Source organism: Cryptomeria japonica, chromosome 4 (genome assembly GCF_030272615.1).
Source record: "Cryptomeria japonica chromosome 4, Sugi_1.0, whole genome shotgun sequence".
Classification (NCBI taxonomy): Eukaryota; Viridiplantae; Streptophyta; class Pinopsida; order Cupressales; family Cupressaceae; genus Cryptomeria; species Cryptomeria japonica.
This window is the reverse complement of record NC_081408.1, coordinates 370,204,355-370,348,533: the sequence shown is the minus strand read 5'-3', so window position 1 is coordinate 370,348,533 and position 144,179 is coordinate 370,204,355. Positions and strand designations below refer to the sequence as shown.

Below are 144,179 nucleotides of genomic sequence, written 5' to 3'. Positions count from 1 at the left end.
CTGGAATGTTCTATCATTTGGGCTTAAGAATGTAGGAGCGACTTATCAAAGGGCTATGACAACAGTTTTCCATGATATGATGCATACATTTATGGAAGATTATGTCGATGAAATACTTGCAAAATCTCATACAAGACAAGAACATTTGAACATTTTAAGCAAGATTTTTGACAAGTTGGAAAGATATCAATTGAGATTAAATCCAAAGAAATGTGCATTTGGGGTAACCTCTAGAAAACTCCCTGGCTACATTATATCAGCTCGTGGAATTGAAGTAGATCCTGAAAAAGTCAAAGCTATCATGGAGATGGAGTCACCTAGGAACATAAGTTAACTGCGATCTTTACAAGGAAGATTGCAATCAATCAGGAGATTTTTTTATTAGTTAGCAGATAGATGTCTTCCATTTACCCATTTTCTACATAAAAATGTTCCATTCAAATGGGATCCAAAATGTGAAGAATTTTTTTTGCAAATAAAAGAATATCTTATGAGTCCTCCAGTACTGATATCACCAACCAAAGGGAAACCATTGTTGCTCTATATCTCAGCAATAAATGTATCATTAGGAGCCCTCCTAGCCCAACATGATGATGAAGGAAAAGAAAGATCAGTTTATTATATCAATAGAATGCTTGTTGGCTATGAATTAAATTATTCCTCAATATAAAGACATGTCTAGCAATTTTATTTGCAACTCAAAAGCTATGACATTATATGTTGATTCATTCTATGAAACTAATAGCAAAGATAGATCCTCTCAAATATTTGTTGAGCAAGTCAACATTGATAGGGAGACTAGACAAATGGGTTATGATACTGAGTGAATTTGACATAGAGTATGTTGATTGGAAAGCTATCAAGGGACAAGTTATCATTGATCAATTGGCTGGTGAACCTTTACAAAATAACATGCCTTTGCACATTGAATTTCCTGATGCAGATATCTTGACAATAAGTACAAACTTTTGGGAATTGTACTTTAATGGTTCTTATACACAATATGGGTCAGGTGTAGGCATCTTTTTTATCACACCTCAAGAACACACAATTCCCAAATCATATAGACTGTGGTTTCCATGCACTAATAATACTACAGAATATGAAGCATTGGCTATTGGAATTAAAATGGCTATTGAATGGAATGTCAAAGAAATACATGTCTATGATGATTCACAACTTATCATCAACTAAGTAAATGATGAATATCAAACAACGGATGATAAGCTTATGCCATACAAGCAACTGGTGGAGGAGTTTAAAGGACACTTTAAAGAAATATCATTCACCCAGATTCCCAGAAATGAGAATAAAGCAGCAGATGCAATGGCTACAATAGCATCTCTCTTGCAAAATAAGGAGAATCAACAATGTTATGAATTTCTCGTGGAAGATATCTTAACCCATACCATTTAATCCTAGCATACCTACCAAATTTTCCATATATTAGGAACCAGACAATCCTCATACGATCAAACTTATCAGTATTTAAAAGAACATATCCTTCATCTTGACTTATCTCGCAATCAGAGAAGGAATTTTATTTGCTAGTCCTCTCGCTATACTATAATTTCTGATATCCTATATAGGTGTGGTCTAGATGGTACTTTATTAAGATGTCTTGAACAAGAAGAATCTGCAAAAGTTCTTGATGAAGTTCATGCAGGTATTTGTGGCACACACTCAAGTGGTTTAACATTGGCTAAGAAACTTCTTCGTATGGGTTACTTTTGGCCTACAATGGAGAGAGATTCATTCACATATTCTATAAAATGCAAACAATGTCATATCCATGGGAATCTCATTCATGCGCCAACACAAGAGTTATATCCTACGACAAGATCATGGCCATTTTTCGCAATAGGGCCTTGATTTGGTAGGAAAGATAAATCCCTCATCTTCTAATGGACATAAGTTTATTCTAATAGCTACTGAATATTTTACTAAATGAATTGAAGTAGTGCCTTTAACAACAGTGACATGAAAACAAATATCATCATTTATTTTGAATTATATAATTTGTCGCTATGGACTTCCTATGACCATTATCACTTATAATGGAAGACCATTCAAAAATCAAGATGTGAAGGAGCTATGTGAACAATTTCATATCCAACATAGGTTTTCTACTCCATATTATCCATAGGGAAATGGTCAAGTTGAGTCATCAAACAAAACTATCTTGAAAATCTTAAAGAAAATAGTCAATGAAGCTAGAAAAGACTGGCACATTCAGCTAAATCAAGTTCTTTGGGCATACCAAACTAGCATTAGCACTCCAACAGGGGCAACTCTATATTTTTTGGTCTATGGATCAGAAGCCTTATTACCTATAGAAGTAGAGATACCTTCTCTACGAGTATCATTGCAAGGTCTTATACCAGAAGAAGAACAATGAGTCTCTCGACTCCAGGAACTAGAACTGATTCAAGAACGTCGCAAAAATGCAAAAGATCATTTGAAAGTATATCAACAAAGAATGGAAAGAAGCTATAACCACAGAGTCAAGTTGTGCATTTTTCAGATTGTAGATATAGTTCTAAGGGAGAATCCAAGAAATCAGCAAGATCGAGAAAAGAAGGGAAAATTTGAACCAAATTGGCTAGGACCTTTTGTCATAGTAGCAACATATGGATCAGGAGCATACAAGTTATCTACCCCTGAAGGTGATTGGTTTGATGAACCTATCAATTCTATCCATCTCAAGAAATTCTATGCTTGAGATATAAAGTCCTAAAAAATCAACAAAAAGCATATAAAGTCCTTAAAAAATCAACAAAAAGCATATAAAGTCTTAAAAAAAAAAATCAAAATATGAAAAAAATGCAATAAATTTAGATAGTGAAAACTTGGTAAAAAGGTGCTATCTAAGAAGTAAGTTCCTCCATCTATGAGATCACTTTGTGCACCTATCTACTCCATCCTATCGCATCTATCACTTCCATATATCTTAGCTTATCCATTCCATCTTTCGCATCCATTTTCTCTAAACCATTTAGCAAGAAATATGCAGCTTACCAATAGTTATCAGTCTTTGACATACTTGTTGTAGTCACTATCTTAGATTCTATCCAAATCAATCATATCTACATTTGTATCCAACCATGGTTTGGATCTTGATCAATTCATACATCCATAATAATTTTGTTTCCATTGGGGGCAGAATCCTAATTCCTTTTGCTAAGGTGATCTTTTGAATCTTTGAAAATCCCAAAACATTTGAAAAACTTAGAAAAACCAAAAACACCTAGGGTTTTGAAACAAATAACGAGCAACAAAGCAACGAAGATCAAGGCATTTCATCAATAACTGAATCATGAAACTCAGGAAAATGAAGAATCGATCAGCAAGTAATAAAGGATTATCAAATATCATTCATCAAGATGATTATATCAGTTAATGACCATAAGAACATGTGAATGACATACAAGATTCATTGTTTATGTCTTGATTTTATTTCTAATCATGTACTCTATGCGACTCAAGGATGTCCATGACTAGAGAAGCTATGATGGGGCATGATTATTTTCTTTGATTGTTGTTTGTGGTTTATCTCTTACTACAGTATGAACTTGTCTCAGGATATGATCGGCAAAAGATCAAGGAGGATGTTCCAAGTCATGCATGAAAGGAGATAATCCTTGTCTGTTCTGCAAGCCATGCTCAAGTCAACTTGATCCATTACATCAAGTTGCTTGTATTAACTTGCTATATCAAAATCCATGTAAGGAATACTTGGGTCATCTTGAATCATTATGTCAAGTTGCTTGTATTTTCTTACAACATTTTAAAGCTCAATGATAAAATCAAAGCACTGTTACAAGATAGCATATGAAGAATGGCAGTATCATTTTTAGTTAGATCATTTCATTAGCTCATTATTCATCTGCATTATAAGCATTAATTGTCAGTTACATTATAAGAATTTTATTTCATTAACAAATCAATGGTCATAAATAAAGATTGAGTATACTTGGACAAACAAAAACAATTTGCATTTAATCATTATAGGTGCATTCATTTTTAGAATCATTTTAATCATCATCCATTTCATTTAGTTGCATTTTATCATTGCATTAATTTGCATTCAATTAAGTGCATTTCATTCATCATGTAGTGTATCATCGTTATTATTTGCATTATCATTCCATTAACGATCATTTAGTTGCATCTTTGCACTTAGATTCATAAACATTACATATAAAATCAAAAACATTTCATATAGATCATTTGCATCATCATAAGCATTAAAGAAATCATTCATTTGCATTTCCATATATATCATTGCAATTGCATAATTTACATATCATTTAAGTTAGTAATCATTTTCATTTGCATCCAAGATCATCAAAATCAAAAATCAACAAAAGCATTTATCATTGCATCATCATATGAAGCATCATCATTAAATAAAGTAACATGCATAAAGATCATAACATCATCCATCTAATCATGCATCCATATAATCATCATATGAAGTGTCATCATCAAATAAAGTAACATAATAAAGATCATCATCATATAGAATTCATGTCTGCATATAGATCATCATAAAAACAATAAAAGTCCAAGTATACAATGATATCAAATAAACAATACAAGTGCCTCCAAATCAAGTCACGGTTGTCCTGTACCACTACCACCTAACTCTATCCATCTCTATGGCTATGGGCGAGAAGATTCTTTAGATGCCTGTCTCCCATGATCACCACTCCTCTGAGGAGGTCCCATAACCCCACCACTACTAGTATCCATCAACATGGTGGTATGATAACTACCTACTCTCTGGCTCTCTGCAACTACCTCCTCATATCATCATCGCTAGTGGGAAGTCTCCTTCCAGGCCTGAACTAATACTCTAATGGTGTCAGCCGAGAGAGTACATGATCCAACTTGTTGAATATGATCAAGAAGGCCCTAAGTATCATGTTGTCTCCTAATAGCTCTATCCCTCTCAGCCATAAGAGTCTGCACCTGTGCTTGAAGCTAATCGATTTGTGCTCTAAGACTATCAATGGTCTCCTACTCTGGCAAATCTTATTGTGGTGCATGAACCCCAATCCCCTCCTCACCACCACTCTGTCTAACTGTTGGAATCTCCGTCTGAGTAGATCTCACAATCTGTCATCTAATAAGGGGAACACAATCCTCTGGATCCTCATCATCTCCACCATGAGTTGCAATAACCCTAGGGTCCGGCTGAATCTTACCAAAATCAATACCTCTCCCCATCCAGTCCACTAACCCTACCTCCTCCTATCAATGTCAACCCTCTTGGTGATCTCATACCTGCCCTGCCATGCTCCCTCTCAATCCGTCCAACATCCCTCCCACCCATAGGACGTGGTCTCCCAATCTTGCCAACCGGTCCAAACGGTCCTCCATGAAATCTCAATTGACCTCCCCTCCGTCCAGGTCTCCTACCACCACCACCTCCCCCAGCCTCCTCAGCAGCTCTGAGCTCTCATCTTTGTCTATGTCTCCTAACACCTGGATCATCTGAATCATCATCCTCATCTCCTGAGCTGGGACGAGGATCTGCTGGATCAGTAATATGAGGAAATGGATGAGCTAGTATATACTGAGCATAATTTGCAGTAACCCCAGGATCAAGAATGTGCAATCTCATATCATAAGCCACTCTTGGAGTAGCAAGAAACTCTGCACGAGCAATCTCAAATGACAAGGAAGGTCCCCAATCTCATCTATCTCTATACCGTCGAGCATATATCGTCACACCAGTAGGCATAGGCTGGATGATACCAAACTGTCTAAGAATGTGACTAATCAACTATCGCTCAACAATGTAAGGAGTCCAACCAATGAGATATCTACTCTGCATGATAAATGGTAATGTCCATGCATCATCCATCCATGGCTCGCAATCAACATATGGTCTCCAAGTAATGTTATCCAACGAATCAAGCACCCAATGCCAATACTCCATCTTACCTAGCTTATGCTGAGTAAGGATACCTACATAAAAATACACATATGGCTGCCTCTCTCCATGAACTTTGTGATGGATAGGCCGAGTAATAGCAATGTGCTCCCAGCACCAGATCTGCAATAAAGTGCATCCTTTAGACAAACTAGCACTCTCATCATACACCACCTGATGAACATCATGATATAAATGTGCCAACATACAAACACCCCTAGCATATCGAGAATGATGCAGCATCATACTCAGGTGAATCTCACCCCATCCAACAACAAAACCTCATGATTGCCTATCAGGACAAATAAATCCTCCAATCAAACTAGCAAGAATCACCGGGAGAGTCTCGTAATACATCACCATATCCTCCCATCGGATCTCTCCTCTAGCGATGCTATCATCAACAAAAATAGCTCTGCAAGCCTTTGTCCCAACATGATCCTGAAAATCATACTGCACTAACTTGGCAGTCACTGGGATGTGCAGATTCCTATAGACATCCTCAAGCATCACACTAATCTCACTTGTGGGCAAGTGGAAACTGTTATGCTCACTGTGCCATCTCTTGGCTCACGCCATCAACAATCCTCTATTATGCATAATCTCAGGCATATACAATAGATGGCATAAACCACAAGCATCTATATGTCTAACCTTAGCCTATGTCATCTCTGGTATTAAATGACGTACTGCCAGTAATTTCTCCCGACACTAGAAAACATCAAGTTTCTCCTATTTATCAAGAGAATTAGATCAATCATCACTTATCTATCTATCAAATCAAACTCGCTAGTCTATCTATCTATCAAATCAAAGCAATCGCTAATCTATCTATCTAACAAATCAAACTGAAGCAACCTGTGCTATCAAATCTATCAAAACAAACTGAAGCAACTTAAGCTATCAAATCATTTTAAAACCTATCAATCATGGTTTTCTATCAATCATTGAGTTCAATCAAAACTCTGCTAATCTCTTGCATCAGAAACTAAATCAGTTTCTTAGAGCTACTCTAACAAAATAAATCAAATCGGTCGATCCAACAACATCAATCAATCAATCAAGTCCTTATTCATCATACACGCGCATTAAACACGTTAAATCTAATCATCAAAGTGATTTTAGCTTTTGCATTTATCAAAAACATCAAATTTTGAGCATATGCACTATCCTATTGAGAAAAAGTGCTAAACTAAAAAATTTGTGCTATCCTATTGAGTAAAAGCGCTAAACAAAAGCATATGCGCTATCTTTTTTATCAAATGCACTAACCCTACGAACATATGCACAAAACAAAACAAAAGTGCTAACTTTAGCTGCAAAAGAATAAACAACCAAAGAAGAAGCACTATCCTATGCATATGCGCTAACAAAATGATCATAAGCGCTAATCTAAGCATATGCACTAAATAAAAATGCAAATGCACTAACCTAATACCGAAAATCGCAATAAAAAAATTCAAAAATTCAGAAACACGCCTGACAACATGAAAAGTTGCATGACAAGTTGAAAACAAAGCTCGAGATAAGATACATACCAGATACCCATACTCAGGGGGTCGCTGATATCATTGCACAAGCTGAAATCAATGGTTCTCCATAGGAATCACCATTTCACCACCTCACCAAGAAAATTTTCTTCACAAAGTTGACAAGGATAACAATGAAGTTAAAATTAGCCTTGGTTAATTTTATATTTACTATTTGAAGAGTAATTAATGCTACTCAATGGGGCAATTTAATTTTTGTTTTATACAAATTAATTTAATTGACAAAATTTTTATCAATTATCATGAGATCAATCGTTCAAACCAAAGTTTTTAACAATTTCACGATCAATCTCTTGAGGGGGCACACAATCAAGATTTTCATCTTCATCAGGCGCATTATCGAGACTTGATTTAATCTTTGAAACAATGTTGTCTTGACATTATTTCAAAGAGGGGCAAAATATATACACATAAAAATGGCTATGAGAAATTAAATAAATATTTTATATTTATTTAATAATTACTCTTTTATTAAATAGTTAATTTGAAAAGATTAATTTATTTAATTCATTTTCATGTCTCTCTATTAATTAATATTTTATTAATTCATTCATCTATCCTATTCCTCTAATTAATTAAATATCTAATATTTAATTATCTCCTCCAAGCAATTAAATATCTAATATTTAATGGTTATTCTCCTATCCTATAGTCTCAAATATTAAATAATCTCTAAATTATTTAAATTCCTTTTCCAACTCACCTTCCATCTCCACTTCATCTTCCCTTTGCCAACTCATCAAACATGTGGCTAAGAAAATTAATATTTCTTAAATATTAATTCATCATTTATCTTCAAGTTCCAAATTTAATAAAATATTGTGTACGTACACATATTTCATAACCATCTCCTATATTCTCTCCAACACCCCCTACATCTTAGGAAGGACTTGAGTCCACTTGTCCTATCATGCCTAAATCTTCTCTAACCATCCCTAGATTCCCTCAGTCAGCAACCCAGTCAAGGTGAGATGAGTGACACTTGTCTTCTCCTTCCCCCTTTCTCTCAACCTTCACCTTTGCTCACAACCATCCAAATATATAGATCTGAACATGACCATTGATCTAAGCCACATCATCTCATCCTCTCAAAGTCTATAAAATCAAGAGCTTTAGTTGAGAGAGAGTTAGACTTCAAGTGCATTTTCAAGCAAATCATTTGTAAAACTTATGCATCTGTGAGTTTTTAATCTTGAAGCAATAGCATAATCATGTAGTATTGCATATCATAGTATCAGTTAACTATCAGTTATCAGTCCATTCTTCATATGCCATCTTGGAAGCTATCAGTGCATTGTCTGAGAGCACACCATCTGCAACCAAGAACAGTGGAGTTAGGACACAATGAGACATAAACCATGAAGGTAATATCAGTATTTTTAGTTCATATGTATTTCATGTAGTTTCATTGGTTGAGTGTGGATTTTCGATAGCATTTCCATTTGTATTTTGTGAAACTAACTTGTTTTAGGTAGCATTCTGAGGATGAAATTCAAGTCGACACACCTATAAGCTATGGTATGGAAAAACACCTTGTGTAAATTATTTTAAATTTTTTGGAAGTCAATGTTTTATTAAGAGAGATAACTACACTGAGAAATTTGATGCAAAATTTGATGAAGGAATTTTTCTTGGTTACTCTTCTAGGAGTAAGGCATATAAATGTTACAAGGATTGTGGTGAAATATTTGCATCAGTTGCTAGATTAGAAGGAGTAAGGATGATGCTAGCTTTTGTTGCATGTAAGGGATTCAAAGTTTATCAAATGGATGTCAAATCAGCCTTTCTAAATGGGATTCTAGAAGAAGAAATCTACATTAAACAACTGGATGGATTTTCCTTGACTAATGATAAGGACGTGGTGTGTAAATTGCACAAAGAACTATATGGTCTAAAGCAGGCATCGAGAGCATGGTATGAAAGACTACATGCACATTTGATCAAAATTGGATTCCAACATACCAGTGAGGACAACAACATTTATTTAAATACTGATGGAGACAAGATGTTGATAGCAGAAGTGTTTGCAGATGACATAATTTTTGGTGGAAATGATGATATGTGTATGGATTTTGCTGATATAATAAAAAAGGAATTTGAAATGTCTCTAATCGGTGAAATAAAGTTCTTTATTGGCTTACAGGTCCAACAACTGGATGGTGGTATTTTTATTTGTTAGACCAAGTATATCAAAGAGGTGTGGAAGACTTTCGGCATGGAAGACTGCAAACCGATAGGAACATCGATGGTGATAGGCTACAAGTTGTCAAAGAAAAATGATTCCCTTGTTGTTAGTGAAAAAGAGTACAGTTCTATGATTGGCAAGCTACACTATATTGTTCATATTAGACCAGACATTGCTCATGCTATTGGATTAGTGGTTGGATTTCAAAAGAGCCTAAGGAGAGTTACATGGTGGCTGTGAAGAGAATTTTTTGGTATATCAAAGGCACAATAGACTATGGTTTATTGTATCCTTATAAAGGATATTTTACTTTGGATGTCTTTACGGATGTTGACTGGACAGGTAAGTGGATGATTGAAAAAGCACAACCAATGGATATTTTCTACTTGGTGGAAGATTAGTGGCATGAATGAGCAAGAAACAAACATGTGTTTCTCAATCTACAGCTGAAGTAGAGTATGTAGTTGCATCCATGAATTGCACACAGGCAATATGGATGAGACATGTGCTAGAAGGATTCAAGATAGATATGTTTGAACCTATGACTATCTATTGTGATAACACAAGTGCAATAAACATTTCTAAGAATCATGTACTTCATTCTAGAACCAAGCATTTTGAATTGAAGTATCATTTCCTAAGGGAAAGAGTTCAATAAAAATAGGTGAAAATAGAATATGTGAAGAGTAAAGATTAGTTAGCTGATATCTTTACTAAGTCCTTACCGAAGGCTACCTTTGAGTTTCTTAGAGGTAAACTAGGGGTTAGACCCCTACACCGGAAGAACTATAATGATGGAGATGCATCAATCCTATGGATTTCATGTTTATATTTCACTAAGGATTGATGAAGGTACATGCTACTCCTTCAGGGGAGAAAGTCTGATGTATAGTTTTGATTTAATGCTTTGATATAATTTTTCTGATTTGATTAGCAGAGATGATGGAAGAGGCAGCAACAAAATTGAAGACAGGTGATGCATTTATACCTTTGGCATTGTTGTCAAAGGGGGAGAAGAAAATAAATTAGATATGGGAGAAGAAAAGAAATCAGATATGGGAGAAGTTGAAGATCAAATTGAGAGAAGCATTGGTTAAGGGGGAGAAGACAAAAGGAGGAGAATCAGTAGATGATGTGATAACAGAAAGCAAGTTGCAGATGATGATGTTAATCTAATTGTATATCTGATTAGTGTTGCCATAAATGCCAAAGGGGGATATTGTTGGCATTTGGCATAACTGATACATATGAGGTGATGCAGTTGAAGATGGATGACTACACTGGTAAAGGATAGAAATCTATTTGTGATGAAGAGGTTGAGATTTTATGATTAGATGACTTGATCAGTCATTTGTGTTGTCATTGATGGAAACTAATGTCAAATGATTATTATTATTGATGTTCTTGATGTTTTGTTTTATCATCTAAGTGATTTGGTTTACCGGAAGACAGGGTTTACCAGTAGAGAACTGAAGTCTATGAAATAGGACTTTGACTGGTAAAGAAGAGATGTTTTGATTGAATATGATGATCGGTGATGATTAGTGATTTGTAGTTTGGAATGTGAGCTTGTATCATGGAAAGGAGTATCTGACTGGAACCAGAACTTGTGAAGATTACCAGAAAGATTGTTTCTAATTTTTTATGAAGTTTTTCTAAGGTTTTAGTAGGGTTTAAGATCGGTGAAGATATCATCAAACCGGTAATGATTTTTGTTATGATGGTGATTAACAGTGAGTCTACATGAAGGTGATAAGACAACACAACCCACATGAAAATATTTGATTGTTGTTTTGGCATGATTCAAGAAAGAAGTTCTTGGGAATCAATGAAACACTTAGTAGAGTGTTTTGAGGTTTTGACTTTGGAATAGATCGGATTTTTCTGATGGGTGATGATCAACCAATGGTTGATATTGCATTGTAATTTGATATAATAATCTGTATATTGATCTAAAATGGTCTCTTATGATTTGTATTGTAAATTCATGATGTAATTAGGGTTTAGTGGCCGATCTAGTTGAGATGGCTATTTAGGATTGCATAATTGATATTTTTGATGTTGGTGGTCTTAGAGAATGTGTTGAGTTGTCCAAGAGAAGTGTGAGATCTTCCTGAGAGTTGCAGAGTGTTGAGCATATCTTGATCTAATTTAGCAAGTAGAGAAGTGCAATTAATAGATCACTTATTCATTGTTGTTCCCTAACAGTTGCAGTAGGTTAAATCCCTTAATTGGGTAGGTCCTAACAAGACTTAAACATTTAAGTCCCCTAATAGGGAATCTCTCAAAAGAGTGTTAAATCCTCTCATGAGGTTGATCCTAATAGGTTATCAAGCTCCTAACCAGTCTTCTAGGAAAATCCCTTAACCAGGTGACTCCTAATAGGGTCTACTCCTAACAAGGTGTACTTCAAAAGAGCACAAATATTTGTGGGTACAAACTCCCACCGTGGTTTTCCCCTATTTGGTTTTCCACATCAAAAATTATGGTGTTCATGTGTGGAATATTTTTCATGTGATGTTCTTGTTTATGTTTCATTTCATGCACTTTTTTTTAGTACACCAGTTATGATGTTTTATCAGAGGTTTATCAAAGGTTACCGATACTGATAAGAGTTGTTAGAGAAAGTGTTTGATTTGATAGATGAGGTTAGTGAGTTGGTAAATGATCAAATTTATATGACTGTTGAAGTGGTGAAAGAATTGATTGATGTGGTAAATGATTTGATTAATGTGTTAAGAAAATCTGATAAAGAGGTTGTTAGATCTTATAAGAGAAGCTGAGATATTTTCAGATCTAGTGTAAGTTTGTATTTGGTTTAAAGTTTCAATTGGTATTAATACTATTTCACCCCCCTCTCAGTATTAACTGGATCCTCATAGGATTAACACCAACAACATACACCATTAGGTCCTAACCAGATACCCAGATTTGACATCAATGACAACAATGACAACAATGACAATATTCACACAAGTTTGGCACATAGTCACTAGATTACTTGTCTTGACCCCAGTTCCATTCATTAGAGTCTGTGAATAACATTTTTTTTGTTGTTGGTCATTAGTGGAGGTATGATCTGTGATTTGTAATGTTTTTTAGGATTTAAGACCATGTGACCTCATTGGTGCAAAACCAAGTCCTTTGGTGCGATGCTTCTTAGGTACTAGCTCTGATTGCAATAGTTTAGCAATACCTTTCTTTTGTAACCCGAGAGGGTCTTCTCCATCATATCCCATATTTTGTAAGAACTTAAAACCTTTTATATAGTTCTCACATGGTATTGTGATGTGGTATTGATTAGATTCTTCTTCAGCTTCCTTATAAAGCATTTTGTAGATGTCCTCTTCTTCCATCTCACCCCATTTTTTGAATGTAGTGGGATCCCATTTTATAATGATTGTGGATACTTTCTTTGAAGGATGTGGTCATCCATAGTCCTTAGGAGAATCCATTAATTATCTTAGGTACATGGTTTGATTCAAGCTATTTTCTCCCATGCCTCTATCCTTGAATTTTCCTTTGAGCTCTCCCTTCTTTGATGTGGAAGCTTTCAACGATTTTGGGTAAACATGTGCTAAAGATGGAGTTGCCTCTCTATTTATGGGAACTATTGTTTATGGTCTTGGTCACAGGTTCTAACAATATATGAATGGGTTTGGATCACCTTTGACTGTTACTTCAACTTCATTATGTGTAAATTTGATGCATTGGTGATATGTTGATGGTACTGGTCTCATTTCATGTATCCATGGATGTCCCATAAGTATGTTGTATGTGAGATCAATATCAAGGACATGGCAAATAAAATCCTTTGTCACTGGCCCAATGCTTAAAGCTAGGGTGATTGTTCCTTTAGATGAGCATTCTTTGCCATCATATGCCTTTATGGTAATCTTATTTCTTGAATCCGCAACTTGTTCAAAGTATCCCAATTGCATGATAGTTTTCAATTTACAAATGTTAAGACCTGCTCTTCTATCTATCAAGACTCGTTTGATACATTTTTAATGGAGAAAGGATTCAATATGGAGTGGTGCATTGTGTGGTTGACATGGAGATGCGTCATCGAATTTTGTGAACGTAAGGCAATGCAAAGTGGAAAGGTACCCTGACATGGCTTGAAATTGGTCCACATTGAGATCAATGGGAACAAATGTCTCTCTTAATATTTTTTCTAGAATATTCTTATGTGAAGGGTAAATGCGCAAAAGCTCAAGGATGGAGATAAGGGTGGGTGTCTTCCCTAACTGGTCTACAAGGTCATACTCATTCTTGTTAGATGATGAAGTTGTTGTCTTGGATGGAACACCTTGTAAGGTAACTTTACCCCTTCAAGTTGTAACATTACATTTGGGGTTTTTGTCATTAGATGATGAAGATGATGGTTCAATTCCTTTCAAAACAACTTTACTCCTTGGGGTAGAACCTTTGGGAGTTTTATCTTTGATAATTATGGTAGACACATGGTTGTCCATTGAAATGTGATTGATTGTATAATCATAGGCCATGGTAGTATAATTGGCAATGTTATTTGTCTTAGGAGCTTTTCCCTTATCATATTTTGGGAATGGTTCCTTAAATATCACATGTTTCTTATTGGAACTGTGATCATAAACTTCTATTTTGCCCAAGTTGTGATTAAGATTGTGTATGATGTTCTTAAATCTATTACAATTTCTAGTCTTATGCCTTTTCTCTTGTGATAATTGAAAAAATCATCATCATTCCACCATGTAGGTTTTACTTTTGGTTCATATGGTGGATTGCCTGGTATTGTTATGAGCTTATTTGCAACCAATTTATTAAATGTTGTTTCAATTGGCTCTCCCAATGGAGTGTATTTTCTTGGAGGTTTTGACGACCTTTGAGAATTCACTTGATTATTGGATTTAGATGAACTTGCACCGGGGAAAGTTAACTTCAATTTTTGCATCCACTACCCCGTCGTTAATGGTACCCCGTCGTTAATGGTATTTTTTTTTAAATTCCAAAAGCGGGGTTTATCTTTCCCATTAGAGCCATCTTTATTGTCCTTGAATAGCTTAATGGTGCCTTGCTCAATTAGGACTTTTTCAAATACCAATCCATTTTCAATGAGTTCCTTAAAAGTAGACAAACAAGCTTTCCTTAGTTCATATCCAATATCCTTATTCGCATTTTGAGTGAACATTTCAACCATTTATTTTTGTGGGATATCACAAGAGCAACGACTAGCCAAACTTCTCCATCGATGTAAGAATGATGCAAAGGTCCCTACATTTTTTTCCTTGGTATTACACAAAGTGGTCACTAATACATCATTTTTTAATATTGTATGAGAAGTTCCATATGAAATTTTTTGCTAGTTCACCCCATGACTTGATCCCAGGTAGAAGTTGTGAAAACCATTACATGGCTTGTCCACCTAAGCTTTGTGGAAATAATCTCAAGTATGATTTCTATCTTGCCTAAACTATTGCAAAAATATAAAACATCCAACTACATAAAACCCTAGTTCTATAATCAAGAATCCGCCATACACCAATGAAGAACCTAAAACATGAAAATCACACCAAAATAGAAATATTATATCATTCACATGCTTAGTTGCGTTTGATCTTCATTGTCTCCTATCTCCATTGGTCTTGTTTGATATATTTTCTCTCATATTTTCTATTGTGCACAAGAGCTCAACAAAGAACAGATTGTGGTTGTGAAGTCACTTGATTGCTTGATTGATCATATTTATCATTAGCTGGTTGATTAGGGTTGAAAGGATGAAAGTATCCTCTTATATAGAGAACACATTAGAAAATGGAGGGATGCGATTAAGAGGTGGAAGGATAAATGGTTAGATAGGATTAAAGGGTAGGTGGAGAAAATAATAAAATATGAAGGTGGTAGTTAAATGAAAATTAAGAGATAAATGACAAGTGTCATGGAGGGAAAAAGCTAATGAATTAATTAAATAAATGAAGATCTATTTAATTAATAGAGGAAGTGGGGTCAATTAAAAAAATAAAATATTTATTTAATTTAGGGAAAGGATAATTTAAATAAATAAAAATATTTATTAAAATAGACAAAGGCTAGAAGAGCATGAGTGAATTAATTAAATGAATAAAAATCTACTTAATTAATAGAAGGTTTAGGATAAATAACTAATTAAATAAAATATATATTTAACTAGGCTAGGACAATTTTAGGTGTCTACAATATCCTACCATTCAACCTTCATGCATTTTGGGTTTTACAAAGCGAAATGCACTTTTCACTATTTGTATATTTATTTCGGGTTTTAAAACCTGAAATGCACATCTCTCATACAACATCTATTTCGGGTTTTAAAACTCGAAAAGCAGATTCATCACCAATGAACGTGTGCATAAGGTTTTAAAACCTGATGTGCACCTTACCTTTCCATCAAATATGCACATCGGGTTTTAAATCTTGATGTGCAACTTCTTCATTGACCCTTTAGACAAGTCAAAGAGGTTTCAAAACCCGAATTACATGTCTACTACCTTGCATTTATGCATTTCGTGTTTTAAAACGTGAGATGCATCTTTTCTCTCATGCATTTTGGGTTTTAAAACCCAAAATCCATCTTTCCAATATGCTAAATAGTAGATTTTTTCCAAAATTGCATAAAACCTGATAATTTTTCTAACACTGGAGAATTTTCAAAATCGATGTTGCAAATTCATTCCAAATGTTGGAACCTTCACCAAGCAAGAGGACCATGATCTTTGTGGCATCATGAGAACTTGGAAATGCTTCTAGTGAATAAATTGAAGGTCATTCTAAGTAAACATAAAAAAAGGCCTTCGACAACATAGAAGAATCCATCACATGCATTCGAGCTAATTTAATCATACCTTGGGACTTGATGACTCAGAGATACAAGCCACCTTCCAAAGAATTGAAGAGTTATTGATAAAGAATGAAGATGATGAAGATGTGTCTTTGGATGCTTAGCCATTTTTCATGATTTCAATTTATGTAGTTTGTTGTTTTGTCATCGACATTTTACATGTCATTTTGTATATATGAAATTACATGTAAACACAATAAAAATCTCAAATCAAATTGAATTGTACAGTTGAATAAGTCAAAGTAGTTGTAGAATTCCTATTTTTTATTGGAGTTGAGGAAAAATAAACTCTACAGCTGCCAAAGATCACCTACATGCAAACCTGTCACAGAAAGAGAGAAGCAAAAGTACTATGGAGGCCAGAATTCAGAGATCCAGAAAAGAGGAGTCATATTGATTGTGCAACAAGAATGCAATTCAATAATTATAGTTGTTATTAAAATACAAAGAGAGAATCCTTATAAGAGGATACTCGAAACCCTAAAGGTGAAAACCCTAAAGAATTATAAGATTCCTAAGTTTAGCTTAAGCGTAGAGTATAATAGACTAATAATTAAATAAATAATTATTAGCTAATAAAATATTACTCTAACAAAAGAATCCAACCTCTAACAGGTCAAGAAACCCTAAAAAGGAAAACCTGGGCTTGCACATAATATTTAATAAAAGAATTAATTATTATGCACCTAAAGTTAGCTTAAGTGTAAAAGAGATAAAAAAACTTAAATAATTAAACAAATATTGTTTAATTAATCAAGTAAATACTCGATTACTCTAACATCCCCCCTTAAGCTAGAGTGGGGGAGAAGCTAAAACCTAGAACAACTACTAAAAGCAGGAAAGATGGGTCCCGACAACAAGGTCTGATCAGGTACCCAAATACAACCAAATCTCTATAAACCGGAGAAATAGAGAAAAACACGTGGGAAAAAATCTCTACTCCAAACAGAGATGGAAAAGAAAGCGAAGGACTGAAAAAGCCTCCAAACAAGAATGTTCCAAAAAGATAGGAACAAGAGAAGATAAGAAGAATCACTAAAGCATGAAGAACTTGCAAACACTGTCGAATAATAATTGTTGATCTGAAGAACCTCCACTGAAATAGAACATGACCAAGTAGAGAAGACTGTAATCTGTATGAGTGCCCTCAAATGACACTACTCGAATCAGAAGGCAAACAAATGCAAACAACTGAACTTGAAGATATAGATGGCATGAGAAACCAAAGCCTGAAGAGTTGATGAAGCAAACCACGGAAGCATTAGAACCAACAAGACAAACCTCCCCATAATGCTAAAAAAGGGAGAGGGACAGGTACACTGAAAAGAATGGCCAACAAGAACTACACAACGAAGAACCAGGAACATCAAAGGCATAGAGAAAGTACATAGTGTCGTGGAAGGAACACTCACTTGACACACAACATGAGGCGAATGTCGTGGAAGGAACACTCACTTGACACACAACATGAGGTGAATGTTGTGGAAGGAACACTCACTTGACAAAGGTGGATGGCAAACAAGGCAAACATCAACCACCTCATGGCACTTTAAAAGTAGTGCATGTACAATAAGGTACATGATGTGCAAGATCCCAAGTAAAAAATGCATGATGGCACTTTATTTCAGTGTGTTTGCATAAATAAAATGCTACAATGATAAGAAGACTAGAAATAGAAAGAAGAACCAAAACCGAGACATCCTACTCAGAGAAGAGATCCCAGGACCTAAAATAACCAAGATATCCACCAGAGTGCTGAAAAGCAAAAACCTGAATAAAATATTCCTGGAGAAAAATCTGGAAATAAAACTCATATGTCTGGAAAGTACACAGTACAAGCTTTCCAAAAATATAAAGTTTTTGAAAAACAAAGTTTGGATGCTCAAGTGATATCTCCCGGAGTGCAAAAAGGAACCTCTGACTTTGATAGAAAAAAATGCCATCAAAAAAGAAAAATCATAAGTTCAAACCTCCACATCTGGATAGATCTCAGAAAGAGCTATTTGATGATATAAGATTTGTCGAAAAATGCCTCCGTATGCCCAAGTTACGGCCAAAAGAAAAAAAAACCCTCTTTTAAGGCATAAAAAGGGTAAAAAAAAATTATTAAAAAAAAAAAATTGACAAAAATTTTCTGATGCATTTGCAGGTATAGTCGTACGGATTTCCATGCCTCGAAAAATGTGTCAATAAAAAATCATGCCCCAGATGCCCCTATCACCGAAAATAGGCAAATTATATATCAAAATTCATGGAATTAGCCTTCTGAATCCAACTATGAGGTCCTTTTAGCACCAAAATCTACCAAAAAATCAGCTATCACCAGAAATGGAAAAAAACAACTGCACAAATCCCTGAATACACAAATATGAAGAACAAGGCCCAAAACCTCTCATGAAGAGAACAAGGGCATGTAGATTTGGAGCTCTGATACCATATTGGAGTTGAGGAAAAATCAACTCTACAACTCCCAAAGATCACCTGCATGAAAACCTGTCACAGAAAGATACAAGCAAAAAAACTATGGAGGCCAGAATTTAGAGATCCAAAAAAGAGGAGTCATATTGATTGTGCAACAAGAATGCAATTCAATAATTACAGTTGTTATTAAAATACAAAGAGAGAATCCTTATAAGAGGATACTCGAAACCCTAAAGGTGAAAACCCTAAAGAATTATAAGATTCCTAAGTTTAGCTTAAGCATAGAGTATAATAGACTAATAATTAAATAAATAATTATTAGGCAATAAAAGAATCTGCAATCGTTATTCAACTGCACGTTGTTGGTGACAAACACCCCATTATCTCAAAAACATACCAAGGTCGCTCAACGGTTGTTTCAAAAGCAACGTGGCAACAAGAGGGAGCATCCCGAGGACAAAACAAAACTACAAAAGATGCCTTGAGAGGATCTGTCGCATGGAACAAATGCAAAAATCTCTTAAAGACGTGAGCCCACCACCAAAGATTGTCAAGGCAACATGCCACATGACAGCATCTCTCAACCTCTTGGAAACGGGAAAAAGAAAACTTGAACATCGTGAGTCATTCCGCCACATGAAAGATGCGAGGAGGTAAAAATTAAAACCTCAACTAGGGGAAAATACCCAAAATCTCTGGTTTCGTAGACCATACCTATGCCTCTTGCTTGAAAATCTTGTCAAAAAGCTGCTTTAGGGGGGACCAATCATCTTTGAACAAAATTACCCGAGCCTTGAGAGCCTGAACACTCTAGCCCAGCTCGCTCACATCCTTCAAAGGAATCACTTCTGGTTATTTGTGGGATAACTCAAACATGGTGAGGAGTTTGGCCAAAGGATGAAATAAAGCCTCAAACTCATCCACTTCAGGGGAATCATTCAATGCTTGAAGGGGTGGTTGATCTTGCTATTTTTGTACTATCAAGCTTCAGAGTTACTTAGTTCCCATGACTAATCCATCTAGAATAAAAGGGGGGGTAGGTCAAACTTGAAAAAACCTTTGAGCCTCTCTGCAACAAAAGCTATTGAGGATGTTAAAACCGACAGAGCGGAAACACCTTGCTTGGCCATTTTTCCGCAATTAATGAAATGCTTAGCCTTTTGAATCACCTCATAGTCTGTGATTCCCACCATAGTTAACTCTTGGGAGGAGGCAATGTAAAGGCAATCAACTAACTTCTGAGCCTTGGGGACTTTAGGGGCCACCGCTTCCATGGCATGCTCAATGAAAGGATCAACTTTGGTACACAAACCTTGAGAAACTGCTAAGAACCGTAGAGTTGGTTCTAGGAAGGGGACGAATTGCTTTATCTTTCCCCAATATGCATTATGAAGTGCCCACACTAGATAAGTTAAATATGTGGGGAGAGCAGGCTAAGAATCTGATGGTTTTGAAAATAAATCTACCTCAACCTCTTTGGATTCCAACCGCTCCTACATTTCCTTCAAATCTTGTGCTTGCTTTGCTACCTAGTGCTACAAAGTTATTATCCTACTCTGCTTATCTTGTACCTCTTCCTTAATTCACATTTCTTTTGCCTGTTGATTCACGACAACCTCTTGAGATTCATGAAGTTCTTGAGAAGACTGAGCTTGCAAAGTTTGGAAATCTTGTTGTAGCATAGGAAATAGGAAATCATCACAAGCATATATAAAAACTAATCATTAGCTCAATCACAAAACTAAATGTAATGATCTATCCTAAACACACTCAATAAAGACATAAAGATAAAACATTCAAAAGTAAATACTATGCAAACCATATGTGGATATGAATGCTTCCTACATGCGGCTCCATTGTTCTTCTTTCCTCTTCAAATAATTTGGTTGTGGATCTCACCTACAAGTGCACACACATAATTGAAAGCAAGTAGACAAGATTATTGATCAAGAGTACTCGAAATGTGATTGATTAGAAATTTGATAATCTGATTAGGGGATTATTAGGGATTTGATTGAAGAAAATCATCCAATTTATAGATAAATTGGAGACAAGATCAAATTAGCATGACATGGATATTAGAAGCAATTGATTTCAAAATGGCAAAATTTAGTGAAAAGAAGAAGGTTATGACACCTTCTATGTCATGAATTATGACATATTGCCAATGCAAAGCTTAGAGAACTAGAACCTTATGACATCTTGCTATGTCAAGAGTATGACGCATGAAGCACAAAAATAGGGAGAACTAGAGACAAGCTAAATAGGTGGAAATTAAAATTAGGAAATTAGAAAATAGGTGGAAATTAGAAAATTAGGTAAATTAATTAATAATTTGTCATTTATTAATTAATTCACAAAGAGGAATAATTAGCCAATTAAATGAACATTTAATTGTGACAAGAAGACTTAGGATAAATAAATAAATTATTTAATCCTAGAGAGAGAAATGATAAACAAGGTTAAATGATTAAATCACAAAACCCTAGGAGATGAATTAGAAATGCAAGGACGACAATTAGGTCTTGACAAAGGATAATTGATATCGATTTGATCATGATTTTGGATTGATAAATGATTTGATTGATAAATGCACCAATTGACGAGGAACAATGACTAATTGATTCAAATTGACATGATTGAAAAGGATGACGATCGATGTCAAATCGATCGTAAAATGATGAGATTGACAAGTTGATAAGAGATTGACAAGATCGACCAAAATCATGACTAAAGATTGTTGTCGACAAGACCAAATTCGAAAGCGAGACAGATGAAGAATGTAGAAGAATGACTCGATGCTCGCAAATGATAAAAACCAAGTGCGTGACATAGGAGAAATGTTAATGCGACCCAAAAACCTAAAATGAGGCAATGCGCAAATGTTAAAGTATGACTCCGCAAGCGTTGACCATTTTTAGGTGTCTACATTTTGCCCCTCTTTGAGACAATGCGATTTTAAGCGTTGTTTCAAAGAACAATAATGAAAATGCCCCAGACAATGACAATGACATATGCATGCCCCCTCGAGGAATTGGCCGGAAACATCCAGAAAAGAGGCCAATTGATCGATAAGAATGATAGGAGACGATAGGATTGAATGGACTACCAAGATTGACGAAAGAAATGTTAGTAAGAAGAAATTAGACAGAGGATAGGTAGAGATGAAGAAATACTTGCTTTCACCAATGCACAGAAGTAGGTGAGAACCTTTATTTGATATGGCAAAATGGATGCAGCGCTACATGGAAATAAAGGCCAGAGCGATAATGCAATCCCTTTGCGTAAGACAGACACATCGCAGACAAACAACAATCACAACCAAAAGAAAAGGACCATGAACCATCCCGGTCACTCTAAATCACTTAGTGACATCATCGAGCAACATAGGAACATGATTGAAGCCAAAGATAAATCAGTAAAAGATAAGATGCACAAATTCCAATAAATCAAACAAACACCTTGATCTTCGTTGTCAAAAGTTGAAAGTGTTGATAGGACGATCATGTTGTCTGGTTTTAGGACATGCGGTACCCCGTCTAAGACAGGACACAGTCTGGTTTCGAGTATACCACACCCTGTATAAGACCCATGATAGTAGAGACAAGGACAAATGATTTTGAGGTTGATTAATATGACAATTTTGATCAGTTTGAATGTCTGGTTTAATTGAAAAATTTCATCTGTTTACGCATGATTTCATTAAATCGCAGCATTGGATTGCGAATCGTTGGATGTATACTTAGTGAGCTGTCTATGGGGGATTATTTATTTTTTTTGCTTTTATTTTCGAGATTTTACAATTTTTTTGTTTGTTTTTTTGTTTTCAGGACTTTATTTGATTTTTTTGAATTATTTCAGGACATTTTTCAATTTGTTTTTTTTTTTGAATTATTTCAGGACAATTTTCAATTTTTTTATGATCTTTTTTCAGGACATTTTTTAATTTTTTTGGATTTTTTTTAGGACATTTTGAAAGTTTTTTTGGATTAATGTAATGATCTATCCTAAACACACTCAATAAAGACATAAAGATAAAACATTCAAATTAATGTAGCATAGCTGTGGTGATAGCATGCCTACTAGCAGGGGACAGACGATGACATGGATTCCCTATTGGATGGGGAAGAGTGCTAGAGCGGATGGCGACAGTGTATGCATGGGGACCATGTGTACTGGCTATGCTGTATTTTCAGTTGCATCAGATAGCATATCAGGGAGTTCAGACTTTGAGCTGTGGAGTCACATTGCTACAGGTATGGGCATTTGAGCACATAGCTATATGTTGACTGATTACAGAGAGACAGGTAGTACCACACCGACCATATGTGTATTGCTATGGTGGAGCACTGAGACAGGGTCCATTTGGATACATATTATATTGGTGACATGAGCTAGATAGACTGAGAGAGTTCATATGGAGGCCATATCGTGATTGCCTTGGATGGTCAGATGATAGTGATGAGCTACTGTATTGTAGACAGGAGAGGTACTTGATTGGGTGACCAGTGAATCGCCAGAGAGTGATTGAGATGTACCTGCCAGAGAGAGTCAGATGATAGTTTGGAGAGAGGCAGGATGTACCTAGGAGGACTGCACACTTTGCTCGATCCCATAGAGAGACGAGTTAGTGGGGGAGTATGATTCAGCCACACATAGCATATGCTGACTTCTCACAGCTACAGCAAAGACAGTAAGATTGGAGATCAGATGTGGTAGACGTCGGGATGACAGAGGAGTATGAGAGATGGTTTGCATGATAGCGGCCAGTGCCATTGACAGATCCAGACATTCCAGTACCTAGGTGATAGCAGGACTTCCCACTCATAGGAGAGGAGGAGGGAGATGATGAGGACGAGGAGGATGAGGGCGGGGATGAGGATGATGGGGATGATGAGGACAGAGATGAGGATGGTGGGGATGATAAGGATGGGGAGCAGGATGGTGGGGATGATGAGGACGGAGATGAGGATGATGACGAGGATGGAGATGAGGATGGGGAGCAGGAGGCATTACAGGACATACCCATAGAGCCAGAGATAGCCAGGACAGAGGAGATGGAGATGTGCAGGGCTATCATAGCGAGTTAGCAGGATCACATTGCAACTTTAGAGAGAGAGCATGAGCAGTTCAGAGTGGAGATAGCCAGACTCATAGCGGCTCGAGATACAGCAGTAGCTCAGGCACAACGAGAAGAACAGAGAGTCACTGAGTATATTGGGTCGATTCAGGATGCCAGTGTATGGGAGCTAGGACAAATGCTGGTAGAGACTCGAGAGGAGATACGCCATTGGAGGACACTATATGAGAGTGCAGTTCCACTAGAGCAGAGAGCACCTTCATATCGGGCACGATCGAGGACAGAGAGCAGGGCACGCTCTCGGAGGTCATTGAGCCGCATGGGGGTGAGTGGACCTATGAGACCACCACAGCCAGGACCAGGAGGGACATCATCCGCGAGACATGGCAAGGATGAGGAGGACAGAGGGAGCACCCAGTGACAGAGGCACGTGCTCCGTAGGACAGACAATGGACATTATGTAGTTTGACATCTTGTAGTCAGCCTGCGGGCCATACTTAGGATAGACAGTCCAATTTTGTACTCCGATATTATGTGGATATATGATATGACATGCATCAATATGATGGGATGCAATGTGTTATGACTTATGGTTATATTTCATGTATGGATGACTTACGTATTGTTTATGTACCATTGTGGAACATGTGTGGATGCATTTGTTTGTGTTTTTGATGCATTTATAATATGAAATGGATAAAATGCTTGATATGATGCTTGATATAATGCAAATGTACTAACCAAATGGATGCAGGATGCAGCATGTGGAGGTCAGAGCACTAGACCAAACTGACTATCCAATCAGACGGAAGAAATGTTAGCAAGAAGAAAATGAAACAGAGGACAGTTAGAGACGAAGAAAAACTTGCTTTCAGTATTGCACTTTGTAGGTGAGAACCTTTATTTTTATGTAGCAAAACGGATGCGTAGCATCATGGCATTGAAGGCCAAAGCTGAAATGCAACCCTTTTTGCAAAAGACAGACACATCATAGACAAGAAACAATCACAACCAAAAAGAAAAGAAAACCATGAACCATCCCGGTCACTCTAAATCACTCAGTGACATCATCGAGAAACATAGGAACATGATCGAAGCCAAAGATAAATCAATAAAAAGATAAGATGCACAAATTCCAACAAATCAAACAAACATCTTGATCTTCATTGTCAAAAGTTGAAAGTGCTGATAGGACGATCATGCTGTCTGGTTTCAGGACATGTGGTACCCCGTCTAAGACTGGACACAGTCTGGTTTCAAGTATACCACACCCTGTATAAGACCCATGATAGTAGAGACAAGGACAAATGATATTGATGGTAACGTTCGATTGATATGACAATTGTGATCAGTTTGAATGTCTGGTTTGATTGAAAAAGTTCATCTGTTTACGCATGATTTCATTAAAGCACAATGCGTGATTGCGAGTCGTTGGATGTATACTTGGTGATTTGTTTTATGCATAGAGGGGTTATTTATGTTTTTGTTTTGCTTTTCGAGATTTTACAAACAAAAAAATTTCATTTTTTCAAGACTTTATTTGATTTTTTAGGATTATTTCAGGACGTTATTCAATTTTTTTGAATTTTTTCAGGACATTTTTCAATTTTTATGATCTTTTTTTCAGGACATTTTTCAATTTTTTTTTTTGAATTTTGCCCCCAGTGTCTAGCAAGGCAAGGGATATGACAGGTGAATAAATAGGCTTTCTAAAATGATGGTGGATAGAGGGAAGACAAAGGCCTTTTATCATGGAGACAATACGGATGCAATTTTCAAGGGCTATTGCATGATGGGACAAGAGACTGGATACGACAATGTAAAGCAGTGACATGGCATGAGGGATATGTCAAGAGGCTTTTGAAACTATGTTTAAATTTTGCATCCTTATGTCAGATCAAGATCAAGGAATGAAAAAGAGTGTATGGATAGTGATAAGATATGGATAGGATAAGCAAGACCAAGAATGGATAAGGGACATAGACTGAAGGTCAGGATAGGATACGGGATAGTGGCAGAAAGTTGCAATAAGCCAGGGAATATGGATAAAAGGTTGTAATAAGCAAATGGATAAATGACCAAAAGCTATGATAGACTGAAAGCTGCAAACAAGATACATGATGCTCATGACGATCGTCAACCTTGTCAAGATCAAATGTGGAAAGGGAAACTGGACATGAGGGACAATAGGATATGAAGGGTAATGACAGGGGTTCGATAGGATAGTGAAGGGCAATAAGATATGAAGGAGGAAACCTGCCCCCAAGTGTGGTGTGCAAGAAGTTCATAAATTACGCATGATGCCTGTTTGCCAAGTTTTCATCACGGTACTTGCCCAAGGTGCCTGTTTGCCAGGTTTTCACCAGTGGACGAATTATTTTTGCTTTACTTTTTTCTTTTGTCTTTTTTTTTTCTCACTTTTTTTTTTGTATTTTGACTTTTTCAATAGAAGATGGACACATGATAGGGAATGGAAGAAGGACTCAAGTGTCTTTTTTTTTTTTGGATAGTAGCCTTGAAATAAATGGACCATGACCTTTAAAAGTATGCTCAAAGACGTTGGTAGGATAAGGACATGGAAAATAAGATGAAACTAAGGCAAGGATTTATGCAAAGGATTGGATCAAAGGGATTGAAGGATGGAAAATATGCATTGGATAATAGATAGGGTATTGGAAGAATTGGGCTTCAGTGGATGGAAATGTTGGCAAGATCAACATTGGCACACACCTTGAGGGGTGATGGACTGATGGAGGAAAAATGGATCTCAAATTGTGAGATTTGGATGGAGGAAAGGATAGTGATTCTGGGACATAAGGGCCCAAAATGGAAGAAGGAGGTGATGGAGGAACAAATTTGAGAGGTTTGGATGGAGGAATAGCAATTTTGGATGCCAAGTTGGATTTTTCTTTTTTTGCTTCAAGGAGCTTCTTGGGGATCCACATGGTTTTTGATTTTTCATGCTTTTGTGGTTCCTTGGAGTGCATTTCTTGCACAAGGGATTTAGGAACCCATAGATATTTTGACTTTGTTTTATTTTGCTCAGTGGGCCTTTGTGGCCTTTTGGATATTTCTTTTTCTTTAGAGATCAGATTTTGCGTTCTTTTGACATGTCGATTATATTGGACATGTTGATCCTTGAATACATGCGGATTGCTATACTTATCACTTTTATACTTGGCATCCAAATTGCTTGGAGGGGGAAAGGAATACATGGATGGATATGAATGAAATGGAGTTATTTTGGATTGATGAAATTTACTCAAGGATGTGTGCCTTTGCTGACCTTGCATAGAGGATGAAGGGATATAAGGACCTAAGATGGATGGAAGGTATGAAGGGGAAGGGACATGTGTTGATTTTGATGGAGGGATACCAACATCTTGAGAGTGAGTTGTGTAGACATGACCCTTAATATATTCTTTGATATGGAGGGATTCTTGCTTATGAAGATCTACTCCTTTACCTTTATGAATATCTTGACTTGTAGGATACTCTTTTCTTTGGGAAGAAGATGCGAGTCCATTATGAGGTGGATATGATATGAGAGAAATAATGAGATCTTGAAGTGGATCGGATTGCACCAAAGTGGAAGAACCCATTATGCATATCGAGGGTTCATGAACATCTTGCACTGACATGTTAGAATCATGAAGGGGATTAGGATCATGAGGGGGACTAGGATTTTGTAGTCGACATGGTTCAATGACAGGCTCTTCAAGAGATGGAATGGGAGAAATAATGGGATCATCAAAAGAAATGAGACCTTGGAGTGGATATGCTGGATTAGGATGTGGAGATGGAGGAACAAGTAGATCTTGTGGAGGATCTGAAGGAATAATTTGATCTTGACAAGGAGGAAGATCATTGGAATCCTCTTTAAAGGTGTTTTTCTCTTGACTTTCAATGGGATCATCAGAAAGGATGGAAGGGATATCTTGAATGTCAATGGGATTTGAAAGGACATTTTTTTCATGAAATGAAAGGGGGTCATTTGGGATTGGATGGACTGGGATATCTTGATCTTGCTCGGGGAATGGAGTGTCAATAGGACTTTGGATAGGATGGACAAGAATAGGGGAATCATTGCGAGTGTCTAGGGAAATGGGATCCTGGTCAACAATTGGATGGGATGATAAGGTTTCAGGATCTTGATCTTGATCTTCTTTAGGACACGTTTCTTCATGCTCTAAATTATCCTCTTGACATGGGGTTGGACTTGGGATATGCATGGGGGATTCTGACAAGGGATCAATGTTTTGGCATGAAGGAAATGCACTTTGAACATTTGTGATGGATTCTGGCAAGGAATCAATGCTTGAACATGAGGAAGAGGGACTTCGAATGGGGTCCTCTAGAATAGGTAATGGCAATAAAGTGCATGGTGGCATTGGGTCTTGTATTTTTGAAACATGACAAGGATGTGCATCATGAATTGGATTATCAATTATGGATAGCCCTTTGATAATTTCATCCTTGGGTGTATTGTTTGATGAGGACAATATAGAAGGTTCTTGTGAAACTTCTAAAGGTGTAGGGATAGATGCCACTGGAGATTCAATTTGTTTATGGGGGGATGAGGCATTGCTAGACACAATTGTATTATCTTGATCTTCCTCAAAGAATTCACTTGGTAGTTTCCTTAAGATCATCGCAATAAAGCCACCTTTCTTTCGAGGTTTTGACATGATTGGACCTGGAATTTGAACTTGTTTTTGGTTTGATGTCATGTTTTGATATTGGACTTGGTTCAATTGTTCCGACATGTTTGAAACTTGGCTTGGTGTGTGCTGCAACCTTTGTTTCTGAATGTTTGGTGGTAGTTGTTGACATTGATATGTTGATTGAACTTGTTGATATTCCACCATTGGTTGAACTATTTGTTGACATTGTATAGTTGGTTGGACATATTGTTGATATTGGACCATTGGCTGTGTTGGTTGTATATGTTGAACAATTGGTTGAACCATTGGTTGTATTGGTTGAAAATCTGATTGATAGTAAACACCTTCTTGTTCTTGTTGTGGAGGCACATAATGTTGAAATTGATGTTGTCTCCTTTCTTGAAATTGTTTCATCATCTCTATTTGGGAGAGAAGAGCTGGTATGTCTGATCGCTCAAGAAGGGATCTTACATCAATTGGCTCAATCTTTAGATTTCGACCTGGAAATTTTCGAAACACTTTGGACATTTGTGATCTATTCTTCGCAATATTTTTCACTTTTTGTTCCAATATCTCATTTTCTTGAGCTAGTTTCTCCTCTAGTTTTTGTATTTGGAAATTTACATCATCATGATAAGTTTGACCAATGTCGCTTTGTTGTTGGGTTGGATAGAATTGTGATTGCCTTGGATTAAAATTCAATTGCATCATCGGTTGATACATCAAACTTTGTTGCATCATTGGTGCTTGGAACCTTGTTTCAATAGACATGTCACTATGCAAATGCAATATTTTTGGAATTTTTCAAGGATAATGTATGATATGCAACTAAATGCAAACTAAATAAATGAGAATGCAACCTATGTTTTTGTTGTTTTTCAAGATTTTGAAAAACTTCTTGGAATGTAAATCTAAAAGAGACCCTTAGGATATTGGAATGATGTCTAGACCTCAAAGGACAAAAGGACCAAGTGACAAAAGGACAAGCTGACAATGTCTCCCCTATATGCTTGGATACTAAGCTAGGTTTGACGAAATGACATTGATGACAAAAGGACAAAAGGGTTTGATAAGGTCTAGACCTCCTAACAATGACTTAGGGTTTATCAAAGATTTGGATTACTCAAGTATGACAAAACCTAGTTTTGACACTATATGCAAAGGGACAATTACTATGCAAAAGACTCCAATATGATATGACAATGACTTAAGCTTAATAAAGAGACTTAGGGTATGCAAATATGAATGTATGTCAATGGTATGAATTTAATGCAAGAGGACATATGTAAATGGATGAATCTTATTGATATGCAAAGGAGTATGACTTAGGTGAAACCTAACCTTGGTACTTGACAATGAATTTTGCAAAATGCAACCTAGGATGAACCTAAATGCAAGTGACATGAATGTTGAGACAAGATTTTGAACAATGTTTGACAACCATGTTTGAAGATGTGTTTTGAACTTTGTTGGATGAAATGCTCTTGTGTTTAACCTTGTTTTGTATCAATTTAGCCTTGTTTTTGAAATGACACGCAATTCAACTTTTGACAAGTAAAGAAGACAAGATATTTTAACATAGACTCAAGACAATCATGCTCATTCACAAATTTCTTATGGTAGGCAAGGACATTAGGTACTTGAGAGGTAGACTCATTATGGGATTCAAGGAGAATACATAGATGCTTGACCCCACGGGCTCCCCTCCATGGCACTCACTTCTCAGGGCAGCCAAGCATCAGTCCCCATGGAAATCTCCCCATGGCGAACTTAGTATCTCTTCCAAGTATCCGAACTTGTCCTTCTCAAGCAACTAGAAGGGTTTTTTTGGCCCCTAAAAACAAGGTGTTTAGTCAGGATTTCTGTTAAGTGTTACTCCTTGATGTCACGCAAGCGTGATTGAGACATTAAGCCCATCAAGATACCAAACAAATGTAGTCGTGCAAGAACGATTTAGACCGTGAGGTCCTACTTAAATGTTGATATGAGAAAGAGTTCAAGGGTCATCACTTCCCAAGTAACTGCAATTCCCATGTAACCCTTCCTTCTAAGCTTTCACCCATCAGGTATTTTTTTATAGTGAGTTAGAAGGCCAAGGTATTCTAGCCGTACTCACTTTGGGTCATTCCCTTCTCACGATTATCACTTGCTTGCAAAAGCAAAGTGGTCGGGAAGGCAGGCCCTCTAAAGGTGACACTCAATCAAAAACACGAGCATGGTATCGAAGATCTGGATTTTTGATCACCCTAAGAAGGATGAGAGCATGCTCTCCTACTCCAATGTCACACTCAAAAATCAAAGCAAAAACATGTTCATTCCAACCTATTTAGAAATCACTAGGTGCCTAAAACATTAATTTCAAACACAAAGCTTAGTTGTTTCTCCAAGGCAACCTGCAAAATCACCAAGTTAGAAGTTTGATTTGTTTGGTCTTTGACTAGCGATTTTGCATAAAACATGTTAGTAGTTTGATTTGTTGTCTTTGCCATGCATATGCCAAGATTCTGCACAAATAATTAGTACCAAAAACCAAAACACAGAAAATAGAATGCAAAAACTAAACAAATTTCAAGTAAAACACTGCATTTTTACCTCTGTTCTGGACTTTACACAGGCACAGAACTCAGGACACAGGCGCAGAATGCATGACACAAGTGCAAAATGTCTTCAACATAGGCGCAAAATGCATAACACAGGAACAAGTTGTTTCACACAGGTGCAGAAGTCTCCAGAAAACCCTGCACGACCCTGTTTTTGGGTTTTTTGGCCTACAAATCAACTTGAAAGCACTCAAAAACACCATAAAGGGGTTAGATGGTTAGTGTTCACGTCAGGTTCACCAATTAATGTACCATAGGAAATAGGAAATCATCACAAACAAGTCAAAATACTAATTATTATCTAATCATAAAAAGCTAGAATGCAATGAATCTATCCTAAGCACACTCAATAGAGACATGAAATCAAAACATTCAAAATTAAAGACATATGCAAACCAATGGTAGATTTGAATTCTTCTTCATGCGGCTCCATTGTCCTTCTTTCTTCTCCAAATAGCCTTTGTTTGTGGATCTCACCTTCAAGTGCACAAACCTAATGTGAAAGCAAGATTGATATTGGCACAAGAGTACTAGAAGAAGTGATTATTTCTCATTATCTGATTCTGTAATTATGTGATTGCAAAAGTGATTACCAATTAGCCTTGATTGATGAAGATCATCCAATTTATAGAAAAATTGGAGAAAAGACAAATTAGCATGAAATGGATATTGGAAGCAATTAATTTCAAAAATGGCACAATTGAGTGGAAAGAAGAAGGTTATGACACCTTCTATGTCATGAATTATGACATATTGCCAATGCAAAGACTAGAGAACTAGAACCTTATGACATCTTGCTATGCCAAGAGTATGACGCATGAAGCACAAAAATAGGGAGAACTAGAGACAAGTTAATTAGGTGGAAATTGTAATTAGGAAAATTAGAAAATAGGTGGAAATTAAAAATTTAGAAATGATGAAAATTAGGAAATTAGGTAAATTAATTAATAATGTGTCATTTATTAGTTAATTCACAAAAGAGGAATAATTAGCCAATTAAATTAAACATTTAATTGCGATGAGAAGACTTTTAGGATAAATAAATAAATTATTTAACCTAGAGGAAGAAATGACAAACAAGATTAAATGAATAAATCATAAAACCTTAGAAGATGAATTAGAAATGCGAGAATGACAATTAGGTCTTGACAAAAGATAATTAATGTCAATTTGATTTGATCATGCTTTTGAATTAATAAATGCACCAATTGACGAGGAACAATGACAAATTGATCCAAATTGACATAATTGAGATAGACAACAATCGATAGCGAAATGATCGCAAAATGACAAAATTGACAAGAGGACAAGGATCGATGACAAAATAGATTGCAAGACGACAAGGTTAAAAATGACCACGATCGATGACAAATCAATCGCAAAATGACAAAATTGAACATAACAACAATCAATGACAAATTGATCATAAAATGACAATATTGAAAATGATAAGGATTGATGACAAATCGATAAGATTGATAAGAGGACAAAACCCTAATTAGGATTGACGATGTCCAAAATGATGACAAATGAGCATGCACTTTGACGCGATAGGCTAAAATCGATCAAAATCATGACTGGATAGTGTTGTCGACAAGACCAAATTTGAGAGCGAGACGAATGAAGAATGTAGAAGAATGACTCGATGCTCGCAAATGATAAAAATCAAGTGCGTGACATAGGAGAAATGTTAATGCGACGCAAAAACCTAAAATGAGGCAATGCGCAAATGTTAAAGTATGACTCTACAAGCGTTGACCATTTTTAGGTGTTTACACTTGTAAGGCTCTATCCTTTGTTGTTCTCTCTTCTGCAAGAAGATTATGAATGTTGACCAATGCTTGATGTTCTTTTTCCTTCTCTGCAATAGCTTCGTATAATTGAGACTAAACCTGAGCCATATCTGAAGGAGCGGCTTGCATACGCAATAATTAATGTGTTTTATCATATAAATCCTGAAATATTGTCTTCTTAGCAATTTGCTCAGCTCGTAGCTAGCCCTCGAAGATTTTTAATGCATTTTGGAGTTTATCTTTCTCACCCTTTTCTTGAAGTATTAGAAAATATAGATGAGTCATCTCTGATTCTCTGGCCTTCCCTTCTTTCATCAGTTGTTCATTTGTAGTTTTTACTCTTTCTATCTCGATTGTGAGCTTCTCTCGACGGCAGGTATGCTTTAGATAATCTGAAGAGGCCACCTTATGTGATTCCTCCATTATTTCTACCTTGTCTTGTGATCGAGCTCTGGTTAGATCAATGCCAATGGCATGCATAAAATAGTCTTCAAGTTGCATTTGACTGGTTGGTTTGACAACGTTCAGCATCATGACCACAAACACCAAATTTTGATGATCCTTCCTGAAGATGTTCTGAATACAAGTCTATGTGGGCTTCTAGGAATCTTTAACCTTCCTCTTATGTGCCCTATAAGCTTGCGCAAGCCTGCCTGATCCACATGTTGATGGAAATCTGATGGGGAAGGGATCATTTCTCCTACAAAGGGAGCTCTTGCAGGTGGGATGAAAGGAATGGGAGCTGCGCTAACTTGAAATTAGGTTGGAGTTGTTAAAGAGAGTACAATTGGGGAAAAGGAGGGATCCTAGGGAAAACATCGGCAGGCAAGGAGAACAACGACCCAACACTAGATGAGGTGGTGGGTGAAAAACTTGCAAACCCAAGGACGCAAGAAGAAAAAGATATCTTAGTTGGCTGGTATGGGGTCTGAATAGAGTGTGTCATGCTAACCATGGTTCCAAAAGTGACAACACTAGGTGAGGGAGACACGAATGGGCTAGGAGAGGTTGTAATTGATTGGGTTTGCAAATGGGATGCAAAAGATGCAGTTGTTTCAGGATTACTTAGCGCAGTAGCACAGTTGATTGAGGATGACGCTGACATAGAAACCAAAGATTGAGAAGAGAGAAGAGAGGCATAAAAAAGTACCTGCACTGGAGAGGTTGTTGATGCAAGTGGGGCTTGCATTGATATGGGAGCTTGAGTCTGCCAACTCTCGGGAATATTAGAAGTGTTCTTTTGCTTCTTTTAGGAGGTCACGACCTCCTCTAGAGAATCATATTGCTTTGGGACTTGACTTGGCTACTTTCTTGAACTCTGAGATCTAGGCCTTCCGATAGAATTTTCAATAGAGAAAAGTGGTATTAGGCATGGAACCTAAGACAATGATCTTGATTTGCTTTCCTTACCCTCTGGGCACCTCAACCACTTCTACAACAACTCCTTCATCAGTGGCACCCAGAGGAGGATCATAATCTTCATCCTCATCATTGTTATATTTCCACCACTCTCGCTCAAAATCATCATCACTGGGAAGATTCCCTAACCCCACCTTGCTTTCTTTGATCTCCTTCCTATATCTCCAAAATGCCTGCCTTTTATCTTCAGGCCAATCCTCTTCCTGCATTTTTTTTGTATAAATGGAGTGGTAATTTCTTGGTTGGTCATACTTTTATGTTGCCTGGTAGAAGGATAGCCAAGGTGATCTTTCTTCCTTGGGAATGAGATGCAGATTCACATATACTATGGGGCTATCTTCTTGTGGATTTCTCCATGAATCCCAAATAGGGCCGCGCAGAATATACACTATTGGGTTCTTTCTTAATGCTAGACATTCGTTTGGGTCATAAATCTATTTATCATCAATAACCAAAAGGCCCAGTTGAACCAGCTTTGAAGTGAGTACGCTTTCTGCCTAGAGTCTTTTGATGACAACAATGGGTGCAATTATCGCGGTGTCCTTAAAAATGGAAACCCCATGCTTTCATGAACCTATGCATTGTTCAATAATGACTATCTACCTGAACATTTATAAAGCCAAAGTGTGATTCAGAATGAATTGTGGGAGGTGAAAATGATCTTCAGTGAACCCATGAGTTATGATGAAAGAAAAATCTGACCCTAGATACCAATCACACGGGAGACTATTGGATCTCATCCAGGCAATTTGTGCTTTTGAAAAGTGTGTGATTGAATATGTATCTATCTTAATCAAATCTTGCATTGTAGCGGCCAAGAAGGCATTTGAAAATGCATAAGCATCATGTGTGGTAGATAGAAAGAAGGACCATAGTACCATGAGATCCTTTATGCTCTTACTATCATACATTGAAAGCACCATGGATTTTTTTAAAAATTCAGGGTTTTGGTGCAAAAACATGTGGACAAGAAAAGAGGTGTACCTGAACCTGCGATGCCTTTTAAAATTAGTCAGTTGCTCCACCATCTCATGTATGAAGATGTTTGCGAAGTCAAAATGAAAAAATTTCTTCTGCTTGTGGAACTTGAACAGGAAACCCATTTGAAATGGGTGAATATCACGATCATCGTTTAGACCAAAAATGTATGCCAGCATAGATGCGACCAAAAATGTATGCCAGCATAGATGCAACATCTTTCACATCTTTCTATTTGAAGGCACCATTAACAATTGGGAATTGAGGAAGCTCGGTGATATCTGAATTTCTCTACATCAAGTCGTTACAAAAACTAACAGTAGCATCTTTGTTCTTCCAATAACCGTTTAGGGCCTTTTTCTTAAAAATCATTGTATTGCTATCAATATGAGGAATAAACAGCATATCCCTGATGGATTCAACACTTATTACTACCCTTAGTTGTTCTCCTCTAATTACAAGTGGCTCTAGGGTAAAATTCTCAATGCATTCATTGATAAAATCAGGGTAATGAGGTACCATAGGAACCATGTACTGTAGGAGGCCCAAGTGCCAAAGCTAAAAAGCAAGTCTACCTACACCACCTTTCTTCCATCTCTAATAGGTAGCCTCTCGGAGGGTCTTTGGCTTAATGCAGAGATTTGGGTCGAAAACATCTTCATACCTATTTGCAACCACAGTTGTGTCCTTGACAGGGCTCTTTTCTTTTGGTTTTGTGAAAGGACGGTCGGGCTTCAAAGGCATGGCATGGGTAGTGAAAGATGCCTCTTGGAAAATGTCCACATACTGGCTTTTGAAGGAGGTACCGAGGAACTCCTATAGATGATGCCATTTTTCTGTGTTTTCATAGGGTTTACACTTAGAGGCTGGAAAACTTTATTTTTTATTTCACCTTGCTATTGCATGTGCTTTCATTCTTGCTAAAACCATATTCATGAAAATGGGGTCCTTGAAAATCGCGTTACATGGTATGTCAATTGAGAGTTAACTTAATGAAACAGCCAACTCACACATACGTGCGAGATTAATTCACGTGTCACACACCTTACTGCCATCTCACTAAATAGTGAGGCGATTATGTCATTTAACATCAGCATTTGAAAGCTTTTTCACTGGTTTGTACGATCTTCTTGGTTGAAGGGCTCCCTTCTTTATGACATATTTATGAAAGCCCGTAGAACATACCAACGTAAGAGATTACCTAAGATCTGCCACAAAAGGAAATATCATGGATGGATGCATGGTGACAGCTCATAATCTTCACATGCTTTAAAAAACTATAGAGGAGGGATGATTAAGGCCAACCTATGCGGTAATAAACCTCATTAATTGCCAACTTGTGCTAGTACAAGACTCATTGATACTACTTTTGGCATAATATTTTCTATAAATACCGCTTGAGAAAGAAGTTTTGATCATACTAAGAATTAATCCTTAATGTTTTAGAATAGGAGTGAATAGCTTCTTAGAATAAGAGTAATGGATACCCCTGTTAGGCTAGTGACAACAGGCAGTCAAATCGCTTTTCTAGGAAATATCTCAGACCGTTGTTTGCAGAGGATGATAGACCACACTAACCCTATAATCATAGCTGCCATTAAGTGGGTCTTGGGGGAAGAATTTGTAGGCTCTATGGACCGCTACCGTGTAAACACAAGCATTACCTCCCACTTTGTAGCTTCCTTTCTTGATATTGCTATGCCTAAACACCTTGTTTTGGGTCTCATGGACCATCTTTTCCATGATAAGTACTTAGGTAGGTTAGATGAGGTAGTCTATTATGCAGACCCCATTTGGGGTATTCCAACTGCTTTGAACTTGAGGCATTTCATTGACGATGATGAGGTAGTCCCATGGTTGCCTTTGGTTTATGGCTTTACAACCATGTCCATAACAACACACCGCTGATTTTCTGTTGAAGATATACATGTTGATTAAGGAAGAAGGGGTAGTGTGGTACTCAGATTTTGGGGAGTACATCTTCCCAAGGATTCTGACCCCTGAGAATCCTCCTATCCTCCAGGTGGTTCTGCGCTTCTCTAATTCAGACTTAGATCCAAATTTTGATCTCTGGGATAGAGATAATGATGATGATGATCATGGCGATGCAGACTTCGACAAACATGAGATCAAAGAAGAAGATGATGACTAAGCAAGCCAATTATTTGTAGCAGCCTTTCTTTCTCCTTTTTTGCCTCTTGTCTGAATGATGTGAGGGCCTAAAAGCCTTTCTTGGAATGTATACATGTAAAGAAACCATACATATAATATAACAGATTTTACTTTTGACTTTCATGTCTTCTTTGACTTGGAATGTTTGTTCTTTCTTTCTTTGTTTTGCTTGGGTCTAAAATAACTCAGAATTAAGAGCATAAAGAACTAGGACAAAAAGGGGCCTTCGACAAAAATATAAAGCAACACTATTTACAATATTTACACACAAAAACAAGGATAAGCCTAATGAAAAGCTTTGAGATGGATCTCATTAACTACGATCTCTAAAATCTCACCTCGCAAGTCCTCTAACATGAAAGTGTTAAAGCCTTTACATTCTACAATGTGGAACAAACCCTCCCACAAGGCATCGAATTTGGCTTGATGTCCCGGCTTTGCATTGTGTTCATTGTATTTTAGGACAAGGTATCCTTGTTTAAAACCAAGGTTTGAGCTCTTTCTATCAAACCATTTCTTGATGATTTGCTAGCGGCTTTGGAGAGACTTGAAAGCCGCCTCTCTTTCTTCTTGTAGCTCCAAGAGCTCTGCCAACCTTACTTCCATAGGCCCATTTTCCTCCAGCTCAAGGGATTTCAGGAGCTACAAGGCCAAAATATTTGATGAGGTTGGAAAAGGTGTCTCTTTCCCATATACGAGCTTGTATGGGGAGTTCTTCAACACTTATTTAGAAGTGACCTTGTCCGCCCAGAGTGCGCTTTTTAGATGGAAATGCCATTCTCTTTCATGTTCGGCTCCAATTCTCTTGATAAGACAAATCAAGTTCTTGTTTGTAGACGGCCAAACCATTCCCTTATGAGAAGTAGTTTGAGGAGGTCATTAGGTAGATGCCATGGCTTAGGGTGAACTGGGTAACCCTCGACCCTATGAAAGCTCTAGCGTTATCTAATATTATGGTCCTTGGCAAACCAAACCTTGTGATGAGCTCTTCTAAGAAGCTCAAAATCTCAATTTCGGTTGCATTCTTCAGTGGTACTACTTTTTTCCATCGAGTGAAATAGTCTGTAGCTGTGAGGATCCATTTGTGGCTAACAAAAGATGGTGTATTGACCATTCCTATGAATTCCATCCCCCACTCGGCGAAAGGCTCATCAACCATTATAGGCCTATGCGGCATAATTGCATTTATGTGCTTTCCAACGTAGAACTAGAATTCTTTGCATTTCCAAACAAGGGTGTGCATATCTTTAAACAATGATGGCCAATAATAGCCTGCGCGAATAATTTTCATAACCATGGTATGGGCCGAGAAATGACCTCCTGTGAGGCCACTATGGAACTCATGGAGGATTTTTTCAGCTTGCTACTTGTCCACACAATCGAGTAGGACTTCGTCAAAATTTCGCTTGAAAAGGACACCTTCCAACAACCGATAGCCGCTATTCTGGAGCCTGTAAAATCTCTTCTTCTCTACGGGGAAAATCTGAAGGAAAAGTCTTGGTTTCCATGAATAAATTACAATCAATGATCTAGGTCCTCTCCTTCGGTTCTATATGCATCAGTATTGTCTCATCTTGAGTTTCTCCCAAGTCCTGAGGTACTTGAACTAAGTATTCACAAAGAGCCTTTCCTTGGATCACCTTGATAGGCCTAACATCAATGTCATACTCAAGGATATTAGTAATCCAATTGGATCTCTTTTCTATGATCTCTCCTTCCATGATGTACTCACGGACTACGGGATGAGCCACGTAGATGGTCGTCTTGTTACAAGCAATAAAATGCCTGGAATTTTTGAGGCCTTTTACAATGGTGAAGGCTTGATTTTCCATAAAATTATATTGGATTTCATATGCTTTTAGTGTTTGAGAATGAAAAGCAATTGGATGCCCACCTTTAGACTCTGCATCCTTCTAGGTTAACACAACATCTATATTGAAATTGTTGGCATAAACATACATTATTAAATCCTTGGGCATGTCCAGATTAGGTAAAACAAGAGCAGATGAGATAGCCTCTTTAATATTTTCAAATTCTTCCTTGGCCTCCGGAGTCCATTTGAAATGCATATCTTTTTTAAGCATGAGGGTGATAGGCCTTACCATTCCGGCAAAATCTGAAATGAATTTGCTCATGAACTTGATCTTTCCCAAAAAAGATCGGACGCCCTTTTTGTTCACTAGAAAGGGAGGTTCTTTGATAGCTTTCACCCGATCTGGATCAATAGACACTCCTTCTTTGGACACCGCATGTCCTAACAATTTCCCTTGAGGCACCCAAAGATGCATTTCTTGGGGTTTAGGGAGACTCCAAATTCCAGACACTTCTGAAATAGTAGCTCTAGATGGTCGAAGTGATCCTCATGTTTTAAAAACACAGTTAAGTCATCCAGGTAAATCAGGATTATCTTGTTTATCAATTCCCAGAAGGCTATATCCATGGCCCTTTGAAAAGTAGCGTTAGCATTAGATAACCCAAAAGGCATCTTCTAATAAGCAAACCTTCCCCACTTAGTGGTGAAAGTGGTTTTATGTTGGTCCTCCAATTTGACGAGGACTTGATTATAACTGGAGAAGTCGTCGAGCATTAAGAACATTTTGTACCCAACCACTATATGCAGAATTTGTTCCATCGAAGGCAATGGGTAATGATATTTCAGCGAAGCTCTATTCAGGTCCCAAAAATCTACACAAAGGTGGATGTCCACATTCTTCTTTCGAACTGGTACCAAGTTTGAAACCCAGGGGTTGTGCTTAATTGGATATATAATTCTGGAATCAATTAGTTTTTGCAGCTCTTGCGACATTAGGGATTCAATCTTCAGGTTGATTGGATGTTTCTTTTGCGCAAAAGGCTTTTCTCCTCCTTCCAATTCGATTGTATGCTGAATTACTTTTGGATTGTAGTCCTTTAGATCATTATATGACCATGCGATCACCCCCACATATTCATTGCATAAATGAATGAGCCTTTCTTTGTCGCATTCGGGAACATCTTTTTCTACCTTGAGATTTCGAACACCATCGAATTGGAGCTCAGTGTAATCCCCTTTGTCCATTGTGAACTTCCTCTTGTCATTTATGGAATCTTCACAATAAAAAAGGTTCTCAATAGTAATCAAATCTTTGGGAAGTTTGTTTGTTTTCAATTGAATTACTTGGTTGCCATATGCCTCAGACACCTTAGGTTGCAATTGATCTACAAACTCCTCAGATTGCTGGATGAACATGGCTATATATTCATCACTTTCAAAAAAATGCTAGTGTGTATCATTGTCTGGTATAGAAGGTCTTATGACTACCCGAACTAAATGTTTGTTTTCCAGTAATTTTGATGTAGGATCAAAATGAGATCCTATCATGGGCATGCGGTTAGTGGCTTCATTTTTCTTCGGGGGAATACTTTGAATATTAAAAGCTTTGAAGCTCTAAATTAGGTCCCAAACTCTATGGCAATATGAACACATGCAGACATGTTTTGCAGCTAATATTCTGTGGACCTGATGAACGACTAACTCTGAATCCCCCAAAACTCTCAGTTGTTTGACCCTGAGGTGTTCTGCAAGGCTCAAACCTTGAACCAAAGCTTCATACTCGGCCTTTTTGTTGGAACAGGCAAAATGAAGATAGAAATACCTCAAGATCTACTCTCCAGAAGGTGAAACAAGACAAATGCCTGCCCCAGATCCGGTCTTGCATCTGGCCCCATCAAAATAGAGGGTCCAGAGTTTAGAGGTCGGGTCTTCTTCTTTTTCTATCTTTCAAGTCCTTTGACACCTTACGGATTGGTTGGTCTTCATAAAAAATCACTTATGTCCTAATTCCAGTGGCGTGGTAATTCCCATAAGGATCTGCATCTATGAATTCATTTAGGAAAACCTCTTGCTCTATGGATCGATCCTCGGTTATTTCTTCATCTTCTAATAGCTCTACGCATTTCATTTCACTTCCATAGATGGATGGGTGGGTAGCTTCAAAGTTAATCATAGCCTCATCAGCTACATGCTTTGAATGGAGAGGTTCAGACAATATATTTAACTTAGCCCCATGTTTACTTCCTAATGATAAGGTAAGACCAATATAATGAGAGATATCATCCTACCTTTGTGATGAAATCTCGGGACAAACAAAGGTCGAAAATAAGGGGAATGCCAATAACTGCTACCTCTTGGGTCACTGTGATGCTAGTGTTGGGACTCATTAAATTTGGTGAATTTGAGAGGCCCATTTCAAAATTTTGCATATGCACTTTCAAAGGACCACCTAATGAGTCAATCTGATAGACCAACTTTGAGGGCATGTAAAATGGAGCTAGTTAATCATCAAGAGGTAAAGCTTTGGAAACTTGTTCTACACCTTTCATTTGGCCTATGAAGTGTTTTGAAAATTTCATAGATCATTTTGGATCATTTTATCAAGTACCCATTTCAAGGGGTGGACTGAAAGTTGTTCTATGTGCAAATTCAGTTTTTATTAAGTAGCCTACTTTGAGCACCTATAACTTTTTCCTAGTTGATCGTCATGTTGAAATTCAAAGTGCATTGAATTCTATGCATATAGTTGAGTCCTCATGCCAAGTTTCAAGTCATAGCCAATCCGTTTGATCAATTTTCCAAGATGATTTCTTGAGCCACTTCATTCAGTTTTCTACATTTTCATTGCTACATCTTTTTAAGTGGCTATTTTCATGAGCTCACTATTTGCACCCAGTCAGCCTTTTGGTCTAACTGAGCATTCTAAGGTCTTCTTTGTACTTCAAGGTACCTATGCCCTGGATTTGGGGGTCTACGGAGATCGTTTGATATTTTTAAGAAAGGCATTTTGAGGTCCCTGTGCATTGGTTTTATTAGGTTCATAGTGTTGACAGAGCCATTTGGTCATCTTTCATCATTAATATTTCTTCACTGGGGATTCATCTTGAGAAACGGATTGGTAGAGTGAATTCTTATATATAAGACAGTATGCCTATCAGTTTGCGAAGTCCAGAAAGATGTTTTGACCAGTTTGAAAATTACATCTTCGGGATTAAATGCGAAAATGTGGCGCAAGCGCCTAGAAAGTTGCAAAACTCGGTTTAATGATCAGAAAACCGTGCCGATCAATTCCAGAGGCATGTTCAGGATGCCTGAGGCACTTTAAAGGTCAGTTGCATGAAAACGAAAAAAAAATTAGTCAGACCCACTTTGGGGCCCGATCTGGCTCATGCCCTTGCAGTATTATTTTATTGGCGACTTGGTTCACTGAGAGAATTACAGAATATCTAAATTTGGATTTTGATCATGAGACATGTTATAAGAGTGATGATTATAAAATTCATCTCCTGCGCAGTCGCAATAAAGAGGCACATTTACTAAACCAAATGCAAATTGGCAGTTAACAAAGGAGGCATTATAAACTTTCAGGCTAATGCTATTGGTAGGTGTTTGGCCTGTGTGGTTGAAGGGCATTTGAATCTATTAAAACTCTCCAGCAAATGTAATTAGCAGATGTAGTGCAAGGCCTACTCCTTATGTGGCTATTGGTTAAGGCATTGGAAACCATAAGCAAAATTCAATTGCAAGGTGTAAAGAAAGATTCCTCAACCTTTATCAAATTCTCCCTGCAAATGGCATTGAGGTGGAAAACGTTGGTGAAGGCAATTTAATACTTCCAAAACAAAATGTTATTGGTAGGTAAATGGTGCATGGTATGTTTAAAAGGCTTTAGTAAGTCTTCAACATTTAAATTGGTAGGCCCATGGCCAAGTCCTCCCTCTGCATTGGTGGCTGGGAAAGGATTTTGCAAAACCTTCAGTCAATTGCAAATTGGCAGGTGTGAGCCAAATTCTGCGAATCTTGCCTGCATCCTCCTCCCTGCGTGGTATGAGTTTGGTGGGGTAGTTGGTAGGCAATTTGAAACTTCAAAGAAATCAAAATCCCCCTGCATGGTGTTTTGAAGAAGGCGTTAGAAACCCCAAGCAAATGCAAATGGCGAGTGCATGGCACACATGGAAATTGGCCAAGGAGACATTAAACCTTCACAAAAGGCAAATTGGCAGATGGCGTGAGGGTTATTAAACTCCAACAGCAAGTGCATTTTCTAGGCTTAATGCCCAATCCTCCCTTCACATACCAGTAAAAAATGGAGGGGCATTCAATGAAGTTTCAATAGAATGCAATGGAAGGTATAAAGCCAATTTCCATAACCTTTATCAGTCCCTTGTGCACAACATGGTGGAGAAGGCATTTTAAATTTCTTTTTGTAAATGCAAATGAGCAGCCACCACCAAATCCTCCCTTGCAGATGGCGTGGAAGTGGCTGAGGAAAAGGTTTTTAATAAACTCATTTCAGCAAATGCGATTACTAGGTGTAATTCCAGTTCTACAGCCTTTGCTAGTTCCTCCCCGATGTTGGAAACAAAGGGCAATGTTGAGTAGTCTTAAATCTTTCAAAGCAAGTTGCAGAGGCTGGTGTATGTCAAAATCCATGACCTCTGTCAGCAACGTCCCTGCAAACATGGTAAAAGGCCATTGAATTCTTTTTAACAAATACAGATTTGCAGCTCCAAGCCAAAGCCCTCCCTGCAAACGTGAAGGCAAATAGAAACACTCTCAGAAAATGCAGTTTTCAGGCAAAATCATATATCCCACATTGGCTGGGCATCGGGACATTTTGATATTTAAAAGTAAGAACACACACAACCATAGTGTCAAAACCTTGAAGGCTTTTGACGCAAGGTGTTAGCTGGAGCCCAGTGGACCCCACACGTGTGTGCATGACTCCCGAGGCGACAAAGAGATAGCTGGTGATTAGGTAGACCCCACGTGTGCATGGCTCCTGAGGTAAGCACCTTGGTTTTGCAGTAAAAAGGAAAATTAAAGAGCATGCAAGTTTGAGGTGATCGAACGACTAGCATTGTTTTGCAAAGCGAAGATGCACGAAAGTTACCCTTCGTGAAACAACGAAAAGTTAAAGATCGAGCAAGTTCGATGGTGATCGGCGACTGGCATTGTTTCGCAAAGCGAAGATGCACGAAGGCTACCCTTCACGAAACAGTGAAAGATGAGCTGGAAGGTCCGGGTGGCAGGTGAGCTGGTGGATCCCGATGAGGTAACAGTCCAGTGGCGTACAGGTGGTGGTCTACAAGGGAAGTTCAGTGGCAGACAAGTGGCAGATAGGTGAGGTGTCATCCTAGGTGGCGAAGGGTGGTGTCACAAGTGAATCATAAGCTACCACGTGGCAGGGCGTTAGGAGTAAAAATGGACCGAAAATCAAAGTTAAATGATATAGTTTAGACTATAGAGAAAAATCAAAAATTTAAATGATGGCTTGCATTGAGAGATTATTTCGCCCAGGGGTTATTTTTTGCCCAAGCATAGACATATTATATATCATCGGAAAGCTCTCCAAATTGAGGAATCCATTCATGCAGTTAGTTTCAACAAACATGAGATATTTTGAGAGCAGTTTCCATGGGAAGGAAAGGAGATATTTTTTTAGTTTGGAAAGAGGGGACACTTGGCAATCTCTGGTGCATTCTGGTTTTTTTCCCCCTCCATATTCCCATTTCTTCTCAATTGTAAGGGTTGCAGAATTCTGAGAGAAATTCTCCAGATTTCATGGTTTCCAGTTCTGATTTTCTTGACCCAAGTTTGTAAAACTCTTTGGTCTTTTTCAGGGTATAGAGATTACATTGCAGTATGGCAGATTGTTTTCTAGTTGCAAATTTTACTTATATTAGGCATGAGTAAATTTCACACAAGATTGTCTCTAGGCCTGTATTTCATTATTACAAATTAATTCCTCAAGGAGGTTGGAATTTGTCATCTCTAGGAGATTGTTATGATTGTTTGTAGGTATCCTTTTGTGAAGGTTTTAAATTCTAAAATCAGTCATAAATAATAGAATATGTATCCAATATCTGATAAGTTTGTGAATGAATTGAGTAATGCATTGATATGAGGTATTGATGCAGGAATATTTTATGAGGAAAACAAATTTGTAGCTAGGATTTTCATTTGCATTTCTATGTGTGACTCCATGCCCAATGAACAAGGCACTGGTCTTTGAAGGATTTGGGGATACTTTCAGATTCATACAAATTTAAAGAAAATATATTTCCCTTTGTGTTTAGGGGTTGTGTTCTTTTCATTCCAAGCCCTGTTTCATCTATTGTTTATACCGATTTAGCCAATCTATAGTCTGTTTCTAATTGGTTGGGTTTGTGGAATGATCTATCTGCTTATTGTTTGATGTTGCCATATGTCTGTAACTGTTGTATTTAATGCATCAAAAGGGTGTCCCCCCCTAGGTCTAGCAGAACCTGAAGTGCAGGAGGATCAATTAGGGTCCTATGTTATGTTGTCCAAGTCCTGATGTGTTCCATAGATTGAAATTGGCCATTTCATAGAAGGATTGCAAGTGAACTTGGGTTAACCAAATTTGGTGAACAACAAAAATGGCGACTCTACTGGGGAAGCTGAATAGAAATTGCATACTTTTGTCTAGTTAGTCAGTCCATTAAGAATGCACAGAGTTGAAAATGTCTTTTATGGTTGAGAGATTAGTAAATGATTTGATGAATCATATTGAGATGCAGATAATTAAATTGGTTGCAGGCTCAGACATGGTGCTCTCATCATAAAAGCTTGAGAAGAAAAGTGCAGTAAAAGATTTCAGTTCACACATAAGTCTGATGCATTTTCCAGATTTGTGTTAAATAGCCTGGAGTGAATTTGTTGTAGCAAGATTAAAGGAGAAATAAAGAATTAAATGTGTTGAATGGAATTCTGCTATTCAAAATGTCCTTTATGCAAGAGGTGGTGACTTTGAGGTAAAAGACCAACCTAAAATGTGAATAAATGTTCAGATCTACAAGTTTTATAGCTGCCATATCTAGGTATTTGCCCAAATTGGTATTGAAGATTGTAAGAAATTTTGTTCCTTACTAAGTGAATTTTAGCACTAAGAAGGAAAAAGAATAAGTTAGGTTGCATGCTCCTGTCAGCTGAAAAGCATGTGAGAAGTATTTTAAATAATAGAGAAGATAAACTCTAGCTGCAATAAAATTTTATTGGTTGAAAATAGTGAATGTATTCAAGCAAGGTTGCAGCTAGTAATGGATTATTGTAGAAATTTCTCTATTAAAGGTTATGTGCCATTCTGTTTTGATGGCATACCTGGTTACCCGAATCGGATTCCAAGTGACATTAGGAAGCACTTACCATTGTTTAATGGGGACCAGCTACAATCAGCAAGAATGCATGTGCAAAACTTTGTTGATTTAATGAATGACTATGATACCTATCATGAGGATATTTGCATGAAGTTGTTTGTGGAGAGCTTGAAAGGGGATGCTAGGATTTGGTTCTCGTTTTTGCAGGAATCTTCTATTCCCTCGTGGGAAGAATTAGTTGCATCTTTTCTTGAGCAATTTGCTGAGAGAATAAACTTTAATGATGTGCTCAGGAAGCTGATGGAGATTAGAGTTGATGAAGGTGAATTAGTGCCAACCTTCAATGTCAGATTTTCCAAAGCATTGGATGAGATCCCACAAGGGTATAAATTGAATGACGAAGTGTCTTTAGTGATTTATTTGGATGCCTTTGGAAGTAAGATGAGTTACATGTTGAGGGATAAAGAGCCAAAGACATTGCATCGGGCAATTGTGACAGCCATGGACATAGAGAAAAACTTAAAATATGGCATTCCTAAAAGACTTGTATCTGCCAGTGTCTGATGTCGTAGTGTTTGTAATGTTGCAACTAAGTGTGAAGTGAAAAGTAATGTTCAGAGCTTTGGTGTTCATACTTGTGCTGGCAACACCGATGATTTAATTTCAAATGAAAATCAAAGTTATTTGGTGCAAACAATGGTTGATCCTCACTTAGATATTGATAATGTCAATTCTGTTGAAGATGAAATAAGAATATTTTCATATTTCACTTCTTATAATCATGTGGATGATCTTTCTAATTCGAAAGTTGTCCACAAAGTTAGTTCAGAAAATTTTAATGGTACACATGATTGCAATGAAAATATGGCACACATTGATGAACAAATTTTAAAAGAATGTCACATTGAACAACAAAGTGCAATGCAAATGCAGAAGATTGCAGAACTTAGGAAAGATCTTGAAGTTGTGGGCAAGAAGGTTCAAATGTTGGAGAGCCTTAGAGTTATTAATGAAGACCTTCTGCAATATGGTGAAGTGGATTTTTCAGAAAAGGACTGTGAATTGAATGCTTGTACACTTGATGAACAACATGCTGATCTAACATATAGTTTTATGACAAAAAATTTAAGTGAACATGCTAGATACTCATCAGATGAAATAAATGGCAGTGATATTCATCTTTATTCTTTGACTGATGATGAGTGTTCTATTGGTAAAGAAGATCAATTATGGCAAGATAAGTATGACTATCTTGATTCTCATGATCATAGGATGAAATTTTGTGGTTGTGAAACATGGAATGTTGAGGATAGTTCCAGCCTAGTTTCAATTTCTTCTTTATCTGATGAAGATGATTATGATGATAGGGTGGATTGTATCTTTAGCAATTTTTTTAATGTTTTATTTGATGTCGATATAGATACGGACCAACCACTTCATTGTCATAATGTTCATAAGGGGATTATTCATTTGGTTTCTAACCCTTTGTATGAAGAAATAATTGATCAGCCAGATGTTGTGAATGATGAACTAGTCCATGATGTTGATACCATTCCATGCAGCAGTGACATGTGTCAGGATGAAGATGCTTGTAATGGGTTTCTTACTAGTGTGTTTGAACCCCATCTTGAAGTTTTTCATGCAAAGATAAGTGAATGTTCAAATCTTATTGCAGATTATATGCTTGAGCCAGAGGTATGTTCTTTTTTTCAAGAGTGGGATATTAAAGATGTTGATTTATTCCACTTAGTAGATGATGAAAAGAATGGATATATTTCAGTGGTTGATCATGAAAGTAAAGTTCAAAATTATGTTCATGATGAGTATGCATATAATGCTGATTGGAAAAACATGTTGAAAGATGTGTGTCATAATAGAAACATTTCTTTGATGATCAGTGTTTGCTTCAGATTGTTTACATTATTAAGTGATGAGAATCAGATTTTTGATAAGGGAAAGAGTTGGATTCAACTTTGGTGGCTGGGAGCCATTTTATAAATAAGTTGTATATTTTGTACAGCTATTTTGCTTTAGTTGTGTGGTTTTCAATAAGGAGCCCTGTTGTATGGGTGGAATAAAGAACCTTTGTATTTGAGAGGAGAAGAGAAGTTTTCTGTTTTTGGGTGGTCTGCTCTACCATAGATTTTGAATTCTTGTGTTGACCTCACAATCAACCATCCCCAATCAAAGCCACTATTGGGACTCATTAAATTTCGTGAATTTGAGAGGCCCATTTCAAAATTTTGCATCTGCACTTTCAAAGGACCACCTAATGAGTCAAAATGATAGACCAACTTTGAGGGCATGTAAAATGGAGCCAGTTAATCATCAAGAGGTAAAGCTTTGGAAACTTGTTCTATACCTTTCATTTGGCCTATGAAGTGTTTTTCAACTTTCAGAATTCAGTTTGGATCATTTTATCAAGTACCCATTTCAAGGGGTGGACTGAAAGTTGTTATATGTGCAAATTCAGTTTTTATTAAGTGGCCTACTTTGAGTGCCTATAACTTTTGCCTAGTTGATCATCGTGTTGAAATTCAAAGTGCGTTGAATTATATGCATATACATGATTCCTCACACCAAGTTTAAAGTCATAGCCAATTCGTTTGATCAGTTTTCCAAGATGATTTCTTGAGCCACTTCATTCAGTTTTCTGCATTTTCATTGCTACATCTTTGTAAGTGGCTATTTTCATGAGCTCACTATTTGCACCCAGTTAGCCTTTTGGTCAAACTGAGCATTCTAAGGTATTCTTTGTACTTCAAGGTACCTATGCCCGGATTTGGGGGTCTACAGAGATCGTTTGATATTTTTAAGAAAGGCATTTTGAGGTCCCTGCACATTTGTTTTATCAGGTTCACAGTGCTGACAGAGCCATTTGGTCATCTTTGACCGTTAATATTTCTTCACTCGGGATTAATCTTGAGAAACAGCTTGGAAGAGTGAATGCTTATATATCAGAAAGTATGTCTGTCAGTTTGCAAAGTCCAGAAAGATGTTTTGACCAGTTCGAAAATTACATCTTTGGGATTAAATGCGAAAAATGTGGCACAAGCGCCTGAAAGTTGCAAAACTCGGTTTAATGATCTAGAAAACCATGTCGATCAATTCCGGAGGCATGTTCAGGATGCCTAAGGCATTTCAAAGGTCAGTTGCATGAAAATGAAAAAAAAAATTAGTCGAACCCACTTTGGGGCCCGATCTGGCTCATGCCCTTGCAATATTATTTTATTGGCGACTTGGTTCATTGAGAGAATTACAGAATATCTAAATTTGGATTTTGATCATGAGACATGTTATAAGAGTGATGGTGATAAAATTAATCTCCTGCGCAGTCACAATAAAGAGGCACATTTACTAAGCCAAATGCAAATTGGCAGTTAACAAAGGAGGCATTATAAACTTGCAGGCTAATGCTATTGGTAGGTGTTTGGCCTGCGTGGTTGAAGGGCATTTGAAGGCATTAAAACTCTCTAGCAAAAGTAATTAGCAGATGTAGTGCAAGGCCTCCTCCTTGCGTGGTTGTTGGTTAAGGCATTGGAAACCATAAGCAAAATTCAATTGCAAGGTGTAAAGCAAGATTCCTCAATCTTTATCATATTCTCCCTGCAGGTGGCCTTGAGGTGGAAAATGTTGGTGAAGGCAATTTAAAACTTCCAAAACAAAATGCTATTGGTAGGTAAATGGTGCATGGTATGTTCAAAAGGCTTTAGTAAGTCTTTAGCATTTAAATTGGCAGGCCCATGGCCAAGTCCTCCCTCTACGTTGGTGGCTGGGAAAGGATTTTGCAAAACCTTCAACCAATTGCAAATTGGCAGGTGTGAGCCAACTTCTGCGAACCTTGCCTGCATCCTCCTCCCTGCGTGGTGTGAGTTTGGTGGGGCAATTGGTAGGTAATTTGAAACTTCAAAGCAATTGCAATCCCCTTGCGTGGTGTTTTCAAGAAAGCATTAGAAACCCCAAGCAAATGCAAATGGCGGGTGCATGGCACACATGGCAATTGGTTGAGGAGGCATTAAACCTTCACCAAAGGCAAAGTGGAAGATGGCATGAGGGTTATTAAACTCCAACAGCAAGTGCATTTTCCAGGCTTAATGCCCAATCCTCCCTTCACGTGCTAGTAAATAATGGAGGGGCATTCAATGAAGTTTCAACAAAATGCAATGGAAGGTACAAAGCCCAATTTCCATAACCTTTATCAGTCTCTTTCACGCAACATGGTGGAGAAGGCATTTTAAAGTTCTTTCTGTAAATGCAAATTAGCAACCACCACCAAATCCTCCCTTGCATATGGCATGGAAGTGGCTAAGGAAAGGTTTTTAATAAACTCATTTCAGCAAATGCAGTTACCAGGTGAAATTCCAATTTTGCAGCCTTTGCCAGTTCCTCCCCAGCGTTGGAAACAAAGGGCAATGTTGAGTAGTCTTAAATCTTTCAAAGCAAGTTGCAGAGGCTGGTGTATGCCTAAATCCACGACCTCTGCCACCAACATCCCTACAAACATGGTAAAAGGCCATCGAATTGTTTTCAACAAATGCAGATTTGCAGCTCCAAGCCAAAGCCCTCCCTGCAAACATGAAGGCAAACAGAAACACTCTCAGAAAATGCAGTTTTTCAGGCAAAACCATATATCCCACATTGGCTGGGCGTGGGGACATTTTAATATTTAAAAGTAAGAACACACACAACCATAGTGTCAAATCCTTGAAGGCTTTTGATGCAAGGTGTTGGTCAATGCCCAGTGGACCCCATGTGTGCGTGCACGACTCCCGAGGCAATAAAGAGATAGTTGGCGATTAGGTAGACCCCACGTGTGCATGATTCCCGAGGTAAGTGCCCTAGTTTTGCAGTAAAAAGGAGAATTAAAGAGCATGCAAGTGTGAGGTGATCGAACGACTGGTGTTGTTTCGCAAAGCGAAGATGCACAAAAGTTACCCTTCACGAAATAGTGAAAAGTTAAAGATCGAGCAAGTTCGATGGTGATCGGCGATTGGCATTGTTTTGCAAAGTGAAGATGCACGAAGGTTACCCTTCGTGAAATGATGAAAGATGAGCTGGCAGGTTCGGGTGGCAGGTGAGCTGGTGGATCCTGATGAGGTAGCAGTCCAGTGGCGTACAGGTGGCGGTCCGCAAGGCAAGTTCAGTGGTAGACAAGTGGCAGATAGGTGAGGTGTTGTCCCAGGTGGCAAAAGGTGGTGTCACGAGTGAATCTCAGGCTTCCATGTGGCAAGGCGCTAGGAGCAAAAATGGATCAAAAATCAAAGTTAAATGATATAGTTTAGACTATAGAGAAAAATAAAAAATTTAAATGATGGCCTGCATTGAGAGATTATTTCGCACAAGGGTTATTGTTTGCCTAAGAATAGACATATTATATATCATCGGAAAGCTCTCGAGACGAGACATCCATTTATGTAGTTAGTTTCAACAAACATGAGATGGTTTGAGAGAATTTTACATGGGAAGGAAAGGAGATATTTTTTTAGTTTGGAAAAAGGGGACACTTGGCAATCTCTGGTGCATTCTGGTTTTTTCCCACCTCCTTCATATTCCCATTTCTTCTCAATTATAAGGGTTCCAGAATTATGAGAGAAATGCTCCAGATTTCATGGTTTTCAGTTCTTATTTTCTTGACCAAAGTTTGTAAAACTCTTTGGTCTTTTTAAGGGTATAGAGGTTACATTGTAGTATGATAGATTGTTTTCTAGTTGCAGGTTTTTCTTATGTTAGGCATGACTAAATTTCACACAAGATTGTCTCTAGGCTTGTAATTCATTATTTCAAATTAAGTCCTCAAGGAGGCTTGAATTTGTCATCTCTAAGAGATTGTTATGATTGTTTGTAGGTATCCTTCTGTGAAGGTTTTAAATTCTAAAATCAGTCATAAATAATAGAATATGTATCCAAAATATGATAATTTTGTGAATGAATTGAGTAATGCATTGATATGAGGTATTGATGCAGGAATATTTTATAAGGAAAATAAATTTGTAGCTAGGATTTTCATTTGCAGTTTTGTGTGTGACTCCATTCCCAATGAACAAGGCACTGGTCTTTGAAGGATTTGGGGATACTTTTAGATTCATACAAATTTAAAGAAAATCTATTTCCCTTTGTGTTTAGGGGTTGTGTTCTTTTCATTCCAAGCCCTGTTTCATCTATTGTTTATACAGATTTAGCCAATTTGTAGTGGGTTTCTAATTGGTTGGGTTTGTGGAATGATCTATCTGCTTATTGTTTGATGTTGTCATATGTCTGTAACTGTTGTATTTAATGCATCAAAAGGGTTTCCCCCCCCTAAGTCTAGCAGAACCTGAAGTGCAAGAGGATCAATTAGGGTCAGATGTTATGTTGTCCAAGTCTTGATGTGTTCCATAGATTGAAACTGGCCATTTCATAGAAGGATTGCAGGTGAACTTGGGTTAACCAAATTTGGTGAACAACAACTAGGACAAGCAAATAAGGTGAGCAGAAGGATTTTTATCATGTAAGGGAAGCATCATGAATTGGTCTCGTCCCCAAAATTATTTTGGCCAACCACCGATTCCTTTTTATTATTGGGGGGAACAATTTGTAAAGGGGTAGGCACATGAACGAGTTGGTTATTCGACTGACTTGATTGGCTTTTTTGCGCCTTCATATTGGTTATGCTGGTAAGGGGGTCTCACGTTTTGGAAATTTTGAAAAGGGGGGCAAGCGAGTGCTACTTACTACCTCTTAAGGCTGATAATCTCGTTCGAAAAGGTTATCAGAAAAATTTTCATCTCATTAACCTCTGTAGCTAGAGCAGAGGGAGCGAGAGTACTTGCTTGCTGAGAAATAGGATAAATATACATAGATTGAGGTGTGGGAATTCTTGAAGGTGAAGATTCAGGCACTTGGCTTGACAGGTAAGGAAAGATAGGGATTGGCGGACTTGGTGGGAGTTTCCCTGCATCAATTAAGTTGTTCTCCACCTGAACTGCTAGCTCATATGCATCTAGAAGAGTGTTACCTCCCAAAGACTGGATCATGGCAGATATGTCGAAATTAAATGTCATTAGGTAGAATACGAAAGACATGTCCGCAGGAGGATGAGAAAACATGGGTATTCTCTACCATGTCTTATAGAATCTCATATTAAAATCTGTCACTACTTCTTGGTTGTCACGTTTTGTGCAAAGTTGTCAAGTTTGGATGACGACTTTTATTGTCAATTTGTAACTAATCTCCCTCCAATGGCTACTTAATTCAAATTTAAGTTGGATTGAGGAGGTTTGAGAGAAATTTCTTAAGGCCTTGGAGGTCGAGAAGAAAGGATTGATGAATTTTTGGATGTAAGACAATGATCAAATTCAATAAAACACTTAGAAATTTACATAAATTCATTGTAACAGTTCCTTTTACAGACTCCATGTGTAGGATAAATCATTGATTTGAATGCGCCTCTATGTTGATGTTCATCTGGATTTGATTTTTCAGGAAAAGACTGAGAAATAAGCAAGATATCTACATTTTGGTGGAAGGTGGTATGAAAACCCTCCAAAACCAGGGTTTTCGAGGAAATGCTCTCTTAAACCCACATTCCTCTGGGAAAATTAGCTCAAAATATAGGGAATAGTAGGGGAGGAAATGTATTTTAATATTTTCAAAGTTTCTGAGTGGGCCGTTGAACTGGTGAATTTTGGGAGCAGACCCTAGGCTAGGCATCCTCATGTGACTAGCCGGTTTTGACTGAAAATAATTGTACAGAAGAAGAAACAAGAGTGGTGGACCCCATATAATAGTGGATTTGGTGTTTTTGGATGTGTGCATACCTTTCCCATCCATTGGTGTCACTAGATCAATCCATTGGTGTGTGGTTGCTTTGTAAAAGTGGCCTAAAAGCCCTATTAGGCCTACTATAGCAGCAGTTGTTTGACCTAGTCAATGCAAGAGTAGGTTTTGAGTCTTGGGAATGTTTTGTATAACCAAAAGGGGTATCTAAGAGTGACAAGAGTTTGGGGTGTCATTAGGAGAATTTCAAAGTCCTTCCCTCAAAGGCTCAAAACCAAGGCTATAAGGAATAGGTGTCTTGTAGAGGGCAAGTCACCTTGATTGAACTCGTGCAACAAAAGGGTGTTGTCTTGGTTGTAGTCAATGTCTCTAGGGTTGGAAAAGAGGCTCTATAGGGTCCTTAACTTCTCTTCCATGGTGGATGTGTTATGATCCAAGTTGGTCATAAGTGGCGACAAGAGTGTTGGTGTCAAGGAGAGACTTGATGTGAGAAGTTGTATCTCAATAATTTGTTTAGGGATCAAAATGGGTCCCATTGAAAAAAGGGGAGTGTAGAGGTGTCCTTTCATGTTGTGTCCAAGAATCTATGAATGTTGAGACCTTGATTGAGGGTCTTGTAGAGTGAGTTTCGGTGAGAACCCTTTGTTCCTTGGCGGCTCTACATCATATTGGTATCATAGCAAGTCTTATAATTGGGAGGACAAATTTTGGTGTATATCAGAAAAAGAGAGCCAAGCAGAGGCTAGCATAGTGCCTCCAATGGGTATGTCCACAGAGGTGGCTAAGAAATTTCAAGAGATGGAAGAGATGATCAAGACCGTGGTCAAGGAGGCACTCAAGGATGAACTAAAGGCAATGAAGAAAGGAAAAGGTCTAAGTGGGGAGATTGATGAAGAAGAGGAGAATGGGGAGGATGAAGAAGAAGAACCCCAAAGGCAAGAGCCAAAGATACCTGTAGATCAGAGACCATTCATTGAATCCCTAAAGACAATAGGCAAAGACTCTTCTGAAGACAAGATGGAGATTCATACTTATAGTGGTAAGATGAATGTTGAGGAACTTGTGGATTGGATAGATGCCCTGAATAATTATTTTGAGTACAAGGAAGTGGCTGAAGAGAAGAAAGTGAAGTTTGCAAAGACCAAACTAAAGGGTGTTACTTTGACTTAGTGGAACTATACTCAAGGTGAAAGGGTGAAGATAGGCAAGGGTATGATTCATTCTTGGGACATGATGGTGTCCAAACTCAAGGCCCAATTCATGCATGTTGATTATGAAGTGTAGCTATATAGGAGAATGAAAAATTTGAAGTAGAAGGATTTGGATGTGGCTTCCTACACAAAGGAATTCCACAAATTGAGTTTGAGATTAGGGCACCATGAAGAGGAAAAGGAGAAGTTTTATAGGTACTTAAATGGAATCAAATTCAACATTCAAGATGAGATGAGTCTGATGACTCCTAAAATAGTAGATGAATGCTTTCAAATGGATTTGAGGGCAGAAGATAAGTTGAAAAGAAAAGGTGAACAGTATGGCATGGGAAGAGGAGGCAAGAACTTTAAAGGAAAAGGAAATTTTGGGAGAAGAGGACAATCTCAAAGTCCCCAAGATGAGTCTAGTCAACAAGAAAAAAGTGGAAACTCAGGTTCAAGAGGAGGCTTTAGAGGAAGGAGACCCAATGGAAGGGGTAGGTTTGGAGGACTAGGAAGAGGTCCTAGTGTCTTCACAGGGAGATGCTTCAATTGCAACCAAGTAGAGCACACTGCAAGCAAGTGTCCTGAGAAAGCCTCAAACTCTCATGGAGGAGAGAAAAGGAGCTATTTGATTCAAGAAGAAGATTACCAAAGTGTCAATTCCCCAATTGGAAGCGCAGCCCCAACCCATGATGGAGAAAGCTTGATGATGAGGAGAACCATGTTGAAGGTGCCTCAAGTGAAAGAACCCCCTTAGATGAAGACATTATTCAAAACCACATGTAAGGCCTATGGTAAGATATGTAAGGTAATAGTTGATTCAGGTTCTACTAAAAATTTGGTTTCCACAGAGATGGTAGATGAATTAAAGTTGAAAAGGTTACCTCATGCTAACCCGTATAAGGTGTCATGGCTAAATAAGGGGCAACAGGTCTTAGTGGATGAACAATCTTGTGTAGAGTTTGAGATAGGAGAGTATAAGGATAGGATATTATGTGATGTGATCCCCATGGATTGCTATCATCTGTTGTTAGGATGTCCATGGAAATATGATGTACAATCCCAACATGATGGGAAAACAAACTCCTTTCTCATAACCAAGAATGAGAGAAAATACAAGATGGATCCTTTATCGGATGAGAGTGTGGATAAGAATATTGGGTAAAGTGTCATGTTAGCGAGTGGAAAATAGTTTCCATACATCCTAAAGGAAGAAGGAAACCCTGGGCATGCTCTGATTTTGAAGCCCAAAAATAGTCCTAATGTGCCTAGTCATGGTAAGGAAGAAATTCTCAAGGAGGTGCAACAATTGTTGGATAAATATAAGAGTATAATGGTGGAGGAAATGCCTAAAACTTTACCACCCATTAGGGACATAAGCCATCAGATTGAATTCATACTAGGGTCTACATTACCAAACAAACTAGCCTATAAGATGACTCCATCTCAGAATGAAGAGATTGCCAAGCAAGTGCAAGAATTGTTGGATAAGGGGTTGGTGAGAAAGAGTCTCAATCCATGTGTTGTCACAACAGTCCTAGCACCTAAAAAGGATGATAAATGGAGACTTTGTACTGATTCCAGGGCCATCAATAGGATTACCATAAGATGCAGGTTTCCTATGCCTAGAATTGAAGACCTAATGGACTGTTTGGGAGGAGCTCGCTATTATTCCAGAATTAATCTCAAGAGTGGGTACCATCAAATCAGGATAAGGTGGGGAGATGAATGGAATATTTACTTCAAGACAAATTAAGGTCTCTATGAGTGGATGGTGATGCCATTTGGGCTATCCAATGCCCCAAGCAAATTTTATATGCGCCTCGTGAATGAGGTATTGAAGGATTTCATTGGTAAATTTGTTGTGGTCTATCTTGATGATATTCTTGTGTTTAGCAGGACAAAGGAGGAGCATTTGGAGCACTTGAACCTAGGTTTGAATAAGTTGCATGATGAAAAGTTGATGATCAACATGGAAAATAGTGTCTTCATGGAGGAACTTGTCTACCTTGGCTTTATAATTTCAAAAGGGAATTTGAAGATGGATCCAACAAAGGTGGAGGCTATCTTGTCATGGCCAACACCCAAGTCAGTAGGTGATGTGAGAAGTTTCCATGGTTTGGAAATATTCAATAGGAAATTCATAAAACAATTCAGTCATACATGTGCACCTATCCTAGACACAATCAAAGGAGAGCAAAAGTGTACGTTTTCTTGGTCAAATGAAGAAAATGAATCTTTTGAATATCTAAAAAAGAGAGTAGCACAATAACCCATTCTTGTTTTGCCTGATTTTAACAAGTTGTTCACAGTGGAGTGTGATGCTAGTAATCTTGTCATAGGGGTTGTCTTGAGTCAAGAGGGCAGACCAATGGCTTTCTTTAGTGAGAAACCTAATGATGCTAAAAGGAAGTAATCTACTTATGATTTGGAATTATATGCAATGGTACATGCCTTGAATAAATGGTGACATTATCTTTTGCCTAAATAATTTATTGTTTATATTGACAATCATTCTCTTAGTTTTCTAAATGGATAGGAGAAGCTTAATCACAAACATATGAAGTGGGTTGAACACTTTCAAGCCTACACATTTACCATCAAACACAAGAAAGGGCAGGCCAATAAGGTGGCAGATGCGTTGAGTAGGAGGGTGTGCATGGTGCAAGAAATTCAGTTGCAAAGTGTGGGAATTGATTCCCTCAAGCAAATGTACAAGGATGATGAAGATTTCAAGGAGATCATTCTAATTTTTCTAAGTTTTTGTTTCAGCAAGGGTTGTTGTTCAAAGGGAGCCAATTGTGCATCCCTAGATGTTCCATGAGGGAGAATATTATCAAAGAGAAGCATTGTAGCAGTTTGGGAGGCCACTTTGGGCTCAATAAAACACTAGAATAGGTGAGGAGGTTCTATTTTTTTCCCAAGTTGCAATCATGTGTCAGGAAGTTTGTTGAAAATTGCATCATATGAAAAAGGGCTAAGGGAACATCATCAAATGTAGGTTTATATCAATCACTCCCTATTCCTAATAGGCCATGGGAGAGTATCAACATGGATTTTATTTTGGGTCTTCCTAGGACTCAAAGAGGATTTGACAATATTTTTGTTGTGGTAGATAGGTTTGGTAAGATGGCTCATTTTTTTCCATGTAAATGTACTAATGATGCTTCCCATATTGCTAGCTTATTCTTCAAAGAAATTATTAGAATACATGGTTTGCCTCTCAACATTGTGACTGACAGGGACTCTAAGTTTGTGGGCCACTTTTGGCATACATTGTGGAAGAATTTGGGGACTCAATTATCCTTTACATAAGCATATCACTCTCAGATTGATGGTCAAACTGATGTAGTGAATAGATCATTGGGGAATCTTCTTAGGTGTCTTATAAAGCAGCATGGCGAAGCTTGGGAGATGATCTTCCCTCAAGATGAATTTTCTTATAATGATTCTGTCAATAGAAGCATAGGAAGAAGTCCTTTTGAGGTTGTCTATGGGATTCATCCAAGAGGCATTCTAGAACTAAGAGATCTACAAGGATTGGAGAGAAGGAGTACTTGATCAGAATTCTGACGAATGCGGGCAAGGTTTTAAAAAACAAAAGAAATTTGACACAAATTGCATTGTAAAATCTGACAAAGCAAAAGAAATCCCATAGTTCATCGGAATCTTCGTTGAAAAATGCACCCAAATGAGTTAGTGTCAGGGGGAGACTTTCCCTTGACTATGAAGGACATCCATGATAGAGTACGAGAAACTCTCCAAAAGAACACAAAGAAGTACAAAGAGAAGGCCAATGAGAAGAAGAGAGATGTGCAGTATAAAGTGGGGGACCTAGTGATGGCACACTTGAAGAAAGAGAGACTTCCAAAGGGGAAGCCAACCAATTTTCTCATGAAGAAGATTGGTCCTTGTAGGATTGTGCATAAATTTGGTCCTAATGCCTATGAGATTGAACTTCCTCAAGGTTTAGGAATCTCTCCCATTGATGTTGTAGGTTCAAATGCAGGTTTTCCATAAGATGGAGATGAAGGTTGGATCATAGATCTACCACCTACCTAACCCTTGAAGTTGGAGAGCATCTTGGACACCAAGGTGGTCGAGAAGACTAGAAAGAAGACTTATAAGGAGTACCTTGTCAAGTGGAGTGACCTACCTGATGAAGATGCCACATAGATGACAAAAGATAACATTAAATAGCATGGGCACTTTGTTGCAACCCTCATTCCTCAAGAGACTTGAGTTTCTATGCCCCCCGGGAGTATGGTGCAGGAGCACGTTGCAGAATTTGAAGACCATTTGAGAAATGAAGGCTCTTGGAGGTGTTTTTAGGTTCCTTGAATGTTTTAAGTTGTAATAAGGTCTTTCAAGACCAACCATTTTTGTTTTGATTAGCCATGTACAGCCTTGGTGCCATTTTGTAGTTGTGATCTTCTTAGGACCTATTTGGTCAAACATGATCAAATGACATCCAAAGTGCATAAATGAGGAAAGAATTGTATTTTGGATCCTATGTGGCCTATTTGTAATGTTTATGATGTGTCCTAATAAGTTACATCGGTAGATGTCATAGGTTGTCAAGTTTGGATGACAACTTTTGTTGTCAATTTGTAACTAATCTCCCTCCAATGGCTACTTAATTCAAATTTTAGTTGGATTCATTTGAGGAGCTTTGAGATACCTTTCTTAAGACCTTTGAGGTCAATAATAAAGGGTTGATTAAGTTTTGGATTTAAGACAATGATCAAATTCAATAAAACACACATAAATTTACATAAATTCATTGTAACGGTGCCTTGTACGATCATTGTACGGGCTCCATGTGCAGGCTAAATCATTGATTTGAATAGGTCTCTATTTTTATGCTCATTTGGATTGATTTGGTAGTAAAATACTGAGAAATAAGCGAGATATCTGCATTTTGTGGAAGGTGGTCTGAAAACCCTTCAAAACTAGGCTTTTCGAGGAAATGCTCTCTTAACCCCACATTCCTCTGGCTAAATTGAATCAAAATATAGGGAGTGGTAGGGGAGAAAATGAATTTTAATATTTTCAAATTTTTTGAGTGGGCCGTTGAACTGGTGAATTTTGGGAGCAGACCCTAGGCTAGGCATCCTCATGTGACTAGTTGGTTTTGACTGAAAATAATTGTGCAGAAGAAGAAAAAAGAGTGGTGGACCCTATATAATGGTGGGTTTGGTGTTTTGGGATGTGTGAATACCTTTCCCGTCCATCTATGTCACCAGATCAATCCATTGGTGTGTGGTTGCTTTGTAAAAGTGGCCTAAAAGCCCTATTAGGCCTACTGTAGTAGCAGTTGTTTGACCTAGTCAATGCAAGAGTAGGGTTTGAGTCTTGGGAATGTTTTGTATGACCAAAATGGGTATCTAAGAGTGACAAGATTTTGGGGTTTCATTAGGAGAATTTCAAAGTCCTGCCCTCAAAGGCTCAAAACCAGGGCTACAAGGAATAGGTGTCTTGTAGAGGGCAAGTCACCTTGATTGAACTTGTACAACAAAAGGGTGTTGTCTTGGTTATAGTAAATGTCTCTAGGGTTGGAAAAGAGGTTCTACAGGGTCCATACCTTCTCTTCCATGGTGGATGTGTTATAATCCAAGTTGGTCATAGGTGGTGACATGAGTGTTGGTGTCAAGGAGAGACTTGATGTGAGAAGTTGTATCTCAATAAGTTGTTTAGGGATAAAAAGGGGCTCCATTGAACAAAGGGGAGTGTAGAGGTGTCCTTTCATGTTGTGTCCAAGAATCTATGAATGTTGAGACCTTAATTGAGGGTCTTGTAGAGTGATTTTGGGTGAGAAGCCTTTGTTCCTTGGGGCTCTAGATTAAACAATCTCCCAGTTGGTCCCAGGTTTCTATTGAATTGGGTGTGATGGATCTATACCAATCTTGGGCTTTTCCCTTGAAAGAATTTGCGAGCAATCTTAATAATATGTTTTGTTGTGTGACATTATGTACAGTGCATACGTCGACCACATCTTTTAAATGCTCCTTAGGGGTCTTGGAATCATCTCTGATGAGCTTCGGTATGGATTTTAACATAGATGTTGGGATAGCATCCCATTGAGCAGGGGGGACGAGTGGGATAAGAGGACTCCCACTGTTCCAACTGACAAAATTCCTCGGAGGTTGGACTGCCATTGGGACGTGGACTTCATGGACAAGGACTTGCACTCCAACTCCTTATACTGCTTGGACCGCAACTAGGGTTGGTAGAAAAAAACTTAGATTTATTGTGGATTAGCTCCTAGTCACTAGCCTATGGCTCATACACCCTCTTTAGACAAAAATAAAAATGGTCCCATCGCACGTGCCAAAAAAAGGACAATTTATCAGTAAAAATGCTTCTTGAAAATAGCCTTATGGGAAACTCAGTGATGGGGGACCTGCACGTATTCACTGAGTGACCTTCAAGATTCTAGAAGTTGGCTCTTCATAAATGGGGGGAGAAAAGGAAAAGAAGGAAAAATTAAAGCAAAACTATTCTATAGAGATGTGCTGAGATGGTTTTACATTACTACAAGCACAAAGAAACATCACATACGTGTAACACTGAAGCCCATTCAACAGTCTACATGCCCAGAAAATCCAGATTGAAAAATAAACAACGGTCCATTCAACATAAAGAAACAGATGCCATTCATCCACTAGATAACAAGTTCAAAAGACATAGTTTAATCTGCAGAGTCTTACAACATATAAACCCTGAATTTGTACTGAATTACAAAATGCACAGAAAGATATTCTTGCACACTGAAATATAGTAATCATAAAGGCCAAAGGCACAATTTGATTATCATAGTCTCGGAAGCACAATTACAAATTTAAGGCGTAATTCCACAATAATTGTCTATAATTCTTCTCAAAATTTTGAACCCTTACAAAAGTAAACATAAACACTTATATAGACATGCACCAATAGCCTAGCAGAGAAAACAAAGAGCAAAACCATATGCATCACTGGCAGCACCATTAGCAATTGCGAAACAACCTGATAAGAAGTTGGATTAAGACAACTTCGTCTTCTAGCACAACTACCACCAAATCTCCTAATGGTGGATCAAAATGGAAGAATATGCAACTGTTACTCAACCACCTGTTGTTGGTGACAAACACCCCATTATCTCAAAAACATGCCAAGGTCGCTCAGTGGTTGTTTCAAAAGCAACATGGCAGCATGAGGGAGCGTCTCGGGGACAAAACAAAATTGTTGAAGATGCCTCGAGAGGATTTGCTACGTGACACAAACGCAAACACATTTTAAAGATGTGGGCCCACCACCAAAGAGAAGCAAGGCAACTTGCCATGTGTCAACATCTCTCAGCCTCTTGGTAATGGGAAAAAGAAAACTTTAACATCACAAGTCATGCCGCCACGCGGAAGACACAAGGAGGCAAAAATTAAAATCTCAGCCGAGGGAAAATAAAAACCAACTCCGGAAAGGGGCACAATGGACACAAATTCTACAAGTACTTAAATTTTGATCTCTTACACTAGCATGCTTATGTGCTTTTGCACGCTTATATTTAACATGACATGCTTTTTGTACCCACATCATCATATTTTACATATATCCAATTTTCTTCTCTCACTTAGTTATTCTCATACTTGAGGGAAAATTGAGGATAAAATTGTGTTTCTTATTCTCATGAGTTTTCACACTATTATCAATTGATTTACATATGTGATGCCAACACATTATTGTATATGCATTTCACATTTTTTTTCCTCTACTCAAAATTACTCCATAATGATGTAAGTACTGAATTCAAGGGGCTATACTACATACTTTACATTATCATTTTATATGATTTCATGCATGCATATATTAAGATGAGTACAATATTTTCTAATCCTTGTCAACCCCATACATCAAAGCCTATTGTTTTGCCTTAACATGATTTCATATTTGAGTTAATTGAGAGGGAACATTAGTGCTAACTCCTCAACAAGTCTACACATCATGCTCTTTTTATTCGACTCATGTTTATATAGGTTAAGAGGTCCACAATGGTTATAACTCCTAAAAACTCTATAAAACATGATGTCTTTTCCTTGTGAAGCATATATGTACATGCTTTCTTGGGGTCAAATTCAATCACATTCACATAATTCCATTTTCCAAACTTCGATCTCACACTCTTGAAACTTGATCAATTTCACATTCATTACAATGGATATAATCAAAGATCATGTGTTTTTGCCATTAATTAATTTTTCTTGACCTGTGCTACCAATAATTTATGGTTGTAGATCAAAGGTTGTTATGTTATTAAAGCTTAAAGAAACTACTTGATGCATCCTCTTGGATTAATATCCTTTTGAATTTTCTTGCTTATTTTGATTATTGCCTTCATTACTTCAACAAGTATGATTTATTTATCTCACATGCGTACCAAAGTTAGGGCACCATGTAAAGGAGAAACGTGCATACTTCATTTTACCCTCTCGTTTAACATTCATTTTTGACCTTGTAAATATGATGTTTTGGTGTTCTATTTTGTTTTACACATACATTGACCATAACCCTAAATTTATTATTCTCAAATCCATTAACCTAGCCATAGAACTAGATTGGTCTAAACTCTTAATTTTTTCCCTCTCAAATATGATTATAGACATATATTTGTCACGTAGATAGATTTGCATGCAAAGTCTTATCCCCATTATTTCAAAAATAAAATCTCCCAATGTTAAGGATGACAATTCTAGAATTTACATATTGCCTATTAGCTTGTTGAACATGTGATCTTGTATTTAAAGACAAGTCATATGTCATTTATCATCATTAGTTAGTAATTACCTTGCTTTAGAATAAAAAAGGTGCATCACAAAACAATTTTTGCCCTTTTGTATGAGTACATTAGGACTAGTACAAACATATATTACATGTAGACATTTTATATTATTTGTCTTATGTGTCTTCAATCTTGTACTTCAATAATGAGGATTAACTACCACCAAGTAAATTAAAAGCATTTCCTTTTCTTCATACCAAACCTCCAAAGATACCCTTTAGCACCATTGAGTCTCCAAATGTACATCTAAAGTCAAAAAAGTTTTGTAGGTTAGCAAGCACAAAGAGGACAACACCATGTGAGAAAGACATAACTTCCATCTAGACTAGACCATGGGTGTAATTCTATCTTAGTCATTAGAAAACACTATAAATTTGTCTGTAGTACATCTTATCCCAATTGAAATGTCAAATGAAGACTATATGACATTAACCACAACATATCGGTCAATTCAAAAAGTAAAAGTTGATAACTACAATTAAATAACTTAAACCTTTCTTATCCTCTAACCATTTTAAATTATCAATGTTTTTCTCAAGATCATTTATATAAACTTAAAAACTAATTATTAGATATTGCATCTAACATTAGAAAAGTTAAGGCATATCACACCCACATAAATGAATGCAAAAACATTCATCAATAAAAACTAAAAGCATTTAATTTGACGTGTTTATGATACTTAAATGCATGAAAAACAAAGAAATATTCTATTTATTTTCTCCTCTCAACTACCACTCACTCCAAATTTAGCTAATTAATCAATTTTGTCTATCTCCATCATGCAATCAATTAACTTTGTAATAATAATATAATGATATGATAAATAATATAGTCTTAATAGATTTTTTGACTATAATAATACAGTAATATCTTAATAATAATTTAATAATAATTACAATATTGTAATATATTAATTTTCTTAGTGGATTAATGAACAAATATAGTAATATTTTAACAATAATAATAATTTTCTTTTGGCGTACTTATGTTCCTCTAAAGATAGGTATGCTAGTTAAGCTGAAGGTGTGTTATATTCACATATGGATGAAAAAATGTTCGTTAATATAAAAACTAGAAGCATTTTATTTGATGTGTTTGTGACACTTAAATGTATGAAAAATAAAATAAATCAATTTATTATTATTTTTCAATTTTATATTATTTTATGTTTACTTACACCTCTCAACTCCCATTCACTATCAATACTAATCAATTTTGTTTATTTCCATCATGGAATCAATTAACTTCGTAATTATCTCAATCAATTCATCTATTTTCTCATAAAATAAAAATAAAATAATAATGATAATATAATCTTAAATTTTTTTTATTTTAATAATAATTTTTTAAATTAAATAATAGACAAATATAATACCTGCAACATGCCTTTACTCTAAAGATAAATATGCTAGTTGTGGGTTGTTCCAAATAATCATATACTATTTCATTCAGGCACCTTCTATTTGTATGGCTAATATTGGGTTGGAGGAGATATCAAGAAGAGATATTGTTGGAAAAAGGGAAAAAACTGCTTAGCCATAAATAATGAGCCATACAGATATATATATCTCCATCCGCGATTGTTGTTCGAAGGTAATTAGTAATTACAAAAGTTCACCCCTCGAACTGCGAGAACATTTGAAGTTACTCTACATATCCATATGAGCTGACTGGAATATGAAAATTTCCATAGATTTGAACTGCTTTATTTAAAGTTGAATCGTTAGTGTTTGAAAGTGTGATAGAAGAAGAGAATGCTGGAATTAGTCTCCTTTGCCTCTTTCAGGCCAACTGTATGGAGTCATAATCTCAAATTCCACGTGGGCAATTTTAGTCATAGCTTGCACACACCCAGATGCCAGGCAGAAGCAGAGGCAGAGGCAGAGGCACACAGTGATGGTAAGAAGAAGAATAAAGTGGTGGTTGTTGGTGGTGGATGGGCTGGTGTTGGAGCAGCACACCATCTATCCAAACAGGTTTCCAAATAGAATTCCTACATTTTGTTCTTTCAATTGAATTTTTATTAAATTGATCAATTTTTTCAACTGCTAATACACCCAATTGCGTGGGCATTTTTTAGCCATAATGTTGATGCTGTTCAATTTTCTAAATATACAATTTTAATTCACCATATGCATCCTTGCTTTTTCCAACAAAAAAGGAGCGGAATTTTGCAAGGTGTATGGTATACATAAAAACAGAATCTTACTGAGTATGCTCCTTGTTGCAGAAACATAATTGCATTAGGTGAGTGAATTCTAGGGGATGTGGTTCAAAGTTAGTTGTTTTTATCACCTTGTGTGCAGGGATTTGACGTGACACTTCTAGAAGCTGGTAAACAATCTGGTGGTCTGGTTGCTGGTTGGAAGACTGCCTCTGGCCGGTCTGCAGAGGTTGGGATTCATGGTAACAATCTTCCAATCCTAGATTAAGTCCGTTTTAACTGTTACTTTTTTTTTTTTTTTTCATGTTTAGCTTGTATGATCCTAATCTGAGATCTGCTAATATTGCCGCAAATTCGACAATCAAAACTAAGAACCTGAACAATTTTTCTAAAATTTGTTTAATTCTATTTTCCCTTTCTTCTTTATCTGAAGTTGATTTTTTTAAGACATCTCTTTTTTGAGAGAGCAAGCAAGTACAACACTGACATTATCTTTTGAAATTACACAAATAGTACTTTTTAGTATACCACATAGCTTTTCCAATTGCAAACCATACGAAAACTTTCTCCAAAGAAGGTATGTAGGGTAAATAAGTATGGTAGACTTCAATGAGAGTATTGGGGCTGCATTGGGCCAAGGACTATTCATCACAAATTACTGGCACTACATCCATGAAAGCATGTCCAGCTCTAACTGCATTCCATATTATGTAGTGAAAGTGACAATATTAACAATATGTCCTACATTTGATAGTTCAAAATCCAGCCGCCTAATTTTAGTGGCCACAAGTTTAGGAAACAAGCATTTTCTCTGAACCCCACATGTGACATTTGCAGCAGCTTCATATTTAGCTTCTATTGATGAAAGGGCTCTGGTTGGTTGCTTCATCTTGATTCAAGAAAATGCTAAATAGTAATGATAGTACGCTAAAGTTGGTTTCCTATTATTCCACTCCAATCAGAATTCTTGTATCCTATTCATAGTTGAAAAACTCAAATCGGCAGGTCAAATTTTTTAAAAAAACCTGCGACTAAGCAAAAAATCAGCAATAACTCGACAATTTTATCGAACATTTTAAAATATATAAATTTTTAAAAATATTCTTCAAAAACACACATTACTAAATTTGTAGAGCATATCACTGATTTCTATCATATCTAGATCAAAATTAGAATTTAAATTATTTAATGCATATCATTGACCAAAAAATGAGTTCAACCTCTAAATGACTTACAATTCCACTTCCATTAGCCATGTCATATGTAGAAGTTGCCTCATCTAAAGAGATTTTTGGCAAGTTGTTCGATAATAACATCTAAGTTAGCTCAGTCAAGAGTTATATCCCAGTTCCTAATCACCCCCTCATTGTAATCAAGTTTCTTATTTGATCTGTAATCCCAATAACTAATGGAGATTTGGGAGTGGAGACCCCAAGGGGGTTGAGGGGCAGCATCCCTCATGGTGGTTTGGGGGCAACAGCCCTAGTGGGGCCAAGGGGCAATGCCCCTTGTGGGGGTTTGGGGGCAATGCTCTCAATGGGGTTGAGGGGCAACATCTCTTGTGTGGGTTTGGACATAGTATCCCCAACCCCAATGGGTTCTAGGGACAACATCCCTCGTAGGGTTTAAGGGCAGCAGCCCTCATAAGCTCCCTATCATGATACAAGGCATGATCAAGGGGCGGAGTTCTTGTTGCCAAGCCCAACTAAGACCTTTTAAACTGTTGAGACATGGACCAGCTAGGACTCGAACCTAAGACCTTCCATACGCTGCTGGAGTGCTCTACCATTGAGCTACTGGCCCCTCTTGGACCAGTCCATCGTCGGTCTGGGTGTGGCTTATTTCCAACACCAACACCCCCCCTTAAGCCACATCTCTCGTGTGCTTGGGGCTCTGTTGACTTGTATTTTGTACACTATCAAACACAGAATAAAATACCCAAGGGTACCTTATCCTCTCTTGAGTAAAGCCTCTGAATGCTGAAGATATCGCGAAAAGGATCAATCAGGGTGACTTCAAGGTTCTGTATGTAGGATCTCTATGTGTGGATAAGCTCCAGTGGTATGATGTGATTTGCTAGAATCACAAGGGGACTTACACTTGATGACTGAACTTCTGATTTGCTTTGAATATGGCTGGAACACAGGATTTTACTGCCTTAGATTTGAGAAAAAGGAAAAAAAGATGAGGGTGAGGAAAGGATCTAATCCTAACACTAAGAATGTAAGAGCAATGAATGATCTTTGATGAAATTCTAACTAAGTCTTGTTTTGACATCACAGGACCATCTCCACAAGGTTAGTGCGATCTTCGAAGGAAAGCTTTATGATGTTCAAATCATCACTGCAGGCATAGACACCATCAGGTTGATGCATATCAATGAAGAAGCGACAATTGAAGTTAAGCTCAAGCTGAATGATTCCAGTTGACTACACAAGGCAAATCTGCAATCAACAAACTGCTAGTAGTATGGATATACGAATTTCACCATCAATCAAGCACATTTCTTCCACTCATCTAATAACACGAAATCAAATATGAGAAGTATAGAGACCATGCAAACTGTCGAATCGACCCATAAATTTCACCATTTCTTCAATGAAGTTACAAGTCTCTTACAACAACATCTTGGCAACAATCTTTGCCTTCTCTCTCTACTCTACTCTAATTGCTATTCTATCAACTGGCTAATCACCTTCTAACTACTCTCTATTCACTAACTCCTTTCTAACTCTCTAACTTACTATATTTACAAAATGAAGAGCCGGGGCTTATATAGTGCCCATAATACAATTCGATGGCTCAGATCAATTTGAGATCAATGGCCAAGATTCAACAATGAAAACCCTAATTAGGGTTTGTTACAACCATTACATAACATTTAATGCTCGACCAATGAAATAATTGTATTAATTGGACACATGTCTTCTCTGGAAAATTCAACCAATGGATAGCTGGGGTAGGTACATCGAAGTTTGTGCCACCTTCCATGAGTTAGGTACATTGAATCTGGACATGCTGAGGTGGACCACACTGACTGGAGAAGTGATGACTAGGATGCCACCTTGTCTGACACTTGTAACTTGGTAGATATTCGATTTGATGTTGTTGAGAAGCTAGCTTTAATTAATTCATCTGGAACTATCTGCTTCTTCAACGAACCCTTGCTCTGACTTCTTGTGTCCTTGATGTGCAGGATGATGATGTACCTCGTCCTGGAATACCGGACTGGAAGAGGTCGCCCTTATCCTGATGACGCTGGATCGAAGAAGGTCGTCCCTGTCGATGCTAGACTGGAGGAGGTCGCCCTTATCCTTGCTTGATCGCCCTTGATGAGAACCTACCGACTTGTAGATTCTTTGAGCTTGGGAGTCGCCATCTTGATACCTACACAACATTTCACAATTAATAATATATCTTGAAATCTAAAAATTAAACTTTCAAAGGAAGATTCAAGATTTTAATTAGGAAACTTCATGATAAATCTTGAGTTATCATATCCTAATTAACCATGTAATACTTAGATTTTTCCAAAAAAATGTCTAAAAAATCAAACCTTGAATAAGGGTGTCAAGATGATTTCGCCATACCTCCTCTTGAGTTTTAAACTCTAAGAAATGATAAAAAAAAGATTTCGCTAGGCAAAGTGTAGATCAAAGCCCTCTCTTGAACAAATTGCGCCTCCTCTAGCTTGGAAAAGAATAAACTCCACTAGCCTCTTCAAAAATCTGGAAATTCGCCTTCAAATACCTTCAAAAAATCTGGAAATTATCCTCCAATCTAGCAAGAAATTCGCCTCTCCAATAGCCTTCAAGATGAATTTTGCCCTCCTTAGTCTCCACACTTAGTAGAAATTCGCTCCACTCTAGCTAGATTTCGCACCTTCAATTAGCTCTCCAAATTCGCACTTGAAAGGATGATTGAATGATTTGAATTGTAAAAAAACACCTCCAATATATAGAGTGCTCACCTTCCACTTACCCATGAGGCCGACCTAGCAAATAAACCTTAAAATAAAATATAAAAAATACTAAGAAGAAGGCCGACTTGATAAATAAAGACAAAATAATGCCTTGTGCGCTCAACCTTTAATCTTTTAATTATTTAAATCCAAAATTAATTTTAGATGCCTCCACAATAAAAGTTCGATTTTTTGAGGCTCAAAATTAATTTACTAAATGCCAATATGTTCTTTATTAAATGCCAATTTAATTAATTTTTTTCAAATATTTCGAAGTTGGCAAGTTTTGGTGAATTTCAAGGAATGTCAACGTTCAATTAATGCAAAAAATGAAGGATATCATTAATTTCGCCTTGGACCCTCAGAGAGGGACAGGAGCGATTTTTCACTTTTGTCCCCAATCCTTTATCCCTTAATTGCCAACTCACCTTGTGGGGTAAGAAATGATCTCTTTCATCCATTCTATGCATGCTTAACTTGTTTTTGCAAGGCAAAATTGATGCTCCAAAGATTTTTGCCCTGGTCCTCCAGTGAAGGACAAGAGCGACTTTTGCATTTTAGCTCAGGATTGTCAAGTTTTGGAGTCAAACCTTTGTTCACCATGCTTTAGAAGACCTTTGTTCACCATGCTTTAGAAGACCTTTCCCATCTTGCACAATCTTTCCTTAGCGTAATCTTGGAGGGAAATTGTTGATTTTATAAAAAATCGCCCTGGTCCTTCAGTGAGGGACAGGAGCGAACTTGAGTCCTTTATACAAATTCTTGATCACATCAATCTTCAAATTACCCTCCAGGCGTAGAACATCACACATCACTCCCTCTTGAGTCTTGGAAACAAAAAAGTTATCTCGAAATGCAAGGTAAATGGGCACACTTAGAAATTTCGCCCTGGACCCTAGGAGAGGGACAGGACCGATTTTGCAAATTGTCATTAAAATTTGTAATCTTTGCATCTCAATTCCACCTCAAGGCATTTTAAACCTCATTTCACACTTGTGTCAAGGCTTAGATTTGTCCAAACTTGAAGAGAAAGGGTGGATATTAGGTTTTTCGCCCTGGTCCCTTGGAGAGGGACAGAAGCGATTTTGCAAATCCAAGCTTATCCGTCCTTTGTTAGCCTTCCAAATTATCTTCAACGGGCAAAACACGCCTTCTTCCATTCATTTCAATCACAAAACTTGCTTTGTCCTTGCAAGAAAATTGCACTTTTTAGAAAATCGCTCTGGACCTTCAGCAAGGGACAGGAGCGCCTTTTGTCATCTTGGTATATTTCCTTGTTTGTGGACCACTCAAATTATATTCAACGCACAAATCATGTTTTCCTTGATCTCTTCAAATCATAAAATCATTTTGATCTTGCAAAAATAGTGCAAATTTGAAAATCAAGCTCCGGTCCTTCAGTGAGGGACAGGAGCGAATTTTGCCTTCTAGGCCAAAATGCTTCATCTTTCATCATGAAATGTCTTGGCTAGGGAAGATTTCATCTTGTTACATGCCATGAATAAGAGTTCAAGTCCAAGAAATGTCTAAAAATGTGTATATAAAGAAAATCGCTCTGGTCCCTTGGTGAGGGACAGGAGCGAAATTACCCTTCTAGGCAAAACTCCATCATTTTATTGTCTTTAATCAAATCTAGATGCTCTATCATGTTCATTTCATCCTCCACCATGCCTTTGATGTTTCAATTTAACCAAACAAGGTCAGGAATGACTCAAATAAGGCCTTTCGCCCTGGACCCTTGGAGAGGGACGGGAGCAATTCGCCTTGGACCTCCTGAGAGGGTCAGGAGCGAAATTCGCTTTGGATCCTCAGTGAAGGACAGGAGCGAAATTTGACCTTTTGAACTCTCTATCAGGATAATTTTTATGGAATATAACATTTAAGTATAAGAAGGTTTCTTATACTTTAAGTTATATTCCATATATAGTTTCAGGATGTTTGAGAGTGGTTTCAGACCTCCAGGAGTTATATTGCAAAATCTAGTTTTTGGAGGTTTTTCAGTTTTCAGACTTAGTCAAATTTCAGGATCAGGGCATTCCAGACTTAGCCAATTTTCAGGATCAGGACATTACTCAAGCAGGACTTGCTATCCATGTGATCCCCTTGGCGACACTCAAAATGCAAAGGCTAACGGACAAAACCCTAAAAGACCTAAAAACAAACCCTAAAAAGCAAAAAAAGCAGGGGTCCCCATTTGCAATGGGGCGATGTGTGAAATGGTCACAACAGGCTCCTAGCCTAGACCTGGCTTTGATACCATGTTGAGACATGGACCAGCTAGGACTCGAACCTAGGACCTTCCATACGCTGCTAGAATGCTCTACCACTGAGCTACTGACTCCTCTTGGACCAGTCCATCATTAGTCCGGGTGTGGCTTATTTCCAACACCAACATAAACCACACAAACCTTCATCGCCAATCATTGTGCCAAACTGCAACATAGAATAGCATCAAACTGCTGTAACAACTAATTTATTGTTCTGATCAGACTTAAACATCGCTGCAAATACATGGAATAGCTTAAAGAACTTAGGATATCATTCTCACAACAAATTATTCATTAATCCAACTAAGTATACCTCAAATAGATGATGCAAGATGCAGATTGCAGGTCTGTTATCACTTTGTTTTGCTGATAACACTTCTTAAACAGGTTTGAAACATGCTGTTAACATGCCGAAGCACTGCCCATAAGCATATTGAAATCACCCAAATGAAAGGAAAACTTCAACCCCCTTCTAAACACACCCAACACCTTGAAAATGTTAACTCATCAATCTGATATTATTAACCATTCATAAACAAGACAAATAACACAATCATTTGCTGTACGAAGAAGAAGACTACTAATTTGCCTTAGGACATCCTAGAGTTGAATGAAGCGGCCTAGAAGATGAATCGACTTGAAGCTGAAGCTGCTGAAACTTTAAAGAACCTGGGTTAGTGTTGTTTCTTCTGTTGGTGATGCTGTGTTCTTTTGCTGGCTTTTTGTTGGTGTTGGGTTGGGGTTCTCTCTGTGTGTCTTGTTTTTTGTTAGTCCTGTTGTCTTTGTGGTCTGTTTTGTTTGGTTGGTCTTTAATGCTACATTTTATATGTAATCTTCTTGTAAAGGGTTTCGGGTCCCTTGAAAACCTGTTTTTGCCTTAATAAAAAACACAATCATTTGTTGTTGTACGACTAGATCAACAAGTGCAAGGTCATAGAAACTCACCAAAACTTGATGGAAACTCAAAATCTCAGTGCCAAAGTGTTAAGATTGAAGCAATGAATGCTAGGCACCATCAAAACAACCCAAAAAGTGATGAAAACTACAGTGCCTCCTTTGGGAACTCACACACCCTTTCTTGGCATGTATAGCTTGCTTGTAGCATGGTACTATTACTACTTCTTCACAAAACTTCCTTAAAATTATACGGCCTAGCAAAATAACATGAAGGAAATAAGGAACATCAACATAAACCCTTCAACTTTAATCATGGTTGCAACTTGCAAGAGGTATAAATTGTTTAGGATGTATGGACATAAAGTAAGGCACTAGTATGACTTGCACAAAGACCTCCAAAAATTGCCCTACAAACACTCCAAAAAACAACTGAGATACTCAAGAGTGTTGCGAGGGCATCATCTGTGACCATTTTTGTGAGGGCTTGCTTTGTATCGGCAAAGGTGGCTGTGGATTCAGATTCAACTACAGATGATGAGGATGAAGCTGAAGATGACGAAGATATGAGGGATTGGTGCACACTAATTTCCCTTGTTTTTGCGTATTCTTCCGATGTTTGGACTGCTACTAAAAATGTTGGTGACCTTTATGGTGATGATGCTATTGACGGGGTTAGTGTTGAGACATTTAATTGGTGGGGATTGAAGGAGATTTTCCTTTTCGTTTTGATGGGGTTTTCTCTCCTTGAGATGGGGCTGGTACTGTGGGTCATTTGGATGTTTCGGATGATGAGGATGTACTCGATATCCTCTTGGATGCTCATTTGAAGTAGAAAAGTTTTTTTGGTGAATTTGATGTCGTGGTCAATGCTAGTGATCCTTTTCGGGTTTGAGAAAAGTGTTTCTCTTCCCTTCCAGGTGTGATCACTTTTATGTGGATTTGACGAAGCCTTCTTCTTCTTTGGTGGAGTAGGGGTTTTAGTTTAAGGCTTTTAAGGATGATTCTATTTTATTCCTACCTGGTGTTGGCCCTAGGAGTTCAAAGGTTCTCTGTGAGAGTGTGGTTGTTGCTTCTTCTTTGGAGATTGAGTGGGTGTTTCAGAAGGGTGATGTTGTTTCTCCTTGTGCCGTTGTCCTTAGGGATTCAGAGGTTCTTTGTGAGTTGGAGGACCGTGGTGTGGATGTTGTTTCTTCTCGAGAGAATGGTGAGACGGATGGGAGTTTGGATGTTCATGTTATTGTTTCTTCTTTCCCTCATGTTGCTAGGATTTTTGGCAAGGGAGTTTCTCTTGAGGTTTTGGAGGATGTGCAGATCCAAATAGATGTTCTTAATTCTCTTTTGGTTGAGTCGAGTGCTTGGCTGAGGAGTCCGCTAATTGGAAGATTCTGTGGTAATCATCCCAATATTGATGCTGTCAGAAGATTGCTCTAGGATCCTTTTTGATGGCCCCTAGTTTATGGGATTGAATGGTCTTAGTCTTCAAAATTTGGTCTCTTGGTTTCAACCCTTTGAAGGAAATATTCTTGTTTCTTGTTTGCGTTCATCTACCTAAACCAACCTTGGAGTTTTGGAATGAAAATATTTTCATGATTATTGCCAATTCTTCTGGGCAATATAGTGCTACTAATAAGATTAGAAAATCATGAAGCACTTGTTACTTGCTAGATTTTGTGTGCTTGTGGAGAAAAACTAGGTTCTCCCCACTTAGATTACCTTATCCTCAAAATTTGGTGATTGGGTGCAGAATATTGAGTATGAAGACTCTTTGATTATTTGTCACTATCGTAATAAAATAGGTCATGCCCACACCAACTGCCTAAAAAATAAAAAACAACAATTTGTTTGGAAGAAGAAGGATCAATTGCTAGTTAATAAGGAGAAGTCCATTCTTGCTTATTAGGAGGTCCAAAAAGTTGACATTAGAGGGAAATCTTCTATGGATTGTTCGAGGATGGATAATGCACTTGGGTTGAGAGAAGGATGTGCCAATGATTTTATGTCTCCCCTTAAGAAATTCAGATTTGGGGATAAGGATCCTACTACTGCAATTAAGCAAAGATCTTTGGGTCATTTTTTTAAACCATCTTGATTTCTTGATTTCAGGCTGGTTTTTGTTAGCTTTAGGCTGTTAACTTTAGTGTTGTTGTGTCTCTTGCTATTTTGTGGCTTGTTTGATGTTCTGCTGGGCTTAGTGCTTATTCTTTCACTTTTTATAAGGTTCAAGTCCCTTTCAAAATCATTGCTTATCTAATAAAAAAAAATATCTTATTCTTTTCAAATCAAAACACATAAAAAACACCCATTTTCAGCAACAAACTGGAAAAATGCACTTGCAAGCATAATTGTGATTTTTGGATGAAATCATCAAGTCCAACTAGGATGATTTTTGTCCTTGAAACTAGTATTTCGGGAGGGCTTTTGTCCTCAAGAAATAAGAACTCTCAAAAACTCCTTAGAGCAAAAGTAGATTATGAAAAATGGTAAACTCTTTTCTCTTCTGAGGTCCTTTTATAACTTTTCTTGGTAATTAAAATAATCTCTCTTTTTGGCTCCATATTCACTTCAATATTTAAAAATCATTTAAAATTGTGCAAAATGATCACATTTTTCCCCCTTTAGCCTAACACCTCCCTTTTGAACAACTTAAAGTCATTTTTCAGTTTTTAGATAATTAAATAAGCTGTCAACTTAAAAATATAAGAAATTACCTTTGACAACTTAATTAGTTAATTTCCTTTTCCCTTTTTGGATGCCAATTAGCTTATGGAAAAGTATGGGAAATAAGCTAATGGCTACAAATTTGCTTACATGCGAGAAGGGATTATTACACACAATTAAATGAATTCAACTTCCTATTGACTAAAGTAGAGTTTAGTATTTGGTTGCAACACAAATATTTGAAGGAAAAACATAGATGGATGCTAACAATTAGAGATGGATAAATCTACATTTATAGGAAATTGTAAAATAGATGAACATCACAAGATTATACAAAATAAATTGCTAAGTAATATACGAAGCCACTTAATGAATAACAAACATCAATTCAAAGTTTGACAATGTTACTCAATTCAATTTATATTATAAAATTGAAAAATACAAGAAAAGAATAACTTATGTTGAACAACAGATTCTACAACATAAATCTGACTTCAACTGTCATTAAAAAATTATGTGCTCAAATCACTGATTTATAAGCTCTCAGAGGGTAGCTTAAGGATAAAATAATAATAAAATATTCCTCAAATAGTACCAGTTTAAAGCAATCCTATCCTTATCTACAAAAAGAGAAAATAAAACACTTTTAAGTCCAATTAGTTTAAAAAGAAATTACAAAATAAAGGCCTAATAATAGGGAGATCTCTGTCTACTTGAAATAGCCACTATTGATCATGACAGCTGCTAGCTGTGGTTGTGCTAGAAAAATAGAAAAAATTTGTCACTTAAGTGATTTTCAAAAATTTAAGTTAACTTTGACTTGTAAATCTGATTTAATCCTCTAAGTTTGGTGAAATTTCCTTGGAACTAACTAATAAAATTTGTTAAAGTTATAATTTGATGAACACTCCTATGCTAATCTTGATGTCTTAAAATTGAAAACTCAAAAGCTGGACCCCATGGTGAAAATATTGCAACTTCATAAAACACCGGAACATGTCTTAAGGTTTGGATGAAAACTATGGCATAATCCCAATGTCATGTCAAATCTGTTGATTGATTGATGCGATTAGAAATCCTCAACCACCCTGATTTTGGAGCTTGTTCTATTTGCTGTTGGAGGCGATTGAAAACTCAGATCTGATTGACATACATGCAACAATAGAGAGAAAAGAACCTTGTTTCACCTGTGATTGACAAAATTTGAAAAGCACTCTTCCATAAGCACTGAATGGCATGTTTTAGGACTGTTAACTGTTTTAATACCTGACTAAAAATATGGCTGAAAAGACTCACTTGGTTGCTGAAAACATAATAGTAAAACTCAGACTCGGCAATTACTGTGAAGGCACAAAATTTTAAAAAATTGGGGAATCGGCAAATCTCGAGGAAAAGGCAATAACTCAGGAATTTTATCAAACATTGTGAAATACAAAATTTTAAAAATGTTCTTCAAAAACACGCATTACTAGATTTGTATAACATATTACTGATTTCCATTATATATAAATCAAAATTAGACTTTAAAACCAAAAAAATAGTTCATATTCTAAATGTGTTACAATGCAACTTCCACTAGCCATGCCATATGTAGAAGTTGCCTCATCGAAATAGATTTTCGGTAAGTTGTGCAATTTAACAACATCTAAGTCAATACATTCAAGAGTTATATCCCAATTCCTCGTCACCCCCTCATTATAGTCAAGTTTCTTATTTGACAAATGATCCTTATAACTAGTGGAGATTTGGGAGTGGAGACCCAATGAAGTTGATGGATAGTGCCCATCATGGGGGTCTGTGGGAAATGCCCCTAGCGAGGTTAAGGGTTAGTGCCCCTTGTGGGGATATGGGGGCAACACACTCGACAGGGTTGAGGGGCAATGCCCCTTTCAAGATTTGGGGGTAGCCAAACCTTAATGGTGCATGCCATTTTCACAATATTATCTTGTAAGGGCAAAATTAGGTGTTTGGTGCTTTTTTGTTTATAATTTTTTTTTTTAAAATCATATAAAATTATTCATGAAAACTTGTGGTTCAAATCCAAAATTGCACGTAGTGAATTAGTTGTCATGTGCCTTAAATTGCCAATCACATGTTGGATGGAGGTAGGAATGAAGTTAAAATAGAAACTTGTAAGACAAGTAACTTGTTGGGCTTTTTGGTTTGCGAGTACTCATGAGTTATGCAAGTACTTGGCAAGTTTAGCAAATATGCTGAAAATGGCTTTAAGTATCTACAACATCATGACCTCACAGCCTTTTACTTTTGTTTTATGAAGTATGAAATGTCCCCTTCAATTTTTTCCAGTTTTTAAACACCACAATGCACCCATTAAGGTTAGGAAAGAAAATATAATACTGCTGAACTAAGTTGCAGGGTTTGCTCCCCTAGACCCCCGGTATTGGTCCGGTCCGCTTGTGGTCCGAACAAGGTCCGTGATTCATAGGCCTAGTTCGGACTAGGTCGAACCCGGGAGGACCCAGGTCGAACCTGAGGGTCTGACGGCCCAAAAATGGTTTTTGTTTTTTAAATCCACCACATAAAAATTAAAATATAATCTTAAAAGTGAGTTTTAAAACATTAACTTGGCTCATTTCACACAAGGAACATGACTACAAGCAAGGGGAAACAAAGATGTGGGATATAGAGTTAGAGCATACTGATTTGGATGCTTTCGCTTCTCAGCTTGTTGCATTTGATGACTTGGATAGCGAGCAAACTTATAGTGCAAGTGCAAGTGTAAGTGGCATTGGCATTGGTTCATCTAATGTCAATGTCAATGATGCGGAGGATGAGGAGGAGAATGAGGATGATGAATTAGAGAATCCATTTGATGATTAAACTTTAAGTTGTTAAAAGTTGAAACAATGATATTTGAATATTTTGTCATTTTGATATTAAACTTGATGTATATGATGCTATTATAGTATGATCATGATGCTATGATTACAAGTTTATGTTGGTTTTGTTGTTTATATGATGCTATGTGACATGCTAATCTTAATTCATGCTTATATATATATATATATATATATATATATATATACTAAGTTACCGGTTTGGGTTCGGATTCGGGTTTGGATTTGGATACGGATTCACGGATTTGGCAAAAAAAAAAATCTTGGGTATGGGTACGGGTTCGTCCGTACACATACGACACACACACACACACACATATATATATATATATATTAATTATATACATATATACACATATATTATATATATGTTCAATAAATACAATCCATACAAAAATAAAATATACAATGCGACTTTCCATACGTAAATGATAAATGATAAATCATACATCCATAATTACCAATGCCAATCAATATTCATATATCACAAATGTAATCAGTAAACTAATAACTAAAGTCTAATATCATATTCATAATTTGCAAAAAAGATAATATTCAAGTTTCAAGTCTTTTTTAAAAAGTCATAAAGGGGTGAATTAGAGTTCGATTATAAAAAAACTATTTTAAAAAGTCTTTTTTTTATTGTTTTTAGACCCGTGGACCCCGTTTTTGGAAACCCACGGGCCTGGGTTCACGCAGGTCCTCCTGGGTTCACCCAGGTCCTCCTGGGTTCGACCTGGGTTCCACCCGGGTCCTTCCCAGGTGGCCGGGTTCCCTGTGCGTCGAACCCGACCACCTGTGAAGGACCCAGGAGGAACTCGGGGAGAACCAAGACCGGGCAAGAACCAGGACCCGGACCCAGGCCAAAAGGGGAAGAACCGGTATCTTAGTATGTATATATATATATATATACATGTTTTTGTACAAATGAACCCAAACCCCTTTTTAAATTTTGCCGTACTAGCATACCGGTTCTCCAAACCCGAACCGACAACTTAGCTGCTGAAAGGTAACCCTTCCACTTTCTGATCATCAATACCCAGTGTGGGAAGGTGAGAGCATACGGTGAATAGGGGATTGTTAGCTCCAAATTAAACTGAAAATACAATGCTGGGCGGCAAGCCAACTCCTTTTGCTTGTCCAGCGGGCAAGAACAACTTAATGTAAATCACTCCACCACTTTTCAGCGGGAGGACAATTATTACAATACTGAAAATAAGATCACTCAACCACTTATTCAGTGGGAGGACCATGAAACCAACTGAAATTAAAAGATAGGCGGCTAGGCCATCCTCTTCCACTTTTCGGTGGGAATACAAAATGTAAAATGCAATTAAACAAAGGTTGATTAGTACTACTGATTTTAGCATTACAATGAGAGCATTAGATTACAATAGGAAATTGATATCCAAACACACCAAAATGTTAGGAATTGATCTTCTAACAAATATGAGTTATCCAACATATGAAAAGTATCCAAATAGGTAAATAACTCAAGTCTGATATGAAGAACAACATACTGAAATAACAGACTAGCAAGAATAGAAATCATCTAAATGCTCATAACTTTCTCCATGCAACTCCGAATGACTTGAAACCAAATACAAATGGTCCCTGGAGAGGAGGCGTCCAAGTCAAGACCAATAGCTCGCTGCAAATCGGATCAAAACATCAATGCACACTTTCCAAGGCAACCTCTAGCATGGTATGACTTGGGAGATAGGGTGATTTTGTCTAGAAATTCCAAATTAGCTCCAAAAATCACGAAACTTAGCAAAATGAATCGCCTAGCCATGAGAAAAACATAGGACGAATACCCAGAAATGACAACTGAACTCTCAAAGACTTACGAATGAATTTCACTTTCAACATCATACACACAGCAAACTCAAGAATCTGAAAACAATACTCCAAAATCAGAAAGCATCAAATAACTTCATCTTCATTAAGCTCAATCTGCTCCTCTGAGTGAGAAACAGTCGCAATATTCAGCTAGGGGCTATCTTTCAAGCTTGAAATTGAAGGAGGCTAGGAGGTATGCATTCCTCGAAGCAAAGTCTGAAATAATTTTAGCAGCACTTCGTTGCAATATTCATGGATACCAAAAACAAGAGCCCAGGACTCTTATTTATAGCCTTTGAAGCTCCAAATTCCAATTCAAATTCAAATTCAACTCCCTCCAAATTGACATGAAATGAAATGAAGTCAAATGCCAACTTGGATGCCCAAGGCAATATAATATTTGCCTTTATTTTAAATCATATATTCCTCCAAAAGGGACACCAAAATCAACTATTGCTTGGACACTTTGAAGGTTATAATCTTTAAATGAAATATCTCTAAAATGGACTCCCACCTTATATCTTGAAAATGATACTTTATAAAAAATATCAATAAAGTGCATTGTGACATCCAAAGTAAATAAGTGAATTATTTCATAAAATTAATTTTTTCTTCCAAAGGTGTCCATCTAGCCTTATTAATATTTCACTTGTAAAATATTTTTCCTTAACCATGAATTCGCCCAACATAAGCTCAAACTTGCCAAAATAGCTCAAAAAATGCTGGAAGACCAACTGCTCAAACTGACTTGTTGGAAATAGCCATTTGAACAAACTTGTTGAAACCCTGCTAAAAATAGCACTGCTAAAAATAGCACTGCTAAAAATAGTACTTACTAAAAATAGCATATTGCTAAAAATAGTAAGTGTGTCCAAATGCATTTTAACCACATTCTGAGAAGTTGTTGCAACTTACTAAAAATAGTAAGTCCGGAAAAGTCTCCAGATTCATTTGCATGTCACACCATCGCGAAGCTCTCTGAAAAACGCAGAAAAACCCAGAAAAATGAGTTGTTCTCGCCCCCACTTACTAAAAATAGTAAGTTTACCAAACTCCATTGATTGTTATGCATGTACCATCATTGCGAAGCTTTCTAAAAACCCAAAAGGAATCCAAAATCAAAACTGTAAAGCTCCAACATGCAAGCCGCCAAAAATGCCAAAACATCCTCCTAGAAAATAAGAAACCCTAATTTTGCCTTTGACTGACCAACGGGTCTCGGAATTGGACAACAGTCCCCAAAACAAACTAGAGTGAAAAAGGGGACATTACAAAGTAGCAATGAATTGGTTGTGAAATTAATCGATGAACTGCCTTTTTATAAACACCAAGTCCCTCTTCCTTGCACCTTTAGTCTCATGTGTCTTTTTTCCTTCAAATCTATGTCAAAGATATCATGTCTCAATACCATCTTTTGGTTTGCTAGGGAAAACTACAAGTGGCAACATTACACCAAAAGCACCTAGGAACTTAAGCTTCCTTTCACATGCTTGATGCCTTTTATATCCTTGGTTACCACCTTGTTTGTGTCTAGGTAGAATTTCTTAAAGGTCTTGCCATGTCAAAATGGCACTTTAATTTGACTTCTTTTCTTTTTTCTCATTGGTATGCTTTGCTAAGGTATTCACCATCTTTCATGAACATGACAGAGTTGCTAGTGGCTTTGCCACTCTAAAAGTGCACTTGGAGAAAAATAAGTGGCCAGTTCTTTATGAAAGTGCAGCTGATTTATGTTATTTGGTTTATTTGCTTGAGGTGGAACTTCATAACACATTTGGTCTGTTTTAAGACATTGACAGAACTTTATGGCCTCTTTGCTCTCTTTATTAACTTTGTGTAGAACTTTTAGGTGGCTGATCCACACAAAAGTGTACCTTAAATCATTTGTTCAATTGTTTTTGCTTTGGCCATGGATCACTTACACACTTGCCACCTTAGCACATTTTGTTTATACCCCTTCTGTCTTTTTGGCACATTTAATTAAGCTTTCTGCCATGTTGGCATACTTTCTTGTGGCTTTCTACCTAACTTATGCGCCACATGTCAACCCTTAAATAAAATTACTTAGAGCTAAGGACATTGACAAAATTTTCAAGTCACTTTACCACTTTGAAGAAACATGGTGGAACTTTAAGTGGGCGATGCCACTTCCAAATGTCAAATTAAGGACCAATTTCCTCCTCTTTAAAATAAGTTGCACTTTCTTCATCATTGTTCCACCTTTCTTCATGCATAGGCAAAAATTTGAGGTGGCTTACCACTCAAAAAATTTTCATTTCTCTAAAACTTGTCCTTGTGTTTTGCCTTAGTATGGATTTGTGTTGATGTTGCCCTTTAAATGGAGTGTTGGAGGGATTTACTTAGGCCTTTGTCAATCTCAATCGTAGACCCAATTCTCTGCCATTTCCTTCTCTTCTTTCCATTGTGTGAGCTACTTTCAATCATTAAGATCTTCTTCTTTCACTTGGAATAGTTCAACCTTGGGTAATGTCAAGAATGGTTAGTTGAAAAACTGAACCATGACTACACAACTTTGCAACTTGGCAGGGTAGAACTTAGTTGACATTTAATATCACAAAAAGGATGAACTGATAAATGGTAACAAATTGATCAAAATCAAGACAAAAGTCAAGTTTCATATGGCTACCGACACTAGATAACACAGAAGAGCTTGCAGAGGCTGCATTAGTGCCATGCTGTTGGTAAATCAAGCCTGATGTCTAGATAAACCATGATTACATCTGGTCAAAATAATCATTGTCATTGTCATAGAAGAGTATGTAATATCCCCAAATAGGGATACTAGGAAAAGATAACAAATTCTACAAACTAGGGCACAACATTCTGAAAATTTATTTGCATGTGAAAAACCTCAATTACAGTCCCAAATATTATGTTAAAATCGGATCTGAATTTACCAACTAAAGAAAAAGTTTTTAGATTATTTTCTGAGTTTAGAAACTACAACCACAACCTTAATATCTGCCCAATAATGTTCAGACTTTCAGTACTGAAATATAACAACTTCCCTTACATTTTTTGAGATAAAATAGAGATAGATATGAAGATTTTAATACCCAATTTGCCCAAAAGTTTGCTGTCTACAAACAGAAATAAATCATAGGGTTTATACATACCAAACATGCAAAGTTGTCCTTGAAATGATGGCCAAATTATAACGCCCAAAATGAGGGTTTCAAACCCTAGTGCAATTAATTACAAGGCCCTAAAATGCAGCTCAAAATTGAGGTGCTCATGTCTGCTATAACCGGCTAGGGTTTGCTACTCCATATGGTGAAAATGTTTTCCAACAACTCACAAATCTTCTTCAGCTAATCATGCTCCAATCTTAGGGCAAAGCCCTAATTAAATGATGATAACAAGCGTCAAAATTGCTGTCCCAAGGATGGTGAACAGGTCTGCCCTAAATCTGAAAATGAAATCAAACCCTAAGCTCCACAAAATCACCCAATTTGTCCTCTAGGGCAAGTCACCCCTCCTACAATATGGCCCTCCAAATCTAGGGTGAAACCCTTGGCAAATAATAGCCCAGCTTGCCAAAGGAAGAAGCCCGAATATCTGATCTTTAATTCTGATGTAGAAATTCTGCTCTTTTCACCAATCAATTAACAATGAAGAACAAGTAGATCTCCGTCACGGAACCTCCAATGGATGAGCTAGGTTTCCATCCAACTCATCAAATTTACAAGGGTTTTCGTCCTTGGAATGAAGTTGAAACCAAGTTACAGCCAACAAGAAAATTTTCCACAAGAAGAAATAAACTCAATCATGCCTTCCTTCTTCAATTGAGTCTCCTTAAAAAGGACTTCAAGAAGCATCTAGAATATTAGGCGAACTTGGCCAACTTAAATAGAAATCATATTTTGGAAAACTATTTAATAAAGTGACAAATAATAATATTTTATTATTTAATTAAAATAATTAATATTAATTCATCTTTTTTAATATTTCTTTTATTTTTTTGACAACTTAATAAAAATCAATTCAATTAATTGTCACTAAAAACTGGGGACATTACAGTCTTCCTAGTCCAAACATTGCTTGTCCTTGAGCAATTCTCTTTTGCACCACTAAGATCCCAAACCAGCCGTATGAAGAACATATATCATTCTGCTGCTTCACTTTGATGCAATCAGCATGGCTGAAACTTGCAACTCTATCATTCTGAAATATTCCCACTATTTTGCTAATCAATGAATCCCAAATTTTAGAACTATCATGTCTCCGCAACTCCATATTCATAGTAACAAGAAGAAATTAATCAACAACATGTTGTATGTTTTTGCACACTCAGCCATCTCACATACTCCAAGCTGCCTATTGTAGATGCATAAGAGATAGGAAACTGCACATGGAATTTCATACCCAAAAAGTCTCTTGCATTAGTATCATATCCATCAACTTGTGAATCTTCCCACACAATCTCATCATGATTGTGTATAACCTTCATCATCGTTGCTGCTATAGCTGCTGGTTCTTCATCTACCAAAGCCTTGAGTATTATCTTCTCATTCACAATGAACTCCAACTCCATATGTTGGAAATCTTGAATGTACCTCCCAAAGAGTGCAGCCATTGAATTCCTAATATGACAACGGATCAAAAATCCCAATCACATAGAAATAGTCCTTGATGGTGTAGTCATCAAACTCTATGTTCATCTATGGTATCCTCTTGTTGCATCTCATCTTAAATCCATCAGCCATCATGACATGGAATCCCGGACAATCTTCCAATGGCAATCCATTGCTAACCACCAAACTATCACTGACAAAATTGTGAGTTGCACCGCTATCCACTAAACATGGCACTTGCTATCAATTCACAATTCCTCTTAGCTTGAATGGTTGATACTTGGGTATTCCTAGAAGCAGGGCAGTAGCTACATGTGCTAAGGTTATGTTATCTTGTTCTTCATTGCCACTCTTTCAAGTATCATCAGTGGTGTCATCATTGTTAGATATAACTTCAACATAATACATTTTACTTTTCTCAAGGCATCTATGACCGGGCACCCATGATTCATGACAATGGAAACACAGCTTCTTCTTACGCAGCTCATTCTTGCTCACAAAATCCAACTTCTTCTTATCTTCTTCTTCCCTACTTGGTTTGGATGGAATGCTTGACTCCTCTTGAGATGATTTCTTTTGCTTGGTATTTAGATCCTAATTATAGTGCTTACTCTTAGGAGTAGAAAATTCCATGTGGTGTGCTCTCTTAATAGCATCAGCAAGAGTAGGAGGATCAAAAGCTATGATCCAACCCCTAAGAGGTTCTGAAAAACCCTCTATGAACCAAGCAATCAGCCTCTTCTCAGTCAAATCAGAAACCATTACTAACAACCGTTGAAATTCTGAAATGTATGCATCATGTCCCCACCTGTTTCAATTGAGCTAACTCTCTTAAGTGTGCCTCTGAATCCTTACGCTCAAATTGCTCTATCAATGCAGTGCAAACCTGATCATACAAAACAATTGAAAAATGACCCTGTGTTACTAATCCATGATACCATCACTCAAGTGCAACTCCTTCAAGGTGAAGAGCAGCAAACTTGATGGCCTCGCTCTTCTTCATCTTATTTAGATCAAGGTAAGTATCCAAATTCTGAATCCAAGCTCTAGTTGTATGAAATGTCCCCCACAATCTTTTAAAAAAAATTTTACACACAATAACTTCACCCATTAGCGTTAGCATGATGAAATATTGAGAGCAATACATATTGGCAGTTGGACAAGCCACTTTCACTTTTCAGTAGGATAAAGAAATGCTGGAAATTAACAACAATTTGGCGGTATAACTAGCCAATTACAAATCCAAGAAGACTGTAATTAAACAAGACAATCACTCAACCACTTATTCAGCGAGAGGACTAGAAATAACAACCATCACTCAACCACTTATTCAGCGGGAGGACTAGAAATAACAACCATCACTCAACCACTTATTCAGCGGGAGGACTGGAAATAACAATCATCACTCAACCACTTATTCAGTGGGAGGATATGAGTACAAAATAGAATAGAGATAAGCAGCAAGCCATCCTCTTCCACTTGTGCAGTAAGCGATACAAGAAGTATATTGCAAAAATAAAATGGACTGTTTCAGTACTACTGAATTTAGCCTTACAATGGCAACTCTGCAAAATACTTGTTGGTACATCAAACTCCAATCTCTAAGAGATACAAGAAGATACAAACATGAATACTGGAAAATACAAGCGAAAAAGAACACTTTACCAAATCTGAAATAACACACCAGCAACACCAAAAACCAGACCAGCAGCACTGTGAAGTCCATATCTCCTTCAAGACACCTCCAAATGGCTCCGAATCAGTGGCAAATAAGAGCTAGGAAGGGGACACCCAAGTCTCAACCAACAAACTAATCCAAACAGCCTTCAAACATTAATGCTTGTATCCCAAGGTCACTTCTAGCATGGTATGGCCTGCCTGGAGAGGGGCAATCTGCCTTAAACCTCCAACTCTTCTCTATAATTCATGAAACTTAACAAAAAGGGATGCCTAGCAAAGAGGAATCCAACGAGCCAATACCCAGAATGATAAGACAATCAGGTAGGGAGATATGATCGAATAACTGCTTCAACGATGGACAAACCAACAACATACAAAATATCACTAACACTTAGAAAACTGAAAATACAATGACAAAATCCATCTCAATGAAGCTCATTCTATTCCTCTGGATGAGAAATAGGCTCTCCAACAGCTAGGTGCTATCTCTTAAGCACAAAATTGGCACAAGCTAGGAAGCTCTCAACTTCGAAGCACAAGTCTGACACAAATTCGGCAGCACTTCGTTACAAATATTTGTGGATATTGAAACAAGAGCCCAACACACTTATTTATAACCTTGGTGCCTTCAAATTCAAATTCACATTCCTCCAAAGGGATGCCAAACCCAAATGCAAACTAATTTCACCTTAATTTGTATTTTACATTTCATTTCCCCTCCTTTTCCAAGTCGACCTTCACATAGAAGTGAATATATTTTATAAAAATGACAATAAAATCATAATGTGGCATCCAAGTTAGATAAGTGAAATTTATTATAAAAATAACATATTTCTCCATAAGATGTCCATCTTGCCTTATTTTTACTTATGAAGTATTTTTCCTCAACAATAAATCGCCCAAACCTTATGACATAAAATAATACTTTATTACCTCAAGTCGTCCCCTTAAGTCATAATCAGAAATACATAAGTCATACGCCTAGGCCAAAGGGGGGGGCATTAAAAAATATTAAAAGTACTTTTCCCATGTGTCGAACCACTGCCATAGTGAGCTAAAGGCCAAAAGTACTAAAAACTGCATTGCCAGAAATAGCCTTTGAACTGGACCACTGAACCCTGCCAAAAATAGCACTTTCTATAAATAGCATATTGCTAAAAATAGTAAGTGTTTCCAAAGTGATTTTAACCACATTCTGAGCAGTTGTCGCAACTTACTAAAAATAGTAAGTTCGGAAAGGTCTTCGAATCCAGTTGCATGTCACACCATTGCAGAGTTCTTCGAAAACCTAGAAAAATAAGTTGTCCTCGCCCCCACTTACTAAAAATAGCAAGTATACCAAACTCCACTGATTGCTATGCATGTCCTGTCACTACGAAGCTTTTTGAAAACCCAGAAGGAATCTAGTATCAAAACTGAAAAACTCCAACATGCAAGCCACCAAAATTGCCAAAACATCCTCCTAAAAAATAGGAAACCCAAATTTTGCCTCTGACTGACCAATGGGTCTCGGGATTGGCCAACAGGCCCTTGAACAAACTAGAGCAGAAAAGGGGACATTACAGTCTGCCCTTCCCAAAATTTCTTGTCCTCAAACAATTCCACCACAATTCTAGAAAATTTTAAATTGATCCACACCAACGCAAGTACGATCCCAGGGTCCCATGACTGTCTCAGGAAGAACCCACCATGCTGATGTTGTGCCACTTTGATCACATCAATGAAAACATCATGCCAAAATTGCACTAACCTCCCTTGTAACTCCAAAACGTTACCATCCATGATACTCAAACTGAAAAATCTTGAAGGACTAAAATCAATATCGTGCAACATCTCATGCCCATAAAGCTCCGAGTAATCAATATCAGCAATGCCACTGTCTATCACAAGCCTGGGCAATAGGAAATAAAGTTTACTCAACTCACAATCAAACTCCCCAAGGCGTCAAGCAAAGCCATGACTGTAAATGTGATTTCTCCAAATCTCCCTTCAAGGAGGAGAACAATCCTTTGCAAGAGCTCAACAAATTCATCCCCGTAACTCCACATGAATCTGATACAACCATGGAGACTTCTGAAAAACTCTTACAATTCCCACTCCAAGCACCACAGAATGATGAACCAGAGAAAGCAAAGGTTCGTTGTCCCAATCATAAGTGGAAGAGAGGGCATAAGGATAACCACTAGTTAGAGCTTGAACACTTCCCATACATGGATACTAATTGCCCCAACTCACCATACGTCTCATCTGAGACCATAAACCTGTCCTGCCAGGAGACTGTGAAGTCTAAAAACGAGTACACTAACAACCCACCAAGTTTGAAATGATTGACTTGAGATCTGATCTTAGGAAAATCAGCATCCAAGGAGATGAATAACTGCTGCAACATAGGATATCGTCATCCAAAACAACACGTCTGCTTACGTCCAAGGCTAGAAATATCCTCTCTAGTGACTCCAACTCCACATAGAACCATCCTTTGCTCAGGATATCTTCCCAATCCATTGGTTGATGAGAAAAAGGAACCATCAAATGGCTAGTAAAGAAGAGAATAGCACCATCAAGACTGAAAACTTGTTCCTTATCCCTCCAAAGATCCTTCTTTCCACATGTGATAAGCTCCATCAGACCATGTTGACGATCTCAAGCCTGGATAGCCAACCCGAAGTGATTTTCTACACATTGAAAAGAAAACTCAACACATCCCCAAGTGCTAGTAAGGACCAAGTGCATACTTAAGAAATTGACGTCTCCTCTAGTGAACCCTTGAAGCCTAACCATGAAAGATTAAACAACATTGGAGTATGGAACAAATGTTGTCCTCAAATCCAACTCCCAAAATGGACTAGTATGAGCCTTATTATTATTCAACCCAAGGAATAGGTTATCAAGCATGCAATCACCACGTTCTGGTCCTTCTTTCTCCCCTACTTCATGAGTAACAAGTCTGAAATCTTCACTCCTTGCTGCTGCAATGAAACCTTGGATGGCTACTAAATTGTGTTTAGACAACACCTTGATGCCAAAGATGTTGAAATCATCCCGATTCAACACTTCCCAAGTGGACTCTTCATCCTCAACTCCACTTATGCATTTAGTATCAAGCAGCCTCAAAAGATTACTATTCACAAAACATGGCACATCCTCATGGTTTGACATCATATCATCCATAGACTGGAAACCATACTCAGTCTCATGTTCGATCACTTCACCACATGTTTTATCATCCATCACGAAAAGAGGGTTTTCATAACTTTCCTCGATACCCACTTCAAAGAGATGGTTATCAAGAACCTAGAAGCCATCCCTTTCCTCTTGCTCACTTCCATCTTGCTGATCCGAATCTGCGCATGCAACTTTTGTTTTTCTTGTGAAGTTCTCAAGATCAAACTCTTCTCGAAGACTATCAAGCTCACCAATTACTTGCTCGATTTCTTCAGTTCTTTGTGCATTCTCTTGCTCCCTGAAAAGTTTGAAATCAGCAAACTGATCTTCTACCTCCATTAGAACCAACTGAGTATTTTCTAACATGTCCTTTGTTGACTCAAGCTCAAGAGTAAGCTCTTCAACTTTCCTCTCTTTTCCTTGGAAAGCACTAAGGATCTTCTTTGTAGATTCGATGGAATAATCACGCTCTGTGATCAATTGTATGCACTCTGATTTCAATGTCTCCAAAGAGTCTTTGCTTAGTTGTAGCTTAGGGAGAGAAACTTCATCCTTAACTTCTTTTCATCTCTCTTCAATTTGAGCCTTCCAATAGAGTTCTTCTATCAAACTATGTATGCAGTCAAACCCAGATAGAACTCGCACCTCATTCGTAAAGGACCTCATGAATTTATCCTTCCACTCGTGAACATGCAAAGGTGGTGTACTAGTGATTGGCTATAACTGAAAATCAGAACTTTGTTTCTTGTCTTCGCTACCCTCAAAGCTGCTCCAAGACTCCTTTCCTTCCCCACCCACTAGCTGCAATTGCTCAATATCATAAAGAGGATCAGATTATACTAAATCTTCAAGTTTTTGCTTACCACCAATTTCATGAATAGGTAAATCAGATTTGTATTTTAGAACTTCTTTAAACTTTCCATCATCAAGAACCATATGGTCCTCTAACTCTACATCCTCAATTTCCTCTTGATCAAAGGACATGGTAGCCCCCAACTTGATCAATGAGTCATTGCTGATCGCTGTTCTGAAAGTTTCTGCAGAAACATACTCTTCTTCAGTGATTGCAACCATCTCAAAGGGGTCATTATGGACTTTTGCCAAGCAAACTCTTTTTCCAAAGACACCTTCTCCTCTAATGGCCTCTTCATAGCTTACAACACAATTTGTTTTTTGAGCCTCATCAGGAACAAAGGGATATTCATCCCACACGGTTTCCTCGTCGTCCTTACCTGCCTTCACACTTGGATCTCAAATGCTAAAGGGTTGTTTGTTTTGATCAAAAGGAAAGTGCTCACTGTACTCCTCTTGGAGTGTTGACCCTTTGAAGAGGTCATCTCCCAACTCACTAAAACTGACATCTTCATAAGTATCTCTCTCCAAGGTATTAGTTTGATAATCAAACTCAAGACCACCCATGTCACCAACTTCGTAATGTGGTAAAGAGTCTTCGATGCTAGCTGTTCGGAAAATTGTATCATCTTTACCTTCAATGTGCTCACCATGAATAGGCATATTTTTGTCCTTATCATTGATAGTGACATGCATACCAAAGAGGCCTTCTTGTTTACTTGTCATAAAATCCTCTTGTGAAAACTCTTGCGAATTTTGGATAGCAACAAGTGCGAAATTTTCCAACACCATCTCTTCAACATGATTAGATATGAACTCATCCGAATCATCATAAATATCGTCACCATGAAAGTTTTCATAAGCTGATTCTACAACACCACTAAAACTACCTTAAACATGCTCTTCATTAGTGAACTCATTAGTCTCAAAACCACCATTGAATGAATTTGAATTAGGCTTCAGAACTGTTGTTTTGTTCTTTTCACTAAACCAATCATCATTATTTCCAATAACATGTAAGTCTGAGGGAGTATTTTGGGGCGTTGTCACACATTCTTCATATGTCAAGGCAGCCTTCCCATCCAAACATTTGGATTTTGCAGCACTTGTTGAGTATGCCCTTTTAATGTCAGGATCTCTCATAAGCGTGATCAATTCTTGCATCAACTCAAATATAGAATTCTCTGTAGTCATCTTATTCTGTATCTTTTTTCTCTCTCAGTTATAAAGAGGGTTGCACAATTGTAGCAAGTGCACAGGATGGCAGGAACTTCTGCTCTGATACCACTGAAATGCCCCCACAATTTTTTTGTTAATTTTTACACAATAACTTCACCCATTAGCATTAGCATGATTAAATATTTAGAGCAATACATATTGGCGATTGGACCAGCCACTTCCACTTTTCAGCAGGATAAAGAAATGTTGGAAATTGACAACTTGGCGGTATAACCAGCCAATTACAAATCCAAGAAGACTGAAATTAAACAAGACAATCACTCAACCACTTATTCAGCGAGAGGACTAGAAATAACAACCATCACTCAACCACTTATTATAACAATCATCACTCAAACACTTATTCAACGGGAGGATAGGAATACAAAATAGAATAGAGATAGGCGGCAAGCCAACCTCTTCCACTTGTGCAGTGGGTGATACAAGAAGTATAGTGCAGAAATAAAATGAATTGTTTCAGTATTGTTGAATATAGCCTTACAATGGCAACTCTGCAAAATACTTGTTAGTACATCAAGCTCCAATCTCTAGGAGATACAAGAAGATACTCCAAGAAGCTACAAACATGAATATTGGAAAATACAAGCAAAAAAGAACACTTTACCAAATCTGAAATAACACACCAGCAACACCAAAAACCAGACCAACAGCATTGTGAAGTCCGCATCTCCTTCAAGACACCTTTGAATGGCTTCGAATCAGCGACAATAAGCACTAGGAAGGGGACGCCCAAGTCTCAACCAACAAACTAATCCAAACAACCTTCAAACATTTAATGCACGCATCCCAAGGTCACTTCCAGCATGGTACGACCTGTCTGGAGAGGGGCGATCTGCCTTAAAAATCCAACTCTTCGCATTCATGAAACTTAACAAAAAGGCACGCTAGCAGAGAGGAATCCAACGAGTCAATACCTAGAATGATTAGACAATTAGGTAAGGGAGATATGATCGAATAATTGCTTCCGCCATGGACAAACCAGCAACATACAAAATCTCATTAACACTCAGAAAACTGAAAATACAATAACAAAATCCATCTCAATGAAGCTCATTCTATTCCTCTGGATGAGAAATAGGCTCTCCAACAGCTAGGTGTTATCTCTCAAGCACGAAATTGGAACAAGCTAGGAAGCTCTCAACTTTGAAGCACAAGTCTAGCACAAATTCGGCAGCACTTCGTTACAAATATTCGTGGATACCAAAACAAGAGCCCAACACACTTATGTATAACCTTGGCATCTCCAAATTCAAATTCACATTTTCTCCAAATAGATGCCAAACCCAAATGCAAACTAATTTAAACTTAATTTGAATTTTGCATTTCATTTCCTTCCAAGTCAACTTTCACATAGAAGCAAATATATTTAATAAAAATGACAATAAAATCATAATGTGGTGTCCATGGTAGATAAGTGAAATATACTATAAAATTAACTTATTTCTCCATAAGGCGTCCATCTTGCCTTATTAATATTTCACTTTATGAAGTATTTTTCCTTAACAATAAATCGTCCAAATCTTACGACATAAAATAATACTTTATTACCTCAATTCATCCCCTTAAGTCATAATAAAAAATACATGAGTCATACACCTAGGCCAAGGGGGGGCATTAAAAAATATTAAAAATACTTTTCCCATGTGTTGAACCATTGCCATAGTGAGATGAAGGCCAAAATTACTGAAAACTGCACTGCCAGAAATAGCTTCTGAACTGGACCATTGAACTCTGCCAAAAATAGCACTTACTATAAATAACATACTGCTAAAATAGTAAGTGTTTCCAAAGTGATTTTAACCACATTCTAAGAAGCCCTTGCAACTTACTAAAAATAGTAAGTCCGAAAAGGTCTTTAGATCCAGTTGCATGTCACACCATTGCAGAGCTCTTTGAAAACCTAGAAAAACCTAGAAAAATAAGCAGTCCTCACCCCCACTTACTAAAAATAGTAAGTATACCAAACTCTACTGATCGCTAGGCATGTACCATCATTGCGAAGCTTTCTGAAACCCAGAAGGAATCTAGAATCAAAACTGAAAAACTCCAACATGCAAGCCACCAAAATTGCCAAAACATCCTCCTAAAAAATAGGAAACCCAAATTTTGCCTCTGATTGACCAACGGGTCTTGGGATTGGCCAACAGTCCCCAAAACAAACTAGAGCGGAAACGGGGACATTACATTGTACCCTTGAATGATCCATCAAAGCTAGGTAAGGATAGATGTCCCAAGCTTTTCTGCAACCCATAGTTCAGTTTCCCTTGATTCCATTGTTTCGTCTTGGCTTTGTGCGTTTAGTGACTTCCAAGTAGTCTTTGAAAGTGATCGCTGCATGAAAATCTGTCCCCAAAGCTTGATACCTAGCCAAAATCTCAGCATCCTCATTATCTTCAATGGGTTCCTTGTGTGTAGGCCAATCCTCTTGTATAAAAGTAGGCATAAAAGGTCTGGATTGTGATGAACCTGTGGATTTGCTGGTAAAATGATCCTTGTTTTTTGCATTTTTGCTACTTTTTTCCCTTTCTATATGTACTAAAGTCCTTCCATTTGTTGTGTTATGAGCCAACTGACTCAAATAAAGATTGTTATCATTCAATAGTCTTATCATGTTTGAAAACATTTGTTTTGCTTCTTCTTCACTTGATGATGGTGGCTGTTCTGAAGCTGCCATTACTCCTTTCTATTTTTCCAAGCTATGACCACCTTTTCCACACATGCAATCAACCCAAACAGGCTGCCAAGACTTGCAGCTCTGATACCACTGTAATATCCCCAAATAGGGATACTAGGAAAAGACGACAAATTCTATAAACTAGGGCACAACATTCTTAAAATTTATTTGCATGTTAAAAAACTCAATTACAATCCTAGATATTATGTCAGAATCAAATCTTAATTTACCAACTAAAGAAATAGTTTTCAGATTATTTTCTGAGTTTAGAAACATACAACAACCACCTTAATATTTGCCTAGAAATGTTCAGTTTTGAAATACAACAACTTCCCTTACATTTTCTGAGATAAAATAGAGATAAATATTTAGTTTTTAATACCCAATTTGCCCAAAAGTTTGTTGTCTACAAACATAAATAAATTATAGGGTTTATACATACCAAACATGCAAAGTTGTCCTTGAAATGATGGCCAAGTTATAACACCCAAAATGAGGGTAAACCCTAGTGCAATTAATTACAAGGCCCTAAAATGCAGCTCCAAATTGAGGCGCTCATGTCTGCTATAAACCAGCTAGGGTTTGCTGCTCCATATGGTGAAAATGTTTTTCAACAACTCACAAATCTCCTTCAGATAATCACGCTCCAATCTTAGGGCAAAACCCTAATTAAATGAAGATGACAATCATCAAAATCACTCCTCCAAGGATGCCGAACGGGTCTGCCCCAAATCTGAAAATGAAATCAAACCCTAAGCTCACAATATCACCCAATTTTGTCCTCTAGGGCAAGTCATCCCCCCTTTCTACAATATGGCGCTCCAAATCTAGGGTGAAACCCAAGGCAAATAATAGCCCAACTTGCCAAATGAAGAAGCCCTAATATCTGATCTTCAAATCTGATGTAGAAATTCTGCTCTTTTCACCAATCTATTAACAATGAAGCACAAGTAGATCCCCATCATGGAACCTCCAATGGATGAGCTAGGTTTATGTCCAACTCACCGAATTCACAAGGGTTTTCGTCCTTGGAATGAAGCTGAAACCAAGTTACAGCCAATAAGAAAATTTTCCACAAGAAATAAACTCAATCATGCCTTCCTTCTTCCATTCAACCTCCTTACAAAGGACTCCAAGAAGCATCTAGAATATTAGGCTGACTTGGCCGACTTAAATATAAATAATATTTTGGAGAACTTTATTTAATAAAGTGACAAATAATAATGTTTTATTATTATTTAATTAAATTAATTAATATTAAGCCGTCGTTTTTAATATTTCTTTTATTTTTTTGATAACTTAATAAAAATCAATTCAATTAATTGTCACTAAAAATTGGGGACATTACAGAGTACTTAAGCTAACAAAGCATGCCTCTTGTGTGTTGAATTGATGTATATGCATTCTGTATATTTTATTCTATCATCAATTGCATTAGAGAGGAAGATTTATTCTTCTTTTATACCTATTGGTGGTGCCCCTTTACCAAGGGTCACTACTCTTCCAAGTTGGCCCCCCAATAATTATATTATTAAATAATAATATAATTAATATTATCACAATAATATAATTATTATATTATCACAATAATATAATTATATTATTACAACCTCTATGTCGGCTTGAAGGAATCCGACCGTAGCTACAATAACATTAACACTCCCTCTTAGCTAGGGAGGAATCCTTCTCAATCTCTACAAGTCAAAAACATATCACCTTAATGACTACACTCATGTGTATGAAAGAGGCTTATCACCTCATCGTGATAGCATATCACCTCATCGTGATGTTTGATCGCAATGGCTACTCCCATATGTGGAAAGGAAAGATATCACCTCACTATGATATCAAGCATTATGGCTTATCCACGGATATCACCTCATGTGATATCCACCATAGATATCTCCTCATGTAATATCCACCATTATGGCTTATCCATAGATATCACCTCACATGATATCCACCATGATATCAGCCATTATTGTGAGATCGTCACCTCACAATGATATTCACCATGGCTCATCCAGAGGGTAAACCCACTAGTACAAGAAAATTATCACGGACTCTCTCACGTGAACATGACATCCACCATGAACCATATCAGAGGGTGGAGATAAGGGCTTTTCACCTTAAGTCTCTCTCAAAGAGAAATGCATTAACAAGAGTTTACACATTAAACAGCTTTTCTCAATTAGAAGAATACATTAGTATAACATATAAATAAATCAATGATGCTGAGACTCAATCTCAGCTAGGGCTTCATTCTCCATCATACCAAGCTTACCTCGAAAGTACACAAACTTTATTCTGAAGAGAGGCTTGGCAAGAATGTCTGCCATCTGCTCATTAGTACTAATGTATCTTAAGTGAATAGCATACCTTTCTACCATATCTCTAACATGGTGATATATGATCTCCACATGCTTCAACCAGTCATGAAATACAAGGTTGGAGTCTTCATTACTCTTTGTGAATCCCAAGCTCTCCAAGTATCCATCTATCCAGGAATATCATGTTTTAGATGTCAGCATAAAGGCCTTTCAGCCTACATGCATGGGACTCCATCCCATGAATCATAGTCCTCTGGCTGTTGATTATTAGAGAAATCCTATTGACATGGTCCACTCCGTTTGAATTAGTATGGCCAAGATCTTTGGAAATCAAATAAAGCAGGTCCTCTAGTTGCTCCCTTTGAAGCTTCAAGTACTAACATCAACCTCCTGACCTTCTCATCCAAGGTTGCTTGTGTAGGTTTGTCAGATTCCCTCTGAATATTATTTCCTCCTCTTTGAAGAAACGTTTTCAATCATCAACTCAATCCCATGACTGCAAGCATCAAGTTCTTTTTTCCTTGAATGCAATCTCTTATGCTTCTTGATCCGTCCTGAAAGCATTTCAGAGAGATTACAAATAGTTCATAGAACTAAACTATCCCGAAGGGAAATACCAATGATAGAAGCATACAAGATTTACTATCCCAATGTTATAGCATGAATTAATGACTCAAAAAAATAAATTCATGAACATTATTCAAGGGAATGAAATACTTATCTTTTATTGTCAAATATTGCAGCCCTCGGGCAACTTCTTCCACTAAACTCAGATTTCCAATTTCAAAATTCACAGCACTTGCTTCCTCTACACCGATGGAAGCTTCAGAGGTACAAACTCCTTAGGCAATGACATTGGCTAAAATATATGCCTTGATCGACTATCATTTTGTAGATATTCTTCAAAAACAAATCGCATCTTTAATAATGAAGTCGCTGTCTTAGAAGTTGTTCTTTAACTTTCATCGTTGTCTAACAACCTTCTTGTAATTTCTTCTTGTAAGTTAGTTGTTGTAGCAACCTATCATTTTTATTAAGTCTATCACACATAGACGGTTCTTTTCTTCCTCCAGAAAGGACCACGCTCTTCTTCTTAACACATCACGCATTGACAAAAACATTCAATTAAGATTGCTATGGATCACGCTCCTCCCATGAACATTGAGTGTTCTTTCATGAATACAGAGGCTCCACGACTTCTATAAGATGCCATGTTCATGACCGTCAACAACCTCCAAAATAAGAAGAACATCCCATTCCTCATCAAATAAGCCATTCTGGAATAAACGAAGTCTCTTTGCACAACTTTACGTCCAAGTTACCATACGGCTCTTCTTGATCCCTAGTCCTTAAAACTTATTTCCTGTGCTTCCCCGTCCCTACAAGATTAACTTTTTTTTTTTAATTTACTTGTCATTAAACCTCTTCATAGTAACCATTGTTTATTAATCTCTTAACACGTTGATTATTAATAGCCACCTTGTCTTGTAAAGTCGTTGTTCTATACTTTCCACGTTTCTACTATACTTTTCACGTTTCTGTCATATCAGTGATAATGGCCACGTCAATCATTTATGAAATCACCAAAGTACTAGATGCCGGATATCACTGTTCCTTACTAATGATCTTTTTCATATTATCAGGCTTGCTCTTTACATCGTATTTCTCCAGTGTCCTTTTTAGATGTAATTGCTGCTAATCAAGATGATGGACTTTATAACATAGATCGCTGCCTTAAGTGGTAGTCGCTTATACCCAAGTCAATAAACTTTCTGCCTCTTAATACTTCCACTCCATGGCATTTATGATTAATCGTTGTATGACCAATAATTATGATTATGGTGATCTTCAACACATATTCTGTGAACTATTACTTTCGTATTATTTGAAGGATCATCTGCTACATATTCTATGAACTATGTATTGGCATTTGGTATTGTTGAAATATGATATTCCATATGTAACACAAATATGATCTGCCATACTATATATCTGCGATATCTTTGAGATATGATCTTCCATATGCAACACGAATACGATCTCGATAAAGACTCTCTGATTAGGAAGTCTCACGCCATTAATCACATCTAGAACTGGTTCCAATCCACCCACAACAATCACAGTTCTGTCTCTGAATAAATCTCTCTTGAGCAATCTTACAGGCCGGCAGGAAAGCCTGCTCTGATACCATGTTGAATTGATGTATATGCATTCTGTATATTTTATTCTATCATCAATTGCATTAGAGAGGAAGATTTATTCTTCCTTTATACCTATCGGTGGTGCCCCTTTACCAAGGGTCACCACTCTTCCAAGTTGGCCCCCCAATAATTATATTATTAATAATAATATAATTTATATTATCACAATAATATAATTATATTATTACAACCTCTATGTCAGCCTGAAGGAATCCGACCATAGCTACAATAACATTAACATTGTGCACGGGAAGTGTTAGTCATTATTTGCTTATATGTCATCTAGTTTGTCCTATGCATATACTATTGACTTAACGAAAATAGAGGGAGTTGAGCTGTATTTGCAGATTAATCCTATATGATAGCCTCATTTTGTAATGCTCAATGTGACCATATCAACTAGAGAAATCTCTATCTGCAATCTTCCTTTCAAGTTCCTTTCTATGCATTATTAAGGTCAGTTCAGTAGCCTGTATCTTTCCATGCCCATATTCAACTCAGATTAGAGCTTTACTTGGAATTCATGTATGTTTATGGTCATTTATATTTTGTAGTGCATGCTATCTTTGCAAGTTACTTACAGAAGTAATTTCTTCAGGCTTCTGGTATCCATACAGAAATATATTTTCTCTCGTCGATGAACTTGGTATTTCACCTTTTACAAATTGGACACGTTCAGCTCAATATTCCCCTAATGGACTAGAGGTGATTTTTTTATTCCCAAAACTTGATATGTTACATGTCCAAATGATCTTTTCAAGTAACCAAATTCAGAGATTAAAATGATTATCTCAATTTCCATAGTTTTCATCATTGACAGCAGTTACATACATAATTTAGGCTTTATCAGGGTCAGAGATTTCCCTTGATGTTTTAATGGTCTCACTGTACCTCTGAGTTATCCAGGTTGAATCTCCAATATTTCAAGACCTTCCCCGTTTACCAAGTCCTCTTGGCACCTTTGTCTACACGCAGGTAACTTTTGTATCTGATTTTGATTTTCTATGCTAGGTTTTCAGGCGAAATGCTCTACTGACTGTTCTTTGTGATATATAGTTCTCTCGTCTGCCATTGGTTGACCGTCTGACTTCTCTTCCACTTATGTATGCAAGTAAGAAATGTCAGCGCAAATTCTGTATATTATGGCCTTTTTGCAAGACTATCACGATTTTCCTATTTTTACTTCGTTCTCATAATTCTTGCCTTTAATGGAACCTTATACTACAATCATGCAACTGACGTGACTTGCATTTGTTTCTTAGTGATCGACTTTGACAATACTGATAATGCTTGGAAAAAATATGACAACTGTGAGTACCTGTCATGAATTCAACTAACTATACACTCTTCATTATGTTAACTTATCTGTTTAATTAGAGGAATGTTTAGACAGCTAAAAATAATTTCAAAATTTCCTTCATTTGAGAAAGAGACTTTAATCAAATAAATGACTCTGACAGTGACAGCACGGGAACTATTCAAACAGTTTGGTTGCTCAAGAAGAGTTTATGAGGATGCATTCAATCCAATGCTTTTGGTTGGATTGTTTGCTCCAGGAGAGCAATGCAGTGCAGCAGCTACACTGGGAATGCTGTATTACTTTATCCTTGCTCACCAGGCATGGTGATCCTTGTCAAACAGGAATTCTCTCCAGTAGGAAAGAGGAATGAGGCAAATGGAAAACTGTGGAAATAACTAAATATTGTGAATTAGTTTGATATTACAGCTCTTTGTTTAACTGTTATTTATCAAATATCTCCATTTTATTGCTTTCCTACTAGTGATGCTTCCTAAACTTTTCTTATTCTAGTAAACAGATTTGCATTTTTTATTTTGTGGACCATCTATTCATGACAATATTTATCTTAACTTAGTTTTCTGGTGCTGTTTTCTTTCAGCAAGATTTTGATGTTGTCTGGTGTCGTGGAACTGTTGGGGAAAAAATATTTAAACCTTGGATTGAGCGCATTAAAACCCAAGGTTGTCAGTTTCTTGCAAATAAAAGGGTAACTGATTTAGTATTTGATGAGAACACTGGAACAATATCAGCAGTAGCTTGTGGAGACGAGTTATTTCCAGCTGATGCTGTCATATTCTCAGTGGGCATCACTGCATTGCAAAGGATTGTTTCCAACAGGTCTGTTCAGGTGTAAATTCATGTTATCAATGCCCAAATCTTGCGTGTGTTTCTCCTTATTTTACTTATATAATAAATGTGGTGTGAGAAAACTCCATGCAGTCATTAGCACTTTATATTTTCCTGGTTTAGGCTGATATACTTAAATATATTGGCATGGAGAAATTTTATGAAAATTATAAGAACTTTATTTATCTTTTACTGCTTACACTAATTTTACATAAAGCATCATAACTATAAAATGATATGGAACTAAACAAGGCCCTACTGCTTAGAAGTTTACTTTATAAAACTGATGCAAAACTAATCGTGGCAGTAATTTAAGTTTCTTAGGCATCCAAGGATAGAATTATTTCTACTCTTGTTTAATTTTAGTCCAACACAAAAATTCTTTTATTTTGAATTCAATATGCTCTCTTTGCTTGATAAGATTATTGGATTCGTGTAGTTCAGTTTTGCAAACAAGGGATGAATTTTTGAATGTCTTAAACTTGGGAGGAATTGATGTCCTAGCAGTGAGGCTGTGGCTTGATAGGAAGGTGAGCTCATTCTATAAATCTCACTGTTGCTTGGCAAACTGAACCTCAAGTTCAATTTTAGTATCTTTTGGAAATAACTGGTTCCTATGTACTTCTATCCAAATTCAGGTGAATATTCCAAAGCCAAGCAATGCTTGCTTTGGTTTCGACAATTCAACAGGCTGGACTTTCTTTGATTTGACTACTTTGCATGATGAGTATAAGAATGAACCTGGAACAGTTGTTGAAGCTGATTTTGTACGTGTGTAATTTTTACATCTTCCAGTTTTCACTAAATGATCCTCCCAAATGATATGATGAATATAAGCTCAGTTTTACACTATTGCATATTTTCTCATTTTAGGTCAGTGGGTAATTTCAATTTTCTTTGTTCTCCTCTATTTAACTTGCAGTATCATGCAAACCAATTTTTATCCCTGAAAGATGAACAAATTGTACACAAGGTCAAAGCTTACCTAACGGCATGCATTAAAGACTTTGGAGAGGCTAAGGTGATAGATCAAGTAGTTGTTCGATTTTCTAAATCTGTAACACACTTCTTCCCTGGTAAGAAATCAATCTACTTAATTTTGTGTTTAAAAGTGTACATTTATATGATTTTCAAATGTGGCATGCGAAACAGAAAATGGCTAACTAGTCATCATCAATATTTTACAAACAAAAAATCAACTGAAAAGGTATATTCCACCTGATATTTGTTCTGCCTTTGTTTTCTTTCCTACTGATGATGATCCTAGAACTATTAGGGAGGCTTTTGATTCAAAGGAAGATAAAGTTTGGAAGAAGGCCATAGATGAAGAAATGGAATCCTTGATATGACATGAGATTTGATCAAGTTGCCAATTGGAGGCAAACATATTGTTAGGAAATGAGTGTTTAAGAAGAAGTTTAATACAGAGGGTGTTGGTACCATAACAAAAAATTGATTTTTGAACCCCAATTTGTCAAAGTAGTCAAATGATTCTCAAGTCGTGTCTATCTATTCAAACTCATGGTCTTCCCAGTCAGCTTGCAAAAGGTTATTTTGTCTTTGGTCTTTCAACTAAAATTTTTGCATGGAAAACACGATCACATCAGAACAAAAAATGATTAAATAACAAAGAAGAAAAGGACCAAGTCAGGGCAAATACACCATTCTTTCATCCATGCCCAATGAGAAGTGGTGGGAGAAGTTTCGATCAAGAAAAGCTTAAGGGAATTGTTTAGAAGAACCTTTTATTAGCATTTCAAGACTAAGTGAAGATTGACACAAATCATGGATGGCAAAGCATCCAGAGATGGTGAACTTCTTCTAAAAGTGCATCAAGGAATATAGGAAGAATAGCCAAGGTCTGAGGGCAACTTTCAATTAGTGATGCCACTCCAAAGTTCTGCCCAAAGATACTCGAAAGTGGCAATGTGTATGAATCTTTATCCAGTGTAGAACAAGAGTTTAAGTTTCAATGAATTACACATTTGGCTTGGTTGTGACAAATGAAATCTATGCTCAAGGTGGCAGAGGGACTAGGAAAACATGCCTAAGTTGAAAGAGGAAGTATTATTAAAGTCTAAGGACCATTTTGAGAGGGCAATACCAAGAGCAAATTTTGCCTATGGCAGGAGTGTTATGAAAGTGCTTTCCAAGGGAGAAAGAAATTGATCTTTAAATTTTGGTGTGCAAACTAGGTGGCAGAGCCAACATGAAACCATGCCAATAAAGTGGCAAAAACTTTAGTACAGCATGCCAATTAAAGAAAGACAAACAGACCTAAATATGGTGCACATGTTGATGCCAATTGTCATGAATAATTTTGCCTAATGAAGTGTTAAGTCTTTAAGTGAAACGTTCCAGCTAGGAGAAGGAATATTAAGTGATAGGAGGCACACTTTTCAGTGGCAATAGCCACACAAAACTCCACTTAGCAAGTTTTGAACCTGGCAAATAGTTAAGTAAATCCCGCCAACCTTTTGAAAGGTAAAAACAGTCAAATACAGCACTCAGTAGCTTTGCCACCTAATAAAATTAGCACTCAAACACAAGACATAAGATGGCAACTGCATTAGTGATCAACGCCTAGGAAAAAGGGATGTTTCAAAGTCAGTTTTAAAGCGAAAAGAAGAGACTTTAAAGCATACAAACACCTATGAGGGCCGTTTCTCATTTGAACTCAAGGAAATTTATTTGCTGTTCACAGGAGAACGAGTCTGTTTTTGCAGGTTTGCACATGGTTTCCAATGTGAAGGGTTTTCAGATTCAGCAGTAGTCAATGTGTTGATTTCATTGCCTGGGACTGATATAGCTGTGAGTTTCCAGTCTCCAATGCTGATATAAACAGTCTTGACAGTCTTAAAGCTGAGTTTTCTCTCTTCCAAGTGGTTGTTCCCTTTTCCAAATTGGCCAAGTTGATCAGAATTTGCATACCAAAGCACTCGGACAGTGAAGAGGTTTTCATATTTCAGACCTTGAGATATCATCATTGCATCAAATATGGAAAATTCAATCCAAAGCATCATTGGGGTGGAATTTTCAGTTTCATAGTGTTAAGGTTGGCAAGGAGTGTTCGTTAAGTTTTAGCTTGTGAGTTTTCAATGATTTTTGTAGACTAAAAAAAAGTTCACCATAACAGAAGATTTAGTAAAGTTCACAAGTCAAAGTTATTTTTTCGAAGATATCTTAAGTGGCAAAAGTCGCTATTTTTGTAGAGGAGATGGCTTGAGTCTATTTTTAGGATTAGTGTACTTTAAATATGTTTTATCTCTACAAATATGGGGTAGGATTGCTTTAAAGTAGAGTTTTATTGGAAATATTTTAAAAATATTTTATCCCTAAAGTTGCCTGTTGGGAGCTTATAAATAAATGCCCCGAGCACATGATATCTAATGATAGTTGATGCCAGACTTATGTTGTAGAAATTGCTAGTCATGCTATTGTCCTTTCATGAAGTTAATGAATGTTGGAGGAAGTCACACTTATGCTACAAAAACCATTGTTCAGCAGAAGTGATTGTGTAACTATGATTGCATGTTTGTAATTTCTTGACAAGAATAAAAAAAATATTGTTTTGAGCCACACTTTGCATTGGAAAAATTTGTTTATTTAAATTATAGCTTTGAATGCAGTTTAACTGTTTCTTTCATGAAATCATGTATTACTGTTCTTTAATTTGTTCCTCTTGTGTAGATGTATTGGTGTTTGATTTAGCCAATGGTTGGAAATTGGATTTATTTATTTTTTCTTTCAAATTTGTGTTGCTTACTAGTTTCTAATTTAGCCAACAAGAAGTTGTGTTTGTTTGTGCTTGAATTAGTTTATTCCCAATATCTGAAAATCTTGTTGTTGGACTTGATTGTTAATAGAGCGGCACTTGCATCTGGGGCAAAACATAGTTACTGATTTACATTATACAATACCTCCCATTGAAATCTTGTATGGTGTGTATACTTTAAATTTAGTTATAGTTTTAATTTTAAAGGATTAATTTGATTCGAAGGAGCTTCCTCTTACAATTTGAAGAATGTTTCTACCATGCTTGTTCCATTTTTTGTTGTCCAACAACAAACAAATAAAAATGCTAATAGAAGGTAAATTGTTTAAATGCAAATCTTGCTTGGTAGCCAAGGTATATTTTTCGGTGGAGGGAATTGATTTTTGAGATTTTCACTCCTGTTGCTAAGATAATTTTTATTAACTTCCTTTTTGGTCATTACTGCTGCTTCTGATCTTGAAAGAACAACATTCTCACATTGGGACATTAAAGGAGAAATTTATATGTCACGCTAGAAGGTTTTACGATCAAATAAATAGAGGAATTGGTTCCTGTTGGTGTGTTTTTAATGCACTTCATACACAAAACAAAATACCAAGTATTTTATCTTCTCTTGAACAAAATCCTCTCGGATGCTAAGCTATGTGATCATGCAAGGTGACTCAAGGTTTCTACTATTAGGTCTTGACGTGTGGATAAGCTCAATGGTTGATGTGATATTACTGGAATCACAAGGGGACTTACGTTTTACTTGAACTCTGCTAGAACTTGAGATCTAATTGACTTGAATAAAAAGATAAAAAGGATAAGGGCTTAGGAAGCCTAATTTAATTCCTAAGGTCAATGACAACAATGAATGATGCTTTGATAGACAAATCCTTCATGAAACCACTTTCTAATGAACCAGAGATAGCTCACAATGCCATAAAAAGAGTGCAATCTCCTAAGGTACTGAAAGATCTTCATATTGTAAACAATCCAGTCAAACACCCAATATAGGCGCAATCCAAATGAAGTATTCACAATTGAACTTAGCCACAATAATAATTAGGTTCAGACTAGCCATGCACTACAACTTGCAATCAACAAGGTGTAAATGTTATGAACCGAAAGATTCATCAAATATCATCACACTTCTTCATCATAATCAAAGAACTTTATCTAAATTTGAGGATATAACAAGAAACCATGCAATATGTAGAAGAAACACCACTATTCACCATTAATTCAATGAAAAAGTATATTTACATGCCTTGGCAACAATTGCCTTCTCCTACTCTACTCTACTTGCTATCTATTGTCTATTGATCACCTATTCTCTACTCATTATTAACCTTTACAAATGAGGAGAGAAAGCTTTTTATAGTGCTCTCAATACAAATGAATGGCTGGGATCAAATCCAAATCAATGGCCAAGATTGAAAGATAGAAACCCTACTCAAGGTTTGTTACACCCATTACATAACATTTACTGCTTGACCAATGATTAAATTACAATAAATAGGACACATGTCTTTCCTTGAATGCGCACCAATGAGTGATGAGGTTAGGTATATTGAACTTTGTGCCTCCACATGTTATAGTTATCCTCCCCGTTGGATGAGTCAAGTACATTGAATCTATACACCTTAACCGGGAGTGATGTGATTGGGTTGATGATGACTAGGCACCACTTCAGCCTACTTGTAGCTCATCACAAGTGGTTGAGCAAGATTTCTTGATACTCAACATTTCAAATTGCTCCTTGATGAATGGGATGATGGCGAGAGATATAACTTCATCTGATTTGATCACCTTCACTTATCCTTCTTCATGATGTGTCTCACCTTTCAACCTTGGAATCCTTCACCTTGTCTGCTCTTGACATTGATCCTTGTATTGATGATTGATCTTCCTTGCCTTGCTGAAGTGTTCCTCTTCTCTCTAAGTCCACCTTCAAAAGTGTTGAACTTTCATCATCCTCGGGTTGCATTTTCTCCATCTCTCATGCTGGTGATGTTGATGCTAATCTCCCTTGCATTCTTGTGGTTTCTGGTGAAGTATTCTTCTTCTTGATTTGCCTTGGAATGAACCTTTGGTGTCACAGATGCTTCCTTGAATGTACTGATGAACTTGCATTGTTGAATCTCTCTCTTTGTGGTGAAGTCCTCTTTCAATCACCGTCATGCTTGTAGAGCTATCCTTGTATAGTAATCCATCCTTGCCACCTTCTTGTATGACCTAAAACTCAACCTTAAGCTTCCCTGTATGGCCGATTTCTCATGCGGTTGCATCAAACCTGAAAGGAAACATAATTTGAATCAAGACACCAGAAATGAAAATGATATTTCACAAATTATATACCTCCTAAAACCTTTTCAAATCTGGAAATGAGCTTGAAAATTCTGGAAATTGTTTGAAAATCAGACATTCCTGGGATTAATGTTCTTTTTCAGCTCTGTAAATGTCTAATTTATAGTTTCAAATCTGCCCAATACTGGTATGTTTTTCTTTGTATTCCTCTTCCAACTGGTATCTTCTTGCAGTTCAGGTCTTCAAGGCCTTCTCCTTCATAAATAGTTGATTGGATTTTGAACTCCTTGCTGGGAATGATGATTGAATTTAACCTTGCTTGCTGTAGGTCAAAATTCGCAGATCTACTCTGCTCCTAAAATCAGACTTAATTGTTTTTGAATGGATGATAAATTGATTGATTATCCCACCTTCCATCTATATGGATTGCAATTAAGTTTTAAGGAGGTCAGCTTTGTCTATGTTTTGTAACTTTATTTCATCTTTCACACACCTTATAGGAGTTAAACCTAAGTCGGCCTTATTCATACTGTTTATAGCACACGTTTTCCCTTCATTTTTCTCTCACACGTTTGGGTGAGGCCCTGATCAAGTCGGCCCTAAATAGCTTCTGTATTTTACATGTTTCAATTGCATTTTCCTGGGTTTTTATCTCTTTTATATATTTTGCCTGCCTAGGTTGGTCTTGTTTGAAGAGACCTTTTACTTTGCATTAGCACATATATATAGGAATTAAACACCCGACCTCAAAACGCAATCCACATTCAGCTCTCTGCTCTGCTGCGAATCTCAGACCTGCCTTAGCGTTTTAAACTCTGATTTTTAGGTCTGATTTCCATCTTTTTAGGTCTGAGTTTGTTTTCTGTAGGTCGGATTCAAATGGGTTGCAGGTCTGATGGGAGTAGGTGAGCAAATGAAGTGCTCACCCTTCTCTTATAGGCACCCAAGGGAAAAAACATCTATTCACCCCTTAGCCGACCTAGGATTGATGCCTTGCAATTTTTATATTTGCATTTCTCTTAACATGCCGACTTAGGCATCCTCCTCTTCTAGCATGCGCCTTGATCATGATATAAAAGTCGTGGATTTCATAACTTCGTGGATTTGCCATAGGTTGTGGATTTCTCAAGTTTGTGGATTCTTGTAACTCATGGATAAATTCGATCACTTACCCTCTTAGGTCATGGATTTCTGTAATGTCCCCATCCAATCCAAAGGTTAGCTCTTTGGGGTCATTCAAATTCGGGAAGTCTCCTATGGAGACGAATTTGAATGTAAGATTCAGATTTGTAATGCTGAGACCAATAACCATAAAAACAACAATAAGTAATGATCAGCATGAATTGATGTCATCGAATCAACTGAGTAGAGACTATATTCACCCTTTAACTCTACCACCAGCATGAAAAGATTGTTTATGGCCTCCAGTAATACTAAGTATGCAAATCAAATATTATAGTCAGATCAGCTAAAGACCTGAAAGATTATCAACATCGGCACTTATATCCTCAATGTAGTCACAAGCTATTGATGAATGGAGAATCAGTAATAGGATTAGCATCCAATCAATAATCATAATAATAATGATATGGTTCGATCATATATAACAAACCGATCCATATACAACAGTTAGCATATGATTTATAATCATTATGGAAGGATTCGATAGTGAAGAGAAGTGTCTCTTCATTGCCAAAGAATGCCAACCTTTCAGTTTGGGCAATATAAGAATAAGAACTTTCCCACTCCTTTTAGGGGCAGCATGGTTGTTTATGATATATTTTGCTTGTATCCTGTGGGATAGCCCAGTATGAGCACGGACTTCAAGTCCAAAAAAAGGTTGCAGAAATATCATTCCATATTCAAGAAGGCATCCAGTGATTGCAAGTATTCATATTACAAATCAGAAACAGCATCTTTTCGCAGTTATCGTGAAACATACAAGGCCATAGGCCAAATATCGTAGCACATTCTAACCAATCCCTTCATCAGATCAAGCTCGAACCATTGCAAGGTCTGCCATATCAGAGATAGTGAAGGTACTAAGTACCGTTCGGAGTATAAACATTGCATAATTTGCCAGCATATCAGATATAGCAAATATATTCCATCTTATCGCTTTGATAAGGATTATATGCAGCGAACCTGACTATTACATCCATTGTACCAGAAAAATAGTTACAAATCATATATTGTTTATAATATCCGCTGTGCAAGTGCACAAGAATCCATATATTCATATAGCAAAACATACTTACATTTCTCCATTTAAGTGATAACACTGATTATTCTCAGTTATAAGTTAATTATTTAGAAAGAAGAATCTGATTATTAAAGTATTGATCAATTGTTCTAAATTCATAAGTTGTCCAAAAACAGGACGTTACAAGTGGTATCAGAGCTTATAATCCTGCAAGCCTGTGAGAAGAACATTCCAGATGGGCAGAAGATGAAAATCATTTGAAGATTGATACAAACCATGACACAATACAACAGCACTCAAGAAAAATTAGATGAATTGTTGATCAAGCTAACATCAGTATACAAGAATGGAAACAAGGGAGGTAATAGAAATCAATTCATTCAAACTCCAACTCAGCAAGTTGCAACAGCTAATTCAAGACGAACATTTTCATCTAAAGTTGAAGAGCGAGAAAACAGTGAACTAACATCAGTGGATCTACATGAACAAATCAGACAAGATTGGATAAAAAGCAGGTTACATCATGACATGACTGTAGAAGACTACATAGAGCTAAGGGTTAAATACTGTCCTAAGGAATATGGAAATCATCACATGGACTTAAAAAGGGAAAGTGAAATGCATGCACACTTCAAGGAACAAGAGATGAATGATTGCAACATGAAAATTGCATCAAGAGTCTCTCACATCCACTCATCATTGGAGGAAATGAAGGTGATTACACCAAAAGGAGAAACTGCAATTGCAGAACATGAAAAAACCCTAAGAAAGGACAATGCAAGAAATGATCATCAAGCACCACAAGAATATTTCGAGAAGCCATGAGTGCAAAGAAAGGAAAAAGAAGCTATTGACTCTTCATGTATCACAAATGAGTTAAGTACATGGCTCCATAAGAATGACGAGGATGATCTCACATCGTCGCAAGGATCATGCACAAAGGATAACCTGTCTTGTGAATTCAAAAGGCGGAAAGTCGTTCATGACACTTTTCTACATCCCTGTGAGTACATGGCATCTGCTAGCTAGTCAAGAATTATAGAAGAGACCTCATCAACAAGAAGACAAGGCATGGCAACTAAGCACTTCATGGAACATGGTGACAACAAAAGAGAGGATGATGACTTGAAAGGTTGTTCGAAGAAACTAGATAAAGGAAGGATGAAAGAAGTAAAGCTTGGGTTTAAGAACAAGGATAAATTTCAACTCATCCATAATCCCTTGTTTGAAGTTGAAATGGACAAAGTTTATGACAACCCCATCTTTGAATTAAATGAAGGGGCTGAATTGAAGGCACAAAAAGGTGAAGATGAAAACAAATTTTGGGATCCCGGTGCATCTTCAATCAAGGAAGTATGGAGACCAGCGTGGAACAATATGAAAAGTCCTAACAATGCCATCACTAAACGTTCTCTATTCAAACTACAAAAGGATGAAGTTCAGGAAAGGATTCCTTCCTTGGAGAAAAGATCAAGAAATGAATGTTTGAGTTTGATAGCAAGGAGGAGTTACACTCCCCGCATATATCCTATGCAAAAAGGTTATGGCTGCCTTTATGTTCCAATTAAGGTGACAACAATAGAAGGTCAATTGGACAGCATGACATCTCTAAATTCATAGAGGTTAATGATCCAAATTTCTACCCCTGTCACAAGAGATAGTAACATCTACTAACTTTCTAAGTCATTCATGATTACAAGAAGTTGGAGCAATGGTGATTATCCTCTTGAATTCTTAAGGAAATGTGTTAAGAGTTTATGGTTGGGCAATGTTCTTTTATCATCAATGAAGATGGAGTCTGTGAGTTTAGGCATTAAACACTTCCCAAGATTTCAAAAGAGGCATTTGCAGCTTGGACATGGAAGTCAGATTGTTGAAATCAGAACAACAAAGTATCTACGTGATGATACACAAATGAGGATGAATTGGAATTCAATTTTCGAATGGAGCTCAAAGGTTGATGAATCTCAATCATTCAACAATGGATATAAGTTTAAGATTATCAATGGACATTATTGTAAAGAGTCCATGCCACATTGGGTTACTCATCCTAAGGATGAACACTATAAGATTATTGTTCCAGATAATCCATCTAACTACGTTAAGAACCATTGGAGTTCTAATCTTGGGGATCTAGAAATCTACATGATGAGTGAAGTGCATAATGAGTTCAATGACATCCACATGAAGCTAAGGATAGATGTTGAAACATTCTATATATTTATTTGGGATCCAGGAATTAATAATTTCAAAAGAATACTCGTGGGCAAGCATCTCCAAGAAGGGGAGACAGTAATGTCCCCATCCAATCCAAAGGTTATCTCTTTGGGGACATTCAAATTCGGGAAGTCTCCTATGGAGATGAATTTGAATGTAAGATTCGGAATAATGCTAAGACTAATAATCATAAAAACAACATTAAGTAATGATCAACATGAATTGATGTCATCGAATCAACCTAGTAGAGATTATGTTCACCCTTTAACTCTACCACCAGCATGAAAAGATTGTTTATGGCCTTCACTAATACTAAGTATGCAAATCAAATATTATAGTCAGATGGGCTAAAGGCCTAAAAGATTATCAACATCGGCACTTATATCCTCAATGTAGTCACAAGCTATTGATCAGAGAAACGAAAATCACCAGAAATCGCCCAAACTCGGCGATTTCGAGTTTGAGTCACCCCCCACGAGTCCAACAAACTCGGACTTGGACTCGGCCGAGTCTGGGGTCCAAACTCGCCTGGACTTGGCTAGACTCGGCCAAACTCGGCCAGACTCAGCCAGACTCGGCTAGAATCGGCCAGACATAGACTGGGGTCCAAAATCTTTAAAAATCTCTAAATTTCTTGAGTTTTTCACTTTCCCAAGTCTAGTTGAGTCTGACTCCGAGTCCTGAGTCCGAGTCCAAGTCGGCCTTGCCGATTCTGAGCCTAGTCTCTCATATTCACCTTCAAGTCGTGGATTTTGGCAAGTGAAAGATAGTCATCATGATTGTTCAATTTTGCCAACTTCAACACTTAGTCTATTCATTCACCCTCAATATGATGTTGATCTTCTCTTTCCAAGCAAGGATTGAGTTAGTTCATCTTTTCTTCTTCACCTCTTGGATCGACCTTGCCAACTTTCATGCTTGAGGCGTGGATATTAACAAGTGAAGGATAGTGCTCAAGTCATGGATTGATCGTTGTCATTCACGTTCAACATAAAGATCTCCTCATTCAATTTACTTCAAGGCATCTTCATCATCATTCACCAAGGCATTAGGTTAGCATTATTCCCACTCATCATTGTCTTTAAATTTCTTCAATCTTTGAGCCTCCACAAGTTGTGGATTCTAGCACCTCAGGGATAAAATCATCATTCACCTCCTAGGTCATGAATTTGAGCAACTCAAGGAAAAATCACGTAGGTCGTGGATTTGAGCAACCTAAGGAAAAATGTTATCAAAGTCGTGGATTTGAGCAACTCAAGGATAAGTCACCTAGGTCGTGGATTTGAGCAACTCAAGGGAAAAATTTTCCTTGGTTGTGGATTTTCGCAAGTGAAGGATAAATTTGATCAAGGTCGTGGGTATGAGCAACCCAAGGTTAAATTTCTCCTTGGTCATGGATATGAGCAACTCAAGAAAAAATGTCACCTAGGTCATGGATTTGAGCAACTCAAGGAAAAATGTCACCTAGGTCGTGGATTTGAGCAAGTCAAGGATAAATTTTATCACTCGCTTCAACTTCAAGTTGATCACTTCATCGCTTACCTAAGTTGATCATTTCAATGCCTCTGCTTACAAACTTGGAGGATTCAAGGGGTAAATTCACTCATTGCTACTTCCGTTTAACATCATCATCAAGACCTTCAAGGTCGTGGATTTTAGCAACTCATGGATAATTCACTCCAACCTCATCACTCATTGATTTCACCAAGTGTAGAGTGACTTGCTTATAGGGTTGACTTGGCATTTTCTTTCCTTTTATCATCACCTAGACCTTGATTGATCTTCATTAAGCACTTCTCCTTAGTTGATTGATCATTACTCCTTGATCATTCCTCGCTTCTATGCTCTAACCTAAGGATGTCCTCTCACCTAACTACTTATCAAACCAAAGACTCACCTTGACTTGACCTAGAGTTTGCATTGCGAAGCATCACTCGATGACTACCTTGATTCTCACCTATCACTTGACTCTCAACTATCACTTGAGCACTTAGAGCTGAGAAGACTCCAAAACTAGTATAGAGGGAGACCTGACTGCTGCTAGACTGCCCGAATTGATCTCATCTTGATGACAAAGGCATTGCATCCCCTCACAAGCAAGAGGCTAAAGACTAAAGAAACTACTGCCAAGCAAAGCAAACTAAGCAAAATAACTATGCTATCAAGCAAAAAGTGGGGGTCCTCATTTGCAATGGGGTGATGTGTGAAAACGTCACAACAATTCCTAGGGTGAAGAGGTCCCTTTTCGTAAAGAGCAATCACCAAGGATTTGATATCAGAAGTTTGATACTTACATGTTGGGACTTGGGTTTGTATAAAGAAAAGTTGATCTCTATTATATTTCAAACAACCTCATAACCATTTTGTTATCATGGTATTATATGTTTTTTTTTTAGTTGTAAAGTGAGGCAATCTATTGGAGCCCTCACTTTTCCAAAATAAACTAAAATATATCCAAATTGAAAGAAGAAAACTCAACTTTCCAAAGAAACATAAAAATCTTGACAAACTAAGAACCAACTAAGAAAGCCCTTCATTACGATTTCACAACGGGAACACATCTCTAATTTTTGACAAAAAACTCTAAGGGGAATAAAAAGAGTTCAATATTGTATTACCCTTGTAGGAAAGAAGAGTCTTCATAGTCCATTACTAGCCCTCACCAATAGTGTTCAAAACTTTCAATCCACAATTTTAGTTTTAGATTTTGTATGAGAAATGGTAAGAATTTTTGTGGAAACCCATATATTTTCTTCCTCCTTATTAGAAGCAACAACATCCAAAATCTCTCAATGTACATTAGTTATATATGTATGTGTAATGTTGGGGGAATGGGATCCACTAGTCTAAACATGCAAACTAAGAATCAAACCCATTCACAACAACATACATTGGGGAAATGACCAATAGGCCCAACTTCAAACCTAAGGTAGAGTTAGGCACAATGGTTGTATCACTTCCCTTTTTGTTGAATTGTCACGATTGGATAAGATAGGATGATTAAATGCAAGAACTAGGACTAATGATGAAAAATTTAGAGTAATTAGCATAAACAGTAAGCTACAAATCGGATATGTGGGCTCTAAGTAAAGATCTGGAAATGAGAGTTCGAGAGGTGTTAAGGATGTAGCCTCATTCGGATTGAAGCAAGCAATATATATATATATATATATATATATATATATATACACATATTTATCACATTATATATTGATTAATAGTAACACTAACATGTTACCGATTGCCTACGGCAGATTAATCCTGATGACTGTTGAAGTCGAAATACTTATATAGTGACTGTCATCATTGCATTATCCGATGACAGTTGAAGTATTAGTAAACCCAATAATAATCGAACACCGTAAATATGTTAATGCATAACTAATAAACATAACGGTGAACGATGACTAAAGGCATACGAAGAGCCATGTTCACATAGGGTCATGACTCTACGTGGCATAAGCCACGTAGAAGTCATGCCCCTACGTGGACATGACCCTTCACCCCTCTACTTATACAACGACATCGACACTTGTTGGAGATGATATCAATAACAGTGGCAATATCACGATCCAGCAAGCAGTTGGTGATTTTCATAAAAGATTAATTGACAGAGTTATATATATATACATCGGTGGTCAATATATTCATATCAGTGATCTCATCAAAAGTCTGTTCTTACTATATATTGTTAGACTATTGTTTTCTCTATCTCTGATCTAAATTCCTTAACAAGAGGAACCTGTGTTTGCAACTAGAGCCCAAAAGTGCTGGACTATGTGGGTAGGCAACCTAGTCTTGCAAGTGTTTGATGCAGATATCGGAAACAAATTTGGGATCAGGATGTCGCTATGAATATCTCCCTGAAATTTTGTCCGAAAAGTGTCAAACTATGTGGCTAAGCCATAGTGTCCAGGGTTTTCTGCTTCTCCAAAGTCTGGTTCTCTTTGTCTCAATCTACACTTTCTGAATCTATATTCCTTCTCTTTTGAATCTGTAATTGGCACACAGAAGAGTGTTGGTATTTTGGTATGGTTTTGTCATTGATGTCAACACCTACTAACACTTATCAACTCTGGCACTTTGGAGAATCAGCAACATTCACCGGCAAGCAAATGACTCATGCACAGTCACCGGTATCTGGTACACCGGCAAGATATAATGTTCACCGGCACTTGGAATGGCATGGAAAACACTTGGTTATGTCGAAGACCTCATTTGGACACTTTGTCTTGAAGATTTGTTTATTGGCATATTTGTATTAGCATATGTGCTGGTTATACACCGACAGGCTTATCTTTTCCAGATTAGCATGGCATGCTATGGAGATGATTTATTATTGTTGTAAATGCATTAAGCCGACATGTTGAATCGGTTATTGCATCGTGCATTAATTTATTTGTAAATTGATTTTATTGTAATATCCTTTAGAGCCGACCTACTAAAATTGGTCCTAGGTTATGATATAAATGTAAGATCTTATTTGTAAGATCGGGTGTGGTATGCGAAAAGGATTGTGTGAAGGCGTATGCGAGAATAAGAAGAGCTATACATGTAGACATCATTTGAAGGTGAAGGAAGGTTTTTGTGAAAGCATATCAGAACTACACCGGTACTGAATCCAGCATATGAAGATGCTATTTTGAGCAGTACATCATTATTGGATTTAACCATCCAGTTGTAGTCAGTGTGACTCCTATTTTGTGTTTGACCAGTGAGCTCTAGGCGCTTGGCCTTTCTGCATGTGCAGACCCCATTTGTATACACTTACTATCTGCAGTAGTATCATCTGATTGTGGGTAAGGTTTCTGTTGTGACATATTCACACATCGCCCCATTGCAAATGGGGACCCTTGCTTTTTTGCTTTCTAGGGTCTGTTTTCTAGGTCTTTTAGGGTTTTGTCTGTTAGCCTTTAGCTTTCGAGTGTCGCCAAGGGGATCACTTGGATAGCAGGTTCTGCTTGAGTTAGGTCAAGTTGGTGAGTGATGAAGTCTGGAATGTCCTGATCCTGAAATTTGGCTAAGTCTGGAATGTCCTGATCCTGAAATTTGACTAAGTCTGGAAAACTGAAAAATCCTCCAAAAACTAGATTTTGCAATATAGCTCCTGGAGGTCTGAAACCACTCTCAAACATCCTGAAAGTATATATGAAATATAACTTAAAGTATAAGTTCTTATACTTAAATGTTATATTCCATAAAATGATCCTGATGGAGAGTTCAAAAAGTCAAATTTCGCTCCTGACCCTTCCAGAGGGTCCAAAGCGAATTTCGCTCCTGACCCTTCCAGAGGGTCCAGGGCAAAAATCAATCTAGGACTCATTTCTTGCCTTATTTGACCAAATTTTGACTTGCAAGGCATTTTGAAGGGAAAACTGGAAATGTTTGAAAACCTTGGAAAAATGATGGATTCTAGCCTGGAAGAGGAATTTCGCTCCTGACCCTTCCAGAGGGTCCAGAGCGAAATTCATCATAAACTTCATTTGCCACCTTGTTTGAGCTTGAAACCTTGTTCCTAACTTGGAAAATGGTCTAACTTTGCCTTGTGAAGTGGTTTGAAACTTAAAGATTGAGCAGTTTAACCTAGATTGTGAATTTCACTCCTGACCCTTCCAGAGGGTCCAGAGCGAAAATCTTATTGGAGCTTATTTTTCACTAATTTTGGCTAAATTGTGATGTGCAGGGTACCTTGGAGGGAAGCTTGGACATTCTTATTGCCTTTGAAAGGTTGGAAAGCATTAAAGATGATGAATTTTGGGCAACAAAGGTAAAATCGCTCCTGACCCTTGCTGAAGGCCCAAGGCGAAATTTTGAATTTTCCTTATTTTGCAGAAAAAAGATCAAGTTTTGAACATGAGTGAAATAAGGACATCTCCCTTTACCCACCTGAGAAAGTGTCAACTTGAAAAGATGAAGGACTTTGTTGAAAACCTAAAATTCGCTCTTGACCCTTGTTGAGGGTCTAGGGCGAAAATTTTATGGGGGATGTTTTTGCTTAGTTTTGGAATGTCAAAGAGGTTTCAAGGTGAAAAATGAAACATTTTGAGTTTAGATTGCAAAATTCGCTCTTGACCCTTGCTGAGGCTCCAGGGCGAAAAGGCTTAGAAGGAGGCTTTCTTGCTTGGTTTGGTTGAAATGAAGTGTCAAAAGCATGAAGAAATATGCCTAGAACCCAAAATTCGCTCCTGACCCTTGTTGAGGGCCCAGGGCGAAAATCCTAAAATCTCCCATTTTGCCTTGCAGAACAAAATCAAACTTGGATTGGGAGAAAGAAGAAAGATATTTCCTAGCATTGTGAGGTGGATTGAAGTTGGAATGATCAAAAATGAGCAACAAAAAGCAAAAATCGCTCCTGACCCTTCTAGAGGGTCCAGGGCAAAATTCACATGTTCACCTAAATTCCTCATAAAAAATTGAAATGCAAGACTTGATTAGGTCAAAACAAGCATAATCTCGCCTTCCGGGAAATTTTGGAGTGAAAGAAATGAGATATTCAAGACCTAATTGGAAAAATCGCTCCTAACCCTCTCAGGAGGCCCAGGGCGAAAATATCAAAAAATCTATTTTTCAACCTTGTTTGATTGAATCTAAGGCAAATTACAAGATTGAGAATACAAAGGCATGGAAACTTGCAAATATTGATTGAGAAAATTTCAATTTTATCAAGTGAGCAAGTCTAGACAGAGGGTTCAAACCATCACTATGGATATCTTGATGCTTAAGGAGTCTTGATCAAGCTTTAACATTCCTAAGCTAGCCTATAGCCTTTCATTAAATTTGCCAGATTTAAAACATTTGGAAAGATTAAATTGAATTCGCATAAATTAAGGCATTCATAATTTGATTAATTAAATTCTAAGCCTTAAAACAAATGAAAAAACCCACCTTTGAAGCCTTGAAATTAATTTTCAAATTTTAAATGAAGGTGAGCGCTCAAATACATTTATTTGCTTTTACAAGCAAGTCGGCCTCCTTTTAAGTGGGATTTTATCTTATTTTAAAGCTAATTTGCCAAGTCGGCCATCCTTCAAAAAGGGGGGTTTTATTTCATTTTTATTTCCTTTTTGTCAAGTAGGCCTCAACAAGAATCAAGGTGAGCGCTCTATATAATGAGGGAGTATTGCCTCAAGTTGCAAATCATTCATTCATTGTTCTAAATGCGAACTTGAAGAGCATATTTGGAGGTGCGAAATTGAGCAAGTTGGAGGATAATTTCCAGATTTTGGAAGGTATTTGAAGGCAAATTTCCAGATTTTGGAGAAGCTAGTGGAAGGTGAGGCCTTTTGGAGGCTAATGGAGGCATAATTCATCCAAAGGAAGACCACAATTCAACCCTTGTCCAGCAAAATCTGGTCTTCTTTCATCATTTTCCAAGGTTTTATAGTTATGCATTCAAGGAGGAGGTATGAAGAATCATTTTTTTGAAGTTCTTATTCAAGACTTATTGTGATTTCATAGCAATTTTGTAAAATCTAAGTCCATTCATAATTAATTTGAAAATGTATAATTCTTGATTTATCATATTTTTATTTTTTTTCAAATTAATATCTTAAGTTATACCCTTGAAAGGCCTTAAATTTCATGCTTTAAGGTGTTATGCTCAAAAACTAATTTTGAAGTTTTTGTGTAGGTTTCAAATAACCACCCAAAGCCGGAGGATCTATTACTTAGCAGACTTTCATCAAAGAAGATCAAGCAAGGACAAGGGCGACCTCCTCCCATCTAGCATCAACAAGGACAACCTTCTTTGGTCAAGCATCATCAGGAATAACCTCTTCCAATCCAACATTCCAAGGCAAGGTACATCATCATCTTGCACATCAAAGACAAAAGGAGTCAAAGCAAGGGTTCGTTGAAGAAGCCGATGGTTTCAGATGAATTAATTAAAGCTAGCTTCTCAGCATCATCAAATTGGATATCTACCAAGTTGCAAGTGTTAGACGAGGTGGCATCCTAGTCATCACTCCTCTAGTCGGATTGGTCCACCTTAACGTGTCCAGATTCAATGTACCTAACTCATGGAAGGTGGCACAAACTTCGATGTACCTACCCTAGCTATCCATTGGTCGAATTTTCCAGAGAAGACATGTGTCCAATTAATACAATTATTTCATTGGTCAGAATTGAGTTTGTTGTAACAAACCCTAATTAGGGTTTTCATTGTAGAATCTTGGCCATTGATCTCAAATTGATCTTAGCCATTGAATTGTATTAAGGGCACTATATAAGCCCCGACTCTTCATTTGTAAAGGCTGATAGAAAATAGTTAGTCAGGAGTTAGAAGGTGAACAGTTAGAATAGTGAATAAGTCAATTAATAGTATAGCAATTAGAGTAGAATAGAGAGAGAAGGCAAAGATTGTTGCCAAGACGTTGTTGTAAAAGACTTGTAAAACTTCATTGAAGAAATGGTGAAATTTATGGGTCGATTCAACAATTTGCATGGTCTCTATACTTCTCATGTTTGATTTCATGTTATTAGATGAGTGGAAGAAATGTGTTTGATTGATGGTGAAATTTGTATATCCATACTACTAGCAGTTTGTTGATTGCAGACTTGCCTTGTGTAGTCAACTGGAATCATTTAGCTTAAGCTTAACTTCAATTGTCACTTCTTCATTGATATGCATCAGCCTAATGGTGTCTATGACTGTAACGATGATCTGAACATCATAAAGCTTTCCTCCGAAGATCGCACTAACCTTGTGGAGATGGTCCTGTGATGTCAAAACAAGACTTAGTTAGAATTTCATCAAAGATCATTCATTGCTCTTACATTCTTAGTGTCAGAATTAGATCCTTTCCTTGCCCTCATCCTTTTTCCTTTTTTTTCAAAAAATCTAGGCTAGTGAAATCCTGTGTCCCAACAATGTTCAAAGCAAATCAGACGTTTAGTCATCAAGTGTAAGTCCCCTTGTGATTCCAGCAAAATCACATCGTACCACAGAGAGCTTATCCACGAGTAGAGAACCTACATAAAAGAACCTTGGAGTTGCCTCGACTGATCCTTCGGCGAGATCTTCAGCAGTCGGGAAACTTTGCTCAAGAGAGGATAAGGTACCTTTAGGTATTTTATTCTGTGTTTGGTCATGTGCAAAATACGCATCAACAGTTTCCCACTGTGGTTTTTCCCCTTACAGGGTTTCCACGTACAAATATTGGTGTTATGTGTTGTGGATAACTCTGTCTTTTTGTTTGATGCATTAATCCTTACCGATATTGCAATTAACTGATAAAACTATCTACCGGCATAAAAGATAGGTTTACCGGTATTAAGCATTAAATTGGTAAAGTTATTTTGGGTTTGAATTTATTTGACAATTGATTCACCCCCCCCCCTCTCAGTTGTCTCCGAGACCTAACAAAGAGAGGAAATATGGTGTTGGGTTGATAGGGGTTGGAATTAACCTTATGATTATGAATGAAATACAAAAGAGAACTTACCCTTGCAGGCCAGAGGCTAGATTTGGAATTAAATGTTGAATTGAAATGTTATACCTTCCTTTATGAATCCCCTTTACCTTGAAGTTTTCATAAAAAGGTTGATGTTACTATGCAGAACTCGTGCATGTCTTCACATAAATTGATCATGGATGCCACCTTGAATGCTTGAAAATCTGAATAGTTGACCTCTCCTTCAGTGCCTTAATGATGCTTGATTGCTTGCTCAATTGGGATTGAATTGCTCTTGGGAAATTGTAATTGAGAGATGTTTCAAATGAGGGAATAAGCCTTGCTTTTATACCTATCCTCATAAAATGTGTTGAAAATTACAAAGAAGGCCGATATCGGATATCATTTCCCGTTCAATTTTTTATGATTGTTGAAGGATTCAAATTTGGGCCCTTTTGGCCTGGACTATGGCGCCTAGCACCCTAGTCCAGTCCATCCGGGGTGAGACAAGGTCAAGAAGCAAGAGGAGAAGGCAAACATCACAGATCTAACACTAGTTTGAGCAAAATCAGGCATAATCAAAGCATAGAAGGCAGAAATAGTAAAGTGAGGCCCAAGTGAGCATGAAATTGTACGAGGATACAATTTATGACACTACAGTATGAGTCATTACAATAGTTGGTTGTAATGTCTCCTTTGGATATATTCGTAAATTTTGCCCTAAAATCACAGTTCCAATTAAAATAAGAAATGTAATACATCTTAGAACACAAGTTTACCAATTAAAATGTCCTTTTACAAGACAAATCTTGGTTTAGGTCCTACACACAATATTAGTCACCGAAAATTGAAATTAAATCATAAGCCAAGATAACATGCATCATGATATCATATAAACATTACTCATGTTAAAAATCTCATTGAGGCAATAGCCACTCTGATGTGGATTCCCATAATAATCTCATTAGGAATTTGTTGAAACGTTTGCAAACCACAATCTCAAGGTTGGTCATCATTGTACTGTGAAAGCATAGAAGGTGGGTCACCCTTCCATCCCTCAGTTCACCTTGGAGGCCGGTCGTCCTTGATCAAGTCCAAGAGCATAGAAGGCTGGTCTTCCATTCCACCTCCTGTCCCACAAGCATGGAAGGCTGTTCATCCATTCCATCTCGGGGTGGCATACCCAATAAGAGCATGAAGGCCGGTCTTCCTTCACCTCCAATGATCTCGGAAGGCTGGTTGTCCTTCCTATTTGCAATCTGTTTCTCTAAATTCAGAATGGATTATTATACAAATCTTCCATTACATGTTTATAATAGAAAGAAGCATTTAGATTACTCACAAAGAACAATAATTTCTGCAAGTATCTCTATGGAATGAACATATGAAAATATGCCTATAATTCTACTATATTCATAGATTTATCTTCTTGTTAAAATTGCTGCTAATATTAATGATTTCCAATTCCTTTCTTGCTTGATGATTTTTAATTTGATGGCTTTTCCATGAGTAGACCTGCCCTATATATAATTCTAATAAAGGGATGAAAATTCACAAATTTGCAACCCTTTACAAGGGATACATCTCCTTCTAGAGAAGCTTCTCTCCTTATTTAATCATTCCTCTTCAAAAACCAATCGATGCCTTTTGAATTATGTTTGGGTAAAGAATGAACCTTTTTGGATGAATTGCAGTCTTTTGTGGTTCCTTCGCTGGATTAAAGCAAGGTTTTATAAATTATAAATGCTGCGATCTGAATGTATGGCAGGGGGATGACAATGTTATGGTTTTAGTATGAAAACATAGTAATGAATCTGAATCCAAACTTATCCTGTTCTGCAGTAAGGGATGGCTTTAATAATAGAATTGGGTTGTTTACTAGATGTCATCCATCAATCAAACTAACCAAATACTCTGCACCTACCATTAGGGTATGGATTTATAGAATGCACAAATGCACACATAGGATACATATATATTTTTTCCTACAATGAAATCATATTAACAATATGGAAATGTTAAAAAGGCCTTTGTCCTTTAAAAGCAAAAAAGAGTCAAGGAATGAAAGGGCATGTCAGATACTTGAGCTTCAAAAAGGAAGCATTTAAATTTCAACATCATTATATAGTGCTACTTGTCATCAAATTTTAAACAGTTACACAACAGATATTCAACAGGTAATATACAAAAAAGAAAACAGCAGCAAGCAAAACCAATCTATTCAGCTGTGTACAAAAAGATCAGCGGAGAAAGGCTATACATAAAGTCGTTGGACATCATAATCACAATTTTGGTAATTATTCCCCCCTGCAAAGCTTTGGTAAAGGTTGGGATGGCTGCCAATGTTGCTTGATTCTATAGCAGTAAATTCTTTTTACTAAGAAGCCCACATGGCTTCTGAGTCAATTGGAATAGGATCATAGAAAGAGGGGTTGGGGATGTGGCCATCATTGTTAAAATCACCAACATACTTAGTGTAGACACCTAAAAATGTCTCATCAATGGCATACTAATTATTCGTCTTATTAATTCTTTAATTCTTTAATTCTTTAATTAAACTAATTGTTATTCTTCTGAATTAATTATAGTCATCACATCTCTCCAAAATTACTAATTATTCTTTTTCTCTCTCTTGTAATCAATTCATCATTTAAACCACTTCTTTGAGTTAATTAAATATTTATTATTTAATTAATTGCGATTGAAACTTTTAATTTAAATTCAATTTCTAAATAATTAAATAATTTCTTAAAATTATTTAATTAACTAACTTATTCCTCCAATTCAAAATTCAAATTCCAAGTTTCCCCCAAATACTAATTTCATCAAATTTCAATAAATTACATGCGCATTTCACTTTTCAAAAATCCAAATTCAAATAAAATGCAATTCAAATGTGAATTTCATTTCAAATTCCTACAACACATGTTGAAATTCTAACTGGCGGTGACTTTCAGTCTGATTGGGAAATCAATTCAGTCAACTGACCAATCAATTCAATCATCTCCCCAATTAACTCAGTCAACTCATCAATCACCTTTTTCAATTCTCAATCAGCTTTTTGGAATAGAGCAATTAAATTAGTTAACAAATCAATCAACTCAGTCATCTGATCAATCTAATCAATTCACTGATCAATCAATCAATCAAATGAGTTAAACTCTCAATCACTTTTGTTGCAAGCAATCTCCACCGTTGATCAATTTTGTCCCAGAATGCATCTTGTCCATCCATTTCTCTCATCCAAAATCTATAAATTCAGCTCATTTCTCCTAATTTTCCCTAACCACTGTCTTCAGAATTATTGTGTCTAACTTACGCAGGTACTTCAGTGCAGCACTGAGAGCCACGCCAACATAATAACGAAGAAGAGCAATGGAAGCAAATTGAGTTGACAAAGGGGGTTTTAAGTTAGAAATTCATCATAATTTTGTTGATTTCAATTGATTTTCATTGTATTTATGGATTTGCTTGATTAGATCTGAGTATTTAGTGGTTTACTCTCTTAAATCTAGTTAGAAAATGGAAATTTTTTCCATAGAAACCGTTAGCATGGACAGCATGTCATTTGGAGTCTGAGCATTTTGTTGCCTCACTGACAAAAGCTTTTTTCTGCTTTTCTCTGGAGTAAGTGGCTTCTGAATTTCTTCGGTCCTATTCTGTAGGTAGTTGAAATTGTGATAAAGATATACAAGGCATTCCTTTTGGAATTGGATGCAGTCCCACAGAACCTTGAAGCACTAGTTTGATTGTTTGATGCCAATGAAGAGGACAATTTGAGATTTAAGAGGTGTCTATGCCTTAAAATTCTAGTTTGCTTGCAATACATTGTGTACTTTAAGTAGTAGCATCAAGGGCTTGGATTAAATAAAACAAAGTCATGGCCAAATCCTGCTCTGTAGCTGCGATGGGGGATTGGATAGGGATTGGTGTTAGAGAGACAGGGAGGGCAGTATTCCAATAACCTAGTGGATAGGACATTTGGCTATTGGAAAGAGAGGAAGGTGGGCTAAGGAGAGCTGAATAGGCTGCAAGAGCAGGGGCAAATACAGTAATTGCAGTTTTTTGGTGGGGTGGGAAGACATACATCAGCAGGAGGAAAAACAAAAGACTCTTTCTTTGGTTTTTCCATGTTGGGATGGAGAGGGAATGGAGACCTTGTAATACTAAAAACAAAGGGTGGGAGAAAACTGCCAAATTTCACAAAAACTCAGTGAAGTCTTTTATACTGCACTAGAGTTTCTTTGGTTGGGGAAAGATGAAGTATTTCCTCATCATCAATACTGATGGGTTATGTGTTGTGAGGAGAGATGTGAGGTGCTACCTGTTGAACATTGTATTTATAATTGTAATAACTCGTGAGTTCATGTTGAAGCTACAAAAGTTTTCTAAAAAAATGATTAAGTGTACCCTTGAAGAATTCCTATAGTGACCTTTGAAACTTTCATCGACATTAAGATCACAACCCCTATTGGCCAAATTCAACCATCAGATGAACAAAATAAACTCTCACCGAGAGGCTTGGTTTCATCGAAAATATGTATCCGTTGTGTCGAAGAAATTGTTAAATGTTTCCTCGATAAAGTGAACCATCGAAGGGACTATGGCCGTGAGTAGACTCAAAAGGGACTCGCCGAAGTCATTATTTCTATCGAAAAAATACATTGAAGGGCCATTGGCTATGCTATTTCGAAAAGATGTGGGTTTTGAGGAACCGATAAAGCATTAGGCCGATGTTTGAAGTCTTTCCAACAAAAGAAGAGGTCATCGAGGAAGACCGGTCATCAATGGATGGTTTTTGGCTCTTGGCGAAACGAGAGGTTTCATCGACACAATGGTATCGAGTAAGATGTGGAGATCACTCATCGTTTTTTGGTCATCGACAAAACTCGAGCATCGGATGAACTATTCCAAGGTGTAACGACGGGATGGGTTTCATTGAAAAGTAAACTTTCGACGAAACGACAAAGGCTCCCATCGAAGTTGACCACTCGGAATGAGGATAAATGGGACCCATTTCGATGAAAAACAATGGTTCGATGAAATCCTAAAGCACAATAGCGACAACAATGTTCTCATCGAAACAAAAGTAAGTTCGATGAAAGAAGACCTTTCGATGAGAAAGAAAGGGATGCTGTCGAAGAACAAGGTTTCATCGAAGTAAAACGGTAGCATCATGCCGCAACTAAGCATCGAAGAAAGGGGAAAGGGACCGTTGGAAGAGGCAATTACCTTCTGCCGCGAAATCATTCCAGAAATAAATGAAGTCCCATTGTCGTAAATTGAAAACGAGTAAGTTCATGACCGTTGCATAACAGACAGATAAAACTGATGAAACTACTGTAAAATTATAATAAAACAGCAGGAGAGAGGGCAGTTCGGGCAACATTGGCTAGAAAATTCACAGAGAGCTTTCCAAACAATCAAAAGGTCCAGAGCTCCAAGTAAGTTCCTCAGTCCCGAGCTCTGTAATTATAATGGAAGCTACTTCGTCTAAGAAAACTAGGGCTAGGAAACCTAGGGAAACCCAGTCTGTAGAGGAAAAGCCAAAGAGGCAAAAGGAGGGTCGCCCATTAAACCAAGATTTGTTAGACCAATTCCCTGCCTCGAGCCATCAATCAAAAAAGATTAAAACAGAAGATGAAGGCTTAGAGGATAAATTTGATAATTTGGGAGAAATCTGGACAGAGATTAGAGGGCATGAATTGTTCATCTTTGGATATGTGCGAAGGAATGCCCTAGAACCTGTAAATAATTTGTGGAGATTGAATCTTGGGAAGTTGGCAGTACCAAATGTCTTTGTGAACGTCGAACTTATGAAATCTCTAGCCAACAATTATGATCCCAGGACGAAAACCATATATGATTATATTGGGAAGCCAATAGTGTCCATCACCAAGGAGGTTATAGAGAGTGTGTTTGATTTGGACTGGGGATTTGAAGAGAAGATAGACACTGGCAAGCTTACCCTGGAGTATTTTAATATGGAAGATATCTATAAAAGGTGGAGACTCCCTATCCATAGACTGAAAGTTGCAAAAGCAATAGTGCCATTCAGTGAAGGGGATAAAGCTCCTTTTGATGTTAAGCTTTTCTTTCCCTATTTCAAGTACACATATTACTGTGTGGCCCAGGTCTTAGGAATTGAAGCCCCCCCTTTGATGGATATAATGGCTATGATAATCTGTGCAGATTTGCAATTGAAGGATCCTAGGATGTTTGATTTTGTTGCTTATCTATCTGAGGCCGTGAATCATGGTTTAATGAAGTTGAAGGGAGACATGGTCAATGTCCACTTCAAATATTACTCTTTCCTCATGCTTATATTACTAAGTATTGGACAAGATAATGGGTTGTGGCCGGACAAATTGTGTGTCAAGGCTTATGAGAAAGCCGGAGTGAGGAAGCCTGTGCAGGTATGGTTGTCTTCATGGGATCGAAGATACAACAATAGTCAGTATTAGCATTTTGAAGAGTTCTTTGTTAAAACACTGTACAGATTGCTAGGGTATCCATGTAACCACTCTATATCTCCAGAAGTTCAGAGATTTCTCAGACCCAAGGAGTTTTGTGAGGACACTCCGATTACACATAATTGGGGGGGGATTGGTACTATTTTTTGGATTACACTCAGATAAGGGTGTATGGGTTTGAGGGAAAACCCTATTTTCTGCCTATCATAGTGCCTGACAGAGTAGCTTATCTTGAGATTATCAAGCAATTGTCAATAGCCAGTGCCAAACACTTGACGGATCATGGAAAACAGTCCATGTGCCTGGGTTATTGGTTTTCTCAGACTTCATTGTTAAAAGTTCAAAAAGCTATGGCTTGTTGCAGAGTAAATCGGGTTATTATAAGATGGTGGAGGAAGATCCCAGACCAAATTTTGACCTCGAAGGTTACATAAGAGAAGCAAGAGCATCACAAAAGCTAAAGGCTAGAGAACACGTCCCATTGATGCCTGATAACTTCATCAGAAATATAGAAATGCAAGAAGTCACTGAGAAGAGGACGAAATATGACAGAGTGTACACAGCATACGAGTGGAAGCTTGGCCGAGGGAAGATGAATGAGGATATTATGCAGGGAGTGGATGACCCCTTAGCTAGAGCCAACAAACTTATAGAACATGAGCTGGAGATTTTAGAGGATGTTCCTACGTATGTTTTTAGGGACAGAAAACAAAACATTAGGGATACAAAGGCTCTGGCACACGTCTCCCCAATCTATTTCCGAGTTTATCTCGGGTGATTCACCAAGAGAGGAGTATCCACCTGGATATGAATGTGATGAATAGATGAATCTGGCAACTGGCTAGTATGGCGTCCAAGAGATCAATGATGTCAGGTTGCTGGAGCATGAAGAATTTATTTCAGATAGTGACTTTATTCACACCAAGGAATTTAATACATTCTTGTGCCAACACAAAGGGGCATTGGTCAGGGCCAACACAAAAGGGAAAACCGAGGAAGAGATGCTCGGAATACTCCAGGAGGAAGTGGACCAAGCCATGAAGGAAATGATGCCTGAAAGAGGAAGGCTATTGCTTAAGGATGCTGGGGTGCTGATATACTCAGGATGGGACATGAGATCTGCCCTATTGTTTGATAGTTTTTTGAAGAAACAGCGGCTAGATAAGCACATTATGCCCGAGGAAGTAGATAAGATTTTCATGGGATCAGGATATGATCCTAATCGAAAGGCTCTTATGTTGTGGGCCCTGTATCCTAAAGAAAAAAGGCCCTTGCTTGTGGACACCGATGAGGCCTTTGGACATTTAATGATCCAGCAGGTCAGGAAGACTGATCCTAGGGTCACTGCCAAACTGAATTCGGATGTGGCAAAACTCAATCAAGATCATATTGAGTTTCTAGTTAAAGAGAATAATACTTATAAAGGATTGTATGAAAAGGCCAATGAGGAAGTGCAATGGCTACAAGAGAAACTACTACAGCAGAGCTCTGCTCCAAGCGTCGATGAACTAGATATGGCATTTGAGACTGACCGAAAGGTCATGGATGCTCTAACAGACACTATCTACTGGAAGACCAAAAGTGAGAAATTAATTAAACAAGTGGAGAGTGTCCGGTAGAAAACGGATAAACTGGTTAATGATATCATAGAACACAGGTTCAAAACCATGCGGATCAATATTGGAAAGTGTATACTGGGACTGTCAAGGCTCTCAGGGAGCATGAAAGACTAAAGGGACGGTTGCAAGAGGTAATGAACAATGTAGAAACCATGATGCCTGAAGATAGAGCAGAAGGGATGGCATACATGGAGAAGCATGACGGATATGTAGATGCCTTGAGCAAAGACCTCCAAGCACTGGATGATGGGAGCACCTCACGAATGCCAACAATCTACAAGGAGGGAGAGTTGATATCACTAGAACAATGGCGGAATGGGCTGGCTAGTATCAAAGAGTGAACTATCTCAGTGTTGGACCGGGACAAAGATTTGGCTCCTTCTATCAACCAGATAATCTTTGAGTATATTTCGTTGGGGGAAGAGTTGAAGAAGCGGAATGTTGACACCAAAGGTTACAGAGAAGATGATTACATAAATCATTTGGGAATGCTTAACATATTTTTATTTAACTTTGTCAAGAAAGTGCAACCAAGTTGTTAGTATTGGGAAGAAACATGACTCTTCGTGAGGGATAGGTTTTGTTCTCATATATATGAGAAGTATTTTGTAAAACGGGGGGGGGGGGAGATTCAAGAAATAGATGTACAATATACTCTGGCAGTTTTTTGTAACTTTCAAAACTCTATCAATATAATCAGTTGTTTTTCCTTTACGTATGCGTTGTGAGTTGTTTATTTCGATTGGTAGTTGTTCTGTGATATTGTCTCATAGAAGATAAGGTTGCATGTATCTTCCTAGTGAAGTTTATTTGCCTGCTGCTATTAATTTGAATAAAAGGCCTACTTGTGGATTATAATTGTTCCTTGTAAGTCTTCCTCGAATAGTCTCTTAAAGTAAGGGTTAAATTCATTCGAGCAAATTATAGCATAAGACTATTAAAACTGATCTTTTTGATGAAAAGTAACTGACAGATCTACCTGGGGGGTGATCTAAAAATTGTCTCATAGAAGCATACATTAAGTCCTGCTGAAGTAATAGACTTTGTGGCCCAAACAAGAGGAAAGGCACTGATCACTCATAAACAACAACCTTTTACCATGTCGATTGCCTTTACTTTAAAGCAATAGGAATAATTGCGTAGGATATATATATAGAATCAATTAGCAATAGTGTATACATACAAATTTCAAGCACAAAGATCAAATAGCTTTCACAACAACAATCTTGAACTCATCTAAAAGCCATCTATCCTAGGAACCTATGCCATTCTGAGATAGGGAGAAATTTAGATCAAAATACTCAATCTGCTATAAAAAGCATTAATCATTAAAAGTGACTAGTGAATAGGTATACCCGCCTAGGTCTTGCAGAGCCTAAAGTGAGGGAGTTAGTAACCAAATAGGTTCACTCTATAAGTTGGCCAAGTCAATTGGAGATTTTGATCATAGGAGTTGGCATTTCCTTAGAAGCTATCCAATCTACTGATTTGAGATCCAACACTGCCTTCCTTTTCTGAAAAATACACTAAGGCTTTCCTTTTTCTTATCTAGATTTAAATGTTTCGTTCTCTGGTACACATATCAAGGTTTATGTGGCATGTGAAGGACCATGCATTTACAATAGGGAAAAGGTCCTTCTATAACATTCTCTAAGAGTTTGGAACTCTAACATCTATGCAGTGCCATTATTGTGCTTGTATCCAATGATAACAGGTTTGTTTGATAAGATCTTTTAACTATACACATTCCTTAAAATTTGTTTTTCTGAATATCTCCCAAGTAGAAATAGTATGAGGTCGTTGAAATTTCTCTCTCCATAGCAGGATTCAATGATCTGATAAGTTCCACATGGATAGCTACACCCTTACGATAGGTGCGAGGTTTTGGGCGATGAAAATCAGAACATTTTTAATGCTTTCAATGACTTTCCATCTGCCAACCCTAGTGGTTTGACATTGTAATTTTCCTTGTCAATCTGCACAATAAACACCAAGATATTATGTGTAACTTCTTTTGTAGGGAAATTGATGAGGAATAAATGCATGATTTGATCTTTGGTATCATTGATGGAGGGAAAGTGGACAGCCATATGGCCCATGTGGAGAGAGGAGGGATGATAGAACAAAGGACTTATATGCTATTTTCCCTTTATGTTCCATATGAAAGCATTCAAACTGGTATTATTTTGTTATTTAATTCTGAAGACACTTTTTATAGGAAATATTGTATGAAAACTTCCCATTAGGTTGTGGCATATGTATCTTGACAAGGAAACATAGCACAAGGATGATAAATCAGTTTAAGAAAAAGTGCTAAAGAATATATATTTGAAGTGGGCATTGGCTATTGAAAATGGTTCTGATCACAGTTGAAGTACTTCCTGAAACACCCATAAAATATATTAAGGTAGATGATTTGATTGCATTTCTCTCTATATTTTTCTTTATCCATCCTTTATAGCTGAATGGGAAAAAATTGCGAGCAAAGGAAATTTGGCTTATATGTAGAAGTTTAGTCATATAATGAAGTGTATACCTCTCTACGAAGCTCAAGAGAAATGGAAAGTGCCTAGGCCTTTTGGTGGAGCTGGAGAACCTCACATTTTAGTAGCCATTAATGTAGAAAGTAGAGAAACTAAATATATCCTCCTTAATTGATTATATACATTGTAACCAAGGAACCCCTAATTTCACATAAAGGTGAGCTAAACATGCAATGTAATGATAACATGCTGGTCTTTGAATTAAAACTTCTTTGTTTGCTAAGTGTTATTTCTATTTCTTTCTAGTTTTAGTTCTTAGAAGCTGAAGTGTATGACTTATCTTTATCTCGAGTTTATGAATTGATGGTAAATCTTTATGATTGTTTTGCTGGAAATCACTTTGTACATTATGGTGTGAAATATAAATCTGAATCCAAGATTATCCTCTTCAACAAAAATGGATAGCTTTAGGAGGGGAATTGATATGTTGCTTAGATGGCATGGGTAGGCAAAACAAACCAAATTGTTGTGCCATAACACTTAGATTTACCTCATCTTTCATACACCTCCATTTTTTAAATATCCAGAGTGCTAACTAGCAGGCACATACTTTACCTATTTCTGGGGGTCAAATTTTCATGGCTATTCATGTTCTTAATGAAGCATTTTCTGAAACTAAGAGTGTTGTATGGTTGAATTTTTTAAGAAAAGGGGAAGCACATGCATCAAAGGTGCTTTGGGATTAAAAGGAACTAATTTTTAATGTATATAATCTTTCAGAAACGCCATGAAAATTGTCATTTAGATTGTGAGCAATCTACTTGATGTTTGATTACATTGGTGTGTGAATGTTTAAAATCCATTGAGAGGTAAGAGTTGGAAGCAACGGATTGAACTATTTGAGATAAAAGTATGATCATGTTGCTGACTTCTTGTTTATGACTTACGCGTTTACATTTGTATCTAACAGTTACCATTACAGCTATTTCATTGACTTCTACGCTACATTGGCCTGAGTTGAGCATCTTGCTTTTGACAAGGAAAGGTCTAAAAATGTCAACTTACCCATACAATGTATATTTCAGAATTGATTGTGATATAACCCAAACACAGGTCATTGAAGAGGTCAAGTTCAAGGCTAGTTGAAGATGAACTAGTCAAGGCTTATCTATTGTTTCCTTTCATGGTTGAGGAGTGCAGACCTTGTATTTAGATTGAGTTGTTACAGATAGATATGGAAAAATCTGTTCTTAACTAAATTTAACATACAATGTGATACTACTAGATGCAAATTCAAGGTGATAAGAAGCCATAGTGGGGCTTCAGGTAGGTAGGTGTCACTAATAGACCAAAAATAAGCATGGTAGAGAACCTAACACATATGCATTTTGGATTCTATCAGAATAAAATTTTGGAATTCAAAACAGTGATCAAAACTACAATAAATTACGTAAACTCTAACATGTAAATATATCTTTGACGACCAATTGTGACACTAGGATGTAGGTTGTAGCTTAATATTGTGACATTTTATAGCTTAGTTTATGAGGGTAGTGTGGTTTTGAGGAATTTGGAATGGTAAATTGAGGGACTAACAAGTTTGGCAATCATCAAATTTATATTTCAGGTTCCTATCAATACATGTTGCGGGGAAGTACAAGCATCCCAAACCTATTTATGGCTGGTGATTGGATTATTTCTCGACATGGTTCCTGGTCTCAGGTTGAACTGCATTTCTTCTTTCAGAAGTGCTTTAGTGTAATTCTTTATATTAGATTTTAGATATTGGGTGCTTCACTAAACGATTTATTTTTAATTTTTGTAGGAAAAAGCATACGTGACTGGCCTAGAAGCTGCCAATAGAGTGGTGGACTATTTTGGGGAAGGGAAGTTCGCAAAAATCATTCCAGTGGAAGATGATGAACCTCATATTCAAGAGTTACGTGGAATCAATAGGAATTTTAAGGAGATCATAGCGCAGTTTCCATTCTCAGATGTTTCCTTGTAATGTAGCTATATCTTATTACATGCAAATCATGAGAGAATACTATTTCAACTAAAAGTAAGTGAAAGGCTTGCTATTTTTTAAGGAAAAAGGAAAATCAATCTAGAAATCTGCTTTTTATCCTGTCCTGTCCTATTTCACAGAGGAAAATGTCATGTTTTTGCTTGTAGAAGTATTTTGAAATGCATATTCTCAAGTTTGAAATTTTGACCATGGAGAAACAGTTCAAGATTTCAAATGGTTGAAAAATAATTAGAAGCAACAATTATTTTATTCAAGAATTATAGCAACAAAGATCATTACAAGATATATTTAAAAAGGTGCAATGAAGCCTTGGGCATCAAAAGAGCTGTGTGAACAAGTTGAACATAGCATATAGTAGAATTTTTACGGTATTTGTTTAAAATTCTAGTCAATAAAATTGAATCGAAGCATATTGATGGCTATGGCACGTAGTAGAATTAGGTATTTGTTCAAAATTGTAGTCAATAAATTTAAATCGAAGCATAGTTGATGAAATCTTTATCCAATGGTTACCAAAGAAATGGGGCTCGGACTCGGCAAGGCCGAATCGAACGCAGACTCAGGACTCGGAGTCAGACTCAGCTGGACTCGGGAAAGTGAAAAACTCAAGAAATTTAGAGATTTTTAAAGATTTAAAACTTGTTTCATGCACCCTTTATTGAATACACCTTAAAGACACAATAACATCATCAAACTCGTCTCATTTGATTACATACACAAGTATACATCAATCACATTAGCATAAACGCAAATTGTAGTTGAAGGAAATAACAAACATAAATATATAAATATTGTCAAATGTATACAATATTACAAAACTCATGGAATAAAAAATCCATGTCATCATATGACCATCATCAAATGTTCCACACAAATACCAAAGGTAAATATGACTACAAGCCTATGGCTCAGAGGAGCATGCACCCTCTTACCTTGGCCCCTTGCGAAGGCGTTTAAGGTAGGTCCTGGATGATTCGGTAGCCATAGTCGCTCCTCGTGACACCATGCCATGCTCACCAACATCAGGAACATCTGTGTCACTATCAGTATCTCCTATCTCTTCTCGTGCTCTCTGCTCCTCTGCCATGGCTACAGCCTCAACCTCTATATCTACCTAGTCGATCCAATCAGTGTCAGACTCGGAGGTTAAATTTTCCCTACTTCTATTGATGCAGTTTCCCCCCATATTTTTGAACGGGGGTTTGGGGGCAGCACCCCTTCGCGATACAGGGCGAGGTCGAGGGGCAGCGCCCCATTAGGCCAAAAGAATTTTATTATTTAGTAAAGGCATCAGGTGTTATTTTTCTATTGGTTGACATGTTGTAACCCTAATTTTTCTCATTCTCAGGTGGAGGTTGTAGTGAACAAAGACGAGATTATTCATTTTTAAAAAAAATTTAAAAATTCATTTTTTTGGGCCTTGCCGCCGACCGAGTCCCAGGCATAAGACTCGCCGAGTTTGGCGAGTTTATGCCAAACTCGCCAACTCGGCGAGTCTGCTCGCCAGACTCGACCGAGCTTGAGTCCGAGCTCCAGAGACTCGGCGAGCATGTCTCGGACTCGGACTCGCCGAGTTTGGCGAGTTTCGAGCGATTTTCTAATCTCTGGGTTAAGCCTTCAAAGTTGATATGATTTATGGCCCTGCAAAATATCCTAAAAGCTAATCAGAACCTAATATGTTTGTAATTTTGAGTCAAGCCAAAGTTTGCAATGCTACCAAACTTTGTTGAGAAGGATAGCAAAGAATAGTATTCTACCAAAATTTAAATTCAATTGGGTAGTTGGAACTCAGAAAGCTGATACATACTGAAAAGATATCAATGAAAAATGATCAGAGATTATCAACTCAGATTATTTACACTTGGTAGTTGGTACTTGGTAGCACATATCAATGCCAAAAAGGATGATCATATGAAGTCAATTGTGATGATATGCCTAAATTAATATGGCTAATTTTTCGCTTTCACTCCTCAATTATTTCAACAGCTACTTTTCTTCATTTGGCGATTTATATAGCATCTGATCTAATTTGCATCGTTTTGACCATGTATTCAGAAATAACCTGTTGATTTGTCGATTTAGGGGCGTATGGCCTAGTCTTCCCGAGCTGCATGGATGGATCTCCTAGCATTGGGAACCTCTTATTTCTGGTATTGTTCATATCTACCCTATGGCTAGAGGATTTTTTGTTGCAAAATTTGAGAATGCCAAGGACAGAAAAAAAAATTGTGAGAATTTTTTCTGGAAGGATAACTTACCTTTAATGATTAAACCCCTGGCACTTTGATTTCAACCCTTTTTTCTGAAACATTCAATAAGATTCCAGTGTGGGTTCGGGTTCCTTATTTTCCTCTTCATTTTTTGATTGATTCTCTTTTTGAGGAAATAGGTGATGCTCTTGGTACGTTTCTACTTATGGATGAGGATTCCTATGATCTTCTTCACTCTACCTTTGCCCGTATTTTGGTAGAGCTTGATATTTCGAAGGGGCTGCTAGATGAGATTGTTATCAACTCTTCTAAAGGGTAGTTGGGTTCAAACTTCGGATTATGAAGGGATCCCCTCTAGGTGCAGAAGATGCTTTAAAACGAGGCATGTGGCTGAGCATTGTGGGCTTGCAAAGAAGAATATGTCAGCCTCATGGTGGAAGGGGGCTTCTAATTTGCATTACACTGCTGAGAAGAAATCTGAAATGGAATCTTCAAAGGCAATGAAGGGTACTACGGTTACTTCTATGGTTGTTCTGGCTTTGGATGAAAGGGCTGCTGAGATGTAGGGTACTACGATTTCTAGTGTTGGGGCTGCTGAGACTGGTTTGTTGTCTCTTACCCCTCAGGGTAACCTATCTGGTACTAGTGTTGAGACTACTATTTCAAGATGTGCTAAGAATGATGCTTTGCCTGTTGGTAATTTTCGTGCTCCTGAGAAGGCAGCGGTGTCCTTTGCTGGTGCTTTCTCTCCGACTTTGGATGGGCCAGCATTGGGCTCTTCGGATTGGTTTGACGCGGCAGCTAAGTTGGAAGAAGGATGGATTACTATTAAGGGGAAGAAATCTAAGACGTCCAGGCCTTCTTTTGATATGACTCTCTAGTCCCACAAGGTCAACTCTAGACATTAATCTTGGGGCTCCTTGTTTGTGGATGATCGGGCTAGATTTTCTTTGGCCCTTTCTCTGGTTTTGGCTGCCTGTTGGCTTTTGTGCAGCTTTTGTTTTTGGTAGTGGCTTTCATCTGTAGAACTACACTTCTTTTTGGCTACTGTTTGTAATGTTCTATACTTCGTAGCCTATCTTGCTTTGGATCCTTTTTTTGCTTTGATTCTAAATCTTTTAGAATCCATTTTGTAAAGGGTTTCAGGGCCCCTTCAAAACCTATTTTTGCCTTAATCCAAAGCTATTATTCACTATTAACCTTTACAAATGAAGAGTTTGAGCCTTTTATAGTGCTCTCAATACAATTCAATGGCTCAGATCAATGACCGAGATTTTACAATGAAAACCCTAATTAGGGTTTGTTACAACAAACTCAATTTTGGCCAATGAAATAATTACAACATTTTGACACGACCAATAGATAACAGGGGCAGGTGCCTCAAAGTTTGTGCCATCATTGATGATTCAAGTACATTGCATCTAGATGTGTTGATGTGGAACTTCTCTGATTGGTGGAGTAGCGACTGGGATGATGACTAGGATGCCACTTCAACTTGCACTTGTAAACTTGGTTCATCACCATGAAGGGATGTTGAGAAATATCTTTTGATATTCAACCTTTCAAGCTTGCTCAAGGTAGTGGTGATGGGAAACATTGAGGTAGTTGAGTCCTTCCTTCATCCTTGCTCGCTTGCTTTGGGGTGATTGTATAACTTCTACTTCGCACTCCTTTGATCTTTTCATGTCTCCATGGTGCATTGAGAGTTGAGATTCCTCTTGGACATTCTCGTTCTTGTAAATGAAGTTTTCCCCTTTGCATGGTGGTGTAGATTACAATCTTTCTCCTTTTGCTTTGCAATCACCATTCTCTCTCGTATTTGCAAAACAAAACAAACATGCTATCAAATACACATAATATAAGAACCTTGATAGTTCTTCTAACTTGATATATTCTTTGATTTTATGTGTTTTGCAAGTTTGATAAGAGAATTTCTGCTCTCATGAAGGAGCACTTGAAGTTGTTTTTCGCTCCTAGAGAGGAGCACTTGAAGTTCACTCCAACCCTAATGCTCATGAAAAATTGTCTTTGAACTTGCCTTCATTCATTTTCCTTCAAACTATGGGTTCTAACATTGAGTCTTCCCACCATTTATTGATGCAAACATGATGAACTGTCCTTAGGGAAGGCCTCTAGAGGAAATTCGCTCCAGAGGTGATGCTCCTAAAGTTCGCTCCCCTAGGCTTGGACATGAAGTTCGCTCCCCTAAGTGAGCACATGAAGCAACCTTCTATCTTACCTATTCATCTTCTTAAATTCAAAATTGTTCTCTCTAAGCATGTTAAGACATCAAATTAGCTCAAGGAAATGATCTATCAACAGTTTTGCATCTCATTTTGGGCAAATGAGACAAATTCGCTCCAAGGCTTATGCACATGAAGTTCACTCCCCTCTCTCAATTCATGAAGTTCGCTCCTCTATGCCTGAAGGTGAAGTTCGCTCCTTTATGCCTGAACATGAAGTTCGCTCCCCTCTGTCTGAACATGAAGTTCGCTCCCCTCCTTGAATTCATGAAGTTTGCTCCTATAGTCTTGAAGATGAAGTTCGCTCCCCTCCTTGAATTCATGAAGTTCGCTCTTAGAGATCATTGCATGAAATTCGCTCTTGTATGCTTGAAGGTGAAGTTCGCTCGTCTACCCTTGAAGATGAAGTTCGCTCCCTTGGGCTTGAAGATGAAGTTCGCTCCCCTTGGAGGGTACATTAAGTGAAGTCCAAATCATAGTGGATGCATATGAAGTGAAGTGAAACTTGACACTTAGTGCTTTCTTGCTCACTCTCCTTCATTCCATTCATTCAAGCTTGCTAAAACTAGGCTCATGGTGCCTACGTACTTGACCTAATTGATGTTTCCCTCTATCAGACCTCTTTCTCTTTATGTTCATTTTGACTTTGTTTCACCCCAAAAAAAGAGCTATCCTCCCGACTCCCGGCTTCTTGACCATCTATACCTCTTAAATGCAAAGGCTAATAGCTAAGGACTCTAACACTATCCTGGAAAGCAGGAAAAAAAAAGTGGGGGGGTCCACATTTGCAATGGGGCAATGTGTGAATACCACACAACATAACCATGCCCACAGCTTGTGATTGTGCTCTTCTTTCCTTACCTTTTGTCAACTACTATTCATGCAGTCGTTTAACTAATTCTCTTATGCAAAGTACTCTGACCATCTGTTCAGAAATAACCATGCCCACAGCTTGTGATTGAGCTCTTTCTTTTCTACCTTTTGCCAACTACTACACATGTAGCCATAGAGTAATTAGTCACAATATGGAAGTCGAACTCGCATAAAAACTTAAGATCTTGTCCATTATTGATTTTGTAGAATGTGTTGATACAGTCTAGGTGGGGGATCAACAGAATGACCGCTTGAACCTAGCTGACTAACACTTACAAATGAATGCAAACTTCAAATGGACGCAATAAATAATGTTTTTTATGTTTTGATATCAAAACCTACATGCAATAGGCTTACAACATGTTGAAAATAATTGATTACTTATTACGATTTAGTTCAATGCCAAAACTGGATGAATATCTCAAATCTTTCTTTTCCCCCTATTTTTCCTTTCATCATTCTTCTGGGTGGATCAACCTTATCAGATATCTCCTCTCTATTTCTCCTCTGCCTCTTCTTCCTCAAATGGTTTGTTTCTTGTACTCTCACATTGCCTCTACCTATTTCTTTTCCTTTCTTGTTCAAATGTTTCAGATCTGCTACAGTTTTTAGGATATGGTTCTAGCCCAAATGGATTGCTTGTGTTTCCAAAACTTGTCTCACATTTTTTTCCAGGGTTTTGCTTTGTCCCATTGACCCAAAATTGGCACACGTATGATAGTAAAATAGAGTCTAATCATTAACTCTGATATGCTCTCAAATCTAAATGGTTTTTAGCTTGATGGACCATGTAGAAACAAGATTTTTAGCATTTCAACTTCCTAGCCTACTAGTGTTTGTGATTGCCAAACAAAATCTTGATGGAGTTCTATACATGCAAAATCTAATGAAATGCTAACATAAATAATTGCAACTGTAATGTCCCGAGTAAAATAAAATTTTCAATTTATTTAAATACAACAAAGCAAGAAAATATGAGTCATGAAATTACTTTTCAAAATAATTGGAAATACCCACAAAGATTTAGCAATCTTTTCACAATTCTATGCTTCCCAATTTGAATTTTTTTTCTTGAAACTTCATTAACCTCTTCTATAAATGAAATATGATTTTAAAACATGAAATATGTTGTTACAACAGCAAAACTTAATGAACAAGCAACAACAAATCTGAAAATTATTCAAATAAAACAAAAACCTGAAATTGTAACTCACAAAACATAGCTAACATTGATCGGCTCCATATTTAAAGATGAAACTCTTCAACATCCAAGGCTGATCCAAATGACCCCCAAAACAATAGTAAACTGATCTACTGCAGCGGTAAATTAATCATAAACAGTAATACACGACAAATAAACAACTACACTACAACCGCAATTTGCAATAACTCAATACAAACAAACTTTATTATGCTCATCTATAAGATAAATATTTGCAACTCTGAAAATCGATCTTGAAGAGAAAATGAATAGAAAAATTATTGATCTACAACAGCCACACACTCCACAAAAATCCACACCAAATATGAAGATATGACTCCACAAAAAGTCTCCTGAAATCTTGCAAACACAAATTTGAAACAACTAAGTTTGCAACTGCTTGGAGCTTTGATGCACCTCTACTGCAATCACTCTCATGTATCAAAGGGGTTTCGTCCTCTGATACTTGTAACCAATGGATTTGCATCCATTGATCACCAATCTCCAATAAGTTTTCATGCACGGAATATTCTCACTTGAACACAAGTGTCCAACTAAATTTTGACAAAGACGTGATAGGATGAAAAGAGATGTTTGGAAAGCAATTTTTTTCTGTATATAAGGACCCCTCTTTGAAAAATGATTTTCATTAATTTCTCTCCAAAGATGCTCACCAAAATTATCCTGGCAAGATACGAATTAAAAGCAGCTCCTACTATGACAACCTCTCAAAACTCATCATAGCTCTCATAATATATTGTAGAATTAGATCTTGAAAGTTACTAATAGCACCATAGTAGACCCCAAACTGCATTTTTGGTTTCCAACATCAATAAATAAATATATATTTAATATTTAACTGGCTTCATTTAAATAACTTGGAAATATAAAATAATTGTAGGTCCAAAATATTATATTAAATTAATTATTTTTCAAAATCCTTCCTTATCCCATGGGAAATATTGAAATAGGCATTTTTCCTACAAAATTAAATTAATTAAAAATGGGGCATGACAAATATGCTTTTCTCAAAATTGCTCGCCTTAAGTAATTGCAACCTATGATGCTCAAGAATTATTATGATAAGTCATGCTATACTACATATAAAGCTCAAATAATATACCTGATATATGTTGAGTCTCCTACCAAAAAATATTGTGAAAACTCAAATACTCAAGTGTCTTAATGTCAATGCCATGAATCAATGAGTATTGTCCATGTAGTTTGAATCTTGCATCTGTTAAGTGACACAACTCTAGCATTGCATGATCTACTATATCTAACTTGCACAACATCCATATACAACTTATGTAATTTGATCACCTTTTTGAAAAAAAACTTTGTCATCATATAGGCAAATAACAAAGAAATGTGCATAATTCACAACTTCATTAATGCAAATATTTAAAAAATTCATAATGCAATGCATGATTAAACTTTTCCATATTTGGCTTGGATTAAGCAATGAGGGCAACCAACCTTTTTGTATGCTCCTCTTTGGTGTGAAAATGAATGGTTTTTCCCTCCAATGTTTGGAAACTCCCATTTACTTATAGAATCTAGATCTCATATTTAACATGTGAAGCAACTTAGACCAGCAAGCATATCTCTTTACTTTATTACCCATGAATGAAAGCACTTGAAAATCCACTTGCATGAGTGCTAATAAAGTAGTGGAGCGGCTAAAAATGGTGACAATATCAATGATGACAAAATGTTTCATAGTTGCCTTGAGTATGTTTCATGTATCCCTTGATAAAAGTATTCAATTGCCAATTATTTCCTTCATATCTTCTTGGCAATTCTTTGTGCAAATATCCAAGATTGGAGTTTCTCCACCATGCTTATGTTGAGCTCCTTTAGTATTTATGTGAACTTCTCTTTGAAACCCTCTCATGGAACTCATAAATTTTTCAATATGAAGATTATATCCAGCACAAGTCTTCTTTAATTCTTGTTGGTGTTCTTCATACAAAGGTCAACTTGAAAATGCAAAATCAAGCACCATACAAAGTTGATACCAAGTAGACCACATACCATAATTTGAAGGATCTTACTTGAACCCATGATATAGATATTATTGCATACCCTATGTTTACTTGTATTACTTAAAATTTGTTGCGTCTTCATGATGCAAATAATGGTGAAGCCAATTTGTAGCGTCTCCCTCTTCTTGTATTTAACTTCAAAATTCAAGCCTCTTATTTGGAGTATGAGAGATACTTCCATATATTCCCTAAAAATCAAGTGCTACCTTGAATGCTTACCATTGTGTTTATGTTGAACCCATTTTTTCTTTTTATTTGACGAAGGATCCCAAACATTTACTTCATAGTTATAGGCTTGGACTCCAATGAATCTCATAATGTTACTATGGAATGGTCTCTCACAACATGGCATAAATCAACATGCATGCAAGCTAAAATCAATCATAATAGTCACAAACCTCTATAAATGTCCAACTTATTGTTATGGTGGCTGAAGTAATTATTACGAATAGTAGAGAGCTTCCTCTATCATCATCTTGCAAGTAAACTTCCTTAAAATGTACCAATCTATAGATGTTCATAATTGAAATCTTCAAAATAAAAAATACACAAATGAGATAAACCTATAGAACAATCATCAATGTGATCAGTGTAGTTTTGGTTGACAGTCATGTAAGGACAAAAAAATTCTCCCAAATATTTGCACATTTTGAAATCATTTTCAATCTCTTTCAATGCATCTCGTGTTGCATTCTCTCATATGCCCTAAGCACTAGTGACTTGGCCCAAGTATGTGATATCATTCTTCCATGTATATTTTGTTGCAAGGTGTGCGTCATTGGTCTCCTTGTGTTATGCAACACAATGCTTGGGTTTGTGACATGGCTTAACTGCCTCTTGTGGATTCTATAAGTCTAGTGGTTGTATCGGGCATTAACAGGTTGATCTTTTGGTGCAACGACAACTGCACTTGTAACAAGTGGTATTAGAGCTTGGTCATAGGGTCAAACCCCTCGATTGTGCTGGGGGGGATTGTTGCAAGATGTGTGCCCTTGGTCTCGTGTTGTGTTGTGT

General features: G+C 37.2%; 1 protein-coding gene across 2 annotated transcripts; it reads left to right on the top strand.

Moving 5' to 3' along the window:
• Positions 1–66,087: 66,087 nt before the first annotated feature.
• LOC131047296 (uncharacterized) lies at positions 66,088–134,694 on the top strand. 2 transcript variants are annotated; one of them, XM_057981162.2, is made up of 13 exons: positions 66,088–66,554; positions 66,885–66,984; positions 100,560–100,666; positions 100,868–100,936; positions 101,018–101,072; positions 101,224–101,271; positions 101,422–101,579; positions 101,860–102,098; positions 102,547–102,637; positions 102,746–102,874; positions 103,030–103,183; positions 134,189–134,283; positions 134,387–134,694. In XM_057981162.2, exons 1-13 carry the CDS (start codon positions 66,333–66,335, stop codon positions 134,567–134,569), a joined length of 1,650 nt encoding a protein of 549 aa, XP_057837145.2. In that variant the 5' UTR covers positions 66,088–66,332; the 3' UTR covers positions 134,570–134,694. The 2 variants fall into 2 exon arrangements, with proteins under 2 accessions (XP_057837145.2, XP_057837154.2); XM_057981171.2 differs by having other exon boundaries at positions 66,339–66,477.
• Positions 134,695–144,179: the final 9,485 nt, after the last annotated feature.

Bases quoted from the DNA above. Each gene is read 5' to 3' on its own strand.
- LOC131047296 (XM_057981162.2), top strand. From the start codon at position 66,333: ATGCTGGAATTAGTCTCCTTTGCCTCTTTCAGGCCAACTGTATGGAGT. The intron at 102,099-102,546 runs GTCTGTTCAGGT...GGATTCGTGTAG, and splicing joins CAAAGGATTGTTTCCAACAG to TTCAGTTTTGCAAACAAGGG. The intron at 102,875-103,029 runs GTACGTGTGTAA...TTTAACTTGCAG, and splicing joins CAGTTGTTGAAGCTGATTTT to TATCATGCAAACCAATTTTT.